Source organism: Dreissena polymorpha, chromosome 8 (genome assembly GCF_020536995.1).
Source record: "Dreissena polymorpha isolate Duluth1 chromosome 8, UMN_Dpol_1.0, whole genome shotgun sequence".
NCBI classification, from domain to species: domain Eukaryota; kingdom Metazoa; phylum Mollusca; class Bivalvia; order Myida; family Dreissenidae; genus Dreissena; species Dreissena polymorpha.
The window spans coordinates 95294182-95438360 of NC_068362.1; the positions used below are offsets into that span (position 1 = coordinate 95294182).

General features: G+C 35.6%; 4 protein-coding genes and 3 long non-coding RNA genes across 16 annotated transcripts in view; 2 read left to right on the forward strand and 5 right to left on the reverse strand.

The window, feature by feature from the left end:
- Positions 1-9095: 9095 nt before the first annotated feature.
- On the reverse strand, positions 9096-14014 carry LOC127841922 (uncharacterized). The gene is made up of 3 exons (XM_052371063.1): positions 13875-14014; positions 10088-10214; positions 9096-9334 (listed from the first exon to the last, which is right to left on the reverse strand). The coding sequence occupies exons 1-3, from the start codon at positions 13920-13922 to the stop codon at positions 9144-9146; spliced, it is 366 nt and encodes a 121-aa protein (XP_052227023.1). The 5' UTR covers positions 13923-14014; the 3' UTR covers positions 9096-9143.
- Positions 14015-19745: 5731 nt separating this feature from the next.
- On the forward strand, positions 19746-21003 carry LOC127841925 (uncharacterized). Its single transcript, XR_008031433.1, has 3 exons — positions 19746-19822; positions 20042-20157; positions 20417-21003. It is a non-coding gene; the product is annotated as an uncharacterized LOC127841925 (long non-coding RNA).
- Positions 21004-21286: 283 nt separating this feature from the next.
- Positions 21287-23998, reverse strand: LOC127841924 (uncharacterized). Of its 2 annotated transcripts, none has more exons than XR_008031431.1 (3): positions 23670-23998; positions 22444-23206; positions 21287-21906 (listed from the first exon to the last, which is right to left on the reverse strand). It is a non-coding gene; the product is annotated as an uncharacterized LOC127841924 (long non-coding RNA). The 2 variants fall into 2 exon arrangements; XR_008031432.1 differs by having other exon boundaries at positions 22608-23206; positions 23670-23997.
- A 10664-nt stretch (positions 23999-34662) lies between these two features.
- Positions 34663-71102, reverse strand: LOC127841916 (uncharacterized). Of its 6 annotated transcripts, none has more exons than XM_052371052.1 (15): positions 69944-70436; positions 68471-68714; positions 65881-66012; positions 65650-65727; positions 64821-65016; positions 49292-49368; positions 47816-47975; positions 47438-47502; positions 45943-46071; positions 43353-43424; positions 42564-42593; positions 40658-40860; positions 36663-36932; positions 36087-36150; positions 34663-35724 (listed from the first exon to the last, which is right to left on the reverse strand). In XM_052371052.1, the coding sequence occupies exons 3-15, from the start codon at positions 65968-65970 to the stop codon at positions 35140-35142; spliced, it is 2019 nt and encodes a 672-aa protein (XP_052227012.1). In that variant the 5' UTR covers positions 65971-66012; positions 68471-68714; positions 69944-70436; the 3' UTR covers positions 34663-35139. The 6 variants fall into 6 exon arrangements, with proteins under 6 accessions (XP_052227012.1, XP_052227010.1, XP_052227008.1 ...); XM_052371050.1 differs by having other exon boundaries at positions 68460-68714; XM_052371048.1 differs by lacking the exons at positions 68471-68714; positions 69944-70436 and adding an exon at positions 71046-71102.
- A 3817-nt stretch (positions 71103-74919) lies between these two features.
- LOC127841918 (beta-1,4-galactosyltransferase 7-like) lies at positions 74920-94199 on the reverse strand. 3 transcript variants are annotated; one of them, XM_052371054.1, is made up of 8 exons: positions 92308-92373; positions 90822-91008; positions 87881-88353; positions 85661-85886; positions 79660-79743; positions 79185-79232; positions 78313-78417; positions 74920-77296 (listed from the first exon to the last, which is right to left on the reverse strand). In XM_052371054.1, exons 3-8 carry the CDS (start codon positions 88303-88305, stop codon positions 77087-77089), a joined length of 1098 nt encoding a protein of 365 aa, XP_052227014.1. In that variant the 5' UTR covers positions 88306-88353; positions 90822-91008; positions 92308-92373; the 3' UTR covers positions 74920-77086. The 3 variants fall into 3 exon arrangements, with proteins under 3 accessions (XP_052227014.1, XP_052227017.1, XP_052227016.1); XM_052371057.1 differs by having other exon boundaries at positions 85661-85929; positions 92308-92370; XM_052371056.1 differs by lacking the exons at positions 90822-91008; positions 92308-92373 and adding an exon at positions 94130-94199.
- A 13998-nt stretch (positions 94200-108197) lies between these two features.
- LOC127841923 (uncharacterized) lies at positions 108198-126293 on the forward strand. Of its 2 annotated transcripts, XR_008031430.1 has the most exons (6): positions 108198-108745; positions 109936-110028; positions 110861-111007; positions 120621-125328; positions 125474-125624; positions 125770-126293. It is a non-coding gene; the product is annotated as an uncharacterized LOC127841923 (long non-coding RNA). The 2 variants fall into 2 exon arrangements; XR_008031429.1 differs by lacking the exon at positions 125770-126293 and having other exon boundaries at positions 108200-108745; positions 125474-125754.
- A 16830-nt stretch (positions 126294-143123) lies between these two features.
- Positions 143124-144179, reverse strand: part of LOC127843092 (uncharacterized) — a 17676-nt gene continuing 16620 nt past the window's right edge. The window contains exon 11 of the mRNA XM_052372910.1: positions 143124-144179. This exon is cut by the window's right edge and continues 645 nt beyond it. Coding sequence (XP_052228870.1) covers positions 143869-144179 — 311 coding nt within the window. The 3' untranslated portion in view covers positions 143124-143868.

Here is a 144179-nt window from a genome sequence, read left to right on the forward strand (position 1 = left end):
TAATTTTCAAATAAAAATAGAAAATGTGATGTTTTTCAAAACGTTGACAACTGATCATTTATCTTGAAAATTAGACAGTTAATAAATGGAGAAATACTTAATGTACCAGTATGAATGTGTCTGTTTGAATGTTTTGATTGTGAATGTGGCCTCATTATCATTTTCACTGTTAAAAATCTGGCGCTCGTAACATTATTGCTAAACAGAGTTGTTTTTATGTCCAAAAATGTTTAGAAGGATTTAAAATTAAATTAAGAATGGGAATAGTACAATAGCAAGTATAAATATTTCAACAAAATATTCTAAAATACCAATAGCTTAGTTTTAGGTTTATTTAACTAAAATGCAATATTTCCCTGTCTTGGGGCTTGTTGTTTCCCTCTTTGTCAGCTGTTGTCTGGTGGTTTTGTTTTGAGCGCAGTGGGGACCATGGTCTCTTCCATGATTGTGTTCAACAATTTAATTCCATCCAATCTTTAAAAGCTTGAGTCTGGTAAAAAAGTGATTTTTTATTATAGTGTATTATATAAACTTTTACTTTTTATGCATTATTTATATACTTGTACACATACATTTGTAATACATGTATTTGTAGATTAGTGAAGCTTTTTTTGTAAACAGATCTTGTACGTTTGCTGTGATTTTTACAATAATTATCCATTTGTAACCATGTATTTGGTATTTAATATGTAAAGCATGTGATGTATTGGTTGTTTTGCATATGGGGGAATAATTTATTTTTATTTGAAGGATAGATGATTTTGGATTTAGGATTCATATGGTTTTAAAAATGCATATGGTTTCATCTGAAGAGGGGAATAATTCATTAAAGTTGTAATGGTTTCTGGTTAGTCGTTGAATACGTCTGGTTGTTTTATTTACCATATTTATTTAGTAAAATTGATGCGTTGAACATATTTTGGTATCAGAGGATCAAAACATAATTATTGAATAGTTCAAGATGATTGTTTTTATAATAAATTGGTTTATGCATAAACAAAGGTTTATATCAATTAATTACTCTTGATGTGGATAAACAAAATAAGTGATTAAATGTTATTAAGAGCAAGAAGATCCCTACTTTGTGTGTTGGTTTTTTAAAAGCAGTGATTATTTACGATAAAGATCAGATGTTCTGAGAAGGGATCTTTTTCATTGAAAGGGTTCATTGTGAAACTTTTGCTCAATATTTCCCTTTTAGATACAGTAGTTTCACATGCGGGTGTAAATTGTTGTTTAAATTCAGCCCAAAATTAGTAAATATTTCCAAAAGTGTATGGTATACAATTGTTGCACATTCAACCCTTGAATTGAGGTTTAGGACTAACTTGTTGTGAGTATTCCAAGAGTACATTCCTGGTTATTTTCTGATATATTTGTTAACATAACACTAATTTTTAATAAATAGGAAACACCAGAATCATTGTTCATACATGTTGTATACACTTTTTATCATTTTGACTGATGATAAAATCATATGATAATTGTTATGGATTCCACTTGTCATCACAACAGCATGCTATTTAGATTGTTGAAAGATTGAAGTTATGGGAAATCGGTTGGTGTTTGTGAAATTGTAATATTTCTATGAACTAGTACTTGTTTAGATAAATTATTAGACCCTGCATCATTCTTTTAAAATGTAAATTGTTAGTTGTACTTCTGATGTATGAAAATATGCACAAATGCATATGTTTTCATGTCATTTTACACTCTGAATTAACTATTACATTAAGAGTACAACTTTTAAGATAGAAACAACTGCAGTGACTAAAAAAAGAAATCTCAATACTATGTATCCTTCTTAATTTCTCAGTTAATTTTAAGTATATGTACTGGTATTGCAGCCTTACACAAGTTCTAATTTTGGTGTCAACTCTTTTTTTTCTGTGTTCCATGCTTAGTTTCTTTTTTTAGTTGCCAAATACCACGGAGCGTATATTTATGTCATCTAGAGTCCGTGCAAATACATATTGAAATTTGACGCACAATTCATTAAGTCAATAGTTTAGTTGTTTTGTTTTGTGTGTGTAGATTTATTTGTGCTCTCATCTGGTTCTTTCTACTAACAATTTTGGTGTGTGTTTAGGTTAATCTTTGAACACTTGTACATACATAAGGAATTACCAAAGCATCAAAGCAAACCTGTGATTATTGTGTCTCTACAGATCTTTTGTGTGTAACCTTACTAAGTTAGGATGTATTTATATAAGTTTTTTACATAGCGTTTTTGGTTTGGTGTTAGGTGCAGTTTATGAAATCCACAATATTGTTAAAATAAACAAAAATCTTTTTCAGAACAAAATTTTTATTTTTTAACTTAAGAATTGTAGAAGAAATCCTCCAACAATACAAGACTTTAAAATCAACTTTGTAAGTGAACGAGCATATTGTCAAATGACTGTTTTAATGTGTGAAATAAAAAATAAGTTTTTTGTTAGCTTTCAGTCCGAAATAAAAATTAACTTCTGAGTGTAATCATGTTTTGCTCAACTTGACTTACTTGCTCTACTTTGTTGTTACTATCAGATGATAGATGACAACACAGGAAACGTATTATTCAGATACAAAATCTAAAGAAAAACTTTCCCTGTATGACACTATTGTCTGATAGTAAATAACAAATCCACCAGGCCTGAGGCTTAATACAGTTTGTGATCGAGCTTGATATCAACATGAATTGTACGTTTTGTTATCCTCCGCTGTAGACAGAGGGTTCGATATTGTTTTGGAGTTCTCCATTTTTCCGGAATACTTTTGTATATGGAGCCACTGGGGGCTGACGAGGTATAAGCGTAGTCCGTTTCGCTACGAAGTCGGGTATATGTTTTACTACGAAAACATTGTGTACATACACTACTTAATCAGGTGAGTTTCATCTTTTCTGGTGTTTATGGATTAGAGAACGGAACATCCAGTAATGGTAGGTACTTATTTTCAATAACAAACTAATAACAAATGTGCGTAGTTTCAGCCTGTACATTTATTTTGAGGTAAAATCGAAATATTTTGATTTGAAGCAATGCATAAGGTGGTTATTATGTTAAAATAGCCAATTACGGTAACTTAAATCGAATAAAACTACATGTTACTTTGATTCATTGTACATTACACATTTTAAAGTACAAACACGGTTACGAACATGTATTTTAATTATTCAAATGCTTTGTTTTGAAGGAAATTACATGTCGCTTTATGTATAGGTTTCGCACAGAGTATGTATTGGTTGTGCTACGAAGTACAAATATAATGTATAGGTTACTCAACGAAGTCTCTGTATCCTTTTCAGGACATATCACATGCAGTTTGCAGTTACTGCAGACTACCATTTTCCAGTGCAAAAGATGCTGTGCTTAATTGTGCGCATGAGCATCCAAACGAAAAGGTTCCCTTTATGTGGGAGATGCCTTGTGACACTGCACCAGGTGTACAATACAGAAATAGCACGTTCAATATTATGGGTGGCGACATTAAAAAGTATGCTGAAATATTACATCCAATCCGGTTTCTGGCAAATTGATAATTCCGACAAAATCTACAGTGACAGAAAGTCCTGTGCGAAAGATATCACGAATTAACACGCCCATTGTCAGATATTTCCCGAGCCAGTGGTACCTTCGGACAATGTAGACACAACCGGGATGGAACCGTCAGAGCGCCGGTTTAATTATGTACCGTAGCTAAACCGGGACTCTGTCGGCATTCACCAGGCTCCCCGTAGCTCTGCCGGGGTCTGTTTGGGTCCCGGTGGAGCTATGGTGCCGTACAGGTGCAGTCCCGGTTGTTCACAGTGCCACGCCGGTCGTTGTCGGTCCTTACCGGTGACTCGCGGTTCATCTCGGAGGTATTAAACATTGTAATATTTTACCGGTGGAGCCCCGGTTGTCCCCGGTCGTCTACTGTTCATCCCGGTGGAGCACCGGTTCATCCCGGTATGGCCCCGGTTCATCCCGGTAGATGCCTGATCACGCACCGGGGCTCCGCCGGCATCATAGTGAGACCGGACCTTTACCGCATTGTAACACGAGGTAAATTTACCGGCCGTCATGTACACAGTAAACAATAACCTGTGACAGAAACCCACTGTCAAGCCTTAACAACAATACATTGATTAGGAAATTGCGGATTTGTGCCATTGGGGTCCTACTTTCCACTCCTTACGGCTGTTACAGGTGTTGATTTTACAAGTAAAATCATGTATACGAACACGAAATTCAGCTCAAAATTAGTAGTCGACCCGATTTTCAAGAAAATCGCTTTGACAGATAAAATGTAAAAATCAAAATCCGTATGAGATAAAGAAGGATCGAAGTTGGGACATGGGATTTACTTTGACATAAGCAGAGTTTCGAGATAACATAACCATAACGAGCATCGAATGTTATTTAATAAAGAATACCGTATGCTAAAAACCTATCGTCGGTCTCTATCCAAAAGAACGTATAAGGGATTGTCACAAGGTGAAGATGCGTAATTTTTATTGAGACCGACGACAATAGGTTCTCGACTCTCAACTGTCGTCTTATATATGGATTTTCGATTTTGATCGTTTCCGTTGGCCTAGTCGTGAATTTAATTATATCATAATAATGTGCATTACCATGTCGACTGTGCGCGTCGGATCATGTTGTGCCGTTGTTACTATCCCTTCCTCAAAGGAAACATCCAGCCACTCCATGACTCTGTATTAAAAAAAAACAACATGATCTTTATTTCGCCTTTGAGAGATAACCAACACGTCCTCTGTGAGAAACGCATACACGCTAAAGCGTTGTCGTAGCGAGGCATATACGTATACTGTCAGAGACATGATCATACGTAATAATACTATTTAGCCTTTATTTCTGACAACTGGGTCACCCTATACATTTCTGAACACACCAGTGGCTTAACGATACACACATCAATATGGAAATTGTAAAATTGTGTCAATTAAACATAGTTGTAAACCTTAATTGCATTTTTGTAAAATAAAACTTGACTTCGGTTTGATAAATAAGCGGTAAATATAATGTTTAACGCATAAACCAGACACATGTTGAATCATAATTTGATGTAACAGACCTATGAAATGTCATTGTGCTTAAATTCAGAGTTTTGTTATTACAAAAGCATAATCTTACCTGTTTTAAACACAAATTTCCACTAATCCGTTCTTCGATGTCATGTGTAAGTACACATGTTTTCGTAGTAAAACATATACCCGACTTCGTAGCGAAACGGACTACGCTTATACCTCGTCAGCCCCCAGTGGGAGCTATTTTTTGGAAATGCTTGGGCAGAATTAATTGAAACTTGGATAAGTGGTAGTGTAAATATGGATAAGAGGATGATACACGTCAAATTGCAATGCAAACCATTTGTCAATAATGGAGTTATTTTCTTTCTTTAAATGCTCTTTTTAAATAGGATTTTTCGGTCTGTAAGACACAGCCATGAAACTTACCACAGTTGTTCTCAATCACCTGAGGCTTAGTCATATGCAAGACTTATAAAACTTACAGGTTACGGTAAGTTCAATGCCATACATTAATGTCAAAGTTCTCAAATTTGATGAATTATTCATAATTAAGGAATTGTGTATCGAGGGATTCTGTAAGAACTTTCTACAATTGTTCTTTATCTGGCTGTATGTCTCATGACTCGTGTCTCATCAGTCAAGATCACACACTGAGGTCAAATGTTACAAATTGTGTTTTTTGACTTTTGTTTGGGTTTTTCTATACATGAAGGCTTTTTAAAATGCTTTAATACAATTGTTCATCATTATCAGTCAGTGAGGCACAGGCAAGACCATATCCCTATTGCTAATTTCACACAACCTTTCAGAAGCAGAGTTATCTCCATTTCTCCCAAAAATATCTTTTTGTAAGCATTTTTATAGATTTAATTAAAACAATGGAGGATATATACACTGAATGAGGCGCAAGAATTTTCGTTACACATCTGTTCATAACTCCACCTTTAAAAAAAATGCTTCTTCATTTCGAATTTTTAATGCAGAGTTTTATTTTAGAACTGCTTTTATATGTATCATTAAAATGTAATACTATTGTCTGCTGCTTCCCCATCACAGGGAAATGAGTTAAAAACAATTAAGAAAAACCGCAACCCTTCACTTATCTTTCTATTTAGCTCACTTGAGCATAACGTGCTCAATGGTGAGCTTTGATGACCACCTTTTGTCCATCGTATGTTGTGCGTCGTCAACATTTGCCTTGTTAACACTGTAGAGGACACATTTATTGTCGGATCTTCATGAAACTTTGTCAGAAGCTTTGTCCCAATGATATATGGGAAGAGTTCGAAAATGGTTTTGGTTAAATAAAAATCATGACGCCAGGGGGTGGGGCATTTTTCCTTACATGGCTTTTGTAAAACCCAGTCAATATTCTAGAGGCCACATTTATTGTCTGATAATCATGAAACTTGGTCCGAAGAGTTGTCCCTATGATATCTTGGAGAAGTTTGAAAATGGTTCGGGTTGGTTGAAAAAACATAGCCGCCAGGGGACGAGGCAGTTTTCCTTATATGGCTTTGGTAAAACATTGTTAACAATCTAGAAGACATATTTATTGTCGGATCTTCATGAAACTTGGTCAGAACACTTGTTTAAATGGTATCTTGAATGAATAAATTTGAAAATGGTTTCCGTCTGCAGGTATTTCCCCAGGTGGTTTTAGCACAGCAGCCCCACGGTGCCTGGACTTTAAAATTACTTATGCCGCGGCGCATGTTTTTTTGCGATCATGTGGCGTATATTGAAAATTTCTTAAGCCCTTCTTAAGCAAGCTGTGCGAATGGTGTCTGCATTCGACACATGACCGATCCAATCCCAGAACCTACGGCAGATACATCTCTCGTTCATGTGTCAACTTAGTTAGGGCTGTGTTTAGCGTCGCTTTTTGTCGTTTTGGAATGTTGGCGGCTTTGAAACGGTCAAAACGACAGCAAGCCAGAACGACTAATATACGCGCCAATACGATACACATCAAAACGACTCATATACGCGCCGATATGATAATTATGGTCATAATTTTGTGTTGGCGTTTAACGGGTTTGAAGCGCAACATCACTACACACCGAAGAACGATAAAAGTAGTTAGTGTCCGATCGTCGCGAATATTTGTTTTTCAATTGTTTGTCGCTTTTTTGTCCTTTCAAACAATTCCACAATCCAGAACCAGAACGATATAGAACAAGAGATGTGTTCATCAGAAACACAATGCCCCCTATTGCGCCGCTTTGAAATTGTTTTATTTTGTTTGACCTTGAAGGATGACCTTGACCTTGAACTTCCACCACTCAAAATGTGCAGCTTCATGAGAACGACGCTTTGAATTTTTTTTTATCTTTTTTACCTTTGACCTTGAAGGATGACCTTGACCTTGAACTTCCACCACTCAAAATGTGCAGCTTCATGAGAACGCCGCTTTGAAAGAAAATATTTATTTTTTTTACCTTTGACCTTGAAGGATGACCTTGACCTTGAACTTCCACCACTCAAAATGTGCAGCTTCATGAGAACGCCGCTTTGAAAAAAAAAAATGACCTTTGACCTTGAAGGATGACCTTGACCTTGAACTTCCACCACTCAAAACGTGCAGCTTCATGAGATACCCATGCATGCCAAATATCAAGTTGCTATCTTCAATATTGAAAAAGTTATGACCAATGTTGAAGTTTTCGGACGGACAGACGCCATATATTTGACATTTGACCTTGAAGGATGACCTTGACCTTCACCTTTCACCACTCAAAATGTTCAGCTCCATGAGATACACATGCATGCCAAATATCAAGTTGCTATCTTCAATATTGAAAAAGTTATGGCCAATGTTAAAGTTTTCGGACGGACAGACGCCATATATTTGACATTTGAACTTGAAGGATCACCTTCACCTTTCACCACTCAAAATGTTCAGCTCCATGAGATACACATGCATGCCAAATATCAAGTTGCTATATTCATTAGTGAAAAAGTTATGGCCAATGTTAAAGTTTTTGGACGGACGGACAGACGCCATATCTTAGACATTTGACCTTGAAGGATGACCTTGACCTTCATCTTTCACCACTCAAAATGTGCAGCTCCGTGAGATGCACATGCATGCCAAATATCAAGTTGCTATCTTCAATATTGAAAAAGTTATGGCCATTAAAGTTTTCGGACGGACTGACTGACATACACACATACTGACACACTGACGGACAGTTCAACTGCTATATGCCACCCTACCTGGGAATAAAAAATAAGCATATCTGCCCTTTGATGGCAAATCGAATTTGTAGCACTTGTCATAAGTAGATTTTCGACTAGATATATTCCATTTAGCAATACTTGCACTTTGAGTCTTTACCTGTACATGTATGACTTTGTACGTGTTGAAAGTTAATACCCTTCTACCTAAAAAACAATTTTACAAGTTACCCGGTACTCAAGCGCACATGTAATAACTTTAAAAAATAATGTGAGAGTTTGGATTCTCCTTGTTGTCCATGATTTGTTGTGTCGTTACCATCTACATAAACACTCCATAGACTAAATATGTCCAATATTCGCGGAACGTGTATGTCTATGTCAACCAACTACCTTTGAGGAGAAAATGAGGTTACTGTTTACGTATGCGTTAATGTAGCGCGGCTAAGAAAAACCACATACACTTGGATTGCCAGTCTTTCGGGTTTAAACGCTGAGCAATTAAGCTTATATTATTTTACATGTACATCTTATTCCATGTATCCAGTCATATTCGAACTGTTTCCGTATTTTAAAACAATAAACAAAAGACAAAGGATTCGCAACACGATGCACGCCGGAAAATTACGTTAGTACTAATAACCTTTTAGTGAGTATTGTTGCCAGCCTGCTAGAGATACAATAGTTTAATAACAGACTTGACAATCTGTTTGCTTATTCTAGGCAAGTCGTGGTCTTAGCAGAACGTGCACGATGTTAAATCAGGCCTTTATCTGGCTTGAATATCAAGAAACAAAAGTGTTGATTGAACATTCTAGGCCCAATGTGTTGAAAGTGTATTACAATTCATATAAATATACTCGCGCATGCTCAATTTTCGCAAGAACAAAGTCGATTCATGGAAGGCGTTTATTTCTTTATGAGTATGGATGCCCCGGCGCGTTCAAGGATGGGCGGCACATTGGTAAGAGCCGGGTCCGGGGTGGTAGATCATGGAGCGCCGGCCAACTGGCGCTGCCGTGCTGGGCGCGGGCACCCACTGACACGAGTAACCGGAGGCGCAGCCGCAGTGGCCGTTCATGGTCTCCAGAGGATCGCAAGGATCACCGGGGTTCTTGTAACTCTCGCAAACGCCTGTAAATTGTATGGATAATAATATGAGCCCGACACGTTTAAAGATCGGCGGGACGAAAACAACAATGAGTGAGAACAATCAATGTGGGCTTGTGTTTAATACTCTAATTCGTGGTTATATTAAATCTAGATTCTTGTGGAGGTGGAGTTTTCCTTTAAAAACCTACAGTTTTCAATGCTTTACGAAACTTTGTTATTGCACGTGCTTGATCTATTGTCTTAATATAATCACTTGAATTAATTATCCATTAAATACATTATCTATTTAAGTGAATCAGTAATGTATGCGTTGTTTTCGACGTATTGAATTATAACACGTTTTAAAATATTTTTATTTCATGTCATATACGATATTAAGGTTATATGTGTCAAGTTCATAATATAAGATCATGAATACAAACACTTTGTCACTCATAAGATCCGGTTTATGGGACAAATTGTGGTATCAAATGAGACTAGACGCTATAATAGCCGCGTTGGGCGAAAACAGGTTCTATTTCATGTACTGCAGAGCTTTGCTCAAGACAAGCCTGCCCAGTCTGGTCAGACCCTTCCCTGTCCGCTTAAGGTCAAACAATTGTTCGTGGTCTTATTATCGGACGGATCAGCACCTGACAAGATTGCGCGATGGCGCAGACTGCTCTAGAGATACAATGGTCGCATACGGAAGACCCGTTCTCGCATGACGCGGTCCATTACTCCTTTAGAAAATTGTACTCGCGACGCAAAAAGTAGCCCCAAAATACAACCCACCGGTGTCGTGCGTCTGCAGTGGCATTAGCGGAAGTCCCAACTGTCTCTTGCTGGCCACGAGGAACTGCGGCCGGATGTAGCAGCACTCAGTGACCGCGCAATCACTTTTCACTTTACATACGGTGGCCTGAAAACAGACGCAGTTCGTTCTTTTTAATGCATAGAAGGAATCTAGTTTACACATATAAGCATACATTACAGTTTAGTTCATTTTTAAATTATAATACATTTACTTGCTTTATGTTTTCGAGTTTTCAAGATATACGCATCTCTGAAGGCTAAAAATTAACGGATAACGTTGAAAGCATTGCTCTTTTGATGTTTGACAAAAGAAAAATGTAAAATTCAGTGGATCTTCTTCCGATACAGCACTCCTTCAAAATAGAAGATTGTAAGCAGGCGCATATTGGTTGAGCGGTGAAAACTGAATAAAGGTGGGCAGTTGCGCGTTAATTTATTGGCGTCGCTCTGGAGAGCGGCGACTAGTATGTAATGCATTTTTTTTTCGCTTATGGGAGGAAGAGTTATTTTACGGATCAATGTATATATTTTTGTTTTAAGAATATCTTGCATAGTGGTGATTTTTTGTGTAAATTAGTGTAAATAAGTACTGCATTTGTGCCTATTACATTTATTACAACATTTATTGCCAATAATGCAAAGCTAATTGTTTTAATTAATAACTGATCCACAACTGATCACAGGGGAAAGATCACAGTGACTGGGCAAATACGCGAAACTTTCTGGTCTTGTATAAAAACAAAACACAATCAAAATATATTTATTTTGTGGTTTTTCTAATTTGCTTATTAAGTGGATAATCAATGTAGTACGATATTTGACGACCTATCGCGCAAGCAAGTTTATTGGAAGGCGTAGTGGTACGAAAACGTACAATGTATTAGTTTATTAATAGACATATAATAACGATCGCTTTACACAACTATACCAATTAGCAGTACATAAATGATGTCAGCCGGAATAGCTCAGTTGGGAGAGCGTTAGACTGAAGTTGTTTACGCATCAATCATCTAAAGGCACCCGGTTCAATCCCGGGTTCCGGCACGAACGGAACAGTTCGGCGGCTGACAAATTTTTTCAGTCAGGTTAATAAATATAATAAAACTTTATTTTATGTAGACATTTTAAAATCCATTTTACTACAATTGGACATTTTTATTAAAATTAATGGATGCCGTGTGGTGACAATGTTAATTAAAATTTCTTACATCACTTAAATATCTTATAAAAAAAAATACACGTGTTTTATATTAACAAAAAAATGCAAACAACACATCTATTATCCATGTATTTTTATGGTTGCCTATCATAGGCCCTAAGTACTATCCCTACCACATATAGAGCGCGAAGCGCGACACGTATTATTGATTGTAACAATGAGTTGCGATAAAGGAAGCAGCCGCTTATCAAGGAGGAGCTGTGTCCCAGCAACCCGTTTCCCTAGAGTCAAGCACTCCTCGGAGTTTTTTTTTAAGAACCACATAAAGAGCGCGACACGTTTTACTATCAAGGTGGTATGGGCCCTTTAGCATTATCCGACCATTACGTCCATAGTTATCTTCCTTAGAATTTGAGAAATTTTGAAATCGTTGTTCGAAGTCCAAATTTTTCATCCGATTGTTCCCAAACTTGCACAGGGTTTTTTATCAATGAGGACCCAACCCAAACTCTCTATATGAGCAATATCGGACCATAAGTCCAGAATTATGTCACTTTGAATTTAAAAATAAAAGTGAAAAACTGCTTGGTTAGGTGATTATGTCAACATTTTTCATCAGATTCTTTCCAAACTTACAGTGTCTTCATATCAATGAGCATTTTACCTCATTAAAAAATGAGAAACATCGGGACAAGTCCAGAATTTTTTTCTATTAAATTTGACAAAATAAACAATTTCCACTTGTTTAAAAGATTTCACAACTTTCGTCTGAATCTTTCCAAACTTGTAAAGTGTTTTTATATCAGTATTACTCGAACCCTATTGAAAATGATGAATATCGGAGCAATAAATCTCTTATGATCTTTTACTGAATTTCAAAGTATTGTGAAATGCAGCTTTTTTACAGTTTTCATTCAATTTTTTTTTCAAACTTGTACAGTGTTTTCATATCAATGAGTACTCAACCCCTATCGTAAATGAGCAACGTAAGAATAAGTTCAGAATCATCTCCCCTTGAAGTTGAGTAAAATATGAAATTACGCTTACAAGATGAAGCAGATTTTGTAAAACCTACACAGTTCTGTTCCATTAATGAAAACTGCACACGGATGCCAGTAAAAAAAGGTAACCAATGTAAATAAAATGAACAGAGCTCCAGATAAGGGTCGCATTTTCGTAATTACGAATTATTTTCAAGTCCGTTACGTATTTATTTTAAAATCTTGTCGTACCATTGAGAATTACAAAATCAAGTTACGAATATTATTTTAACATCGGTTCGTATCGATTTTTATTGAGTTCTTTTCGCGCATTAAAGATCTTTGCGGTGCTTATATAGGATGGTTATCGGGTTTTTTTTTCCAATAAATGCGGCGTATACAGTCTATCTGTCAAAAAACAATTGCGGCGCCCAGAGAACGACCTAAAAAAAACTGCGAAGCGTCCAAAAACACGCTTTTAACATATTGTACGCAAAGTGAGCCGAAGTTGAATGTTTAGAAAGACATTATAGAAAAGATCTAATACGATGTTGTATGTTCAGTTGCCGACACAGTCGGAAAAGCTAAACAAAAACGCGACACGACGGGTCCAAACTTAAACACACAAAAACAAACATTGAACGAGTGGAAGTCCCGTGGCCAATCGTTGAAAAGATTGAAAGGGAGACCCGTTTAAATTGTGAAATATGTAAAAATTCATCTAAGGCATGCAATCTAAGCACAGTTTGGACACATGAAGGTATTTCAAAAATAAAATTGTATAATACTGAAAAGACACTGTTGAACTCGTATAAATAAAGTTGCTAGTATGTTTATTTTGATTTTTTTTGCATGAAAATAGCCATTATTACTTATTTTTAGGTCATTTAGAAAAAATAAGAATTATTTTCCAAAACTTAGTAGTAACGTTAAGAATAAAATTTCAGAGTTAAGAATTCTTTTTGAAAATCTGGTAGTAATTTAAGAATTTCACAAAACCTTATCTGGAGCTCTGATGAACTATGAAATATTTGGGGGTTACAACACAAAATCATAGATAATGGTTATTTGGGGTTTATAACACAACATCATAATTAATGGTTATTTGGGGGTTATAACACAAAATTATAAATAATGGTTATACCAGTATCTTTTTCTATTTTGTTTAAAATAATCGGCCAATATATTAATATTTACAGTAGAAAAAAATCGTTCCATGTAACTTCATTGAGTGCCTTTTACACTGAAATTCCCGACGCCCTTTGATGCTTTGCATCAATACTTCTCTTGTAATTATTTACATATGAGTAGTATTTAAACGTTTGTTGTACCACAAAAAATGCTGGCAATCGAGCACCATTTTTTACTGGCATTTAAATGCAACATTAATTATAAGGGAGCATCAATTATAGTATAAAATGACATACGGTATATAGTAACATATTCTATCTGAAACCACAAGTGTTGTTTTTTTTTCAACAAATTGGGTTTCGGTAGGTCAAATGTATTATTAGTCATAGTTTCGTTGCAGAAAAAGTATATACTGTGTTAAAATAACAAAAGCATATTTGCGGTGGTCAATGTAATCGAATACAGAAAAGGTATTAAATAAAGTCGACCAACATACCTCTGTCAGACCCAAAAGTATGGTTAACAACGTGACATATAACAGCATGGCGTGGCTTGTAGATCCTTAACTGGGTTTATGTGTGACCCTACGTGAGGGCTGATGTCCCTATACAGCACATTATTTGAGCCTTATCTTCATGGCCAATGATGTAGTGTTTATTCGGTTTTCTCATATGGTAAAGGTGCCAAAATGATGAAGGACTTGCGATTAATGTGCACCACTGTGCATGATCTTCTTAAACCCGTGTAAATATGGTATTCTAATATACTGCACAATTACCCATTGTGTTTGTGACGAAATTCGACTATCAAATGCTGGAATAGAAAGCGACAGAATTTGTAATGGCTACTACACTAGAACTTCTACCCCATACGTATAAATATTCATATTACTTATCATCGTTTGTGTTTTTGTCCAGCGTGCGTCACAACCATATCAATTCCCAATTATACAGGCGTTCTTGAGCTGTCTCAGTTCCAAATCAATTCTGCAGACTAACGGGGCACTTTTCCCAGGTATTGAGTTCAGGGTCAAATACTTGATCTTGTGTTATCGTTATAATTGTAAAGTGCGTTTTACCGTGTGTATATCAAGTTAATTAATTATTGTGGGAATCAAGTAAATCACGACGACTATTATACAATGTGACGAGACATGAATCGAACCTCACACAATATATAATTTCTTTTGCGCAGTGTAAACTCAATTTATCAGTTTCAACGTGAACTCTATTCCCCTGAGCAACCAATCCAATACATCACGATAATGTTAACCAGTTCATGTGCAACATACAATCAACATTGAATATGTCAACTAAGCCCATATAATTAAACAAGAGCTGTCGTTGTAAGTTACCCCTATACCAAAGAATTGTTTAGACTCAAACACTTTGATTTTCAAAATGAAAGAAAACAGACAAATCTATTTGTTAATTGAAAGAAATAAACATCTTAATGCCATCTGTTAACACGTAAATTGTCACAGCATTGTATTCAAAATTATACATTAATACAGGTATGCTTTATAATTAAGTAAAGGACAAAATCTCTAAAAAAATATATCAAAGCAATAGATGTTGTTCTTCTACTCCACACTTCCTCTCAACGTTTTATAAAATTAAGTTCCAATTGAATCCCTTAAATATTTTTTTATTACAATATGCACACTGCATTACACAACACAATGTAATTTTCTCCCAAGAAAAATATCAAGGGCAATTAGTCCATAAACACTGACGAAAGTTATAGTTCACGCACTCTGCATTTATAGGCGTCCTCACATGGCGGCAAATGGGATCAGCTTACCCCCCCCCCCTCCCCCTGGAAAATCGGTGAGCGGAATCATTGGATGCGGTTATTGCTAAATTTATTTACTCTTAAAACATTGTTTGCGATCCCTGTGAACAATAATCATGCATGATCCTGAAGCATGTCGTCGGACATGGCGGATGTAGGCCATGTCTTGACTCTTCTAAGCGTGTCAGATGATCGTTCCACCGTACAGGTGATGGTGGGCAGGATATGATCATCACCTCACGAACGGCTGGAAACAAATCCGTAGTTTTTTAACCAAATCAACAAAATCTTACTCGAAATCTGTTCAATGGATTCCTTCTTGCTCATGTCGTACAAATGGCGTCCTGTTCAACATTATTTATTCCATGAAATTGTTTGATGGTTCGTATCTTTTGCAGCGTACCTTATTCAAATTTAGATCGTACTTCTTGTACTGTGTTACAATTGCCCTTGCAATAGTTAATGCGTCCATGTTATCAAGTGCTGTAAATTCAAAGAACTCTTCTCCTATGACGATATTCATTCATAATATTCTCTTCATCGAAAATTCTCATTCCGATGGACAGTTGCTCCGTTCCCGAGATATCAGCAGTATCGTCCGCTAAGATTTAGAATACAGTTAAATTGTTTGCTTCAGTAACAAAATCATCCCTCACAGTGTCTTCACATAGACTTGCTAGTTCATTTTTTATTCAGACAGAGGTATATTTGGCATTGTCACTTTGATGAACCATATGTATCTTCAATACATCATCACCAGATCGATTCGATTCGGAATATGTACCCTTAGTGAAATGCCGACATTCTGGATTGTTCGTGTTGGCAATAAATTGTGAAGCATCCTTTTGAGATTGATTATGCCAGGCACTACTCGTGTGGCAGCGTTATTGAAGTCGTCATACATTCGACAAGGGGTACTGACTCGTTACCTTCCAGATAAACTTCATGATGCCCAATTATGCTTAATATGTTCTATCCCTCATCCCTCCCGACCCTTTAGGATTATTCCCGGAGACGCCCATGTCTGCACTCCATAAACAACCATCACTGTAGACAGATCGTACACAAAAAACTGGTGTGGCGTAAGTGATAAAAATAGTAAAAATATTTACTGGTGTTCAAAATGGCGACCAACGGCTGTTTTTCTTCGATGTTTTCTTCCGACCGTTTGTACATTTACCATACTTAATCGACATTATCCTTACGCATAGGATGATCTACTGATATCAATTTAACCTCGGTATAAATACTGTAGACGCATTATGATTAGAAAAAAGTTTTGAAGACTTTATACGCTAGTGCCTGACTACGATTGACACTGTCAATTGTATGTGCATTTTTAGGTCATATTTAAGATTTTTCAGCATTTTTAGGTCATATTTAAGATTTTTCAGCATTTTTCATGTAAAGATGGACTCAATAACCATCATCGTTTACCTTGCATATACACCAGCCTGCGGATGCTTCCAATGGGCAATCGCTATTTATGCATCAACATTATAAATTTAACCCCCATTTTCGTGTTTGAAGATCATACTTTATATCATACTTTAATTTACAGGTCGTCTCTTAGTAAGTACGGACCTGTCCCTGTGAACTTTCAGGGAAAAACATTTATAATTTTGAGCCAAAGTAGGTCCGTTAATTTTACCCCCGGAAACCAGAGCACGGTGGCCAATGAGACCTTAATGTGCCCAGGCAGTCATGTGTATCTGTGTCTCGTCAGATGAGTAATTTTGATGCCGAAAGAAAAAGGAGCCATGAGGTAATATTTAAATCATATAAGCCTTGAATTATGTTTGTGTAGTAATTTAGAGGCCAAAAAGTGTGATTGCTATGTTGGTGAGCTGTAATGGATTATGTGGAGTTTAAGTCAGTACGTCAGTCGTGAAAGGTATTTGCATCTTGTCTCAGTCGCCAGTGCGCAGAACCCGCCGCCTCCAATTTTCATATGTCGTGAGCACAGTAACCCATTTCCGTAGCTGGTCTTTATGCAAAAAGCACATTGGACACTGTCATGAAATAAATGTAATTGGTCTTTAAATTTCAGGACAACAATTAATGCATACATGTTTTGTTTCATATTCCATTTTGGTATCCGTCAAATATTCCTTATTGTCATGGCATGTCAATTAGTATGATGATGATGAACAGGACGTTCACCAAGACGTTGTGTGTGCATGAAAGCGAAGAAAAATGTCCAAGGCAAGTGTGTACTAAAATAACATCCAGCAATTAATATGAACATGTTATTATAAGATTCTATGACATATGCTTCAGTCTGTACTGATAATATAGCACTTTTACCAAATATTACATTATGGAATACATAATTAAAGGTCAATTTTAAATCACCAGGTAAAGCTCCCAATAACGCACCGTTTTCCAAAAGTTTACCTCCCTTGCTGTGACGTCAGAGCTGTACATCCGCAATATTAACAGCGTTATTTATCCCATTTTCAGCGCGACATTGACGGTATAACACGTTGTGGAATATACTTGCTTGTATTCAACACTGTGGAATATACCTGTCGCGTGCACGGACTACTTTTTAAATGACGTCATGCGATATGCGCTAAAATTAGGTCGATATTGTTTGGTTCATTTATCGAATTTTAAGGTCACCCATTAGAAGAAAATGTGCATATGTTGCAAAAAATATATATATGTCATATTCAACAAAAGAACTGTTGAAATAAAATATAAAATTACACGATTTTTGTTTTGTTATTTTTTTATTTATATTTACTTTACCACTAAATGATTTTTCATAAGAAACAAAGTCGACAAAACTTAAGGCTTACTAGTAAGCTTCAAAAGTATACGACCTTCAACCTTTAAATCTAGTCATATGACATCATTTTTCGCCATCCGTATAATGAATCAGCTGATTGATGGCGTCATAAAATGACATACTTATTGCGTCATTTTCCCCATTTTTTTGACGATTTATTATAAACGCGACTTATTTCACATGTTTTCTACATGTACTGTATGTCGACATATCTGAATTGTCAATTGATCACATTTTCCTTATTTCGTGTAATGTGCATTGTTTATAACCAAAGCATATACTTTTGACATTTATCTTAAATATTAAGAATGTACAACAAGCCATACACATATCGCACAGTTCATGAATAATCTGCTATGTTTGCTTTCCTATTTAATTCACGTTAGGCATAGAGCTGTGTAAAGTATAAGATGGTAAAAATAGCACCACACTGGAATTGGGAACGTCCCATTTTGTACACGGGTATTTTCTACTCATTTATCTGTTGTGTACTGGAATGTTTTCCATTCTTTGTGTATTTATATATTAAATTATTTTCTCGTACAATAAGCGCATTTACCATAGATAAATAAAACATTGTGCAAGTTTAAACATAATTATGTTTGTATGCAGAAATCTGCAAATGCAACCGAGTTTACCAACGGCTATTATTAGATAAACTGCTCCGGTTCATTTGCATAACAGTAATGTAGAGTACATGACGTAGCGTGTGACGAAGAAGAAAGTTAATCGCGTTCATAAACCCATTTGAATAAAGTTTTAGAATGGCATAAGGGTCTTTATTTAACTATGCTAAAATAATTATTAAAGACCCTAGATGCAAAATCGTCAATTATTGAGTTAATGGATTATTAGATGGATTTTAAAGGATAATTAAAGGTAAGATACTAGTTCTTACGTGTTTTGATTTTTGAAATTGTACTTTTGTCGTTCCCTGTTCTCGGGGAAATGATTTTAACATGGGCGCCATTGATGCATCGGATCACACACGGCATACCCATAACATTATATAAAAACACGAACTGGGCGTCGTTAAATTCGTCGTCCGAAGTCGGAAAACGTATTGCCCTGTATATTTTGTCAAATAAAGTGTCAGTCGCTGCAATTGTCTGTTTACTCGTCAAAATTGTCAAGGTCTTCGATAGCTAAAGAAACTTCAGCGTACAGTTTATTTAGTATTGACAGACCTGTACAAAGTCGCGCCAGTCAAAAATCATTAAAAGCGACATTTAAAGTTATGGTAGCCAGAAATAGGTCGTCGATGGTGTACATGTATGTTGACATCGACAGCATTTTGTCAGGAGCATTCGCCGCCATATTGGATTTTGATCATTTTCTTTCGAAAATAAAATGAGTTATAGTAAAGTAAAATCTTCTTTTTGCGGTCGTAAAGTGTTAAAATTCGCATACTGCGTAAAATTGAATGTAGGCATATGGTGTTATTTTTACTTGTTTCACAGTTTGTTTGTGAATTTTTAAAGACTATTTTGCGTACCAGAACAAATACATGTATATCACTACGCATGGTTACATTTGTTAGATTTTAAGCGCTTTTATGACTGAATTTAAATTATTGTTAAGGTTATTAGATCGATTTATGTTAAATGTCACGTTGAAAAAATCAAATGGGATAAATAGAATACTAGGATTAGCGTTGAATACAGAGAAGCTTATGTTGCTCGGCTCGAACACCGAAAGCGCTCGCCAAGGCTCGCGCTTCCGGCGTTCTAAGCCTCGCAACATAAACTTCTCTGTATTCAACGCTAACCTAGTATTCTCTATTTCCACGGTGCCTATACCACATGACTTTTTAAGATCTGTGTGGGGAGTAAAATATCAACAAAAGCGCGACGAAGGTAAGATTTTTAAGGATAACTTTTTTAATATGTCACCATTTTTAATGGGATAAAGTGGAGAGCCCGCTAATTTATGAGAGTTTTCTATAGGTATCATGATTTTATAAAACAAATAAGTATTTTTTCAGTAAAGTGCAACCGCGCGTTTGAACTGTTAGAAAAAGGTAGGATCAGTGTGGTATTATTTTTTTCAATTTTTGATATTATATTTGCTTTAAGGTATGGCTCAATGCTCCGAATGCAGAAAAATGTCGAAGACCAGAGCTAGATTATTGCGCCACATTAGGGGACACGCTAACTCTGGAAACTATAACTGCTGTGGGAAAGCATTTTAGGTAAGATTAAACACCTTAAAAATAGTTACATTTTTATACAGTTATGCTTACAAACAGATGGACGGATTTTCTTGAAACAACACAAATATACAATATATCTCATCTCTCAGGTTATCATATATTTTTAAATAACTCAATAATCGTCAAATCGTTTGTTATTTAAAACTAACGAACGCGTGTCCTCAGATACTAACATTTTTGAAATAGCGTGTTTACGCATTGAAATGTCACGTGAAAAAAATATGTTGTTTTTTCTCAGGATGCCTACAATCTTAGAAGGCTTCAACGAACAAAGGACCCCAATGTCACGTGTGTGTACAGTGCGACAGGAGCTTTGCGGACAAGTACCTACTCGTGGCTAGAGAGAAAAGTGCAAAAAGAGGGTTTGGTGAAATGTTACCAGTGTGGGTTGGCAGTTAGGAGTGAGAATGACCTCAGAGAGCACGTCAATACCCACATGCATGACAAGTGTTACAGTAGTGAGGAGTGTTTCAAAACGTACAAACGCAAAACAAACCTTTCTCGATACGTGAGGACTTCACATAAATCCGTGAATAATGATTAAAAATCATAATAGTTTACAGTTTGTCTGTGTAACTTCATTATCGTTTTACGTTATTTTATTCGTTGTTTTACTTTTACTTTACTTTTCAAAATGATTCTAAAGTTATCCGAATTTGATTAATTTTTAGGTTTCGTTTAGTTCGTTTGTGTGCTTGAAATCATCTCAAATAATTGTGCAATATTTTGGATTCACGTTATTCATTAATATATCGCATCTGTGATTTGTATTATCGAATCTGTGATTCTTTTTTAATTATAACTTGATTAAAGTTTTGCGATGTTTTTTCGTTGGTTTCAATTTTAAAAACCGCTGTCACGAGCTAGTTCGATAATCATAAGCAGCCAGGGTTTCTAATACTAGGGATTTTCACGATTGCTTTACATAATTAACTGCCTGCTTATACTCTAGGCCGTGGTAATTGACAGTAAACAATGTATGCAATGTGGTTGTGTATACAATACAATACTCCTTAATTCGAAATACGTCTTGACATTCTTCAGAGCTGCATCCATCCACAACAAAAGAGGAGAATCGTACATATATAATAATATAATATTTATTCATTTACTTTTTATATTCTCTTCAAAATAATTAACGCTAAAGATAAGCATACATTTGTTACACTGAATACAACGACATAATTTATAACATGACATTATCACCAACACATGGCGAATGATTGTCAATATCTATGCTATGTAATAAACTAATGCTGCAATATAAATTCTATATATGAAATAAAACACACAAACACACACATATATATATGTTTCTACTATGACCAGTATTTTGTTTTTAATAAACATACCGTTTACCTTAAACTTTAAATAACAACAAAATGACAAGCCAATACGTCTGGTGTATTCTATTTTATCAGCTTGTATTCCAAATTTGATTTTAAAACATACGTATTACTCCGGAAAGAACATGCCTTTGCTTTTTGTCAACCTGTGTAATATTTGACATAATTTTTATTGCAGAATTTGTGTCAGAATAAAAATGTCCATTGTGTTCGTCTATCCGCATTCTTATTGTTGGCAACAGTTTGCTATCGTTTCGTCTCGCCCGCGCCCACCTTACTCCTCGTGTCTCCTTCTGTATAGCATTCCTGCCTCGTGAAACTGTTTCCTTTGTTTTTTCTTCCCTTAACCCTTGTCCGCTCACTAGTGCCAAATAGGTGATTACTGAAATGAATGAATTTTTAAATAATAATAATAGATCTACTACTACTACTATTACTACTACTACTAGTAGTAGTAATAGTTGTTGTTGTAGTAGTAGTAGTAGTAGTAGTAGTAGTAGTAGTAGTAGTAGTAGTAGTAGTAGTAGTAGTAGCAGTAGTATTAGTAGTAGTAGCAGAAGTAGTAGTAATAGTAGTAGTAGTAGTAGTAGTAGCAGTAGTAGTAGTAGTAGTAGTAATTGTTGTATTGAAATAATTGAAATTAATCAAAATATATATATATTGTCGTTATTATCTCAATTTATCCATAAATTGTAGAAACACGGATACCACACAGATCCTTCTAAACACGTATACCACACATATCATAATACTGTTAGAATATTTTTCTTGATTTTGTTTTCATAAATATATGAAAGAAACCTGAAAAAAGAATGCAAAATGATATAGTGTAAGCTCCGCCCATAAAGTTTATTGCTTTATTTCACGAGAGGTGATGTTTCTGTGTCATAATAAAATAATGTCCCCACACTGATCCTACCTTTTTCTAACCGTTCAAACGCGCGGTTGCACTTTACTGAAACAATATTCATTTGTTTTACAAAATCATGATACCTATAGAAAACTCTCATGAATGAGCGGGCTCTCCACTTTATCCCATTGAAAATGATGACATATTAAAAAAGTTATCCTTAAAAATCTTACCTTTGTCGTGCTTTTGTTGACATTTAACTCCCCACACAGATCTTAAAAAGGCACGTGGTATAGGCACCGTGATTTCTGCCGAGACGATAAACTGCATTGCTATTATATCAATACTTTTATGTTAAATTATGGGCTTTTCTGACGAATATGATCATTATGAAGATGAAGATGAACTGCATGACATTAGACCGTATATGTACAGTGCACGCCATTTAATCGATTTAAAAATCCCAATTAGACCAGACTCCTTTTCCAAAAATGGCTGGAAAAAGCCCCAAAATGTTCGTTATTAGATTTTTCATCATCTATTTAAATAATTGTATTCTTTCTTTGTTAATAAATGCAAGTGACAGAAATCGTATTATTGTAACACATAATTTAACTTATAACAATAATTCTGATCAGTTGCACCCATCGATGTAATTACATCGATGCTCTAACTGTTCATGGTGATTAATGGCATAAGGCGTAACGCTAAATTATTGCAAATATGTTGATTCCGCATTTAAAACATCTCTGATATTATTGGTAGGGGGCTGGAAGCTTTGACCACACTTGAGTAGGTAGGTGCACTCATATAGTCATCTTCATGATGAGTTCTGAAAATAGAAAAGAGAGAGTATTAAGAAATGTAAAATTCAGTTGAATTAACTACGCAAACATTTTATTTCAAAATATACATTTATACTGTTGGTCTCATCAATATTTCAATAACCATATTTTATCAGAGCTTATATAATGCGTGATAAATGTTTATGTTAATAGTTTAAAATGCAAAAGCTGAAAAAAGTGCACAAAATGTTTGATAAAGTTCGATAATTTTAATAAAATGTATATCTACAAGGTGTATATAGAGGAAATCAGGCATATATCATTGTATGGGCTTTATTTTTTTTATATATTTATATTACTAGCAGTATAAAGAAAAATTTTAATAAATTCAAACTCATTTTTTTGTTGTTCTTTCATTTCAAAATTTAAGAGTTAAACATATAACATACTGACTAAACTTAGCGCAACAAACGGGTTATAATCAAAATTATTTTTTATATAAATTCTTACCTTAGACTCAACAACTTTGGCTCCGAGTCTGACTCTGTGTTTGTTTTTTTGTTTTTTTGATGGACCAAAAAGTTCATCCATCGGGCATCATTGTTAGGAAGACAATGCCGTGAAACGCTGTATTATATACCGCAAGTGACGTCTCCTTGTTTAACGTTCCCATCTGACAATGCATTGTTAATTGGTATACTTTCCATCAAAACCATGTTCGAGATCATCCAGACGATTATTAAGTGTAAATGACCGACGCTCACTGTTATCCAGACGCTTAAGATCTACTGCCAAAAAGAGCGCATATCGCACTCAAGAGATTGTTGCTATGGTGATAATGGAGTGTTAACGTACAACAGATGCTCCCCCCCCCCTGTTGATAGTTAAAACTATGGTTGATAGGGGCACTCCCTCTGTCGGACACCGTGGAAATCGGAACATCTGGCTAAGTTGGTTTCACAAAAATACGTCCACGAAAACAGAAGGCTTAAGCGGCTGGGGGGGGGGGGCACGTGCCCCTCGTGCCCCCTCCCCACCAGGGTAAAACCGTGCCTGCCGGGTATCATGGACTAAAAACAGAAGGACGGACAACGTAAATAAGACATCCTTCCATTTGGAGGCATACACATCCATCTTTATTGTACATGAAATGTTGAGGACTAATTTCCTAAAATTTGCAATATTGCCTAAAATTGTTACCTTGATTTAAGATAAATTTCTGACTTATCATTCCAATTATATTTGCCAAGTAATTAAAAAACCCATAACTGCTGGACAAATACTTTGCTCTACACCAGAGACACAGATAACTGTTATCTACGTCTCTGTCTACACACATAAGAACAGAACAGGTATTTTATTTGCGACTTAAGTATATACAGCTCATCGTAAAAAAATCACAATAAATCTATCATAAATAATCATGCGTCTAAATAACAACAAATAACTTTGTGCATTCTTTGTAATATATTATTTGAATGAGAATGTAATTTTGTAAGAGAAGGCTCTATTATATATTATTTTTAAGCATAGGTAAGTGAATATTCAAAAACCGTTATTGATTGAAAAAAAAACACTGTCAGATATTCTTTACAAAAGTTCAATTAAAAAAGATAATCTCTCATAAAACTATATATTTTCGGCTCTAAGTTTAAATGCTTTCATGCGCAAATTAGCTAGACGTATCATTATAGATTATCTGGTTTCATTCAACAATTGCAAATAATAACACATACTTGGTCTACTTCTGTAAACATCAGCTATATGTGTGTTACTTATACTGGGGTCTGTATGCGCAAAATGTTGACTTATTTATCATTATTATTATTATAGGATACTTGACTAATATTTCCTCAAGTCAAGAGATTGTCTTTTTTCTTCAAAAAAATAATTTATATTTGTCGCACTTTCTTCAGGCTAATCTGGGAGGTTGGGCTGAGACGGGTTTGTGGTGGTACCGAAGGCTATAGACGCGCCTCATCTCTATCTCCCGGTGCAGCTGTAGACTTGCATTTATTTTTTAAAGTTTGTTGTGAGCTCCCGCGGTGAATGCCCGTGTATGAACTAAGGGAGCACACAGGAAGCGATTTTTTGTATATTTTCCTAGTAATAACAGTATTTACTATTTTTTTATATACATTTTCACGTAGGTGTGTGACATATTTTATTTCTTATTAATTATAAACTAGACTTGAATTGCTTTATTAATCTTCTAAATGTTACTTAAATATTTAATAGCAAATATGCGTGCAGACGCAGTGAAAGACTGTTTTTAAAATATTACTTCATTTTAAGCGTGCAGACGCTATGTGAAAGACTGTTAATAATAAATTATTATTTGGTGTATTCAATACATCTTAAATAAGATTCTCTTCATTAAATAGTCATCTAGTTTTGTATATTTGCATTTAAATGCTTTTAGCGGGTACCTGGGGCACTCTACACCCCAGGGTTTTATTTAATAAAATTGTATGAAAAAGAAAAATCTTACCTCTGTCCGTTGGACGGAGTTACTCGGGCTCTATGAGCCCACCATCATCGGGTACTGGTCGTGGTACCCCGATGTCTTTCGTGTATTCTTCTCACACCACTTTCTTTTCTACGTACATTCTCACTTTCTATGCGCCCTTCTTCCTACTAGCTCACGTGTTTGTTACGTTTTCTGTCTCTCTTTTCCTTTCTCTGTCTCACATTTTTCCTTTCTACTGTAACTCTTCTGGCTTCTCACTTTATTCCAGCTCCCTTCTTGAAATCCTTTGTTGCTCTATTCTCACTCCACCAGCTGAGCCTCACGTCTTTCCGTCACTCATTCAATAGTCCCGTTCTCTACCCTATTTAAACATTCTACTCTCTCTCCTCAAGACTTCTCGCCTCATAAAAACCCATATCTTCATCAATCAAAACACAGCAATTGTGTGTGCTTAATAATATATTTTTTTACTGCACGCTACATTTTACATTTCCAATTTGGTAAATAATAACAAACATCACAATTTGTTTGTGCATTATTCATATTACACACAGTATACACGTGCTATATGGTATGTAAGGCTTTGATTTACCATTACGATACATCACCAGACGGATACAGGGACTTTTAATGCAGATTAATACATTTCTTGAAGTGTAAAAGCATATTCCAAGCAAACTATTAAAGATAGAATCATTTTAACGGATACTGAACATTGGCAAAATTGTAACATAAGATACATACCACTATTATTAACGGGACTTGTTCACAGAGGTTGTTTATGTTGGAAGTATTCGTGATCACAATACATGTTGTACTTTCATGGAAATGGTTCACTAATGAACGTATGGCACTTCACAAATTACTTCGCGTGGATTCAAAAAGTGAAAGTATACATTACATGTATATATAAACCGGTGAACGAAGAAATCGTATGACAATAAAATAACCAGCGTTTGTTCCGTACAAATAGGTACATTAACAGAATACGTTTACAAATCACATTGAACTTGGTGTACGTAAAATAATATACATGTATGTTATAACGCCGAGTGGTTGCGCGTTTTAAAATACGCAAATAAGATTTATTTATTAGTGCAAAACTAGTGAGTGAGGCAGGCAAGTTGTATAAAACTTGTTAACTTCAAAAGAAGGTATTTACACACCTGTATAATGAATGGTAAAGGACAAACTGACGATTGTTAACATGTACTTATGGTAAGCCTATTACAAAAGAATACACATTATGCTGTGGATGGTTCATTACAAGGCATGTTTACTCTTTAAAAGTCATTTCTGTCAAAGACCTATAGAATACATGTTATCTATAGGTCTTTGTTTCTGTTTACTTTTTTGAAGACATGTTTTTAGTTAATGAAACACGTTTTTAGTTTTTTCTCGACCTTTTTACTCAAGGAAAGAATTGCTGTTCACCAAGAAATCACTCTTTTGTTTAAAATTGGAGATTACAGCGGGGAACTTGCACGAGTGCGGGTTACAATCAATTAACAAGTAGACAGAAAAAGAACGTTAAAAAACAATGAACTTTGATTCGTGTCAAATTTGTCTCATACATCTCGTGACACTTTTTCATTTCTCAAATGCATTCAAATAAGAGTGCTATTTAAGAAAATGTATGGTTACTGGGGTCTGTATGCGCAAAATGTTGACTTATTTATAAACTTACGTTTAAGGTTTTACATTAAATTACATTATAATTTGTATAAGTATATTTTGACTTAGCTTTGTGGTCAGCCTTAGGGGAGGGGGGGGGGGGTAGGCACGTGCTTTTAGTGCGTGCTCCCGCGGTAAAACCTGTCCTATAGCATGAGCGTACAAATCGGCACATGACTCATTAAGGATAGAAAATAAAATTTAAATAGCACAATAACTAGAATAATGATGATAAGCATATGTACACCACACCAAGTACGATAAACACATAAAACGACCGGCATGACAGTACGGTCATTTTGAGACCTTGGCCAGCATTTTATACCCTGGCGTTGTCGTTCTATGGCGTCGTCACTATAAAGCCCCATCTCGGCCTATATTTTATATATGCATTATGCATAAATGTCCGATTGAGTCATTCGAAATGTCGTCACGGTTTCGTCAAATACGCACATACAATTGACCGGTATGCACATACGGACCCGTGTAGGTGTGCCACTCTCGAACCTGTGAAAACAGTTCGAATCTCAGTTTTTATGCCATTCATATATGCCGGCTCCCATGTAAACAAGCACGCACTTTCGCATACTGCACGAAAAAGCGTTCAATATTGACGGAAGGTCAGGGTGGAGCCACGACCGGCATGACATTACGGTCATTTTGAGACCTTGGCCAGCATACCCTGGCGTTGTTGTTCTATTGCGTCAGCTCGATAAAGCCCCATCTCGGCCTATATGTGATATATGCATTATGCATGAATGGCCGATTGAGTCATTCGAAATGGGTTCACGGATTCGTCAAATGCGCACCTACAATTGACCGGTATGCACACGGACCCGTGTAAGTATGCCACTCGCGAATCTGTGACGACATTTCGAATCTCAATGTTTATGCCATTCATATAATGAACTTGATGTACGTAAAATAATAGATGTTATAACGCCGAGTGGTTTCGCGTTTTCAAATACGCAAATAAGATGTATTTATTAGTGCAAAACTAGTGAGTGAGGCAGGCAATTTGTATAAAACTTGTTAACTTCAAAAGAAGGTATTTATACATCTGTATAATGGTAAAGGACAAACTGACGATTGTTAAAATGTACTTATGATAGCATATTACAAAAGAATACGCATTATGCTGTGGATGGTTCATTACATTGCATGTATACTCTTTTAAAGTCATCCCGATTCACTTTTTTGAAAACATGTTTTAGTTAATGATACTCGTTTTAGTCTTTTCTCGACCTTTTTTCTCGGGGAAAGAATTGCTGGTCACCAAGTACTCCTATAAATATGAGGTCGATTTACGATAAGCGGGGTAGAGAATACCCTTCCGTCCACACAACACAAATGGAAAATACACAAAGCCACACCTGAACAATGGAACAACTTTAAAACTCAGTGTAATAATGAGTTCCTTCCTAATGTAGATAATACTGACACCAACTCTTACTTTAAATCCTATATAACAAAACTTAAAACTGCGCTTGATAACTCAATCCCTGTAAGCAAAACACCTAAAAAACTCAAACGGTCTGTACCATGGTGGAATCAAGAATGCACAGACGCCATTAAATATCGTGAAAAATGTAGGAGAAAATGTATCCGAATCAGAACCGGACCTAAGTATGACAAATATAGGGAAGCCCGCAAAAGTGCTAAACAAGTATTAAAAAAGGCAAAATTAGAAAGCTGGAACGAATTCTGTAATAATCTCTCACATAAAACAACTAGCAAAGATCTATGGGATCAAGTTAAGCGCATGCAAGGCAGACCCCCTACTAATACACCTATCTTTCGGGTTAACAACGAAGTTCTTGTATCTAACGCTGATAAAGCTTCTGCCCTGGTACAACATTATCAAAAAGTAAGCAGTGACGAAGGATACTCTGAAACGTTTATTGCAAAGAAAATTAAAACAAAAAATGAATTTCCTGTCTGGTTACAATCTCTTACCGAGGAAAAAACTCACAAGTACAATGCTCCTTTTAGCCTGTTCGAGCTCGAATCAGCTCTCCTTACATGCAAAAACGGCGCGCCGGGCGACGATTACATCCATTATAAGATACTTAAACAACTTCCACTCTCGGGGAAACAAGAATTACTTGCCCTTTATAATAAATCATGGTCTGAAGGTACTCTTCCTGATGAATGGCACGAGGCCACAATAATTCCGATCCTTAAAATCAATAAGCCTAAAGACTCTCCAGCCTCATATCGGCCGATCTCTTTAACCTCTACGTTCACCAAACTAATGCAGAAAATGATAAAACCGAGACTCTGCGCGTATCTAGAAAAACATAACAAAATCTCAGAAGTCCAATCGGGCTGTAGATCTAACCACTCTTGCGAAGATCATTTAGTACGCCTTGAAGCTGATATTAAAAGAGCCCAAAATCTCGGTCAAACCGTAGCAGCCGTATTTTTAGACCTCACAGCCGCATTCGATAAACTATGGAACGAAAACGCCATTAAAACACTTAATACGTTAGGAATAGAGGGTAATATGCTCAACTGGCTTGCAGCTTTTCTTACAACGCGTAAAATAAAAGTGAGACTGCATGACGCGACATCAGAATCAGTTGAGACTATAAACGGCTGTCCCCAAGGTAGTGTCCTATCTCCAATATTATTTTCCGTGACTATGAACACCCTAGACAGAGAAATTAAGGCACATAATTCACAAAATAACACTGATCTAATCAATTTATCACTTTTTGTAGACGATAGTGCAATATGGACCACATCTAAATCACCGAATCTAGCAATTACTAAAATCCAAAAAGCCCTAACTGCAATAGAAAACTGGAGCGCATCGTATGGCTTCCAAATAAATCCCACAAAAACCCAAGCAATCTTATTCCCTGCCAGTGCACAAAAAGTAGCGGCAAATGCACGTAAAGCAACTCGATCTAAGAAAACCCCTAACCCCCCACAACTTACTCTATGTGGTGCTCCTCTTCCGCTTCTTGACAACATTACTTTTTTGGGTATGACATTTGACAAATATTTAACATGGAAAGACCACATCCTTAAACTAGTTGTACGCTGCCAAAAGGACCTCAACTTTCTAAAATGCATCCAAAGAAACAACTGGGGTACGGATAAAAAAGCCCTTATGCGTATTTATAAAGCCACTATCTGGGCAAAAATAAACTACGGAAGCATTGCGTACAATTCAGCCAGTGAAACATTACTCAATAAATTACAAGTAATCCAAAATACGGCACTTAAAATTATAACTGGTACACGTAAATCTACAAGCACCGTTCTGCTGCACGCCGAATGTGGAATGATAGAACTGGGTCAACAAAGGCAAATTAACCAACTAAAATACCGCGCGCGCACGCTATCTATGGGACCACACCTCCCAATTAACCTTAGTGTTACTGAAGACCCGGCCTACCAAAAAAAGAAAAAGAAGAGTGGTCTCCCGTACGCGCAGAACGTGCTCGAGCTAGGCAAATATTATGAGACTATTGACATTAAAACTCAGGAACCTACATACTTTAGCTTAAGAAATCTATCAAAACCAAATATTGACTTACATCTAACAACATTAATTAAAAAATCCGACCACGACCCAAACAGTGGCTCTATAGCTCAAAACTATGTAACAGATAAATATGGGGATTACACCCAGATTTTCACTGACGGTAGCAAAAATGAGGAACTTGAAATAGCAGGCGCGGCTTTTGTAGTGTATCAACCCAAAAATGTCATTATACATCAGTGCAAGGTAAAATACAATAAAGAACTGTCTATATTTGCTTGCGAACTAGCTATAATAAACAGCGCCATAAAGTGGCTTAATAAACTTGAAACCCACGAACGCTCAAACTACGCGATATTAACCGATTCTCTCAGCGCCTTACAAGCACTTAATGCAGGATCATCGAAAACGCGTCCCGACCTTATATGTGCAACATTAAAGGGAATCACAAAACTAGCAAACAACAATATCACTCTCCAATTCGTATGGATCCCGAGTCACGTAGGCATTCCGGGTAACGAACACGCTGACCAACTTGCCAGAATAGGTTCCCATGAAGGTCTACCCTCTGATTTAAAGCCTAGCGCGCGCGAACTAATTGCAATCATAAACCAAAAAGGGTATAATGAACAGGATCACAAATGGTCAATTTACTGCGCCGATCATAATTTACCGATATTAACCAACCCTAGCCATAAGATTAACATCTATAGTCCCATTAAAAGGGAGGACAGGGCTTACTCGCGCATGCGCCTAAGGGTGACTAGATTGCACGGCGACTATTACAAAACTGTCCTCTGCCCCCAGTGCAACATTCATAACACGTTTGAACATCTTTTCTTTATATGCCCTAAACACGCTGAACAGAGACTAGAACTAAGTGCAGGGGTAATAGCGGCCTACAAAAACCCACTTATCATTAATCGCGACTCACTGTTGATGCCTCCAAGCGGAATCGCTCCTGTTGTGCGACTGCACGTGTTAAAATTTTTGCGCGACACGGGCTACTTAGATAAAATATAATATTCCGTTTGACTATTAGCGGTAGATAGAAATAACAACACATACCGTCAGTTATATACTGCTTTATTTATTCAAATTAATAATAGCAATCTTATGTACTAATGACGGGCGGGACTCGGACGATGGTCACTTCGGTGTGCACCATATGGCCACTCGTCTGGGCCCGAACTGAACCTAACCCTATTATCCCGGCCCTATAGGAAAATTAAAATAAATAAATAAATAAAAACTCAGATCAATAATGGCAACTTTATGTACTAATGACGGGTGGGTCTCGGACGATGGTCACTCCGGTGTTGTCCATATGGCCACTCGTCTGCGCCCGGCTCGAACTTATATACTATTATTAATTAATTTGGTTCTAAAACTGTACCGTAAAACAATCCATGATATATGTAATTTTAAAGATTCCAATTAATAATGACTTATGACAAGAGGTAAATTGCATCAACAAATAAATAGATATAGAAACACTGCATGTAATGTGCACGCCGAGAACCTGTAATTGTATTTGGGGTCCAATTGTACTTTGGATTGGTAGTACATTACAATGCAGTGTCCAATAACACCTTGTTGACGTCAATACATAAATAAACAATACTATAAACAAGGCAAAGATGAGGGAGCTGTCTATAACGAACGTTCGCGGTTTCCTCGTCTGCGCTTTATGATATATAGGAAAATTACACCAATAAATAAATAGATAAAGACTAATAATACTAAAACGACGGAAGGGTACGTCCCCCCCCCCCCCCAATACATATGTCACTTGGCCCCTTTCGACCACTATGGATAAGCTCTAAGCCTTCTTTTACAACCAAATAGCGCTCTAGGTAACAAAACCCAGGGTTCCGCGAGACCCTCGCTTTCCTTCTCTTAAGCTGTAATCAGCAACAACGACGAAGGTAGGGGACACAGACAACATACTTCCACGCAGGATCGGAAGACGCAGTAAGTGCGTACGTGGGCAAATTTACCCACAGTGCAACCCCTATAGGTGTAAATATTGTTGTAATTAAATGTGATTAGTTAACATTTTCCCCATATGTACAAGACTTAAACATGTTGAGTAGAGCGTGTCGGCTGGGCCAGAGGGCGCGCCTGAAGAGATATCTCTCGCCCGTGCACTCTGGCTCCGTTGACATGACATCCGTGCACTCTGGCCCCGTTGACATGACATACCGAACATGACAAAAATAAAAATAAAAAGAGAATGGTGACGGCATTTGTTGTTGTTGTTTCCCCTACTGTAGCGTAGGTGATGTTTTCTTGTAGAGTAGTGTAAGTTTTTTCCTTGCATGCCTGTGCCTTGTTACGTTTGACGTTGAATTGTAAACCATGTATTGCTAACCTGCACGTATTACCCTTGTCACTATGAGGATCAGATCGAATTAGAGGGATGGTCAGCATTAACATCCCAGATCTATTCCCTCCTGAACAAAATGCACTAATACATATAATAACCATCTGTGTAACCACTAGCAATGTAAACAGGAAGAAGAACGTGCGCGCTCTCTCTCTCTCTCTCAAAAACAAAAAAGGCGCGTGAAAATTGTCTCCCAAAGAAAGAAAGTGTAGAACCAGATATTGTCCTCCCTGCACCACCAACAACCAATCAGTCATCTCGGTCCAACCACACAAACGCAGCCCCTTTTCTACTATACTAAACTTCAAAACTATTCTGACCCTTGCAACACCATTAAACACCTGACAATAACCAACAGCACAACAGAGAGAGCCCATGTGAATTTACACCAAGACACAGGGCAATAGAGTAATATCTGTACTAATCTATGTTTATGTACTAACAAGTCCTCCGCGAGGGACGTTAAACGGGGGTGCAGTGTATCGGTGCTGTACACCGGGCACTTAAAAGAACCAGGGGCGCCTCTGGAATCGGGGCGCCCTCTGTATCCCGCTCGAACCCCCACTAACACCTCTTGGGGCGGAGAGCACAAAAATCACACACAAACTTTAAGGAATTAACATTAATGCCAATAAGGATAATGATAATCTAGAGATAATAGGAATACTGCAAAAACCATTTTGATAAAAGGCCACTACATAATCCATTAAAAAAAAAAAAAAAAAAAAAAAAAAAAAAAAAAAAAAAGCATCTAGTCACATTAAGGTCTCATTGGCCATCGTGCTATGATGTATAATATGACCTTATTTTCTCCCCTGAAGGGTCACAGGGGCAGGTCGATACATCTGTAGTCGAGAAGACGCTGGACGACCTGTAAATAAATCTCAAATACACACACACGATAAGCGGGGTAGCTTACGTCTAATTATTTGGACTAGTCACCAAGAAATCACTGTTACGTTTAATGATTGGACATTACAGCGGGGAACTTGCACAAGTGCAAGATAGATTCATTTAACAAGTAGACAGAAAAAAGAACGTTAAAAAACAATGAACTTTGATTCGTGTCAAATGTTTTCTCATACATCCCGTGACACTTTTTTCATTTCTCAAATGCATTCAGATAAAATAAAATGCTTCCATAATTTATAATCGATGCGACATAGGCATCAAACAGATTAAACATAATTTTAACAAGAACTTAAGGACTTCTACCCTAAACTTGACCTTTGTGATGAATTTTCTTATTGATCTTAGACCTAGTTCTTGTGCGCTTTATCATGTGTGTGACTTGTGCTAAGTTGAATATTAATCCATTCTGAGGAAAGTAATGATCCCGACAAAGTGTTAAGTATAACTTTCATAAATTTGACAATGGACATTGAATTGCGACTTTTAGCTTAGAAGATGATTCTGCTAATATATTCTGTCTCATTCTAGTGATCACTTTTGAAATACACTTGTTTTCAAAACAAAATAATACAAATTTTTATTTCAGAAATCACAAAAATATTTCATCAAGATATGACAGGTCCACATTCTTTCTGTGTTTCGGTGTAAAGTCCCCTTCAGCGGGGATGTCATGCATGCTTTCTTTTAGGTTCCTTTGCAAATGACCTGACTTAGTTTCCACGCCTGGTCGCATGAATGATTTTTAATATTTTTCAGCACAGACACATTAGACTGCACATTTAGTAAATAATGACAACTGGGAAGGTTATGTATCCCCATCAGTATATCCGGTTAATTCTTTAGAAGCAAAACATTGATGTTTTCATGTGTAAATAGAACGGAGATTACAGTACACCTCCATTCAGCCAAATATGTGAAATATAGGAACCATGATGATGATGAGGAGGAGGAGGAGATAACGACGAAGATCACGAGGATGATGACGATGATCAGTCCTATAATAGTTATAAACTGCACATATACTGCGTCAGCAAAATGCTTTTCAAAAAGTACACCTTGACCGTTTCCTAGGGGATGGCTTCTGTATTGAAGAGGGCATGGTGAAATCCTCCAGAATATCTGTCACTATCTCCTTAGCATCAAACCATTTATCTCTCGCAGCACTGGTCACACTTAAAGACAAACCAGCTCTTTTATCAATGTGTTGTTTATAAACGTCCGCTCTCCGACCTTTATGAGCCACTCCAGTATTGTCAACCATTTCTTCACATCCAGAAAATGTATGGTCAACCGAACCTTTATGATGAGTTGTTTCTCTTGTTTCAGAATCACTATCATCTGATCCCTCAGAGACACCATTATCCTTCTCATCTTCTTTTGAGTACTGGACATTCACCATATCATCATGACTGTCTTCAGGATCCATTTTAGGGCACAAGCTCCCAAGTTCATCTCCTATATTGTCATGTTCTTGTAGCATACTCTTTTTGTCAGTGGAAACAGTTTTAGAGTGCCCATGCTTTGAACGTTTGTGACTTTTGTTTGCTGTAGACATGTTACTTGCAAATGCATCTCGTTCTTCCTCCACAGCTCTGGACAGCTGCAGTGCTATGTCGTCTTTTCCAGCCTGAAATTAAAAGAATACTAAAGCAAATTTGAAAACGACACACAATTAGTAACTTATAATAATAAATATTTTCTAAATCAAACATGGCTTCTGCTTTTGATCATCACTGTTGGAAAATGCAACAAATAAAGGCATATACTGAAAAAGTCTTTACAGCAGAACGTTCCATATTTTTATACAGGCTCCATGCAAAGACATTCATTAAAATGAGAAATAATCTGAGAAATTGTGAAAGAAACAACATTTTCGCTGAAATCATAATTCAGTTCTTAAACAGGCATTCACTTGCAAGAAAAAAAACTGTTTCGGCCAATCATTAAGAATAAACATAATATATTTCAATAAATATTATTATTTTTGACCTGTTTCAGTATGTCAAAGGCCACCTCTGTCAACTCCTTCTCTGTCATAACATACCAGGTCTTACTGAAATACAAAGCATGCATTTCATGCAGTCCTTGTTTATTTAGTATAGTATTGAAGTACTTGTTTTAGTGTACGTGTTTCTTTGTGTGATTATTTTCCTTATTAGGAATATTTGACGTTATAAAAAGTATTTCACTATATTTACCTACTTGCACTTTTCCTAGTTGAGCTGGTTTACCAGTATTAAGTGCACAAACCAGTAAAGGAACGAGCCCATATTGGAATCAGATGTAAGGGCAGAATGGTCATACAAATGATATCATGACTTATTCCCAAACCAACTGGACACTTTTTTAATAACAAAAGCTATTGCATCAATATACAGATACTTAAAAAAGAAATAAACAAATGCATGTAAGTGATGCTGAATGGGTTGAGGTCCCCCCGGGTACCACTTCCCCGTACCCCGGATACTTTGAAGTATACTTAATTCAGCCCTGATTAGTTAACAAAATGTATTCGTATTGTTTGTGTGAGTGATCAAAAAGATAGGAGGAGATCTTATGACATACCTATGTTTCTTTGCCTTCAAGGAATCTGTGGAGTCTTGCATGTGTGTGACACTCCCATGAATGCTTGTCTTCTTCATCATCCAGTTGGGCAGGTCCCTTGAACTGATACTGCTTTTAGATTTGTCACCAGCAAGATCATGTGATTTCAATGCACTACTCTGACTGGTTTTCATGTCATCTGTTTCCAGCTTAGAATGGTTCTTTTTTGGTGACATTCGACTCCCTTGATCACTGATTTTTGTTGCGTGCTCCTCATAGAGCTTTTGGTAGCTGAAATAATGAATATGTTGAAAATGATCACTTCATATAGATTACTGAAAATATCATGTTTCAAGTGGACAACATATAATAATACCCAAAAATTAATATGCAGTTGAACATTGCTATTTCAGGTCGTTTGGATGATCCAAAATAGTTTGAACAAGATATGTTCTATTTAGTAATATGTATAAGATGATCTTACATTATAAGTTGATTATTATGAGTACATTGATATTAAGATTCATAAATACTATTATAGGTATTAAACAAATATCAATAAACACTGCAGATATTTGATTTTGTACATACATTTTAAACCAATCAAAAAATAAACAACCACATCCGAAATGTGTTATATCTATTAAGGCAGATTATTTATCCATGCGATATTCAGCAGTGATTTGGTACGCAAGAAAAAAATAGGTGTGTAAACTGTTTCTTTCAAAGTCCATATTGGCATTCCAAGCCAGATGGTGTTTACTAATACAGACTTTGGACTTTGAAAGAATTACTGATGATAAAGTGTGAAGAGCATTATTGGGACCAAAATTTTATTTGGCAATAAAGATGAATTTAAAAAAAAGTTTATTATTTTAAATTAAATTCAATAAAGGACAAAATTTAGACAGGCAAAAAATGTCCAATAAGAGCTGCCTTTGTGAAAGACAATGCCCCAACGGCAGCTATTTTAGAGAAATCAAGACCCACAACATTTATTATAGTGAAAATTTTAAGTCCAAGGCCCATAACTTCGCCAAAAATCAATGGACCAGAACAAATTTCACACTTGTTCTGAAGGTCATGTAGGTAGACTCACATACCAAATATAAGCTCAATATCTAAAAGTGTTGCATACAAAACATTCAGAAAACGGTAATTGTAGAGAAAATTTATATATCCACTTTTGTCTCAAGTCTCTATGCCTTTTACTTTCTATTAATAGAAGCTGATTTTATCTCTTTAAAAAATATTACTACCCTTGTAAAAATGACCTGTACCTGACAAATGATTAATAAAAAGTATCGTCCTTTAAAGCTTGTTACTTCCCTGGGAAAAAATTAAGATAAGTCAAAGGCCCTATCTTCATGAAAAATCAATGGACTGAATCGAATTTTACTCTTAAGCAGTAGGTCATGTAGGTGGACTCACATACCAAAAATAAGCTCAATATCTGAAAGCAATGCGTAAACAAGAGGGCCAAGATGGCCCTAGTTCGCTCACCTGAGAGGAGTCGGTTCATTCAATCTTTACCAAATGTCAAACTTGACCTAGATATTGTCCAGACAAACATCCTGGTCAAGTTTCATCATTATTGAACCAAAACTCTGGCATATGGAGTGATTTTGTTTTTGTAAGATTTGCCCTGGTGACCTATATTTTGAGTAGACCCCCCTTACCAAACATCAAATTTTGCTTACAAAAATAAATATTATGAACAAGATTCATAGAATCTGAAACAAAATTGTGACCGCTAGAGTGTTTACAAGGATTTTGTATAATATTATAAACATTTGGACAATCTAAGGGCAATAATTATGGCATTAATTATGTAATATATATAAAACCAATCTTTTCAACAAGTTTCATGATGATTGGTAAAAAAATGTGATTTCTAGAGTGTTCACAAGCTTTTTTTACTTTATAAATATAAGAAAACTGCCCCCCCCCCCCCTCGCAGCCATGTTATTCAACTGACCGGAACCATTTTCAAACTCAACTCTCATATCAAGGACACAAATGTTCTGACCAAATTTCATGAAAATTGGGCCAAAAATGTGACTTCTTGAGTGTTCACATGTTTTCACTATATACATATAGAGAAAAATGCCCCGCCCACTGGCGGCCATGTTTTTTCACCGATCTGGACTATTTTCGAACTCGTCCGAGATATCAATAAAACCAATGTTTTGACCAACTTTCATGATTGCGCAAAAATTGTGACTTCTAGAATGTTTACAAGGTTTCTCTATAGCCAAATAAGGAAAACTGCCCCCCCCCCCCCCAGCAGCCATGTTATTCAACTGACCGAAACCATTTTCAAACTCAACTCTTATATCAAGGAAACAAATGTTCTGACCAAATTTCATGAAAATTGGGCCAAAAATGTGACTACTAGAGTGTTCACATGTTTTCACTATATACATATAGAGAAAAATGCCCTGCCCACTGGCGACCATGTTTTTACACCAATCTGGACCATTTTCGAACTTGTCCAAGATATCAATAAAACCAATGTTTTGACCAACTTTCATGACGATTGGGAAAAAATTGTGACTTCTAGAGTGTTTACAAGGTTTCTCTATAGCCAAATAAGGAAAACTGCCCCCCCCCCTGGCAGCCATGTTATTCAACTGACCGAAACCATTTTCAAACTTAACTCTCATATCAAGGAAACAAATGTTCTGACCAAATTTCATGAAAATTGGGCAAAAAATGTGACTTCTAGAGTGTTCACATGTTTTCACAATATACATATAGAGAAAAATGCCCCGCCCACTGGCGGCCATGTTTTTTCACCGATCTGGATCATTTTAGAACTCGTCCCAGATATCAATAAAACCAATGTTTTGACCAACTTTCATGATGATTGGGCAAAAATTGTGACTTACAAGAGTGTTTACAAGGTTTCTCTATGGCCAAATAAGGAAAACTGCCCCGCCCACTGGCGGCCATGTTTTTCAACGGACCAGAACCACTTTTGAACTCAACCAACATATCATTAAGACAAACATTTTGACAAAGTTACATGAAGATTGGGCATGAAATGTGACTTCTACAGTGTTTACAAGTTTTTTCTTTTTTTTGACCTAGTGACCTAGTTTTTGACCCTGCACGACCCAGTTTCGAAATCGACCGAGTTTTCATTGTGACAAACTTCTGACTAAGTTTCATGAAGATCGGACAATAAATGTGGCCTCTAGAAAGTTTTCAAACAAATGTGGACGGACCGACGGACAGACGACGGACACAGACCGGTAACAAAAGCTCACCTGAGCAATCAGGTGAGCTAAAAACCTACGGAAAACATTTATTTTATTGAATATTTCCAAGTCCGAGCCCATAACTTCGCCAAAAACAATGAACCAGAACAAATTTCACACTTCATCTGTAGGTCATGTAGGTACTCATATACGGTACCAAAACTCAGCTCAATATCTGAAAGCATTTGGTAAAAATTCCTCGGGAAAACAGTTATAATAGTGAAAATGTCTAAGTTCAAGGCTCATAACTACAACCAAAAATGTTCAGATCAACACGAATTTCACTCTTTTAAGCTTATTACTTCCCTTAAATCAGTAAAAGACATGTATCTTCATCAAAAAATCAACGGACCGTAACGAATTTTACACTTCATCTGAAGGTCATGTAGGTTGACACACGAAACAAAAATCAGCTCAATATCTTAAAGCCTTGCGTAAAAACCTCCGGAAAACAGAATGCTGAATGGACAGTGCAACTTCTATATGCCACCCTACCAGGGGCATAAAAAGTGGCTAATTCAAGTGATTGAAATAGCAGTGTTCAACTCTAAATGCACCGTTAAATATACCATGAGTTCATAAAACTCCAGGGTAAAAGTCCCGAGCAGAAATTTAGTATTGTTTTAAATTAAACAAGTATTTTAAAATCTTAAAAAAAGTGTCTCTTAGTTGTTTCGGTTTTATTAGCGCTCTACTGAAAATGATCAGTTGCAATTAAATTACAAAATAGGAATGTGTACAAAATCAACTAACCTTAAGACACAGTCCTTGGTGACAGCATACATACACTCCAGTTTCCCGCATGGCAGGTTTCTTACTATTCTCCCATTGGTGAATGCTTCCAGCTCATCAACAAATGGAATTCGAGACTCTGTACCATGCTGGCTGGGCACAATTTTCATGTCAGTCAGTGGGGCAGGAATGGCTGGAGTATTGACAGAGAGGCTGGATGTTACCTGGACAACAAGATGATGAATAGCTCACAAACAGTGACCCAACACTTACCTTTATGCATGCTACAGTACAAGTGCAAGTACAGTATTCAACATCGTTATGATGCACACATCACTTTGCATACATGATCAGATTTGGATTGATGAAAGGGTGTGGAAGTTGGTATAGAGTAATTTAACTTGGGAAACATGTGAATGGACTATACAAAGTCCAAAAACGGGAAACTTTTCAAGCAAATAAGTCATGATTAAAGAGGCTAAAAATATTTGGTTTATGTTGGCAAGTTATTGCAACATAGAAACGGATAGAAATTTTACAAAAATAAACAGATGTCATTGATAATTATTTTTTTCCACAAATTATTGATACACTTTAAACTATGTTCTACTCCATATGTATTTTATTTATAACAGTGTTTGGTAATGATATATTTTGCCTACCTTCCAGAAAAAAGTCATATAAATCTATCCTATTGTTTTAGATGTTTGATGTTGATTTAATGGAATTTCACTTTGAATTGTGATCTGTAGCTTGGATATGGAGTCTAGTTCTTGAATGCAACATTGCATCTCATCATCATGCTCCTCACTTCTTACATATTCATTAAAAAACAAACCAAGCTTGATACATTCATTCTAAGGATTAATATGGAATGTGACCTTAATATTGGATAAAGAGTCTGAGTATACATTCTATTTTTGTTTTACTTTTCCTGCAATCATTTCAATTATTGTTGCGTAGGAATTTAAAATCCATCAAAGCTGGAAAAAAATGCCCTTGACATGTTAAGGGCTGCTTCCCTTAACTTCACCTCTGGCCTTGCATTGTGACCTTGACTTTAGACAGGGTGACCTGATTCTGTGTGCCACATCTCATTTGTCACTTTTACTAGTTATAAGAAAATAAATCCATGCTGAATAAATTAATGATCCCAACAGCCTGTATATTATTAAATTTCTATTTGACCTTTAACCTTTAATAAAAACATTGACCTTTGAACTTGATTTTCCTGATATTGTGTCTCATCAAATAATTCTTTTTTGGCAAGTTATTTCAAAATCAATCCATGGTAGAATAACCCTAATTGTATTCATTATTTTTTTTACACATTTGTCATGTGAACGATTTTAAATAAATTAACGAGTCACTTTTGTTTGAATTACACAATTGTCAGTGAAAGCTTGTATTCTATTCTTTATGTACTATAAAAAAGTTTACAAACACATAAATGTTAATTGGTTTGTCAGTGTCAAAACATAAGAAAGAGTTAAGTGAACACATATTTATTAAACATTGATTACATGAGTACATAATAATCCTAGGATAAAAGGGCTTCTAAAGCGAATCTAAAGTATGATATTTCCTGGGTAGAACCAGTACTAGTGTTTTTGCAAAGATCCAGAAAAAACTCCCTGAGTGGTGATCACACCGGCGACCTCCAGATTGCAGGGCAGACACCATATCCATCACACCAATCTGACCTCTTGACTCAGACTGTGGACAAAAAGAATGAAGAACATGTGAGCCACATTGGACGAAAAACGGATTTCATGCCAAATGCAGCCAGCACAGCTCCCTACCAGCCTGGCCAGCACAGCTCCAGACCAACCTGTCAGGAGTTTTCATGTCTGCTATTAAGTCAATCAAGGTTTTGTGGTTTCACTTTGCAGTCGCACTTACTATAACATATTTAAATTTTACATACCATCGCTGGATGTTCCATGACCTTTGAAACCTAAAATGTGTTTAAACATATATATTGTTAGGCCTCATAACATCACATTATAGACATAACTACCAGCAAGTCAGCAGTCAAAAATGAAAACTCTATATAAGAATAAGACATTTTTTGTTGACTTAAGTATTTATGCCAAAACATAAGCAAACAGAAAAATTGCTTTAATTTGAATATAATCACAACCATTTTATTTTCACTTCAGCACTGCATTCTGACTGGATAATCAACCCACCTGACCTATTTTTAATTGCCAAATAAACCAACTCTGTATGAAATCAAAATGTTTATATTCATTAGCATCTAACTTTTTCTTTTACAAAATGTGAAATCACATCAGTGGCAGTTAAATGACATCAAATTTTGTACTTACATCAAGGTTATGGCATTTGACCACAATGAAAAAATACTGAACAAGATTCAGATGCCAGCATACAGATTTCTGATGTGGAATTTAGATTGTTAGCACAACAGCTAATATTGTCTTTGTGTTGTAACTATAAGAATTGAATAGCAATTGCCTGCATTTCATCAGTGTCTCGGCAAAAATAGGCATTATTAATTATAAAATGTGGTAAGCCTTAATGCAAAAAGGCTTTATTTTCCCCAAATGAAATCCAGAAAGTTGTAATTCAATGCCGTAAATTTACAGAATGGTAGCTGAAAAGTGTCACTGTTTTTAAATTCTACAGAAAAAGAATATTTGAAAACATTGTTTAAATGTAATAATTTAAAATAAAATATATCAAAATAACCAACCTTTAAATGCCTCACACCTGCATGTTCAGCCATGTTTGCATGATCTGCTGTTTGGAAAAGGTAGAGAGTCCTCTGTGAAAGAGAACAATGTCAGTTTAAAAACAAGAGCACCGCCTTGCGGGTGCAGACCGCTCATCTATTTTCTTTTTAAAGGTGAAGGGACTCTCATTTTCAATCACAAAGGAGGGAGGGGTGGAGTGAAGAGGGGTGTATAGTGTGGGGTTGTGGACATTTATTACATTATCTTCCAAAAAAGCGAAGACAAAAAAAAATCAGGGCGGGGGGTGGGGGTGGGGGGGATGGGATTTTTTGGGTGCGATGGTTGGACGGTATTTCAAACATAACCGTTAAAAAGAAAAAATAAAAAAAAAATAATAAATAAAAAATTTGGGGGGGGGGGGGTATAGTGTGAGGGTGTGGTGGTCATTTGTGAGATGATCTTAAAAAAAAAAAAAAAATTAGGGGGGGGGGGGAGGGCACGGGGGATGGTTTGGGTGGAGTCTATTGTGGTATGTCAGGTAACAGTAGTTTTGTCAAAGTATCAATCAAATCTAATCATAAATAAAGAAGTTATGGCAATTTTAGCAAAATTTAATAATTTGACCTTGAGAGTCAAGGTCATTCAAAGGTCAAGGTAAAATTTAACTTGCCAGGTACAGTAACCTCATGATAGCATGAAAGTATTTGAAGTTTGAAAGCAATAGCCTTGACACTTAAGAAGTATAGTGGATCGAAACACAAAATTTAACCATATATTCAGAGTTACTAAGTCAAAAAAGGGCCATAATTCCGTAACAATGACAACCAGAGTTATGCAACTTGTCCTTTTACTGTACCCTTATGATAGTTTGTGAGTGTTCCAAGTATGAAGGCAATATCTATGATACTTTAGGGGTAAAGTGGACCAAAACACAAATCTTAACCAAATTTTCAATTTTCTAAGTATAAAGGGCCCATAATTCCGTCCAAATGCCAGTCAGAGTTACATAACTTTTCCTGCACGGTCCCCTTATGATAGTTAATAAGTGTTGCAAGTATGAAAGCAATAGCTTTGATACTGTAGGAATAAAGTTGACCTAAACACAAAACTTAACCAAATTTTCAATTTTCTAAGTATAAAAAGGGCACATAATTCTGTCAAAATGCCAGTCAGAGTTACATTACTTTGCCTGCACAGTCCCCTTATGATAGTTAGTAAGTGTTGCAAGTATGAAAGCAATAGCTTTGATACTTAAGGAATAAAATGGACCTAAACACAAAACTTAACCAAAATTTTCAATTTTCTAAAAGTAAAAAGGGCACATAATTCTGTCAAAATGCACGCCAGAGTTATCTAACTTTGCCTGCCCAGTCCCCTCATGATAGTTAGTAAGTGTACCAAGTTTGAATGCAATAGCATTGATACTTTCTGAGAAAAGTGGACCTAAACGCAAAACTTAACTAAAATTTACAATTTTCTAAGTATAAAAAGGGCACATAATTCTGTCAAAATGCACGCCAGAATTATCTAACTTTGCTTGCCCAGTCCCCTTATGATAGTTAGTAAGTGTACCAAGTTTGAATGCAATAGCATTGATACTTTCTGAGAAAAGTGGACCTAAACGCAAAACTTAACCGGACGCCGACGCCAACGCCGACGCCGACGCCAAGGTGATGACAATAGCTCATAATTTTTTTTCAAAAAATAGATGAGCTAAAAAGTATAATTTTATGGTCGACAAAGTAATTTAAGTGAAAAGATATTTTAAAATCTGTAGTTTGCTTTTAGCATATTTGTAATCAATTAAAATGAGCATTGCTATAAACTTTCAGGAACCTTTTGATTAAACTTAACATCAAGAAGGTTATACTGCAACATAAATGCTGCAAAATACAAATCTTAAGAAACAAGTGCAGTACTAATCAGATAAGACTTCTTAACATCATGAAAACCAGCTTAGCAGAAAAATATATATTATAGAACACAAAAGTCATCATTTATTAACTCCCTTATTTAAAGGTGATTTTTGTCACATGTATATTAGTGAAGACTTTTCCTTCCACTATAACTATTTACATTCACATTACTTTTGCTGTATTACATATGACTAACAATGATAGACGATTTTCAAATCCAATATTAAAATCATAGCTTTGCATAATATTTGATTTATAACAACATTACAGTTGAAATCAAATGAGCAGAACTTCTCTAGTATGCAACTAGTGCTGCATCAATATGACCAAAAGGCTTGCACAATAATCCTACATTAAAGATAAAATAGGAAAATCTTATCTTGACAGTGAACATATATATTCTCATTACAAAATCAGATAAGTAAATAAGATATCTATTTGTTACCAGTCAACAACCAAAAATGAAGTTCTAATCCAGAGTGCCCCTCATTAAAGTATAGTTTTCATTTTATTTAAAAATATACAAGTAAGATCTAGTTTCACAAAATTATTTTACTATGACTTATCGTTACTCTTCTTTTCCAATGCATCATAACTCCAAAGCATTGTTTGTGGATAGGAAATACATAAAAACTATCAAACTATTTGTTCAATCCACCCAACACATGATGTTTCCCCAGTGAGCTTTTGGTACCCTGGAGTGCAGGTTGAGGCCATGTCTGCCCTGCAGGAAGGCCAGTACACCGGGCCTCGGTGGCAGCACAAACTCTCCCCCCACGATGTCCTCCCCCACTGTGATCACATACACCGGGCAGCTCTGGAACTGAGACCAATACATTACAGAGTAGCATTTTGGTGACTAATGAAGTCTATGGGTTGTAATTGTAGTATAGTATAAAAGGTCATGAAGCCATTTATCTATGGTTGCAGCACAGTTCCAAGTGCAAGATTCATATTTCTTATTGATTTTCAAATAACAATGGGCAGTTGCAAAGTTTCAACACACAATTGTGCAACCAACAGATGCATATATTGCAGTTGCATATATTTTTGTAAACGGTATACAGTTAGCATGTAGAAACAGCTTGCTGATTTCTATATTACTAGTTTGGTAATTGTATACATATAAATATACATTTACTTGTATAAACCTTGTTGTCTAGAGTTCAAATCATGTTCATATACTGGTATAATTGGCATTTCATTTTTAAATTGATGTTTCGTTTTTCTAGCATTCATGTTTACCTAATGTTTATTTTAGAATGGATAAAGAAAGTGCAAAAAACTGTCTGTGAACAAATTCTAAGCATTTAAATAGTTGAAACATTTATTGTTAATTATATCGTAACAATTTTTTATAAAACAGGTTTGTAATTCTTGATTAATTAGACTGAATTATATGATACATTGCACCAGTTAAAAGTAGTATTTTAGAGACTTGTCAATAATAATCATTCATGGGACAGTAATTTTCTTTGCTGACCCATCCACAAATTAAAGACCCAACAAATAATATTTCCAAATTATTACATTTTAAAGACTAAATTACCATAGAAAATAAAGATATTAATATCCAACATAATCCACACACAAAGCCTGAGTGTGTTTCGCAATCCAGATAAATCAAGACAACATTACGGGGAGTATGCTACACAGTGTACTTAGCTGTCACTTGACATTTCCTGTAACATGCTAATTCAGTAAAGCTGATTCAAACAATTAACTTCGTTTATGTACAAGGATTAGTGCTAACTGTTCACAACCTTCATACCCAGAGTGTGTATTATGCTTATAAGGGATATTGTATTGTAAACAGGAACGTGGCAGATCAAAGACAATAAATGTGATTAAAAGACACACAATTTTGTTAATTTGCATGAAATAAACAGGGCCAATCTCCCCACCTTAAATTAATGCGGACACATACAAATGTATTACTCTTAAGATTGTTTTCTTTCCGAAATAGCAGTCCATGAATTTGTCCACAAAAGTGTCATTTTTTTCAAAAACACAAAACTTACTAAAGACAAATTAATAATTAAAAAAAAATAACTGAACGAATTTTGAATACCACAACAGCTATCAACTTTATTAGATTTATAAAGCAATAACTGTTCTATGCACTGAATAATTTATCTTGAGCAATATCAACCAGAGATGGTTATGTATCCATATCAGAAGCCACTCACCTTTCTACAAATGGCTGACCCCACTCTATCTAGGTGTGTCTGCATCTGCACTTTGGTTATCTCACCTAGATGGAGACAGGGAAACACATCAAACTAATATAAGATGATAAGCAATACAGTATTTCAGAAACTGTTAAATATATAATGATAGTTAAGTAATTCAATCCAGATATGTAGAAGTTGAATCTGGAAAAACATATCAAGAGCATTATAATAAAATATTGGGAATGTTTATGCATGAGATATGGTAATTTGATGATGGCGATTGTGAGTGTTAACGTACCTCTAAATAAAGGATCAACCTGACTTGTATACAAGAAATGTAAGAGAGGATGATTGACATTCAAATGAAAACTATTGTTCAATGCCCACACTGACCTGTCCTCAGTTGTCGGCCATCACACACTAGAATTATCCTGCCACACGTATATGCCCGGTACCAGATCTCCATCACCATGGCAACAGTAGAACATAGCTTGTCATCGGCGTAGCAACCAGACACACACTCCCACTGGAGGAAAAGGGCGGGCACTTCAAACTGCAAGAATTCAAGGACAGTTCAGCCTCTCAAAAAAGTCAGTCAGCCCTCAGTTAAAGCCTGTTAATCTTTGAATGGTCCAGAAGTAATGTCTCAAGTGCTGCATGGTAAAATATGCTGGTCCAGTGATTATTTGTAGTTGACAAGCGGGTAAATTGGATCAGTAATACAAGTTTTAGGACTCACAAAGTGTTACTGCTTTATGATTTCTAACTGACTGAGCTGTAGATAAAGTTTTACACGAAAGAAACTTAAATAAAAGTGTACCACATTATCTATTTGTGAACAGGTATTATACCCCTTCATCATCAGCTTTAAGGGAATTAGATTTTTATATAGGGTAGGTTACTTCAGAGCTACAGATAGAAGTGGGCTTACAAATGTATTTGAATAACAAGATAATCCGTTTGATACATATAAATGTGCAGGGCTTTGTAGTCAATCAGTAGAAGTGTTCAAACTACAAGCACTACCTAAAGATGTATGTTTTTAATCAAAATAACTTCACAAGATTTAAGAACTGTTGAACAGTAAACTGTATTTGCAATATTTGAAAGGGTATTAACACATAAAATATCTGTATGTTTGATACATATTTGAGTCCATCTTGAACTTGTTAAGTTAATAAAAAACAAGAGGTGCATGATGCTCACCTGATTTCACTGACACCAATCTTTGAAGACACAACCTGGTGATCTGTTTTTTTACCCTATATTTTGACCAAGATTAAAGCATGGCATTCATATTGCCAGATACATATTGTGGCCATGTTTCATCAAGAATGAGTCAGAAATGTAATGTTATTTTAGGTTTTTAAAGATTTGAACCAGTGAACTTTTTTTTTGTATGCATGTGAACCTGATATAAATTCAACCTAGATATTTTCAATATAAGTTTTCTCGCCAATTTTCAGCAAGATTGAGTCGTTAATCTGGCTTTTGGAGAGGTAACAGGGTTTTTCAAGGATTTGATTTTGAGACCTATTTTTAAAACGCACGTGTTCAAAACGCATTGAATATCTTGATTAAAAATTAATGAATTTGTTATTTTTTTGCCTGGTGTTAAGCAAAATTATTTAAGAAAGTTTATGGTTTACAATGTAAACTCACATTTCCTATGTTAAAATGATTTTGTGACTTTTTATTTGAACTTCGAAAAATTTACCAAATTTGACATCAGGAAAGATGAATTATAACAAACCTTGTCATTTGGGTAGAAATATAACTGGCATACGTCAGATGAAAGTATATGTTTATCTCACCTGTGCACAAAATGCTCACTCTGTTGTCACATTGTTAAATCTCATATATGATTACCTTATAATTGGACAGTGCATATAAACAAATGCATCGCTCAAACAGTTGACAGCCTTCTGTGGAATCTGGTTTCTGAACTGAAATACAAACAAGAGGGCCATGATGGCCCTAAATCGCTCACCTGACAAACCAAATACAATGCCAACCCAGATTGAATCAAGATAAACATTCTGACCAAATTTCAAAAAGATTGGATGAAAACTGTGACCTCTATTGTCTACACAAGGTTTTTCTAATATTTTACCTATTGACCTAGTTTTTGACCCTAGGTGACCCAAATACAATTCCAACCCAGATTTCACCAAGATAAACATTCTGATCAATTTTTATAAAGATTGGATGAAAACTGTGACCTCTATTGCCTACACAAGGTTTTCTATTATTTGACCTAGTGACCTAGTTTTTGACCCCAGATGATCCAAATACAATCCCAACCCAGATTTCTTCATGACAAACATTCTGACCAAATTTCATGTAGATTGGATGAAAACTGTGACCTCTATTGTCTACACAAGGTTTTTCTATTATTTGACCTAGTTTTGACCCAAGATAACCCAAATACAATCCCAACCCAGATTTCATCAAGATAAACATTCTGACCAAATTTTATAAAGATTGGATGAAAACTGTGACCTCTACTGTCTACACAAATTGTTGACGGTTTTTCTATTATTTGACCTAGTGACCTAGTTGTTGACCCCAGATGACCCAAATACAATGCCAACCCAGATTGCATCAAGATAAACATTCTGACCAAATTTTATAAAGATTGGATGAAAACTGCGACCTCTATTGTCTACACAAAGTTTTTCTATTATCTGACCTAGTTTTTGACCTAGTGACCTAGTTTTTGACCTCAGATGACCCATATACAATCTCAACCCAGATTTTATCAAGATAAACATTCTGACCAAATTTGATAAAGATTGGATGAAAACTGCGACCTCTATAGTCTACGCAATGTTTTTCAATTATTTGACCTAGTTTTTGACCTAGTTTTTGACCCCAGATGACCCAAATACAATCCCAACCCAGATTTCACCAAGATAAACATTCTGACCAAATTTCATAAAGATTGGATGAAAACTGCGGCCTCTATTGTCTATACAAGATTTTTCAATTATTTGACCTAGTTTTTGACCTAGTGACCTAGTTTTTGACCCCAGATGACCCAAATACAATGCCAACCCAGATTGAATCAAGATAAACATTCTGACCAAATTTTAAAAAGATTGGATGAAAACTGTGACCTCTATTGTCTACACAAGGTTTTTCTAATATTTTACCTATTGACCTAGTTTTTGACCCTAGGTGACCCAAATACAATCCCAACCCAGATTTCACCAAGATAAACATTCTGATCAAATTTTATAAAGATTGGATGAAAACTGTGACCTCTATTGCCTACACAAGGTTTTCTATTATTTGACCTAGTGACCTAGTTTTTGACCCCAGATGATCCAAATACAATCCCAACCCAGATTTCTTCAAGACAAACATTCTGACCAAATTTCATGAAGATTGGATGAAAACTGTGACCTCTATCGTCTACACAAGGTTTTTCTATTATTTGACCTAGTGACCTAGTTTTGACCCAAGATAACCCAAATACAATCCCAACCCAGATTTCATCAAGATAAACATTCTGACCAAATTTCATAAAGATTGGATGAAAACTGCGACCTCTATTGTCTATACAAGGTTTTCCTATTATCTGACCTAGTAACCTAGTTTTTGACCTAGTGACCTAGTTTTGACCCCAGATGACCCAAACTACAATCCCAACCCAGTTTTTATCAAGATAAACATTCTGACCAAATTTTATAAAGATTGGATGAAAACTGTGACCTCTACTGTCTACACAAATTGTTGACGGTTTTTCTATTATTTGACCTAGTGACCTAGTTGTTGACCCAAGATAAACCAAATACAATCCCAACCCAGATGGCATCAAGATAAACATTCTGACCAAATTTTATAAAGATTGGATGAAAACTGCGACCTATATTGTCTACACAAAGTTTTTCTATTATCTGACCTAGTTTTTGACCTAGTGACCTAGTTTTTGACCTCAGATGACCCATATACAATCTCAACCCAGATTTCATCAAGATAAACATTCTGACCAAATTTGATAAAGATTGGATGAAAACTGCGACCTCTATAGTCTACGCGATGTTTTTCAATTATTTGACCTAGTTTTTGACCTAGTGACCTAGTTTTTGACCCCAGATTACCCAAATACAATCCCAACCCAGATTTCACCAAGATAAACATTCTGACCAAATTTCGTAAAGATTGGATGAAAACTGCGACCTCTATTGTCTATACAAGGTTTTTCAATTATTTGACCTAGTTTTTGACCTAGTGACCTAGTTTTTGACCCCAGATCACCCAAATACAATGCCAACCCAGATTGCATCAAGATAAACATTCTGACCAAATTTTATAAAGATTGGATGAAAACTGCGACCTCTATTGTCTACACAAAGTTTTTCTATTATCTGACCTAGTTTTTGACCTAGTGACCTAGTTTTTGACCTCAGATGACCCAAATACAATCTCAACCCAGATTTCATCAAGATAAACATTCTGACCAAATTTGATAAAGAATGGATGAAAACTGCGACCTCTATAGTCTACACAATGTTTTTCAATTATTTGACCTAGTTTTTGACCTAGTGACCTAGTTTTTGACCCCAGATGACCCAAATACAATCCCAACCCAGATTTCATCAAGATAAATATTCTGACCAAATTTCATAAAGATTGGATGAAAACTGTGACTACTACTGCATCATCGTGTTTCCGGCCGCCATGTTGGCTGTTTGTCAATAAAGTTATATTTTGAAGCTTCTGACATTAACCGCAAAAGTTAAAGAAAAACATAGAGGTCCTTATGGCAAGCGGTTCGACGCATAATCCCAAGAAACTAGGTTTCTCATGAGAACCTAGGTTCTCAGAATGAGAACCTAGGTTCTCGGTTGAAGATTGCACATGGCGTCAAGAACCCAAGTTTTCAAATGAGAACCTAGGTTTTCATGAGAACCTAGGTTCTCATTTGAAAACCTAGGTTTTCATGAGAACCTAGGTTCTCATTTGAAAACCTAGGTTTTCATGAGAACCTAGGTTCTCAGAATGAGAACCTAGGTTCTTATGAAAAACCTAGTTTCTTGGGATTATGCGTCGAACTGCTTGCCATATCCGTGGTTTTCATTTGGGAACCATAGGTTCTCTGAGAACCTAGGTTCTCTGAGAACCTAGGTTCTCTGAAAACCTAGGTTCTCTGAAAACCTAGGTTCTCTGAGAACCTAGGTTTTCAGAATTACGCGTCGGACGGCATAAACTTGCTCGTTTGGAATACGGGACACATATTATTCAGGGCGCAGGATTAATGGGGTTCACATATGATTACACACGGGCTGGACAGAATGAAAACACGCCGTTAAGAACTTTATTTTTGCAGATATCTCAAGTTATTGAAATATGTTTGCAAAGTCTTTAGCGCATAAGTTTTTCTTGCAGTGTTGCCGATATCTTACGATTGAATAATACATTATTACACATAAGCAATAGAGATAAAACTTGTATTTTATACCATAATGATTGCTTCCTACATGTAGGTCACAGACATACTTAAAATAGAAAACTGTACCGTACAGTCGTTTGAGGCCCGAACAAGGGAACTGAATATTTGAAACTCATTTAATGCTGTAACAATGTATTATGTAACGATTGATCTGAATTTTTAGTCTCAAAATAATATTTACAATTAAAGATGTATTTCATAAACAGTTCAATTTTTTATTAACGTCTTCAGACCAATGTCGACCGATTACTTTACTAATTTCATTCCTCAAGAACACCCATGCACGGAAACATGAACAAGAGGCGGTCACCGACGGCTAATGCCTGTTGTCACAAATATTCAACAGATAAGTTTCGTAGAATATTACTGAGCATTGTCTGAACATTGTTCAGAAAATGCTCTTGGGGAGAAACATTCACGGTTTCACGCCTATTTCTATTCATTTTACACATATGCCGCCAGCGTGTACCAAGCAATGGGAGACAACTGAAGGTTAATAATGACAAGCGGTTCGTCGATATTCCCAAGAAACTAGGTTTCTCATGAGAACCTAGGTTCTCATGAGAACCTAGGTTTATAAAATCCCAAGAAACCAGGTTTCTCGCGAGAACCTAGGTTCTCATGAGAACCTAGGTTTTCATGAGAACCAAGGTTTATGAAATCCCAAGAAACCAGGTTTCTCATGAGAACCTAGGTTCTCATTTGAAAACCTTGGTTTACGCTTGAGAACCTAGGTTCTCATGAGAAACTAGGCTTTTCATGAGAACCTAGGTTCTCATAGACACATAGAACTTAGGTTCTCATGAGAACCTAGGTTCTCATGAGAACCTAGGTTCTCATTCTGAGAACTTAAGTTCTTGTTTGGTATCCTAGGTTTTAACAAGAACCTAGGTTCTCATTTGAAAACCTAGGTTCTCATGAGAACCTTGGTTTTCATTTGAAAACCTAGTTTCTCATGAGAACCTAGGTTCTCATTCTGAGAACCTAGGTTCTCATTCTGAAAACCTAGGTTCTCATGAGAAACCTAGTTTCTTGGGATTATGCGTCGAACCGCTTGCCAAAGTCCTGCAAGAACAGAGATAACACAAACCACTACACTACCGCTATTGATACCTTGCCCGTCCATGACTATTTTTTTTTCTTTTTCGTAAACTCTTTAATAGCACTATTTCGGACGTCATTTGGTTTTCGGAAACTTTTTTCTTGGTTTTTATATTACAGCATATAGCAACTACCAAATGACTTAATAATATACCATTATTATTTCTTTATATAAACTTATTGGGTTGTTTACCGGTGCGGTGCTTGTTATTTATGTTTTACTGTCAGGCTATTAACGGCGACTAGAATAAATTTATACATATTGGTTGATTGTTTCAGGATTGCGTTTGCAATAATTATTATTTCTTTATCCCCTGTCGATTTCCTTCTTTCATTCAATATTTACAATGTCCTTACACAACAAAACATCCAAGGGGCAGTGTCAAAACCTGACCCCTTTACTAGGGGAGGCACGTTCAGGGTCGGATAGGCATCACCTATCTCACAACACCATGCCCTTTAAGTGCCTCCTCCAGTCAGCTGGAAGTGTAGCCCCCATCATGTCCCTTCTCACCATTTTTCAATTGGCCTCATGTTTGGCGAGGGTACTCCCCGGACTAGTTGAGCGGGCGGTGCCCCTGGCATCTGGCTGCGTGCTATTGCAGCTCAAGTCCGCTCAAGCGCTTGCCACCCTTCTTTCTAGGGGTACTTTTTATCTTGGCAAAGTCGCGGTCCGGGCCTTATCCCCGTCGAACATGAGGACGGTTCATGGTCATATAGCAGGGATCCCGGAAAGCCAGGACTTGATGGAACTTCAGACATCTCTTTCTTTCAAACCTGCGATCCATAATTCTGATATTCTCATCACTAATCTGGAAAGGGTTGAGCCTTATCGCCCTGCCCCACCTGGCTTTCCGAGACTGGTCAAAATCTCTCTCTTAGCGTCCATACCAGTCCCAAATAAAATCTTAGTCAAGGACACCAGTATAACCCTTGACATTCGTCCCTGCCCTGTCACACCTGCCCGTTGCTTCAATTGCCAGGGCTTTGGACATATAGCCAGCATGGGTAAATGCTCTAATATCACCTCTTGCTGCCGCTGCGCCGGCGCTACTTGCCAAAGAAGGTGCACAAACAAATTTCGTTTGTGCGCCAACTGTGGCGGCCAGCACTCCGCATCCTACCAGGGGTGCCCCTCCTATAAGAAGGCTATCCATATAGCCACCTATGCCAATTTTTATGTGGTCACCTGGTCCGAGGCGGAGAGCAGGCTACTTGCACCTGACACTGTGAGCCACAGCGTGGGCGCCCTAAACACCATCATCACAACCGGTTCCGCTTCTTCACCTAAACATGCCTCTCCCGGTTCTATCTCGCCCCAAGCCGGGAGGACATGCACCATAGTTGAGGGGCTAGTGGGTAAGAGTACCCCCCCTCGGCCTATTAATAGGGAATCTTCCCCAAAGGTTACTTCTGTGGAACCGGTACCCAATCTTACACCTGACTTACACACCACCCCCCCTGTATCGCCTATCCAGGGGGATTCACCCACACAGAGACGCCCTCCTGTGGCTACCAGGGGGTCCTCCCCGTCCGACACGTTGACCGACGGTGCTAGCGACACCACCTGTAGTGGTCCTACACTGTTGGACGACTCTATGTTTGATGTGACGGGGAGAGACTCTCTGGTGTCAGTGCACTCCAGTATATTGGAGAACCTTTCTATCTCTGGTGTCTGTGAAATAGAGGAGGAACCCCAAGTTAGTGTCCCCCCTAACCGTCCCAGAATGGTCAACTCCCAGACATCCCCAATGAGCTCCACTACCGACAACACCAGCAGACGTAACTCGTTTGCTGGGGACTCATTTATTAAAATCAAGGATCCGCCAGCAACAGGTCCCACATATAGGAAAATATATCTCAGCGAGCTGGCGGATCTGGTTGCTGAGATACTTAAGGACCAGAAAAGGCCTACTGGGAGTCGTGTTATATCCTACATATATAACAAAATTGACTCTCGATTCAAAATTGCAGAGAATCAATAACAAAGGTCATCCCCTCTGATAAAACCTTAACTAATAAAATCCATTCTGGAACTGGGGATCCTCCAATAGTAGAAGCAGATCCAGGATCCTCCCCCCCCCCCCCCCCCCAGCGGTACCCTCCCCGCTAAAAAGAAACATGTTCGGCTTGCCAGGACCCCCGCGAAACTCAAAGGGGCCTGTGCAGGCCACAAACTAGGAGTTAAATCTCCCCACCATTCATTAAATCAGATTAAACGCAAGTTAATTTCACACCACTATGGACAGTAGCCTGCACATCATTTCATTCAATGTTGGTGGTCTTTCAGCCAACAAATTTACAGAATTATAATATTTTATTGACTGCAATCCTAATACCCATATCTTATGTTTACAGGAAACCAAATTTTCAAATAGTTCTGTAAAACATATACCAGGGTATAACTGCGAATTTAAGAATTATGTTACTTTAAACCAAAATATTGCCGGTGGCCTTGCCATATATATTAAAAATACAATTAATTATGAACACCTGGGAGTGAACAACCAATTTAAATCTGATGGTAGCACTGCTATTGAGGCATTAGCAATTAAATTGGTTATTGACAAGAACCGGCCTCTTATCCTGGTCAATTTATATTCAAGAGGATGTGATCTTGAAACTCTGAACGGCCTCTTTAAGGAATTAAGGACCATTAAAGGACCCTTTGATGTAATATTCACAGGCGACTTTAATGCACATCACCCTGCTTGGGGTTCCATCAATTCAGATGCAGAAGGTCGGGCGGTAATAGAATGGTTGGACGAGCAAGATCTTATACTGCTCAATGACGGTTCTCCAACCAGACTTAACCCCACTGGTTTAAACTCCCACATTGACCTTACTGCTGTTAATGCCAGGATAGCAAGTGCGTCTGCATGGGCAACTGTTAAAGATACCATGGGATCTGATCACCTCCCACAACAGGTTACCCTGCTCAACTATATTACACAGGGAACTGAGGCCCAATGCTCAGGAGAGCAAAAGTTTTTATTGAAAAAAGCTAATTGGGCTCAGTTTAGGGACCTCTGCTCAGATCTCTCCCTTGCAGATGTTCACTCCCATGATCCAAATCTGTTTTGTATTAACTTAACCAGCAAGATACTGTCCATAGCGGAATGTAGCATACCGGTCTCCTCCGGCAAGGTTAAAGCCAGAAATAGGGTCCCGTGGTGGAATGAGGCATGCTCCAATGCGGTACAGGACCGTAAAAATGCTTAAAAAATTCTTTAAAAGAACCCCGCTGAGCATAATCTTCTTAATTATAGGTCCCTCAAAAATCAGGCAAAGCGGGTTATTTTGGATGCAAAAATTCAAAATTGGAAAGAATTCTGTGATTCAGCTATCATTAATAATAGGGATGGCAAAATTATTCGAATAATCGAATATTCGATTGAATGGTCAGCATTCTAATAATAAAAATGATATTCGCATATTCGCATTTTTTTCCAAACGTAATTTCACCAATATTTAATGACCTGCGAACCGCTTATTAAAAAGCAACCGAAATCACTTGGGAGTAACATGTTTGACGTGACGTTCTTCGTGTCAAACTGATAACGCGGCCCATATCAGTGTTGATTGCGCAATGCAATATACACGCTCTAAGAAAGGCCCCGACTGTTGTTTGCCAATGGGGTGTTAATTAACGGTTTCAATTGACTGGCGAATAATAGTTAAGTTTTGTGATCACAGTATGTACAGCCATTAAAATGTGTGAATTACTCAAATCGCGCAATGCAATAAACTTACTATAAGAAAGGGCCCGAACTGTTGTTTGACAATTAGGTACCAAATAAGGGCTTCAATTTACTTGCGAATAATAATTTAGTTTTTGTGATCACAGTTTGAACAGACATTTAAATATGTGTATTACTCAAAAGTAACAGATGATATAAATTAAACAAACATCAAGGAATCATAATTCAAATCTGAAAATGCCACCAGCTCCTTCTGCAGTATGGAATACTTTACACGGTCTGTGGATAAAAAGACCGCAACATGTTATGTGTGTAAACTTAGTTTTACATATGCGCGGTCTGCTACAAATCTGTGGAATCATTAAAAAATAAAATTCTATGACACGATGTTTTTCATTCTATTTGTGCTCGATCACAGTATCGGTCATAGTATTAGTCGACAGCGATACAATTATTCGATAGCAACGTTAATAAACAGCCTCGTATTTAGCAAACGGATATACATGTAACTTACAACCAATGGAAATTAACACATAACAAGGTAAAATCAATTCAGCCATTTTATGCGAATATTTGAATATTCGATTGAATGAATTTGCGAACATTCGAATACCGGTATTGGTATTCGATGCCATCCCTAATTAATAAGAAAAATACTAGGGTTTTTTGGCAAAAAATTCACAGAATTAAAGGAAATTCATTCACCCCTGTACCGCTACTTAAATACAAAGGCGAAATTGCCACTACCCCAAGAGAAAAGGCTCAATTTTTGGTACGACATTTCCAATCTGTCTCCAGTGACTCAAACCTTCCCGTTGAAACTCTGAATTATCAAAAGCGGTTTGAGCCTGAGCACCGAAATATTTTAAATGAGCCTGGGGATAACAGCACGCCTCTCAATTTACCATTCACTATTACAGAATTATTAAGTGCCATTAACAGCTTTAGCAACACCGCCACGGGGCCTGACAAAATAGCATATTTAATGTTTAAAAATATGCCAGCCATAACTCTGAAAATCTGGCTTAACCTATTCAATCAGGTGTATAGGACAGGCAGGATACCACCCGAGTGGAAGCAGGCCACAGTGATTCCATTTCCTAAACCCGGTAAAGACAAAAATGATCCAAACTCATATCGTCCAATAAGTCTAACATCACATGCAGGTAAATTATTAGAAATAATGGTCAAAAATAGATTAGAACACTTATTGGAATCAAATAATATACTAAACCCCTTCCAGTCTGGCTTTAGGAAGGGGCGATCTACTCTTGATCAGCTAGCTAGATTACAACATGATATTCTTTCTGCAAAAAATCAAGGGCAATCAGTATTAGCAATTTTTTTGGACCTTCAGGCCGCCTTTGATTTAACATGGACCTTTGGCATATTAAAAAAGCTAGCTGACTATGGAATCACTGGATACTGTTTCCACTACCTCAGAGCTTTCCTAGAGGGCCGTAAAATCCAGGTCAGGGTCGATGGGGAGATATCAGAGGTAGCCATAACTGACCGCGGAACCCCTCAGGGGTCCGTAATATCCCCAACTCTGTTCTCCCTCATCGTAAACGGTCTACCTGATGCCGTAAAAGACTCAGGAATGGTTATCTCCCAGTTTGCCGATGACTCAGGCACTTGGTTAAAGGGGTCTAACATGTTACGCCTGCAAAAGCGGGCTCAAGCAGGCTTAGACTCCATATGGAAATGGGCAATTGAATGGGGATTCAAAATTTCTCCAACAAAAACAGTAGGAGTACTATTTGGCGAACAAATTCAGCACTCTTTGGACTTAAATTTAGGCGGCACCAAAATTATCTTTGAAAAAGTGGTGAAATTTCTAGGTATGTACCTAGATAAACAGTTAACTTTTACTCACCACTTCAAATATTTGGCAGAAAGGTGCGAAAGGGACCTAAATTTAATGAGAATGTTAAGAGGCACAGGTTTCGGATCAGATAAAAATAGCCTCTTAACACTCTACAAGTCCCTTATACGTCCAAAGCTAGATTATGGAGCCCAAATCTATGCATGTGCAAAGCCAAACGCCCTAAAAATGGTTGATGCCATTCAACACAAGGCCCTAAGGATAGCTCTGAGAGCCCTAAACTGTACACCGGGTGCACTGCTAGAGGAGGAGGCCGGTGTGTTGCCTCTTGACTTGCGTAGAAAACAACAGTCCCTCAATTTCTGGGCCAGGGCTAAGTCTCGGCATGGTTCAAACCCTGTTAACAAACTTGTCGGGACTGGCACCTTCATCAAGGGGAAAATACTTAAGCGTAAGCATGTCGCCCTACCTTTTGGTGCGAGTATTAGGACCCTGGTTGAGGATGCCAGTCTGGACAAGGTACATGTAGCAGACCTGAGGCCCTCCAAGGCCCCCCCCTAGACGCTTGGACCCATTGATGTTGACCTATCACTCTCTAATAAAATAACGAAAACTGACTTGCCACAACTCATCAAGTCAGAAGCTCTCTCTCTTATAGATAATATGTATGCTGAGCATCTAAAAATCTACACTGACAGCTCCAAATGCCCTAACTCTGGTTTGGTAGCCAACTCTTTTGTAATTCCTTCAAAAAACATTAGTAAAACGCACAGGCTCAGCAACAATCTCTCTATTTTCACAGCAGAACTTTTGGCAATAAAATTCTCTCTGTGCTGGATATTGGTCAATAAACCTACTAAAACTGCTATTTTATCAGACTCAATGTCATCTCTTGAGTCCATAAAAAACAGAAATAGCAGATCTAGGCCTGATATTTTAGCTAGCATTTTGGAACTTCATCAACAGTGCCTAGATAAATCTTTAAAGGTCACATTAGTATGGTGTCCAGCACATGTCAACATCAGTGGGAATGAGCAGGCCGACAGTGGGGCCAAAGAGGGCCTCTTGAGGGGGGCCGTAGATGTTGGGGAACCCCTGGCACCTTCTGAGATCTACTCCCTGACAAAGAAATTTGTTTTGGGCGAGTGGAATCTCCGAACCGACAATTTGTCTTCCCGTCGACATACTTTTACCAGACCTGCGAAAACCCTCAGGCCGCCTGACAGATACTCAGCAAGCATTGTGCTTTACAGAGCCATCACGCGCCTGAGGATGGGAACCACCCTATTACCCAGTGGCGCAGGAAAGTATGTCCTCAGTATAGACCCTGCATGTCCTAGGTGCCAGGAACCTCTCACTGCGCCCCACATGCTGCTGCACTGTCCTAACCATAAGGCGCAGAGGGACCACCTCGAAGCTGCATTGCACTCCCATGGACTAGTTTTTAACCTTTCCAACGTGCTAGACCCCAAGGGAGCAGCTAGGGGCCCGGTCTTCTCTGCCCTCGCCAAATACTTACTAGATTGTCAAATTACTGACAAAATCTAGGTCATTGGGGGAGGGAGAGCAGCCAACACCCACCTAATTATTCAGTCTTGTGACTGTTTTCTTTTAAAATGTGTAATCTTTGCACACACCTGATGTAATCTAATAATTGTGTTGGATTTGTGTCGCTTTTACACAACCTTTATTTTAGCTTTTAATGGGTTTCTTGTTCTACCCCGCCCTTTCTAAATCAGGCCAATGGCATTGACCTGGTCTTCTTTATTTTAATACATTTTTTATGAGAGTATGACGTTAGTCCACCATTTACATTTTTCAGTTTTTTAATATAATCATATTTTATGGCATTTCTTACTACAAGAAAGGACGAGGCTGTCCAGTAACCTGGGATTGTTGGCTGCATTGCACCCCCTCTCTTCCTCTTTGACACCCCACCCTTTCCCCTTCAAACTCGAAGAACCATGTCGGACTGGAGTGCACGGTACAGGGCCTTATACCATGATAAACACCTATTTAGCCCAATCCAGGACAAAGTATTATCGACTTTGTTGAAACTGCTAATTTTGTACCTTGGAGTACATTAAATATTGTTATAAATGCTATTTTGTGTAGCAATTGCCTTATTTTTGTGAAAAACTGCTATTTTATATAGCAAATTGCCTTAATTTTTATCTCAATATTGCTATTCCTACACCATAGCAACCATTTTACTCTGTATTGCATTAATTCATGGTAAAATTGCTACTTTTATAGCAAATATCCTTATTTTTATATTAAATTGCTATTTTATATAGCAAATTGCCTCGGTTTTTTCTGTTTAATTGTCATTTTGCATACAATACAAGGTACTTTAGTATTATTTCCTCCATTGTTATCACCAATATATAAATAATATTGGTTGGATTAGAGCTTTTTGGGTTTATCTTAATGCATCTAGGTCATATTTGGTCTTTTTACCATTTTACATCTTACCATTATCAATTTTCCTTCAATAGTATACAAACTATTTTTTATTTACCGTGCACTCCCTCTGGTCCAGGGGAAACAACCATTGTAGACTCCATCACCACAATTACCTCCCTTAGTACAACTGAGTGACACCACCTCTGCTGGCTCTTCTTTTCCCCCACTCACATGGGCCTACACTTCCAAAAATCTCTCCTTCTTTCAACCCTCCAGGGTGGCAACATGTATTTTAAATATATAAATGCATATAGTTCTGTACATATTGTAAATAATGTACCTTTTGTACAAATTTAACTGTTTTTGTCTCATTTTTAACTGTAAAGCACATTGTCTTACCTTTAATTTTTATGTGGCCCTATGAAGGTGACCGTTTGGAGACACGTAAGTTATTGCCCTTAACATATAAGGGTTTTTTACTAAACCCACTTTTAAATATTGTTTTAATGCCACTCTGGGGGGACCTCTCTTCTCCATAGCCCAATCCTCCTTAAGTTCCATACAGACAGGGTCTTATGTTGGAGCATTACGGCTATATTCCCTGTCTACAAGTGTTTAACATTGAGCCACATACATAAACTTGTACTCATGACTTTTTGAACAACTCAATACTCAATTGCAACATTAATATATAATTGAGAGTTATACTCCCTATGTGTTATCATATATTGTCTTTTTTCCTTTCCTTTTCATATAATTGCATGTACACATGCAACTTCACTTTACATTTGAGAGCTGTTAAATCAGGCTCTGGCATCCCTATTAATTAATGTTAATAGATATAAACATATCTCTCCAACAATTAGATCTTGTTGTGTGGCATTTAGTTTAAACTTTAAATATACACATAAAAATGGTACTTGACTTTGTATGTAAATATATTGTGGCAATGTTCAACAACTTTGTGATCTGGAAAACCCTCAAGTATTATTATTTTGTTACTCAAACATATTACACATCTGTGTATCCCTTTTTCTATAAGAGTTATATTAAAATAATCCTATTTGGATTCTAACATTTAAAACACAGATCACAAAGTCTAAAGACTCCAACAAACCCATTGCAGTATATACTGAACAGTGGGTCTGGTAATGATGATGCCACATACAACAGTATGTGTGTTTTCACCATCTTTACTTATAAAAATTGGGCTATTCTTTCTCTCTCTCCTCCTTAAAAAAAAAACAAAAACAAAACAAACAATAACATACAATAACAACATCATATTGATGATAATAATTAATAATAAGTACAGTAACATAACATAGACATAGTAATCTATAACTATAAAACAGTTCTTTTGGATTAATTCATCCTTTTCTTTTATTTATATTTTTTGCATATAAACTATTATTGTTTACTTTTTGTTAAAGTACAATGTCAGCCGTGGGAAAAATCTATTTATAAACGGATTGACCTACTTGCAATCCTTAATAAGAAATTTCGGCCAATCAGCGCCATCGTTTTAAAAGTGCATCAACCAATAAAAACGCCGCTTTTTAACAGCGTTAGGCCCATCCATTGTACAGTACTGCGTCTTTTTAACGCTTCTTATAGAGGTTAGATATTTTTAATTCAAAAGATTTTTATTAAGGCACCGCACCAACACTGCAAAGTTTTCTATTTATATCAATGGTACAGCCCAGTAAAATCGGGCTGTCCATTTTATGGCCGTTTTCGACCGTTTTATGCAGAGTTTTATGTTAAGCAGTGTGCTCGGGCAATGGTTTATAACCAAAGTCCCGAGGGTAAACATTCCCATTAGTCAGTGACCTCTACTGTCTACACAAGCAAATTGTTGACGGACGCACACACGCACGCACGCACATACGGACGCCGGACAGCACACGATCACATAAGCTCACCATGTCACTTCGTGAGCGTGAGCTAAAAACATTGAGCAAAATACTATATATTTGCACTGTGTCAATGTTCTGTTATGGAATAAATTCTTTGAAGGCTGAGAATGATACCAAGTTTCATGAAGATCGGACAATAAATGTGGCCTCATGAGTGTTAACAAGGTTTTACAATAGCCATATATGTATAGCCATTTCCAGAAAAATGCTCTGCCCCCTGGCTGCAATGTTATTCAAGCAACAGGCACCATTTTCAAACTCATCTAAGATATCATTGGGACAAATCTTCTGACCAAGTTTCATGATGAATGGACAATAAACGTGGCCTCTAGTGTTAACAAGGTTTTACTATAGCCATATAAGGAAAAATGCCCGGCCCCCCCTGGCAGCCATGTTTTTCAAGAAACTGAAACAGTTTTCAAACTCGTCCAAGATATAATTGAGAAAAATCTTCTGACTAAGTTTCATGATGATCAGACAATATATGAGGCCTTTAGAGTGTAAACAAGACAAATATTGACGCCACATCACTGACAAAAGGCAATCACCAAAGCTCACCATGAGAACATTGTGCTCAGGTGAGCTAAAATGTTAAACATTTTTGCTTTGGTGTTTGAATACTGCTGTGATTTCAGTACTCTATCAGTATATCGGTATGTAATAATTATAATAAACAATGTGCAACCATAGCTTACTGACATATAACCTAAATTTCTTCTTACAGGTGCAATTGTATATCACTGTTTACATTGTATACTGTTTTTTCATATGTAACAAAACCTTCTATAATGGTTATCTCTTAACAGTTACTTAGAAAATGTCATCATATAATTTTATGTTATAACCTTATGTCTTTGGAAATAAAGACTACATATTTTAAGTAGGGGATCATTCTTCTGTATCTTTTCTCTTAAGTACAGCCAATAACAATGCTTCCTAATCAACAACAAAAAACAGATTATGTTTTGATACAGCTTTAATTGGCTACCTTTTGCATTCTTGTAGTTTACTTCAGCATCTGTTTCATCACTAAACCAGTCCGCCAATGTTCCAGTACTACTCTCTGCACCTTCAAGGCCACCTATTGCTCCAGAAGCTGCATGCTGTAGCTCCCTGCTCCAGGACACCTGCCACAAGCCATGACGGGGAAGAACACTCAGCTGGGCTATGGTTACATCAGCAATCTCAAAAACATACAAGGAAAGTTTAACACCCTAAATCATACTATTCATCAGCAGGTTTTTGCTACAGGCGACTAATTATCTGTCAAATATGAAAATGAGGTCGCCGTGGTGTAATGGATATGGTGTCTGCCTAGCGACCGGGAGGTCATGGGTTCAATCCCCACTATGGGAGGGTTTTTAAGATCTCCCCCATAGACACAAAGTACTGGTTCTAGGCCCAGGAAACAGACTCGATAGCGTTTCAATAAGCCTGAAGCTTTCGATGCAATCGAGCTAAAATAAATAGGTTAAATTTACCCTTAATATGAAAAAAGTCTTAAAATTCAGACAGCCAATGTTCTATATTCAATTGTTCACCACTGTTGCTAAACTAAATGGTATATTATCACCTTATCAAAATCAACTGACCCTTATCAAAGCTCAAATTTAACATAAATTTCTTGTAAGAAATGCTCTGCCTACAAAACATTTAACCTAAATGTTATCACTGGGTATTTCTAATTAAGCCTCACTTTGAATAAATGGGGAATTAATGCATGTGTAAAGTGTCGACCCAGATTAGCCTATGCACTCTCTAAAGGCTTATCAGGGAAGACACTTTCTAAGTAGACTTAAGGTAATACAGCACAGTACCTTCTTTTTAAAAATCCTGATATACGACACTCTGGTCTTCCTGCTGCCATGTCCATCTAAAATCGCTACCTTGTGACCCTTTCCAATACAGAAAGAAACAAATATGTTAACAAAATTGCAAGACTTAATTCAACATAGTATTGTCATTTTTCACATCTTTGAATTAACACTATAGTTCATGGATGGATTAATTAGCTTTTACAACGGGTATAAGTAAATCTGCAAATTCACCTTTTTCAACAAGGCAATCACATGCCAGACAATGTCTCTGAGTCCATACGCAGGATTGGTTGCATACAGCTTTGCTGGATAAACAGCCATATGGGTATTTATGAGCTCTTTTGTGTAGATTATAGTCTGGCCCTGTAATTATGAGACATTGTTCAATGGTGACAGAACTGCCCAGTTACTTATACACACTAGTTTAAGTAACATTAATACTTAAAATCTACGAATGTTTCGCAAAATATTTTGTAAAATAAAATTAACCCATGAAAAATCAGTGTTCCTTAATGCAATAGCCAAAATTTCAAGGCTAGATGTGATATGGTAAAATAAATTTAAACAGATACAAAAAGCTCGCTTTTATTTGTTGTGCGACAATAATATTCCATGTAAATATCTCCCCATTATATCCAAACATTTTCAAGCAAAAGCGAGACTGACTTCGGGCAGCATCGGAAGAATGATGTATTCATGAGAACAACGTTGTGCTTCCAAAGCCTATCTCACGTTTGCTCGTAAATGTTGGGATATTGTTGTCAGAAATTCACATGGAATATATTGTGACAATAAAATAAAAACCAGCGTTTTTTACCGCTTTAAATATATATTTCCAGATTAATCTAGCATTGAAATTTTGGATAAGTAACATTGATTTTTTATGTGAACTTTATTTTTGAAATATACTAAATATATGTTGATTTTGAGTGCTTATGGGCTTTTAATTGTTTACACTAACCCCACCTACACAAATAGTCTGTTCCGACCATTAACATTTATTTCTAGTATTCAAAGTTGAGTTTTCAGTAATTTTTTTAAATTGATCATTTTAAGTAAGTTAACTATAGAGTATTCAAATACTTTTGATACATTTGATAACATTTGCTTGGGTATCTTTATAGGGACTTGTTCACAGACTTTCAAATTGTATTATTATACTTAAATTTCCTAGATTGTAACATTGGATTTATTAAGCTGCGGTATGATGACAAAAACATTTAAACAAGAGGGCCTTGTTGTCCAAAGTGCTCACCTTAGTTCAAGGTACACCAACTATAAACATAGACAGGATGACCTACTTTTTTACTAGTATGACTACACTTAACTCATATAACAAGGGACAAAATTGTCACAAAACCAGGTTTTCATTGTGAAAAAAAATCTGATAAAGGGAGACAACTCAAACTGAACTTTTGAAATGAACAAACAAAATTAACCCCCTTTGTAAGTTTGTTTTAAAATAAATCTATTTTTAGTCGTGGCGACCTTGACATTGGAGATATTGACGTGATTCTTTCATGCGACACACCGTCCCATGATGGTGAACAAATGTGCCAAATGATTTTAAAATCTCATAATGAATGACATAGTTATAGCCCAGACAAGCTCATTTATGGCTATTTTTTACCTTTGAACTCAAAGTGTGACCTTGACCTTGGAGATATTGACGTAATTTTTTCGCGCGACACACCGTCTAATGATGGTTAACAAATGTGCCAAATGATTTTAAAATCTCACAATGAACGACAAAGTTATGGCCCGGACAAGCTTGTTCCGCCCGCCCGCCAGCCAGCCCGCCAGCCCGCCAGCCAGCCAGCCAGCCCGCCAGCCTGCCCGCATTCGCCAATCTAATAACAAGTTTTTTCCTTCGGAAAACCTGGTTAAAAACATGGTCTTGATATTGTCAAGAAAAACATTCTGACCACTTTTTTCCATCAAGATTCAGTTATAAATGTGGCTTTATAAGTTGAAATAAAGATTTTCTAAGATTTGACCTGTTGATATATTACCCAACTTTCAACTAAGCCTTGATATTGTCCAGAAAAACATTCTGACCAAGTTCAAAGATTGATTAAAAAATGTGGCCTCTTTAGAAGAACCAAAGATTTTCTAAGATTTGACCTGGTGACCTAGTTTTTAGATGCATGTGACCCAGATTGGAACTCACTAAAGTATGTTTAGATAATCATTCAAGTTTCATCTAGATTGAGTCATAAATATGGCCTCTAGAGTTGTAACAAGGTGACCTGGAGACCAAGTTTGAGAGGCATGTGACCCAGATTCGAACTTGGTCTAAATATTGTCAAGATAAATATGCTTACCAAGTTTAATTAAGATTAATGAACAATTGTGCAACAACATAGAGCGGTTTCTAAGATTTGACCTGATGATCTAGTTTTTAAACCCATGTGACACATATTTAACTTCAGCCTATTTATTGTCAAGATTAATATTCTGACCAAGATTAAGTCATAAAAAAGGTCTCAAGAGTGTTGACAATATTTTTACTAAGATTTAGCCTGATTACCTTGTATTTGGAAAAACATGATTCAGACTCGATCTTGAAATCGTCAAATGACATTTAACAGAGGGAAATCATTAATTTCTGCATTCGATTGGTAAGTTATATATTATGTTCTTGAAAACCAAAACTGGATTGAAACTGATTTAAGGTTACAGTATACTAAATACTTTTGGTGTTCAATGCTATACCCTCTAAAAATGAAATGTCATTTATTTGAATACACAAATCTCTGTATGGGCACTTGCACTAACTTAATTTTTGGATACAGTCAAGTTACCATTACCGGATCATTACCCATAGCGGATCACTTTGATGTTCAAGACTGCATATCACGATAAAGAGTTGACATTTTTAGATGATATTTTACACACAGCATCTTCAAGGCCTGTTCTTTAAAACGCATTGATTGAGTCGTAACTGGAGCTATTATTTGTCAAACATTTCAGTATGTTTTGCTGATATGTATATACAACTTTGTTGACTTCTGTCTCGTTTCCAAATCCAGGTTGAACATTTTTCGCGGCCACATGCTATAACTCTGTTGGAAAGTAAGAAGTTTACACATTAATTTAAAGGCCATTTAGTAGTGTTTCTGCCTGCAAAAGTCCATTTCAGTTTTGATTCGTGTTTAAGATTTTGCAACACCTTAAATGAAATGAAGAATTAAGGAAATAACGGATCAAGCGTGATAATATACGTATTGATAATATATTATATTAAAATATATGCAAATCTTGTTGATTCTTACAATAAATTATCTAAATCTAAATGTTTTATTTATGTTCCATGTTCAATATCGGTGATTAGATATGATTCAAGCAATTTACATGGTTTATAAAATGCCCATATCTTTTCGATCTTTAAGGATTTTCAAAAGATAATTCACACAAGAACACCATGCGTAAAGTGTGGATACAAGATCAAATATAGGAAACAATTAATTACAAAAAAATTAATATAATTTATAACTGGTTATGTAACTTGGTCATTGTAAACAACACATTTCATGTTTCGACAGTTCAAATAGCGTGTTAGATGCCACCTGAGTGGTTTAAGTTACATGATTCATTATTGCTAGAACTGATTCGTTAATGCATGAATTCTGCGACGAAAAAAAGGTATCAAAATTCATTTTGCCTGCGTTTAAAAATAAGTCTATGTGCTGAATCAGTAAGCAAAGGTAATATTTAATCAAACTGGTGTAAAAGAAGTCTCAAAACATTTACTGCTTTTCACCAGAACAACTTTAAATTATAATTACCCTACTGATCTGGTAACTTGACTGCATTTCTGTGTGCATGTGGTAGGGAAAAAAATTGTTGTATACTACAAATTCATTATTTTGCTTTTAGGTTGGATACTGCATGAGACTTTGACAGATGGCAGGAAACCCTCATCAACTGGAGATAACCCAGTGAAAAGATGTCTTTAAAACAGTGACTGTTGATGTGCATCGAGTTCTTTCTTACATACTTCATGACCTATCTTTGAATTGTTTAAATAAATTCGACTAAGAAAAGGTATAGTTATGAGGGTGTCTACGCGCAAAAGTTTGACTTTATTTTTAAGTTGAAGTTGTTGCTTTTACATTGAATTTGTTAAGGAAATATTTTAGTCTATTGTGACCTTAATCTGAAGCATCGTCGCGAAAACTAGTGACAAACTTGTTGAACAGTTAATTTGTTGCTTACATGAACATACATTACCAAATTTGAAAAGAAATTATGCGTAAAACTAAAATAAATAATGAGTATCAATAATTCAAACCCAAATATCCGGCCCGTGGAACAAAATGATGTCAAAAATGTCTCCCTGTACTTTCATTTTGAAGGGCGCTCTTCTTTTTTTCTTCTTCTTTAATAATAATGGCTATGTTCATTACTGATACATTATGGCCATGCGTGGGGGGTTAAAAAGAAATAGATTGATAGGTTTCCCGAGCTACTCAATCCACTCAGGAAAATCCTATCAACAGTGATAAAAAGGAAGGAACACTGATGTAGACAGCACTGATTTAAATCCAGGGATCGTGTCAGCGCTGACTACATAAGATGGAAGTGTGTTCCATTGTACAACTGTTCTTGGAAAGAAAGAAAATTTGTGGTAATCAGATGTACTGCATGATATGACATTTTTCTATGTTAAAAGACATCTTCCATTTCAGCTCCCACAATGACAATGATAGACTATCTAGATCTCTCTGAAACTGAATAGTGTCAGCCAAAGTTTTTATGGATCTGCACATGACACAGTCATCCGCAAATAGACGGACGTTTGACTTCACAGACGAAGGTAGATCATTAATGTAGAGCAGAAACAGAAGAGGCCCAAGAACTGATCCCTGGGGTATGCCAGAAATTACAGGGGCCATGGTGGAAGTTGCCCCATCTACAACAACCTGTTGACTACGGTTACCAAGAAAAGCTTTAATCCAAGAGTGTGTAGTGCCCGTGATGCCATAATGGGCTAGTGTCAGCAACAATCTACCGTGATGTACAACATCGAAGGCTTTGCTAAAATCCATGATGGCAACATCCATCTGGTCTCTCTGCATGGTAGAAGCTAAGTCATGGATAAAACCCACAAGTTGGGTTTCGCAAGACCGCCGGGCTCGAAAGCCATGTTGGTTGTCCACCAGGATATTAAAGTTGTCAAGATGGTCTAAGATGTTACTTACAACGATATGCTCAAGCAATTTACAAGCAATACATGTTAATGAGACTGGTCTATTATTACTAGCTTGGTACTTTTCACCTTTTTTAAAAATAGGAGCTACAAAAGCCATGGACCAGTCAGAAGGGACTGAAACAAACATCTGTGTGTGTTTTTGGGTGTTTTTGTTCGTATTCATTTTTTGTTTATTTAGTACCTTTTTGCTGTGCAATATTGATTGATGTTTTTTCTTGAGCATCCTGATCATTGGTGTTGAACCAATAACAAGAGGGCCTGCAAGGCTGGAAGTCGTACACCTGGGATACAAAGTAACTGACCTGTTTTGTGCAGCCCAATATATCATAAGAACAAATATTCTGACCAAGTTTCATGAACAAGTTAAACAAGTTTATTAAACAATACATCCAGAAGGCCAAAAGCCCAAGTAGACATAGTAAGCATTCAGTGTTTACAAAGTAAATACCGGTAGTTTATGATTAAATTAAGTTATAATACATTTAATTGCAACTATACATAAATGTATAAATACTAGGTTCTTACATTAAAAAATACCCGGTACGTCATTATATTATAGGTAATAACTTCAAATTCTAATTGAGCTTATTAATTGCAACCATATATGAAATATATTATGATGTTCATATGTTAGGTATACTTGTGAAATATTACAGTAATACTTTGTACTAAACTCAAGTAACAACTTCCGGGGGCTACCGAAATTCATCGGGCTACTGAAATTTTCCAGCTGACGCCCGCCGGCCTACTATAAATCTATAAGAGCCCGGTTTATTGACAGACATACGTAGAATAAACACGCTGACCTTGTGTTTGTACACTGTATTGCTTATAATCCGATAACAAAGTGCAATCAATTGACATGACGCCTTATCTTTGATCGCTCCGCCCACTAGATTTGATCCACCAATCAGCGATCGATAAATCGGGCGCACTCGTTAGCAACGACCTGTCCGCCATTTTCTAGACAAGCTACATGTTTAGGTTCACTTTTATTCTAACGAGTTTCTTTTGTTTTCCTCTTTAAAAAAACGATTAAAAATGGTTAAAAGGTGTCAATGGGGATTATGTAACTCGGACAATCGATATCCTGACAGATTAGTTGGTGACATTGAATTTATTTCGTTTCCAAAGCCGAAAAAAGATCTTGAGAAGTGTAAGAGATGGATGATTTACGTGATAGTAATGCACTTAATTGACATCATAGATGTTATTTGAAGGTGACATGTGATATATTATCTTATTAACGGTATCTACACATTTGCAGTCATGTGGTATCACCAATAAACGCTTTTAATCCACACTAGGAGCTCGAATGCCTAGATCTTATTTTTAAACGAGTTTCGTTTATTTTGTTCGGATTAAAAAAACGGAAATAAAATATGGCAAAAACGGTGTAAAAAGGGTTTATGCAATATCTACATGTAGTATATGATTTTCTTTTGTACATTTACATTTAAGTACACGGTGCCTGTAATGTAACATTAATTTATGATATTGACTGTGTACATCAGACTACTTGCTGTATTATGTATATGTATGTATACATATATTATGTATATGTAAATGAAGAAATAAAATGAAGATGAAAACTTGCCTCTTATCATTTTGTAGGTAAATTTTATGGGCTACCAAATATTTTTATTGGTAGCCCAGTGGGCTACCTGACAGTGGGCTACCTGAAAAATAAGAAATTTTTCGGACACCGATAGAACAAATGTTCTGATCATGTTTCATGAAGATAAGACCATAAATGTGGCCTCTAGTGTTGACAATATTAAAAAAGTGCAACTACAGCTGCTGCAGCAATATTGCATTCTTAATAAGATACACACTTTCGTGGTCTATATTCAAGTAAAGTGACCAATAGACTCCTTCAGTTATTCGCATTTACAAGTGTAAGAGTTGTGTCCCTTAGCCGGATGTGACGTAATGAGATTAAACATTCCGTTCAATAACCCTGTGATTCGCAAGACAAATCTCGCATTGTTACCACTAAACTTTAAACGAAAATATTTTTTTTTTAATGCCAAATATTGAAAAAAAAGCGCTGAACGTTTATATTTTTATGGTATTGATCATTCGCATATGATTTGAGCGCTTTTTTACCACTTTGGAACATGACCTTTACCATTGAAAATGGTAATTGAAGTGTCAATTCACCCCACCTGCAAACTTCGCCCACTGGTTGGCAAAAAGATGTGGAATTCATATAAGCGCATAAAGGGAAGGATGACAAAATCATCGTTTGTAATAATAATCATGCAACATATCAAATACAATTTTACTAGCTATGTCTGAATAAAACTCGGGAGTAGAACACAATGTACGAGCTCGGTATGTGGTTATGACAAAAATCTCCATACTTGGCACTTCTTCGCGACCTTTTTTTTGTTTACAAATTCTCTCATTAATTGAACTTATTTCAGAATAAATAAAATTTAACGAACGAAAACAAGTAATGATGAAAACAAACAACATTAAACAAATCGATTTTATGTACGCAACATATTGTACCAGATTTGAAACTTTATGTGTCTGAAAAAAAACGTACCTTGTTACGCATAAAATAAATTCTCTTGAATAATGTAATTGTTTGATCTAATTGTTCACACCAATGTTGACACTCTTTGTTGTAGCATTTTTATCCCGGTGTTTTATTGTACCTTTGTTCATCACAACCCGATTGTCTCGTTATGATCGGATACTGCCCAGACAATTACAAAGAAAACAAGGTGTCATAAACCCAGGGACCTATACTTGCGTCCCTGCATAAACCACATGTTGCAGCCTAGTGTCTGGTAATTAAACACAATTTATGATACCCCCATGTCATCCCCCATTGGCATTATAAGCAGTCATTTTAGCCAAATTTTGAAGCCAAAATACTGAACATTTGCTTCAATAAAATATTTTAACATTAAAAAGAATGAAGACATTATCGGAAATGGATTTACATAAACAAGTGTTTATATATTAGCCAGTTTAACCATAATAATAATAACTATAAATACATTTAAAATATTGTGCAATTTAACTGCTACGCAATTGAGGTATTTAACGGGTACCGGCAAATGTAAACTCCGCTATTATTTTAGTGTACGAAACACCATCATGAAAACAAGCAATCACAATAGGGTAAACAATACTTGCGTTAAATAAATTAAATATATAGATATATTGATCATAAAATGCTATATTTGTATCACTTTTAATCATTAGTAAAGAGATTTCAATATACATGCAAAACCAGTTCAATTTGCATAATATGCAGAGTTCTTTTCCGTATGTATGTAAACATTGGGGTACGGACATAAGCCCTCTCGGACATTAGCCCCTAGGACATAAGCCCCTAGGACATATACCCTTTCAAAAAAAGTGCACGCTCGTACATTAGCCCAATTTGTTTTAAAGCATTCTTTACTTTTTTAAAGTAAGTATTTTATTCCATTTTTGTTATTTCATATGTAAATACATACAATTATTAATATGTTGAAGTCTAATACATATATATATATTAAAATTTATAGCTTGAACCACACACGTACATTTTAGTGTTTTTCACAATGTCTTTACTATTTTACTATTACTATTGGTGGTTAATCAATAAACTATGAAGTATTTTATAATTTGAAAGATTTTCATATTTTTGTTTCCCTTTTAACTACAAGATACAATCAAAATTGCATATTTATTATTTCATAATAACAAGGTAACAAGATTACATAATGATGTTAAATTGCATAATCCTTTTTCAACGACGTTCTAAGGGGCCTTTGTCTTAAGGGGCAAATGTCCTAGGGGGCTAATGTCCTATGGGACTTTTGTCATAGGGGCTTTTGTCCTAGGGGCTAATGTCCGAGAGGGCTAATGTCCTACACTCGTTAACATTTATTAATATTATCATTTAATGTAAATGAAACGAAAATCCATTCAATGGAAAAGTAAATGATAAAATTTAACAATTGGTATGTATTCCGCTTTTTTATGGCTATGTTTTACAATTGATTAAATGCATCTCTTACACGTTCGATCGCTGATGAACAACAACAATATTCACACCACTTAAAACTGTGATCAAATAAATATATGTTTTATTATTTTTTAAACATCATTTATAAAAGTCTTACTATAAGAAAGAATACGGCTTATTTAGTAGTTTTGTTTTGTGGGATTTTCAGTATTTAGTCTTCCGATCACGTTCCCTGATGAACAATACCGCTGCTGTATCAGCAGTATAAACCGAATATCAAAATTTCATTAAAAAATAATACATTATTAACAATTAGGTAAGTACAAATCTTTTCGTGCATATGTTCAGTCCATTTACATCGCTGAAAAAAAAACATTTTATAACAAGATTTCTGTTCTCGTTTACAATCGATACACTCGATTATCATCGCATGACGTCACACAAGGGAGATAATTAAAAACCGGTAATAACTGAAAGGGTCTATTGCCAAATCAGTACTGCACAATATGAAACAAAATACACACATACATGTAGTAGAATAAAGCTGGGGTCACCACCTTGGAATGGTCCATGCAAAGCACTGGGGGTTTAAACTTGTTTTAGAGCGCTCAACCTCACACTTGGCCCAGTAATATTCATGATACATATAAGTGTAAATAAAATTTCACCTCATTGCATGGCTATTCAAATTAAACAATAATAAAAGGGAATTAAAACACATTTAATTTAATTACCATTTAATTACTCAATGGTAGGAAGAAGACCAGAGCAACAGAGTTACAACTTTTTTGATCAACAATGAAAAGAAATTACGAACAAGTGTCAACTACATCCCTTCTGTTTACAAAAAGATTTAAGAATATAATTAATATTTCAGATCATCATCGTGCAAATACAGGAAGAAGCAGCAATATTGGGTGTAAACAATCCATATTTCATAGCTTGGTTGTTTATGTGACCCTAATATTCTTTGAAAATAAATATAAAGGAAAATGTAATACATGTACCTAAAAAGAATAACCATATAGAATGAGGCAATAATTTATCAAAACGAAAAATTATACTAGTTATAATAAAAAGCTGAGTGATCTATACATGCTTATATTATTCAAAATAAATAAAACGAAGCTTAAAAATAAATCAATAGAGAAATGCACATTAGAGAGAAAATATTTATTAAGTTGAACGATAAAAACCCGATGACCTATGCAGTTAGCTGATGTTGACACTGCACAATGCACGACGTGCAACGCATAACGGGAAAAAGGCAGAAAAAAGCCTACCATCAGCACACTGTGCTCAGTTGAGCTAAAAAGTCCATATATATATATATATATATATATATATATATATATATATATATATATATATATATATATATATATATATATATATATATATAATTATAAGCAAATTTATTGATATATTTTATTTAATGTTCTTTAAAAATTACTGAATACAGTAAAACACAATAAAAAATGAATAATATTTTAATCATAAAAAAATATTTTGAACAAACACATTGTTTCTTTGACAGAGAAAAAATCTGAACAACCAGTATTCTATTGCAAGCATACACATCAAATGTATAACAAAAGTATTTTTAAAAAATTATAAATTATTTCAATAACATAGTCTTAAATATAATTTTGCCTAAAAGATTAAAAGTTGGACAATCAAATAAGAAAAGAATCTTATTCATAAGAGGCACAAAAGTATTGTTCACCTCCTGCCAGCCTTCTGGTCTATAGCTACCCTTACGACCTTTAAGTCACAGAAGTTTTCATGGTTTCAGAAGTGGAAAAGGTTGCTCCTTATCAGACTTCCTGAATGAGCAGACTAGTCTTAAGTTACTCTAGCAACATTTGGCAGAAGATCCGTTTATGCACGACATGACATGATTCAAATCAATCCTTTTCAGATTTCAGTCCTGATAGTGTCTCATGTTTTCTTTACTATAGAGAAAAGAATAAAGCTTGTTTGATATCCTCTTCCTTTATTAACCGCAAACTGCACAGTCATGGTCCTAATAACTTTGTTTGAAGCAATGTTTCTGAAAAATAATCTTGACAATATGAAGTCCCAATCTATGACTGTTGCATGAACTCCACGTCTATTTATGCTTTGAGTTCATAATTCATAGTGCTCACTCCTGTCTATCAGTCCAGTTCGTTTGTTTTCTGTAATTCTAATCAATACAGAAATAGTTTGCAGAAAGATGTCAAAATGATAATCTTCACAGAAAGCAGTCATCTGTGTCCAGGAGGATGTTGTGTGATAACGCTGTCCAGCAGGTAGTGGTCTTCCTTCTTCAAGCACCATGGAGTCTTCATGTAGTCACAGGAGAGTTTCACGTCCAGCACAGTCACAGGGGCACCATCTAGCATCACATGATGGGTTGCCTTGACATCATACTTCACAGTGCTCACTCCTGTCTCTCGGTCCAGTTTGTTTGTTTTCTGAAAGTGCAATCAATACAGAAATAGTTTGCAGAAAGGTGCATACTTACAAAACTATTTCACGTGGAACATTTTCATAGAAGTACGCAATGATTTCATCTCCAGTGAATATCTAAACGCTGTACTTTTATGGTGGAATTATTACCACTGGTGATTAAATTATCAAGATAAACCTTTTAATTTGTACCTATATAATTAAACATATGAAAAAACATATCATTTTAGGTAAACCTCGTCAGCTGATTGAAGAACAAACGAATGAATGAAAGAAAAAACAGACCAATTACTATATGCCTCCTGTTGAGAAAGTGTTCATATGCAAAATTAATACAACTTTTTATATTACTACATAAATGCTGATCTTTCATTGGATAATATGCAATTGGATAATCTGCCCTCGTGACTTCTTTCTCATTTCTTGATAAGCACACTTTTAATACTCTCATAAATATTTTGACTGTACTAAGCTTTCATAAACAGAAGGAAAATGACACAATTGTTTGCATTAAATCTTTCCAACAATTCCTTTCCTTTGTCAATATCTAAATGACATCATTGTTTTGCATGAACATCAACGCTATGGTGTTAAATAACATTGAAATTGAAACCAAATAAAAATTGTAACCCTGCAGTAGAAGTCCTTTGTGGCACTAACAGCATCTGTCAATTGCAAGTTTTTATGGTAAGAAATTAAACATGTTTTTTTGCATTTCATCTGCCTATGAACTGCCGCAAACATAAATGTAACTTATTTATAAAATAAGTTCACTCACTGATAAAATGAAGAAAATAATATTCAAGTTTGACCTAGTTATCTAGTGTTTAATCCCACTACACACAGATCAAATTAAGCCTAGATCTTGTCAAATAAATATTCATTTTTTACATGATAAGTTAAGGAAACTGCTTTGTTAGTAAACTGTAAAAGCATAAAAATGATTACAAGCTTTTTCTGTCACAGATTAGATCATACTACGGTGTGATACATGTTATTTTTGTTCTACAACACTACTTACAGCCTTTTGATCAAAGAAGTTGGAGCTGTCACGAGGTCTTCTCTGTTTTTCGTGGATGTGTTTGAAGGTATTCAGGCCTGTGGACACATTTTGGGGACGTCGTATCTGAAATGTGCCAGGACTTGTATGAACATTTCTAGATGACTGGAACATTAGTTATACTGGTGGATGCCATCCCACACACACCCACCCCATCCCAAACAATGCATGCTTCTACATCAAAAGTCGAAATCAGACAAACAGACAAAAGGGCAACTTAATTAACTCCCCTTTTGGGACAGCTGAAAAAAGTACTTGAATATAGTTGCTCAAACATGTTTTTATCAAAAAATGGTTACAGTATTTACTTAGTTTTACATTTTTATCGCTTAATTAAGTACAATTAAGTGTAAAGAAACAAATTAAGATTCATTACTTTTCAATTTCATATCACTATATCATTACAATTAAGCAGGAACATTTTTATATACTTTGTGTAATATCTATGAAAATTATTGATGAAAGTTGTAGAACACACATTAAAAATGTCCTATTAACTCTTTACCACTTAGATAAATATTTTCACCCCTTTGTAGTCCCTCTGGAAATTAAATTTTATTACCGATAAAGACCTTTCTTACTAGATTAAAATTGTAAAGGCTTCATTTCAAACCCTAGATACTGATGAGCAGCACACAGCGTAAAACCTGAACAGACTGCTAGTTATTCGCAGGCTGTTCTGGTTTTATGCTTCTTGCACATAGCCATTTTCACTTTGCTTTTAAGTGGGAAAGGGTTAATCTTCAAATGCAGCTAAGCATTTTCCAAAAACAATACTTCATTAACAAAATGCTGTTATATACATTCCTTTATTAATAGAATACTCCACATACTTCATATGCAACAGTTTGTGACTCATTCATTGTGATGTAGCCAGTTTTCTAAAATGAAAAAAAAACAATTATTTTAAAATAAACAAATGTAATTTTAAAAAAATCATACTTTTATAATTGTTGTATGCTTTCACTAGATATTAATACAATGTACAAATAATATGATTTTAAGATGCACACGGTTTTTGATCATATGACTGATAAACATTCAACACAAATTCATTTATGTATGTATCCTTGAAGTGATGTATTCCTGTATTTGGTCCTTCTTTCACAGGGTATGTTATGTTCTTAAAAGACAATACAAACCATAATACGCAATCATGAGCTTATATTGCAGTAAAAAAAAAATAAGTTTAAAAATGTTTGTCAAATATTTCACAAAACAAGACTAATTCTCTTAGTAGCAAAAGTTTAAATCGCAATATTAGATTTCTAAGGTGCATATATTTGTGTTTGCATGTTTTGTACATACCAGTAGTCCAGCTTTTTTCAGTCTGACATAGAATTCATCGTCTTCTCTACCCCAGCCATAGTATCTGTTAGACAGGCCATTGACCTGTGAATGCCAAAAGTTAAAGTTTCTTACTTTCTTTTATATTTAAAGCAATAAATTTTTATTTACCAATCTTTGTTATGTATACTTTTTTAATGTAATTGCTGATTTATGCCCTTATAAAACATAATGATGCAATTATTTGTTAACTCTATTCAAGAAGACGCATTACAGTCCTGCAATAAAGCAAAAACAAAAGTTATTCCATTTACAGTGGAATATAATCCGTCATTCCCAAACATAGGAGCCGCAATAAACAAGTATTGGGACATACTTAACCTGTCACAGAAAGAAGAAGTGAGAAGTGTGTATGAAACCTATAAGCCCTTACTGGCTTTTAAAAGACCGAATAATATAGGGAACTACATTACACGTGCTCAATTTACGAACAGTTTCAACAGTTCACGTGCATCCAGTGCCTGCGGAAGAACACGTTGCTCCCATGGTAAATTCATACAAATTGGAGAAAAATTTAAAAGTACAGTAACAGGCGAGCAATTTAATTTACAGAAGAATATGAACTGTGCATCTAAAGATGTAATATACCTCATTACATGTAAACAGTGTAAAAAGCAGTACGTTGGACAAACCATGCAACCGGTGTCAAAAAGAATGAACAGTCATCTATTTGACAAAAGAAACTTTTCTGACCCTGAATTTTCTACATTGGTCGCATCACATTTTAATGAAGATCACCACAGCGCAAATGACTTTTCCTTTATGCCAATTAATGTTGTTAGTAACAGCATAAATCGTCTGTGTACAGAAACTTACTGGATCCAAAACATTACACCCTAATGGAATGAATAACAAAGTTCTTTTTAACATAAAAGACTAGCTCTGCAAATTAATTAAGCTTACTTTTGTTTTTTCCTATTAGTATTTTTATATATAATTTATAGGAAATTGTGTATTCTTGAATCCGAAAGTTAAGCTTAATTTAATTAACGTTCATTTTATTGATGTACATTTTCCTGCAATTTAATGTACGTTAAGTCAATGACGTAACATCCGCTTTCTGTTATTATTTGTATTATCCTGATGAAGGCGTAAGCCGAAACGTTGATAAAAAAGGAAAGAAAAATATGTGTTTTTGTTGGATTTATCATACTATATTAACTCTATTCAATGAAATACGTGACGGTGTACACACAAAAAAATACCCATAAAATATTGTAGTTTGTTTTATCTATTAAAAAGCAATAAATACTTGGAAAGCACTATTTAAACCATAACATCAGTGCATGATTCAGAATTCCCTGAATGCACATATAACATAGGTTGACAAAGACTCATCTGGTTAATTAACTTATGCAACTTCATCAATATATATTAATTATGATACTACAATATACAATGCAACAAGAGTGCACATGAATAGCGTTTATCATAAAATCAGTAAACCATCATTGCTTTAATCCAGTAGCCTAAAACATTATATTATTACAGAAACAGGTGAACTTTTTACTTTTCACAAAATGGAATTTCTACTTACCCAAAATAATTTTCACTTGCCCTAGTCTTTCAGGCTAGTGGTTAGTGTGAGTGTAAAATATTTGTAATAAATAGAGAATACTAGGTTAGCGTTGAATACAGAGAAGTTTATGTTGCGAGGCTTAGAACGCCGGAAGCGCGAGCCTTGGCGAGCGCTTTCGGTGTTCGAGCCGAGCAACATAATCTTCTCTGTATTCAACGCTAATCCTAGTATTCTATTTATCCCATTTGATTTTTTCAACGTGACATTTAACATAAATAGATCTAATAACCTTAACAATAATTTTAATTCAGTCATAAAAGCGCTTAAAATCTAACAAATGTAACCATGCGTAGTGATATACATGTATTTGTTCTGGTACGCAAAATAGTCTTTAAAAAATTCACACACAAACTGTAAAACAAGTAAAAATATCACCATATGCCTACATTCAATTTTACGCAGTATGCGAATTTTAACACATTACGACCGCGAAAAGAAGATTTTACTTTACCATAATTTATTTTATTTTCGAAAGAAAATGATCAAAATCCAATATGGCGGCGATTGTTCCTGACAAAATGCTGTCGATGTCAACATACATGTACACCATCGACGACCTAGTTCTGGCTACCATAACTTTAAATGTCGCTTTTTATGATTTTTGACTGGCGCGACTTTGTACAGGTCTGTCAATACTAAATAAACTGTACGCTGAAATTTCTTTAGCTATCGAAGACCTTGACAATTTTGACGAGTAAACAGACAATTGCAGCGACTGACACTTTATTTGACAAAATATACAGGGCAATACGTTTTCCGACTTCGGCCGACGAATTTAAGGACGCGCATAACGTGTTTTTTATATAATGTTATGGGTATGCCGTGTGTGATCCGATGCATCAATGGCGCCCATGTTAAAATCATTTCCCCGAGAACAGGGAACGACAAAAGTACAAACAAAAATCAAAACACGTAGGAACTAGTATCTTACCTTTAATTATCCTTTAAAATCCATCTAATAATCCATTTAACTCAATAATTGACGATTTTGCATCTAGGGTCTTTAATAATTATTTTAGCATAGTTAAATAAAGACCCTTATGCCATTCTATCACTTTATTCAAATGAGTTTATGAACGCGATAAACTTTCTTCTTCGTCACACGCTACAGTCGGTCGGGTAGTTCCGGATCACTAGCGTAAATAATGGTGTTAATATTTTTAAAAGACAGCAATTGCTTTCAAAATACTTGGATTGTTGAGGCAAAATAGTTCATCTTTCATGCCATATTAATTTATTAATACTTTCCAAAACATTTCTGATGCCAATTTGAACTTATTCACTTGCATAAAGTCGGCTAGTTCTGAATCGAGTGCGGTAATTTCGGATCACTCGGACTATTTGGAAGATGTAGGTCAGGGAGAATCTCAAAACTTATTTTGACTGTCAAAACAAATGATGCATGTATTAAATAAACATCCGATATGTTCGTTTGTTTCAGTTTAATGACTGTCTGACAATTTAAAAACATTATAGGGTGTGTGTCTGTACACAAGACGAATAAAGCTGTTGGAAAGTATTTATGTTTTGATTTGAAATGGTTTCCTATATATTATGGGTTATATAAAACAAACGCAAATACTCAATACAAGCAATTTATTGATAAACTCAAGAAACCTTCTTAGGAAATAACATAGTATGATAACATTTAACCTTGTGACTTAAACCTAATGCCTCATAACTGGTTTGCATAATAGATCTCAATCAGATGCATGAACATGTAAAGTTTGGAGAACCAGGTCCATAAAGTTTCATTTTACGAGCAAGGTTAAAGTTTCGGGGCAGACAGACAGACAGACAGACAGAGAGACAGAGAGACAGACAGACAGACAGACAGACAGACAGACAGACAGACAGACAGAATAAACAAAATTCAATCTTATTATCTGTTTTTCTCGACATTGAAGTCACAAAATAGTATTATAATTAAATAATTCCAATTAAACAATATATCAAATTTATGAGAAACTAAGCACTTTTCATTTCATATATATACACAAACGTTTGTGGTAGCTAGAGCTTTAAATATTACAAACACAGTATTTAAACAATAAACAACTGTTTTGAGATTTTCCCCACTGACATTTACACGAGGTGCAATTTCCATGCTTTTATTTCCATAAATCATTAACATATACTAAAATAACTCACAGGAATTTAAAAATAATAATAAATAAACAAATTCATACCAAATGTACAAGCATTTACCAATGAAATGTGCTTCTCAATCGTCTTTTAATTGTTGACGCATGTTATAGATAGACGGTGCGACGGTAAAATGACACGTATGTGATAGTTACCAAAGAGTTATTTTCAATGAAAACACCGTTGAAATAAGAAGCAAAACTTTGATATTGCTTAAAATTGATCACATTTTCCAAAAATCACAGTCATATTGATATGTTAATATCTTTAAGACTAATATTTTTATTTAATCATAGAGTTGATTCGGAATTACCCGAGATCCGGAACTACCCGATCGACTGTACGTCTAGTCTCATTTATAAGACGCGCAAAGAATTTAGAGATACTTTTTATATGGGCTAAATTCTTTGGAAAATATTACCCATATAAAAAGTAGCTTAATATTTAAGAGCGTCAAAAATTTGGACTAACGCTACGTCATGTACTCTACATTACTGCTGTTCAAATGAACCGGAGCAGTTTATCTAATAATAGCCGTTGGTAAACTCGGTTGCATTTGCAGATTTCTGCATACAAACATAATTATGTTTGAACTTGCACAATGTTTTATTTATCTATGGCAAATGCGCTTATTGTACGAGAAAATAATTTCATATATAAATACACAAAGAATGGAAAATATTCCAGTACACAACAGATAAATGAGTAGAAAATACCCGTGTACAAAATGGGACGTTCCCAATTCCAGTGTGGTGCTATTTTTACCATCTTATACTTTACACAGCTCTATGCCTAACGTGAATTAAATAGGAAAGCAAACATAGCAGATTATTCGTGAACTGTGCGATATGTGTATGGCTTGTTGTACATTCTTAATATTTAAGTTAAATGTCAAAAGTATATGCTTTGGTTATAAACAATGCACATTACACGAAATAAGGAAAATGTGATCAATTGACAATTCAGATATGTAGACATACAGTACATGTAGAAAACATGTGAAATAAGTCGCGTTTATAATAAATCGTCAAAAAAATTGGGAGAAGACGCAATAAGTATGTCATTTCATGACGCCATCAATCAGCTGATTCATTATACGGATGGCGAAAAATTATGTCATATGACTAGATTTAAAGGTTGGAGGTCGTATAACTTTGAAGCTTAAGTTTTGTCGACTTTGTTTCTTATAAAAAATCATTCAGTGGTAAAGTAAATATAAATAAAAAAATAAAACAAAAATCGTGTAATTTTATATTTTATTTTATGCTTTCCGGTGGTTTATAGAGTAATATCAGTGAAATAAAATTGGTATTCCACTGTTTTGAACAGTGAAAAATAACTGAAAAATATGGATATTTTTCACTTTTTTACTGTGAAATGACGTCATTTTTTTTGACGAAATGACGTCATAATTCCAGCGAAATTATCAAGTTAAACTCATTTACAATGTAAATAAACGGTGAAAAAAGCGTAAAATAAAAAGAAAATTTGTTGGATTCGATGGAATATCGATTTTATTTCACTCGTGATCATAGAAATTATATATTTTCACTCGTGGCTTCGCCACTCGTGAAAATATTGTTTTCTATGATCACTCGTGAAATAAAATCGATATTCCACCGAATCCAACAAATATCCTCTATTTATTTCAACATTTCTTTGGTGAATATGTCATATATATATTTTTCTGCAAAATATGCACATTTTCTTCTAATGGGTGACCTTAAAATTCGATCAATGAACCAAACAATATCGACCTAATTTTAGCGCATATCGCATGACGTCATTTAAAAAGTAGTCCGTGCACGCGACAGGTATATTCCACAGTGTTGAATAGAAGCAAGTATATTCTACAAAGTGTTATACCGTCAATGTTGCGGTGAAAATGGGATAAAAGAATCTTCATGATGCTCATCAAATATGGAAATCAATTTTTGAGATTTACCCAAATAACCTAAGTATGTAACATTGGCGTAGTGGATATGGTGTCTTTCTAAGGACCTGGAGGTCATGGGTTTGATCCCCACAATAGGAGCTTTTTAAGATCGCCCCCATAGACACCATGTACTGGTTCTTGTCCCAGGAAACAGACTCGAGAACATTTCAAATAAAACTTGGGCTTTCGAAACAATTGAGCTAAAATAAATAGGTTTAAATTTAACTGGTTAAAAGGATACAGAAAATATTGTCACATTTATTTTATATTTCACAAAAACAAACACCAGTAGTGATAATTACCAATGAGAAATGTTCCTTGGTTATCAGCAGGATACCACCAATGAAGGTTGGATAATGGTAGAGGGGATGCAGGCTTGGAGCTGCTATGTGGAAGGGCCCGCTCTGCGGGTATGAGTAGTCCAACTGGTCACTAAGTGGCAGAAGGTCCACGTCATGCATGGCGATGTAATCACAGTCTGGATCACTTTCCAGGGCTCCGATATTGATCAAAGATCCACGGTTGAATCTGTCACATGGAAAGTCATATGTGCTCTCAGAGTAATTATTAGCTGTAAATAAAGACTAGTATTACTGCAAACAAAGTATTCTTCAAGCTGTTTTTTACAGAAAAGTATGCACACTCAATGATAAAATGGTATACACGTACTAAGGCTGTTTCAGAAATTCACAGGACTGTCTTGTCAAAACTTAGTCTTTCCTTCAATTTGCACTATAGAGGCACAGTTTAATGAATTTCTGAGGAGACAGTATTGAGATACAAGGAATCCGGGTGTGATACCCTAGCTCTTTGCGAATAGATCCCTTGGTTCTTTTATGTGCTGAGTGCATAGCACCGATACACGCGAGAATTACTTGGGTTTCATACCATTACATCTCTAGTTGGGTGGGAAACACTTAAGCATTTCTGAAATTTCCAGTGCCCCGGCCAGGAATTGAACCGGGGGACCTCTGGTATGGTAGACAGAGTGTTACCACTCGACTACCGCACCACCCGTAATTTTAAATTTAATTCCACTTTCCTAAGCCGCTTTTTGATTTGATTATATTTACAGCCACCACTATATAGCAACTTAAAGTGCGCCATTATGTCATACATTTTTAGCACCCTAAAAATGCTGCTTAATTTACAAGGTTACAAAAATCTAGCGAAACTTCCTGCCTTCATGTTATGGCGACTTGAGTGATTGAGGTTATGTTCAGTCATAAATTATAACTGTTGGATTCTAGCATCTCCTGAAAACCATTTACAGAAATCAAAACCTTGAATTACAAATTAACAAAGTGTCAAATGTGTGTGTACAAACAACACAAGCATGATTTACAGGCTAGAAACTCTGTGTTTAATGACAAATCATGTGGTATTATTTCTACAGCAGCTTTGGTTAATTATGATTGTATTGCATTAATACATGTACATTGTGATATTGCTACAATTACACAACAGATCAAGAAAAATCATTTCATTACTTACTAAAATTTGGGTCATAAGTATGCAGGCCTGTAAAACATGTATAGAACATATCTGACCATATGTGGTAATTATGACATACATTGCCGTTATGATACTTTGATGTTGGTTTTCAGCTGCTTCAGGCATGACACATAAGTCCTGTTCAACATTGTGAAAACAATTAACTTATCAAAATATCACTCGGATTAATGTCTTTTATAAGTAAGACAAACATAATTATAGATCTGAAGAATTTCTTTTCAGTTTTGATTAAACTGTATAGCTTAACTTAAAGAAATAAATTCCAGACATTTATGAAACAGCCCTAGTATAAATGTGAGATTGACTCTTGGAAAGTCTTCACTTCACAGTAAAATGAAATAATAAACAAAAGGCATTTAATGTTGAGAGGTTATATTAATGCTTTAAGCTTATACAGTTATGAAATAACACATCATTATCAATGTTTTAAAGTAACATAAATACTCAAAATCAATGAATATGAATTAGTAAAATGAAGTTAACTCATAAAAATCAGTCTTCCTTATAACAAAATTTTAACGATTGATGTGGTATTGTAACAAAGATTTCATGAGAAACAAAATGCTCCTTTTTATTTTTTGTGCGACAATATATTCTATGTTAATTTCCCACCATGATATCCAAACATTTACGAGCGAACGCGAGACTGGCTTTGGAATAACCACATATTCATGGGAACAGTCTAAACTTTGTTGTTCTTCCGAAGCTGTGCAAAGCCAATCGCGAGTTCGCTTGAATATTTGGATATTATAGCCGGAAATTCACATGGAGTATATTGTGACAAAAACATAAATACAAGCACTTTGAATTGCCTTAAATCTATGTTACCAGACCACATGTATCTAGCATTAAAATTTTGGCATATGCTATTAGGAACATTGATTTTTAATGTTTTAACTTTATTTTTCAAAATATTGTACACAAAATTCATTGATTATGAGTGTTTATGTGCTTTTAATGATAAAGAAATTCCAAATACAGCTGGCATCTTTGGCAAAAGTACAAACCTTAGAGAATCAATCTGGTTGATCACATATATTTTATGTCTTATTTTCTTTTTTAGTAGGTACAAATATAAATGTGGTGCGAATTCCATTAGCTCTTCAAATCTGTCTCTAAATGGCACTACAACAGCCAACATGTGCTTTCCCCATTCTTGATGATCATCTTGTAAAGTAACATTATGTCCTTTAAAATGAGACAAATGCTGAAGTAAAAAACTAGAAAAATTGTTTGAGATTATTTGATCCATTAATTCCACCACCCTTGGCAAATCATGAATTTTTGTTCTTGAGTGTGTGCCATATTTATCATCCGCGTTGAAGTTGATTGATGTTGCAGGGTTCCACCACATGAAGAGCAAGGTGAGAGTGAGAGAGTATACAACAGCTGCACATATGAAGCATTTTAACACTGGGATTCGCCTGGCCATTCAACACGGAGAACGATTCTTCCTTCATTTACTTAACAGTTGTTTGCTCTGAAAATATGAGATAGACAAAACTAATTGAAACTTGTCCAATCATTTCTATAATAAAATTTTCCTCATATTGTTGAAATAATATTTAACAAGTAATCTGGTATGGTAATTTAAATTGAAGCCATACAGTGTGTTTCCTTCTAAGCGACTAACAAATCATTAAAATGTAAAAAATTGTTTTATTATGTTTGATATATAATGAAATCACATGGTGGAGATTCTTAGTTCTTTTGTGTACAGCTGGGGTTAACTGACTCAAACAAAAATAAGGTCACTAAATTTCGTCACGTCAAGTAAGTTCTAGTCAATTTATTTGTATAATACTTATAGTAGTACAGTCTTCGAAATTAGCTTTGAAAAGTTACATGCCAGTCGGACCAGTTACTTAAGAATTTTTACATGCCCAACATATTTTTTACATGCCCAAACTTTTTTAACCAAAAATGTAACAAACCACAACATGTTTGCACTAAAATGCTACACATAGTAAAGCAGAACATTTGTTTCAACAGTAGTGAATACAATGACATCTAATCAGTCACTAGAATAAAGACGGTCGATCGTTACACCAGAGCTCTTGGAAAGAGCGTTCTCTGGTGTCCTCGTACGGTTTCTTGGCTTCCTTTTTCTATTAATCATTGTCAATTTTCTATTTTGGAAGTGCTTTACCGGGCTTAGCCCCATCAACATACAATAGATACTACATAGCCTCTATGTCGACAATGACATTTGTTGACATTGACGAAAACAGAAGCGTATTACTTGATTGAAATAATCGATTCAAAAAGCATCTACTCTATTACTTTCTAAAGAAACCGTCGATAAGAACTGAATGTGACCGAAATGCATCGGTCAAAAACAATAACGATGACGTGAGCAAGCAGGTGCGTGTTGTTATACCAATCGAATTTCATTGTTTTACATCTTCCAAAATTGAAAAATAGATTTGCAAATATCAAGAACTTACGATTTTTTTAATAAACTGTCAATTGGCTTCAATAATTAACATGCCTGGCGGGCCACAAACGTGAATTTTTGTATGCGCCCGGCATAAATTTTACTCGCCACGGGCGATCGGGCATGTGCTTATTTCGAAGACTGGTAGTAATAATAATCATTCTAACAATATTAATTAATAATAACAGTGCTCCAGCTAGGCCTAAATGGAAGGGGGCCTTTTTTTAGACATATTATAATTCATTAATCTTGTATGGATATTTATTTATTCATCATTGTAGACATGGTTTTATAATAATGGAAATATTATATTCTAACAGTTTTTTATAATATAAAAACAAATATCCAACAGGGAGCATTCTGGACATGACTGTGTGATCGAAAGTGCCCTTTTGACAAAATACTGCGCACTTAAAAATGCCCTTTTGACAAAATAGCCCCCCTCCCCTTTTCAAATCCTAGCTGGAGCACTGAAAAAATTAATAATAAATTATATTGAGAGATTTACACAACGTAAATAAACATTATTGTCACCACAAAGTAGCATAAACTGCATTCTTGCAATTGAAATTTAACTTTAAACCATTAAAATTGTTAGCAATTGGAGATATTTATTTTAAGATACTTTATTTTAACATATTCACAAATTATTATTCACATAACATTCGGGACAGATTGATTGAGCCATGAAAATATATGAAAATAAATTTGTACTTGCAGATTGTTTAATTGTTCTTTCAAAAAAGATATGTTTATGTTGAAAAACAATGACTTTTGACTAATGTCTCTTTTTCATGTTAAAATGTATCACGATTGACGGCAGACACAAATTTAAAACAGACACATATATGTTTTTTAATACTCAAGCTCAGCCTCATTTTGTTATCAGGGTAAACCCCATTTATGAATGTAACAGGCAAATTTGTTGAATTGATATCCCCGCCAAAAAAAGTTTGTTTATGGATGAGTGCAAATCACTTGATACATTTATATGGTATAATCATAAAAAATATTTAAGTGTTGGGTAATTGTTTTTATGCATTGCAATTCTCCTCATTGATATCTATACACTCAATCAGTTTGAAATCTTGTACAGTCGATTGGTGTATAATGGATAGCTAAGGACTTCGAGTCTCATTTCAACGTAAACACCATGCATTCAGTAATTAAACCATTAAACATAGATAGACACATGTCTTTGCTATTGAAACACGCCAGCGGTTTTAAATTTCCGAAAAAATATTATTTGTTTACAGCGCGAATTTCATGGTACACTGATTCAGCCATTACCGGATTGCTTAGGTCTTTATCAGATTACATGTGTATCGTGTAATTTCTTGAAAGTTGACACGCCATTTGTAAAAAATAATTGCAATATATGTACATTTCCAGAAAGGAAATTCATTTCTGCGTTTAATAGGACCAAGTTCATGGAAATCCATGCAAAATTGATGAAGTAATGGCTGTTCAAAGCGATGCACCCTATATTCAGATCATTTTGAGTTGAATACCTTGTTATACACTGTAACTCCAATATAACGCGCTCGGTTATAACGCTGAATCCAATATAACGCGGAGGGTGCTTGGATCCCATTTTTTCTCCAACCTTCCATTTGATTTCTGATTCAAATCCGTAATATGCAACTTCACGTACAGTCGATCGGGTAGTTCCGGATCTCGGGTAATTCCGAATCAACTCTATGATTAAATAAAAATATTAGTCTTAAAGATATTAACATATCAATATAACTGTGATTTTTGGAAAATGTGATCAATTTTAAGCAATATCAAAGTTTTGCTTCTTATTTCAACGGTGTTTTCATTGAAAATAACTCTTTGGTAACTATCACATACGTGTCATTTTACCGTCGCACCGTCTATCTATAACATGCGTCAACAATTAAAAGACGATTGAGAAGCACATTTCCTTGGTAAATGCTTGTACATTTGGTATGAATTTGTTTATTTATTATTATTTTTAAATTCCTGTGAGTTATTTTAGTATATGTTAATGATTTATGGAAATAAAAGCATGGAAATTGCACCTCGTGTAAATGTCAGTTGCGGATCAGCTGAATGGGGAAAATCTCAAAACAGTTGTTTATTGTTTAAATACTGTGTTTGTAATATTTAAAGCTCTAGCTACCACAAAAGTTTGTGTATATATATGAAATGAAAAGTGCTTAGTTTCTCATAAATTTGATATATTGTTTAATTGGAATTATTTAATTATAATACTATTTTGTGACTTCAATGTCCAGAAAAACAGATAATAAGATTGAATTTTGTTTATTCTGTCTGTCTGTCTGTCTGTCTGTCTGTCTCTCTGTCTGTCTGTCTGTCTGTCTGTCTGCCCCGAAACTTTAACCTTGCTCGTAAAATGAAACTTTATGGACCTGGTTCTCCAAACTTTACATGTTCATGCATCTGATTGAGATCTATTATGCAAACCAGTTATGAGGCATTAGGTTTAAGTCACAAGGTTAAATGTTATCATACTATGTTATTTCCTAAGAAGGTGTCTTGAGTTTATCAATAAATTGCTTGTATTGAGTATTTGCGTTTGTTTTATATAACCAATAATATATAGGAAACCATTTCAAATCAAAACATAAATACTTTCCAACAGCTTTATTCGTCTTGTGTACAGACACACACCCTATAATGTTTTTAAATTGTCAGACAGTCATTAAACTGAAACAAACGAACCTATCGGATGTTTATTTAATACATGCATCATTTGTTTTGACAGTCAAAATAAGTTTTGAGATGCTCCCTGACCTACATCTTCCAAATAGTCCGAGTGATCCGAAATTACCGCACTCGATTCAGAACTAGCCGACTTTATGCAAGTGAATAAGTTCAAATTGGCATCAGAAATGTTTTGGAAAGTATTTATAAATTAATATGGCATGAAAGATGAACTATTTTGCCTCAACAATCCAAGTATTTTGAAAGCAATTGCTGTCTTTTAAAAATATTAACACCATTATTTACGCTAGTGATCCGGAACTACCCGACCGACTGTATTTTCAGACAATTCAAAGATGGTGGCAATCACATGTTGATTGCTTTATTCAACCGTCCGTTGAACCGATTATAATCGCCTCGAGGTTAAACAACACCGACAGCTAATTGGTGTTAATCTGTTGTGTAATGTCAATAAAGGTGTGAAAAACTCGCGTGTCAGTGTTTATCACATGTATTCCTCATCAGAGCGGTTCAGTGCGATAATTTCCATAAGTTAAGTGCAAGCGGGATAGTTATACAATTAAAGAAATTCAAAACGATTGAAACATTCTTACTTTGATATGGTTGCAGTTTGACTATATTAAATGAGCGGCTGTGAAATATACTGCCTACTGTATAAAACGACTTTTTCTGTCATTTTATTATCATTCTAATCATTTGTCAGGATTAGCCTTCATACAATTAAATTGAAACCAATTGATTAAAATTTTACTTTCATCTTGTAGTACTTGTTTCAGTTCATCAAAATCAGGAGAGTGGAAAGAGAGTGTATTGTCATCAGCTTAGTTGTATAGAGTACCTCTTTTTATAAAGTAGAAAATGTCATTTATAAAAATATTAAATAAGAGGGGGTCTAGTATAGAACCCTGAGGCACATCCTTGTGAATGTCTTCCCAAGAGCTAACAATATTTCCTATTTTAATCTGCTGCTTTCTGTTTGACAGGTATGATTTTAAAAGTTTGACCGAGTTTTCTGATACACCATAACCCTGCAGTTTATGAAGTAAGATAACATGTGGGAGACAATCGAACGCTTTCGATAGGTCCATAAGAATGGCAGCAACATATTCATTGTGATCTAAAGCAACTTTCCAGTCTTCTAGTTATCTTATTAAAGTAGTCTGACATCCATGATTTTTTCTAAAAGCGCAAAGCCAATTATCAAAGATATTTTCAAAGTAAGAGAACAATTGTTCACTAAGGACCTTTTCAAAGATTTTTGATGGGATGGGAAGAATACTGACTGGTCTGTAGTTTGACTTATCTAACGGGTCTTGCTTTTTGAAGATAGGTGTAACCTGGGCTTTTTTCTATTGGTCTGGAAAAACGCATGAGTCAATGGATATATTTACAAGCTTAGTAATAGGTGTAACTAAAGCCTCTTTGCCTGCTTTCAATTAATTTCACAGATATCTTATCTACTCCAGTGGCCTTTTTTGAGTAAAATTTGTTTGTGATTTTCATAACCTTGCTTTCATCAGTATGTTCAAAATTAAACTGTGATTCCGAAATTGTATTCATTTTTTCTTTAATTTTACATAAGCTTGGGTGGCTTTCACAATCAAAAATATAATCTTTGTCTATATCCTTAGCTACTTTTGTAAAAAAATCATAAAAAATTTCAGAAACTTCAACATTTTCAGTTACAATAGTATCCTTTTCACTTAAAATAATTTTAGTTTGATTGTTTTTTGAATTTTTGGAAAGGTAAGGTTTAATAGTACCCCAGAAATCAGATGATATATGTATATAGATATTGATTATTAGATATTGATTAGATCATCTCAACAACACATAGAAATCACCATCTCTTTTAAGTGAAAGATGACATGGTTATACACAGGTGCAGTAAGATATTTGCATTCAGTTAATTAACATTTAATATATATTTAATCTGTATCCGAAACCAACATCCGAATATCTGTACAAATTATATAAACAATATATTTAAGCATTCTTATGTACCAAACGTTCATATGATTTGCGTTTTTAAAAAGTAAACTTAGTATTACGATATTCATGTATATATATTCCGTGCGGTTAATTTATGATTTTCGATAAATGTTACCTATAAATATAATTAGTATCCTATATGTCTTTGTTATTGATGGCATGTATATTTTTCCGAATGGTAATGTGGGTATGACTAAAATACGTATATGACTCATATCCGCGGATATGAATGGAAAGTACGGATATGAACAAATAACGGCTTATTAGATGGATTTTCCCAAAAAAAATTGTATGAAAATCATTCTGCGACAAAAATACACGTCGCTTATGTGTTATGTTACGATCGAAATAATTTAAAAGCGTTTTTATTGGCATTTTTAATTTCAGTAACTCTCAATTCATATTCGCGGATATGAACGCCAAGTCAGAGCACCGCTGTTAGGCTACACAACACCAATACCAAAATTGCACCAGTAAAGCCGGTATTTGTATGATTAATATATAAATTCTATATATTTTATGGTATTTATCTTCCGATAAGCACATACTTTATTTCGCATAATATGTCTATTGAATGTACTTTGTTTTAAATAAAGTCTTGTTAAATTGATGTATAAGCGTAAATCTATGCATATATCTTTATTGTTTATAAATTATTAATTTCCCAAAAAGAATGTTTATCTTATATATAAACTGTATAAAGCTATAGATTTTTTTTTATTTTACAAATAGCCCTGAAAAAAACTATCATATATTGACACATAAAATTATCTAAAGCGTTTGAAAAATAAGAGTTGTTTAATGAACGTAGGCCTGTGTTATATTTTGGACTATTTGCTCCAAAATGAATACATATATTAATCCTATCGCCCTGCTTCTTGTTTGGATAATGCCTCGAACAGTATTGAATGGAATTTAATGACGTTAAGATAACGATAATATAACAACCGTTATAAAAGCTCATTTGTAACAAATTAATGTTCACGTCGCATGACTATAAACGTGGATTTTTGTTATATATTAGATGGATATGTCGTATGGTGCATTTGTATATAATTATTATCGCTCATGAATTATAATCGGGTTGTTGTTTTTCATTTATGTTACATCTTGATGTATACAGACATGATTTGATATGTAATAAATTATCTATGATATTTATCTACATTGTTTCATGTTAGTGCTTTTCATTATGTTTTGTCTTTGATTGTATCATGTGATTGTTCAAATCTTGTCTGATAAGTTTATTCTATAAGCTATTATTCGTTAATTATGCTTTTGTATCTATCCTGAAACATCAATGCACCTGTATTATATGTACTTGTTGACCCGTATAATGTGTAATGTATGTGTGTATATGTTTATATGTTTTAATCATTGCACTCAGTATTTATGCATCGATGTTTAAAAGCATGATTTGATGTGTAATAAAGTATCTATGATATTTATCTACATTGTTTGGAGATGTGATTAGAGAGCTGGTACCCAAATAGAAGAACCCATTACCACCTGTCAATAATACTTTACCGTCAAGGCACGAGCTGGTCGGCAGCCACACACCCAAAAGCATATATATATCAGATAAAAACAGCTTTTTTGGTTTATACATCAATTGGGAATTATAAATACATGATTGTTTAGAGTTATTTATCGGCTAAGTACGTGGTGCAGGTTACGAAACTTTTTAATGAATCGAAAATACCAACTTTATAATTGTTATGTTTTTATGGTACAAACAAAATGAATTGGACAATCAAATATATACCAGTATCTAGACGTGACAATGTATACTTGCTCATTGCTTTTATGTTTGGCCCATTTACTTACACGTGGCGTTACAATAATTTGCCATGGAATTAAAACCACATAATTTGCTATTGTATAATGTCAAAGTAATAAAGCGTGGTCACAGAAAACCTCAAATTATTATCTTTATTTTATATTTACAGACCGATGCTAAAATATACATTCATTGCGATTAAAATAATCTATTACTTTTGTGAAACAGACATTGCCAGCCCTTATGCAATATAAATAAACCTGTTCAGGCTACCCTGGTAATGTTCGCTGCGAACCTGCCAATTATTGATATATGGGCATTAAGAGCCGCAAGACGGTCATAAAATGCGGGAGAAATCTCGGGTTAACTCACATAAATCTGTATGAAATTTCAATTTCCGTGATTGTTGAATGAATGTTTAAATGTTATTTTAAACAATGCATTGGTAATTAACGAAAATTCCATGAAAATGCCGATTCAGTACGGAGAAGTAGTTTTCAATGTTCGTAGACATACGCACTCACATATTTCTCTATGTTAAAAAATATAAATATACAAACACACGGGTATTATAGAATAAAAAAACACAATTTTATTGTCCATTTAACAGTACATGCTTATCGTGATATATAAATTGAAGAACAAAATAAGTGTGAAAGAAAAGCATGCACTATGTTGTGAAGGAATATGTGTGAAATAAATTTACAAACATATAGGCAATAATTCTTTTTATTTTCATTTGAATGCGTGAAAAGGAAACACTTTTAAACTGTCGTCATAGCAAACAGGGATATCTTTGTTTAGAAAATATAGTGTTTTCTTTTTAATTATTAATGAATACTTTTTTTGTTTTTTTTAGACATAGCATATCGATGCTTTAACTTTAATAAAACTAAAAGCATGATTATTCCTTAACGTATGCAACTTTGAACTTGCTGACTACCGCAGATTACAATTCTTATAAGGAATATGGCTTAAATATCTCCATATCAAAGCATCTAAACGGGGAATAGAATTGATCATACGAAAATTACTAAACAGTTTTGATTAAACATTTTTTTAATTGTGTTGAATGTACATTCTCAAACAATGACTACACATGTTTGTTTCACGTGTAATTATTCATAAATTAAGATTTAGGTAAAATATGTAAATTAAAAACATCTATATTATTTTTCTCATAACAAATTCAAAATACATCATACAACGCAGGTAGTTATTTTGTTAAAGGGGCCTTTTCACAGATTTTGGCATTTTTTTAACTTATTCATTAAATGCTTTATATTGATAAATGTAAACATTGGATCATAAAAGCTCCAGTAAAAAATCAAGAAAAAAATTAAAAAAAGGAAAAGAACATTGCCCGGAGCAGGTTTCGAACCAGTGACCCCTGGAGTCCTGCCAGAGTCCTGAAGTAAAAACGCTTTAGCCTACTGAGCTATTCCGCCGAGTATACATGCATGACGTATTTTATACCTTATATAAGCAATCTTCGTAGTTTCACAAAATTTAACGACAAAAACAGAACTCTCCAAATTATTCAATCGTTTCGCGTTGCAACGCTTTATATTTTTTAGGTTTTAAAATCGTCAAAAGATGCATATAATGGCTATATTAGAGCATGGTTAATGTTCAGTATTACTGTTTCCTCACAAATATCATAACTAAAACGAAAACTTACGAATCTGAAACAACTTTTTTCAATTTTGTCAATTTACCAAAGCGTGAAAAGATCCCTTTAATACACTTATTCGAGTTATTAATAAAATTGTGTTTTTGTATCATGAAACATAAACACAAGAGTGTTTTCGTCCAAGGACTTTGAGACAAAATGAAAATTGGCGATACATTCATATTGAGATATTGTCATAAAATGTTAATAATTCATGTAAGAGTTATAAATCAATATGAATTCCAAAAGCAAGGAATTGTTCAAACCAGAACTTTAAATAAGATAAAAAACTAATTATTTTGATAAGAAAAACTTGTAAAATATGAAGCATACAAATTATTAATATTAAATTGTAAGAAATTAACAGATGTAGGTTTGCTGTAGAGGGTAACTTAAGGTGAAGAATATCCTTGAATGATATGTGAATATTACATGTTTTACGATTTTAGTTTGAATGAATTCCGTTAACGGAATAAAACATTATATAACAATAGCTTAATATTTCGTTATTTAGCTTTACCATTTCACTGAAATACATTTACGCAAATAATGACGCAGAACAAAGAAGCGAAATTGAACGACATTAGGCAAAACAATATTTGAAGAGGTAGGCATATATGCATATCTTCGAACGTCTTATCGAAAAAAAATTAATAAACTTCACAAAACTAACAAGAAAACAACGATTATTTGATCAATATAAACAACACTTTTTAATTTAGATAAACGAGTCGCTAATTTTCATCACACATTTTAACTGCAATTCCTTATTGTCGCATAGGCAAGACATAAACAGAATAGTATCCCTTTAGAAAATAGATGTGCATGCAGTATTAAGTCACAGTGCTGTACAACGTGAGTGCCTTTTAAAAAAAAATTGTTAACTATCTGGAGTAATTGAAACAAGAGCGCTTGTATAAACGGTATATGCCGTGTATTCGATATAAATTTGACAGGTAAATGTAACTTAAAACTGAAAACAATAATCATAATTGTTCATAATTGTTCTATTACTGCTGCTGCTGCTGTAACTGCAACTGCTGCTGCTACTGCTGCTGCTGTTGCTACTGCTACTGCTTCTGCTACTGCTACTACTACTACTACTACTAATACTACTACTACTACTACTACTACTACTACTACTACTACTACTACTACTACTACTTCTACTACTACTACTATTACTACTACTACTACTACTACTACTACTACTACTACTACTACTACTACTACTACTACTACTGCTGCTACTACTACTACTACTTCTACTACTACTATTAATACAACTACTATTACTACTACTACTACTACTACTATTACTACTACTACTACTACTACTACTACTACTACTACTACTACCATCGCCATCACTGCTACCACTAGCTCTACTACTACTACTACTTCTTGGACCGTATGCTGTTAACACACGTGAACAAGCTATGGTCTGAACGTACATAAGCGTAAGAATGTTGTCCGTTTTTCTAAAAATTACACATTTTGCAGAAGGTGAGTGAGAAAAAACGCGTTATTTTAACTGTAATGCCCTAACGAGTATGTTTAAAACAGCACATATCATACAACACTCACTGAAGATAAAAGTACTTCCAGCCATTAAATGCAAGACTATTTTACTAAGTAGATATTAAAACAACATCAATATTACACGACTATCAGCAGTAATATTATTTATGCAAATGCTAAAATAAAACACCGTGGATTTTAACGGTACACGAGTGCATGTTTTTATTGAAAAACAACGTCGGTGCAATATATAGTATGTTTTGTTGAGTCTGATTTTACTGACAGGACGTTCATTGTAACTGATTTGTTCCAAGCACTAATCGTTTCACAGGTGTGTGCGACTTTTCTGCCCTTTTTCTTTTAACTTGGTTTGGTTTTTTGCCTGATGAGGGTGCTCTGTAGAATATGCGCAGACCATTAGTGGATTGAACCACACCCCTATCACGCCCCTTATCAGACAAGAATTTCTGCCATAGTCACTCCCAAAGGACCATAAGTCCGGTTCTTACGGATTGTGTGATATTCGGAAGACGCCCATTTTTAGGCGAAACGTGGTTTTTAGTGCCCCTAGTAGTGTTGACACATCTATGATCTTGGCTTGGTTTAATACCTCAATCAGAAATATCTTTTTCACTTAATCACATTTGTAGCTTTGCAATTTGTTCCTCAACAAATTGTGCTTTGATTATGTCGCTGGTGACAAACATCCGTAGTCAGATCAAATGTTAAATATAAAAATTATAAACGTTATTAGCACAATAACTTTCAAAAGTAAATGTTGTCTCTCAATCCACAGTAATCCACAGTTAAAGTATGAAGCAAATGAGAAATTTCGTCGACTTGTTCTTTCTTGTTTCGGCGAAGTTCATGTACAAAATGCTATCTATATTATCATTTATTTCTGGAGGTTTTTAATATATCAATAATGTCATTTTCTCGATAATAAAAAATACACACACAATATATTGGAATATAATAAATTTGCATTATTTTATTGAATAGGAATTTAATAAAATTTGATTAAATTATTGATAATTTGCTCAAATAGATATTTGACGCAGCTGCTGAATACGGTATGCGTTATTATATGGTGACTTTGATATGTTTACGATAAACTACAATATACCGGTAGGTGCAAATACATATTTATTTAATTTTTCTTATGTGTTGTCAACTGTAATAACTTTATTGTAAAAGTATAATTATGTTTGTAAATGCCGCTACATGCGTTTAATCCATCTGAAAAAAGAGTAAAATTATCCTTTGTAAATTTACTTTGGCAAAACGGGAACTTATCGTAGTAAAATAGATGCACTAAAACAGAATGTGAACAATATGCGCATCATCGTTATTCATCGGCAAAGCGACAGATCTCTCTTGTTCTGATCCGATTTGTAGCTATCATACAATCGAAATTATTTACTCGTGTTTAGGTTTCTACGTTTCATGACTCCAAATCAAAATTAATGCCTGATACGCACGCTTAGTAGAACAGTATTTCGTAGGTGTGAACATGTTACGTTATTAACAGTTCAAGCATTATCAATAATGATATTTTCAGAAGACGCGAATCTTCAGAAACGCGAAAAACAAGTACTACGTAAAATGGGTGTCTTCTGCGACATTGAGGAGATGGTATACTTATTAAACATTAATGTGTTAACGGAAATGGAAATTTTATATGTCTTACCTCGATACTACCATTTTTTTTAAGGTAAATACGGCAGAACGTATTTCGGAAAAAAATGTGGTATTCGAAAATCACGCTTTAAAGAGGCGAATAACTCAAAAGAGTGGTGAAACGGCTCAGCTCATTATCTGAAAGTGTTGCGTCAATATCCTCCGGGAAACTGAATGCCGAACTGACGAACGGACAGCGCGACTGCTATATGCCACGCTACCGGGGGCATAAACACTAAAGTAACGATGGTTCGTAAGGTAGGAGGGTAGGTGTAAACGACAAATGGTTTTATAATTACCAAGAAGTAAAAGTCTTTACATTTTTCAACGACTTAGGGGTTGTGCTTACCAGCGGTGGATCATTCGCTCTAGCTACGAACACGTGCGAAAAAAAGGATAACGATCCTGATATGCACTATTATTTTATTAAGAATAACAAAATACAAAAAAATATAATGTTCAATCTGTTTGAATTTTATGTACTATCAGTCATAAATTACTGTTCGGAAGTTTTGGGTTATGATCAATGTGATACTATAGAAAGGGCACACTGTTTTGTAAATGGGTTTTTAATGATAAATCCTCTACAAATACGTTTGCATTGTATAGCGAATTGGAAAGATTTTTATTGTATATTGAAAGATACTTCAGAAAGATTAAAGGGGCCTTTTCACAGATTTTGGCATATTTTGAAGTTTTTCATTAAATGATTTATATTGATAAATGTAAACATTGGATCTTAAAAGCTCCAGTAAAAAATCAAGAATAACATTTAAAAAAGGAAAAAAAAGTAGCCGGTACCAGGGCTCGAACCAGTGACCGCCGGAGTCCTGGAATTAGTCTGAAGTAAAAACGCACAAGCCCTCTCGGCTATTCCGCCGAATATACACAGTTAGAGTATTTTATACCTTATATAAGCAATCTTCGTAGTTTAGTAAATTTAAACGACAACAACAGAACTCTCCAAATTATTCAATCGTTTCGCGTTGCAACGCTTTATAATTTTTAGGTTTTCAAATCGTCAAAAGATACTTATAATGGCTATATTGGACTATGGTAAATGTTCAGTAATAGTGTTTCCTCACAAATATCATAACTAAAACGAAAATTTGCGAATCTGAAACAACTTTTTTCAATTTTGTCAATTTACCAAACCGCGAAAAGATCCCTTTAAAGGGGACTTTTCACAGATTTTGACACGTATTAAAGTTTGTCAATAAATGCTTTATATTGATAAATTTAAACATTGGACCTAAAATCTCAAGTAAAAAATACAATTTAAAAAATGTAACCCTCAACTGGATTCGAACCACTGACCTCTGGCGTCCTGAAGTAAAAGTTCTCCGATTCGACCACACGGACATCCATGCTGATGTTATCGGGAGGTGTATTTTTTACTTTATATATGCAATCCTCGTAGTTTCACAAAATATAACGAAAACAACAGAACTTTCTACATAACTTTATTTCCAGGATTTCAAATCGTCAATAGATGCATATCATGGATATTTTGGAGCATGGTAAATGTTCAGTATTACTGTGTCCTCACAAATATCATACCTGAAACAAAAATTTGCGACTCTGAAACAATAGTTTTTAAGTTGTCAATTTACCAAAACGTGAGAATGCCCCTTTAAATACTTTTTAAAGATTCACTCGGTTAAACGAGAAAATGTTTATTAAATACCATTTTAAATGAACAGTTAAGTAACATAAATGTTAACAATTCTCGTACAAACTGGGCCTCACAGGTGCGCTTTATACTTCAATCCTCTGGTTTACACAAAATATGGTAATATCCGAACGCAGTTAAAATAGAATCATTCATCCTAAAGCTAAGAACCCGCCTCCGCGATTTCTATATTAGTACTTAGCGGAAAAGACTAGAATATTGAATATCTCTTTATGTATAAAGATTTTTTTTAAACAGCATATATAAGCAAGTTGGATAATCAGAAATGCTGAAAATATTGGCCAATTAACGTTTTCCCACGGCACATATTAAATATTGAAATTATATATATATATATATATATATATATATCCATATTCGTAAAGATTATTATAACATATTTCTATACCCAATCGAGTATGTTAAAATATGTACGTTTAATGCAAAGCGAAAATAAAACAAAAAAGAATTGGCAATATTAAGCCTGCCAACACAGAGACGCGCTAATGTATTCAGTTTAAAGTTATCAATTCGGCCACTTTTATAGTACCCAAATTGTTCACATACCTAATTGTTATTTAATTTGTATAGTATACCTCACTTTAATTCGCAATGTTGATTCCCATAGGCCATCGTTACATAGAAATACTGTCAGACCCAGCGGGAAAAAAATCGGGAAAATCCCCAAGTTGACAAATTTACTTTCACCGTATCACACATGTAATATTTGTATAATGTATGTGCTTTTGGTTGTTATTGTTGTTGTTTTATTTTTCAAACGATGAAGGTATTGTATACTTGTAGATTAAGTAATTTTGTCGCATTTGTTTTGTTGTCTTAATCGTACGATATTACTAATTTCCTACGAGTATATACATTCAGATATCAAACATATTTATATATTCAGTATATTATATAAACATTTGTATGTATACAAAACATTGTGTAAACTAACACACAAAAAAATCAATCGTAACACTTCGTCCATCTTTGGATTCTCCGTAAAGAGTAGGCCGGTTGGGTCCAGAGTGCAAACAATTGTGGAGTAATATTGTTGGTGGTGTGTAGCCTTCGTCATGGTCTCGGATATGAATTTAGTGTTGGAAACATGATAATGTCTATTACATTGCTCTATTTTGAGGCAATGTTAACAGATTTATCACAAATTGTGAATGTTTTATTCAACAGTGATTTTTTCATAAAAAAACTGCAAAAAACGCATACATATTGCCTATATTCGTTCATATCCGCACTTTTCGTTCATATCCGCGGATATGAGTCATATACGTATTTTAGACGGACCGTGGTAATGTAACGACTCGCCCCCTTAACGACTCGCCCCATAACGACTCGCCCCATCTTTTATAACAATTCTCCCCACCTATATAACGACTCGCCCCACATATATCACGACTCGCCCTATCAAAATAAAATGTTATATTATATATGGTAACATAAATGAAATCACTTCAGAATATGAATTTAAGGTTCGGCAAAGTTTGATAGCCATCGTGATTCGTTTGAACACCATTATCAGCCCTATACTTAACTAAAATATATATTCATTATTGAAATTCTAGATACACTGTTAAGATCGTTGTATTCATCATTAAGATAAAACGTATGTGGCTAAGGCATAAAAAGATGGAATTGTCCATAACCTACGAAAACTGAATATGAACTTCTGTACACGACATGTCTATGGAGAGTAAATATCTACAATTAACGTATTATTGAAGCGGTGCTTCTATGAACAATCTTATTTGGAATTTGCATATTATAAATATGCGAATCAAAATATTCTTAATTTTCAATTTGTAGCAGGCGACACAACAATTGGGATCATGAAACGTCAATACTAAGCTTTATTTGATGTATTTTTATACATGTATGTACAGTAACAATATTACCATATAGCATGCACTTTGTGATACTTAAGGACTATTTGATATCGGCACATTTGTTTCATGTCATACTTTCCTTTATATTAATAAAAAGAAGCAAAGGCTTAGTGCACACCGACAAATAAAGATTCCCAGGTTTAATTACTTAATAATAAAGGGATTATCGTTATAAAAGAGACCGATCAATTAACAACATAATTGACACGTACATTACCGCGGGTGGGTGATGGCAATCAACAATACACGTATCATAGACATAACAGAGACAGCGTGATAACCTTGCTTCGTGGTAAAGATATTTTCAAATATACGGGTATTGAAATGAAAAAAAATGAAAAAAAGGTTTGCCGAAATTTCTTTTTTTACCGAACTAATTGGGCGGCGGCCGCCGCCCAGGCTCCGGCGTCACTGAATGTTCACGCTTTTTTGGTTTTTTGGCGGTTGTTTCGCAGTTTTTAACGCATTTATTTCACACACGTATAAAAGTGTAAAGATTGTGTTCATTAGTATTATAAATCATTTTGCTATCTCTGTTATACTAAGGCTACTAGTTGTATATCGTGCTGTGATATTGGATGTGAAATTTGATTTTACTTTGTGTTCATCGTAAATAAATTAATAAAAAACAGTATCATTTGTCGGAAGGCCGTACGTTCCTTGCAGCATGGCATCACGTGTGAGGTCTGTCATAGATGGCAACATCGCACATGCAATACAGGTGTCAATGCAAACTGACTAGCTAAGATTTTCGACATATAAATTATTTTCCTATGTAAGCTTGAACATATATTAACGTAGTAAAATCGTTGACATGGCTATAATTTGCCAATTTTTTATTTTTTTTTATTGTCAGTTCAAATTTTACGGACACAATTCTCCTGTAAGGTTATTTTTTCGGCGTAAGCTGTATTAAGCCAGCTTTTCACCTTACCTGACCTTTGTAAGTGTCCAATAAAATTCAAATAAAATTTCCCGCGGCTAGGTACGAATGAATACACTTCATTTATTCCATTGGCTGATTTGAGTATACCACCAGAACATTGGAAACATATACGCGTCTTTGTAACACTGTTTTACTGCATGAAACAATTTTATCTCTAATGAAAAGGCTTAATAGATAGAACAGTTTTACACTCAATTCTCGACATCAATACAGTTTGTGCGTGCACCTTTTATTTTCAGAGGATTGCCATGGCAAAAGCTTTTATACTTAAAGGCTGTGTTCTCATATTTAGTACTTACTTCCATATTCCTGTCAACATGTTAACATGTAAAAGTATAAAGAGCAGTGGAAGCGAGGCCTCACTTTAATGCATTGCATTTCAACCCGTGAGATATCGGGTCAATTCGCGGTTAGTGTGTGTGGATGAGTTTATATACAGGTCATCACCGGAGTTCGCGGCCAGTAAAATAATCGTTATATAAAAAGACGCTATCCGTGAACTAGGTGACCAGGAAGTTTCTTTAGACAAGAAATATGTTAAATGAAGATATTCAGCAATATAATTATGGTATGTCAATAATAGATTCTTAATGTGTTTTCAACAATACAATGATAAATATTATGTTTGATTAATTTAACAATAATTATTCCACCATATTCTAATGTATTAAGCATGAGCGCGATGATTCTCGATACTGTTAATAATCGAATCAAATAGCAACGCCGGACAAACCACTAAAACAGGTTTGTTCGAAGAACGCGCCTATAAATACGAATACTTCTCGTGTGGTCGGTTGACTCATATGTTTTAATTACACTTCCATTCTTCTTTTGGTTTTCTGTTTTGTATCTATAGATTTATGACCAGCAATATGTAATAATGTAAAATAAGCCGCGAAAACCCCGCGTAACATCCCGTACTGCGTGTAATGCAGCTAAGAACTGCACAGAAAAAAGACATTCGCTATCATTGATCTCATTCATTGAGCTATCAACGCCGTATATCTTTTTTAAAGATATTTCTTGTTATTTATAATCTTAAATCTACCATTTATAAGCTTAAATCTACCTATTTGTTACCTGTTAATCCGAATACACATCACACGTGTATTTAACAACCTGATAAAAACCTGGCATAGTTGCGGGTGTGCTAGACAATAGCTTCATTCGATAATGAATGAAGGGGTCGGAGTAATTAAAGAAAACAACATCTGTTTTATGCATTAACGATGTGTATCACAACAGGAACAAGTGTATGCTGTCAATTAGAATAAAATGTTACTTTGATTGCCTACGAAAATTAATCGATAATTGTCTATGAAACAATAACAGTTTCGTTCATTAGTTTCAATCCATAAATCAATTATGTTATGTACAGCTTCCCTTATTTTGTAACGTAATTTATGACGAAATTTGCAAACTCGTTGTAGGCATTTTCGCGACAGAAAAATTGTTACTTTGATTGCTTATGAAAATTAATTGATAATTGTCTATGAAACAATAACAGTTCCGTTCATAAGTGTCAATTATGATTATTATGTTATGATAATGATAATTATGATGAGTTATTATTATGATGATGCATGATGTTATTGAACTTATTAATAAAATGAACAATTGCAGTAATACGATAATGCATTGTATTGTTAAGACGTGTGTATTCCTTTTTATTATCACTTTAAAGTTATCCAAAGATATGTAATAGAAATAAATTTTTAGTTTGTTTTGTTTTCAAAGCCGCCTCAGACTCTTGTATAATAACGCCTCATTTCGACGACGACATACCTGAAGCAAAAGACAATAGATTCTTTTTTCAAAAGAAATAATCTTCAATAAAGATAATATTATACTGCAATTAACAATATTCCATAGTTTTGAAGAGTATCGACACACATATTTTCAACTATTTATTCAAATTAGAAATGGGGCCGAAAAAGCCTGATACTTGGAGATATTTTGCCGTACCCACCCAGTTTTGAATTTTTCGTTTTTGTTTTAACACAATTAAATTGAAATAAAGCATAAACATGACCAAAGTTGAATCAAAGATACTAGGCTATTAACAAATTTAAAAAATCCTACCATTTAAGCTATGATGGGGCGAGTCGTGATATAAGCGGGCCGAGTCGTTATATAGGTGGGGCGAATCGTTATAAAACATGGGGCGAGTCGTTATGGGGCGAATCGTTAAGGGGGCGAGTCGTTACCAATTTGTTCCGAATTGTTCAGACGCTTGTTATTTATGGATGGTCACAACATACTAAAATATTTCCTTAACAAATTCAATTTAAAAGCAAAAGCGGAGAAGGCATTCAGAGGTGGGCGGAGTACAGTGGAACAGATCTTCAACTGCAGAATCCTCATTGAAAAACACATTCAACATCAACCTAACCTCTTCCATAACTTTATTGACTTTAAGAAAGCTTCCGACCGCGAGTGGCATGATGACATATGGCATGTTATGAGAGGATTTTACATGGACAAAGGGCAGGTGCAAGTCATTCAAGAACTCAACGGAAACGCCAACAGTTTAGTACTTCTGAACGGACATCAGGGGGCTTCTTTAGGACATCAGTGGGCGTCCGTCCGGGATGTCTGCTCTCTCCCGACCCGTTCAACCTTTTCCTTGCGAAGATAATGCTGATGACTCTCCATGACCGCCACAACTATATCTCCATCGGTGGTAGACCCATCTCCTATTTGAGATTCGCTGATGATATTAATTGACCTCATGTGTGGCACCAGCAGTGAACTTCAAGATCTTACCAACAGACTCTATGAGAGCATGTATGATTTGGAGGTCAGCACAGAAAAATCGAAGATCATGGTGAACAACACGACCAACACCGGCACAGACATCACAATGAACGGCGAGAAGCTAGAAGAAGTGACCAGCTTCAAGTATACTTAGGCGCAACCCTTTCCAAGGATGGTACCAGTACAGCTGAGGTCCGAATAAAAAGCTATGGCGACGGCAGCGATGGCCAGACTGTGTAGGTTTTGGAAAAGCAGTTCTACCAGCTTCCCAACCAAGTACAGGCTCTACAAGTCTCTCGTAGTCTTCATCCTACTCACCGGCTGCGGGACATGGACGCTTCACGCGGACACAGAACGCAGAATACAGGCATTTAAACATAAATGTCTCCGAAGACTGTTCTCCTATACAGAGCACAAGACCAACGAGTACGTCCGGAACATGACTGCAACATTGGTTGGTCCACAAGATCTCGAGCCCCTACTGGCGACCGTCAAACGACGATAGTTTGCTTGGTTTTGACACGTCGCCATGCACAAATCTCTGTGCAAAAGTGTTTTTCCATGATGATGATGATTTGCATGTCCAAAGTATTTAGTATACTGTAACCTTATTTTTAATTGAAAGCGTCCACATTTTGCAGATCACATGTTTTGTTTGGAAAGAAACAATAGAAGTTTTCCATTTTTAATCAAGGGGCGTGCACCTTTGTTTCGCATTATAATGGCAAAACATATATTGTGTGAAAGGTTTGCAGAATACAATATTTCCAACGAAATCAAAGACACATGTTCACCAAAAGTAGTAAGTATAATTAAGATGTAATATATTTTCGCGTAAAAATAAAATCATTTAATTCAGTTTAAAATGTGACTGATTAACTGAATATACCTTAAACATTGAATTGTTACATATGTGAAAATTTATAATCAACATATATACATAAATATAAATTAACTTCATGCTTTCGGATTTTAATAAACATATTGCAATGAGCAGTACTGTATTGTTGTGTGTATTGAGCAATTATTCAGTGTTTTTGATGTTCAGGATGATTTCATACAGTAATAAGTGTTCAGACAATGAGATAAGGCCCTGCATCAACACAAACATTACGCAAAAAGGATCTCCAATAATTGACTGCAATCTGGGTTTCCTCCATTTATGATTAAGTGTGACATTTTTAATAGGGCACAATAGCATTTTAGTTTATTTAAAGTAGTTGAAATAATGACTTCTATCAGTTTAATATAAAGAATAAATCCTAATAAATTACTGTACTTATACCGTAATTACTCTATGTTTTCGGACACTTAAAAATAATTAAAAAAATTCGTGTCCGAAAACTTAGATACAAAAACTATTCACAAAATACAGGTGTCCGATGAACCTGTAATTAACGCAATAAAAAAACTATGAATTCTTTGTTTGTTTATTTCCGATAGTTGTTGTCTAACACCTTCCATTGTTCGTAAAACTTGCAATAGGGTGCATCACACTTTGAAGCGTTTAGTATTTGTCACAGTTATTTTACTGAGAAGGGGTAGTACCATTGCGGTAGATTATTGAACTGTTAATTGGCACTACCCCTGGTAATAGTCATAACGCTTATGCTATCGGGCGAAACCATTGTTTAATACCGGTTTACAAGGTTATTTACCCAATAACGCAAATGTAATGGTCCGTTGCCCTCAGGCATGCACCTACCATGTTTTATGATGTTAATCTGGTTGTAAAACCCCATGATCGAAGTGTCATTAGATATCGAAAACAGGACCGAAATTTGGTAAAATAGTGCTGTAAAATATACTGTCCGAAAACTTAGAGACATTAATTATGGACGAAAACTCGTGTGTCAGAAAATTAAGAGTCTCGAAAAATAATTATTTTTGCTAAAAAAAGGGGTGTCCGAAAACTTAGAGTGTCCGAAAACATAGAGTCAGTAATTATGGTAGTTGCATTTTGTCCTTAAAAATAGTATAATTTATTTCTAGAAAAGATTATGTCTTAGAGTGGACAATACCGCCATGTACGTTTCCGAAGCAGACCCTGTAAAACCTGGGGATCAGATGGAATGGCAATGTGAGGTATCAAAATGCTTACTGTACCCTGTGAAACATATTGTGGATTATATCCATTATGCTTTTCTTAACAATAAAAGTTTATTGTATATAATCATCAGCGTTCAGTGTTCAGATATTTTTTTAAATTATTTAAATAGTGTCTTTTTGCAACACTTCTCAACTTTATTTTATGCCCCCAGTAGGGTGGCATATAGCAGTTGAACTGTCCGTCAGTATGTCAGTTTGTCCGTCCGTCCGGAAAAACTTAAACGTTGGCCATAACTTTTGCAATATTGAAGATAGCAACTTAATATTTGGCATGCATGTGTATCTCATGAAGCTGCACATTTTGAGGGGTGGAAGTTCGAGGTCAAGGTCATCCTGCAAGGTCAAAGGTCATCAAAAAAATATTTCAAAGCTGCGTTCTCATGAAGCTGCACATTTTGAGTGGTGGAAGTTCAAGGTCATCCTTCAAGGTCAAAGGTCAAAAAAAATTATTATTTCAAAGTGGCGTTCTCATGAAGCTGCACATTTTGAGTGGTGGAAGTTCAAGGTCAAGGTCATCCTTCAAGGTCAAAGGTCAAAAAAAAAAAATTATTTCAAAGCGGCGCAATAGTGGGCATTGTGTTTCTGACGAACACATCTCTTGTTCTATATAAAATTGCATATATTGAACTAATAGATTGTTAAAGAGGAGTTATCAGTGTTTAAAATGTTACTTGTTAATATAATGTACATGTATCCTTCCATTACAAAATAAAAGATTCACAAATTAAAATGATTGTATTTATAGTTTATAAGAGAAAAACTTTTTCTTCAGGTTCATAATTTAGTTTGAAATTTTGTTTCTTGTCAGATGACAACAGATGCCACGAGGGATGAATGCCTGTCAAAAGTGAACAGTCAAGATAACAACAATGCCATGGCTATGGATTACGTAGCAGCTGGCAATAGAAGCAATAGCAGCCAAACGCCCTGCCCTCGCTGTCAGGCTGGGGAACCAGTACGTATCCTCTTACATTTCATCAGTTGATCTGTTTAAAAAACAAAGCACTTTTTGCAGATTTATTGATAGTTGGGCTTCAAGAAAGTTGGCAAAAGGGAGTTCAGTACAGAAATACAGGGCTTGCACTGGCATACACAATTTGGCTCAAGAAAAAGCTGATTTGCAAAAATGCTTAAAACTCGTACAATTTCATTGAAAACATCCGCCATTATAACTTGAACTGGTTTTCATTTTTTATGCCCCCGGATGGAAAGATTGCGGGCATATTGTTTTTGGCCTGTCTGTCTGTCTGTTGTTTGTGTCCCAAAACTTTAAGCTTGGTTAAAGTTAGGTCATAACTTTTTGAATATTGAAGATAGCAACTAAGCAACTTGATATTTGGCATGCATGTGTATCAAATGAAGCTGCAAATTTTGAGTGGTGAAAGATTAAGGTCAAGGTCATCCTTCAAGGTCAAAAGTCAAAAAATACAATCCAAGAGAAGTAAGAAGCTTTAAAAGGGAGATAATTTCTAAACCTGCCAAATGATATATTGAAATTTTATTTAAAAGCGGCGCAATCGGGGGCATTGTGTTTTTGACAAACACATCTCTTGTTTCGCTTTGTTTCAATTATGGTTTTAGCAATTTTATAATAAACTAAAACCAATCTGCACCAGAATATGATACACCTTATTGTTATTGAAGAATTTGAAGCGCACTTGGTAGCTGGCCAATCAACATTTAGTTCGCTTACACGTGAACTTACCTTGAATAAAATGTAAAAATGGGTGGAGCTGTCAGGTAATATTGGTTCACTTGTGCACAGACACTGTATACTTTTAATGCATAGTTAATATTGTCCTCTGTCTACAACACAGTGTCCGATCACAAAAGTCTATTAAAAGATAAACAAATGAAAATTAGCGTGGCAGCAAATACATTATCTACCGATTATCAAGCTGAATTTAAGAGTGATAATTAAATAATTTAATTAGTTCCATGTCGATAATGTTACACCTTTTTGCAGATTATCAATTTTAACGACAGCCAGGGTTGGCATATTGACCGGTCAATTGAGTATTGATTGGCCGGCGGTCAATACCCGGTTAAAACCGGTCAATACTGGTCATTATTGGTCAATACTGGTCGATTGAAAATTGTAGCATTTAAACATGACAAAGGAAGAATTTAAGCTATTCTATATTAAATCAAGCATTATTTTGTAATTGATAAACTTTTTTTGAGTTATCTATTGTAAAAAAAATCTTTAAAGCTGTAAAAAATACTTCTTTATTATTTATGGAAACGGTCTCAAATACAAAAGAACTAAGGCAATATCTTTATCTCAGTGTATCACATCTGTTACTGAAGTATTATTACTATTGTAGTTACCATAGTATTTCACTGATCTATTGATATATCTATTTGATAAGCTGATGGACAAACAGAACTCTTGTGGTTTCTAGGGTCATAAATGATCTGGCCCCTAAGCCTTAATTGGTTATAAAATGCATGCACTGGTATGTCTCTGACAGTGACAATGAAGCAAATCTGCCCTTAGGCTATTTCATTTCACTCAAACAAAATGAGATAACTTGCTATTAATGTTATTAATTTAATAGTTACTTTTAACTTGTCTCCTTTCTATATTAAGAGGGTTTTCATATTTTAAAGTTGAATTGGTCTTCAAATGAATAAGCAATCAAAGTTCTTGATTTTGGCAACAAATAATGTTTACCAATTGTGGGTCTTCTCTAGACTCTTCTTTTCAATTATTTCTTTCTTTTAATAATTATTTCTTATTAAGTTTTTAGCTCATCTATTTTTTGAAAAAAAAAAATGAGCTGTTGTCATCACCTTGGCGTCGGCGTCCGGTTAAGTTTTGCGTTTAGGTCCACTTTTCTCAGAAAGTAGCAATGCTATTGCATTCAAACTTGGTACACTTACTTACTATCATGAGGGGACTGGGCAGGCAAAGTAAGATAATGCTGGCGTGCATTTTGACAGAATTATGTGCCCTTTTTATACTTAGAAAATTGAAAATTTTGGTTAAGTTTTGTGTTTTGGTCCATTTTATTCCTTAAGTATCAAAGCTATTGCTTTCATACTTGCAACACTAAATAACTATCATAAGGGGACTGTGCAGGCAAAGTAATGTAACTCTGACTGGCATTTTGACAGAATTATGTGCCCTTTTTATACTTAGAAAATTGAAAATTTGGTTAAGTTTTGTGTTTAGGTCCACTTTATTCCTACAGTATCAAAGCTATTGCTTTCATACTTGCAACACTTATTAACTATCATAAGGGGACTGTGCAGGCAAAGTTATGTAACTCTGACTGGCATTTGGACGGAATTATGGGCCCTTTATACTTAGAAAATTGAAATTTTTTGTTAAGTTTTGTGCATTGGTCCACTTTACCCCTAAAGTATCATAGATATTGCTTTCATACTTGGAACACTCGCAAACTATCATAAGGGTACAGTAAAAGGACAAGTTGAATAACTCTGGTTGTCATTTTTACGGAATTATGGCCCTTTTTTGACTTAGTAACTGTGAAGATATGGTTAAATTTTGTGTTTCGATCCACTTTACTTCTAAAGTATCAAGGCTATTGCTTTCAAACTTCAAATACTTTCATGCTATCATGAGGTTACTGTACCTGGCAAGTTGATTAATTAAATTTTACCTTGACCTTTGAATGACCTTGACTGTCAAGGTCAAATTATTAAATTTTGCTAAAAATGCCATAACTTCTTTATTTATGATTAGATTTGATTGATACTTTGACAAAACTACTCTTACCTGACATACCACAATAGACTCCACCCAAACCATCCCCCGTGCACTCCCCCCCCCCCCCCCCCCCCCCCGAATCCCCCCTATTTTTTTTATTTTTTTTTAAAGATCATCTCACAAATGACCACCACACCCTCACACTATACTATACCCCCCCCCCCCCCCCAATTGTTATGCCCACCTTCGAAGAAGAGGGGGTATATTGCTTTGCTCATGTCGGTCGGTCGGTCGGTCTGTCGGTCCGTCCACCAGGTGGTTGTCAGACGATAACTCAAGAACGCTTGGGCCTAGGATCATGAAACTTCATAGGTACATTGATCATGACTCGCAGATGACCCCTATTGATTTTGAGGTCACTAGGTCAAAGGTCAAGGTCACGGTGACCAGAAATAGTAAAATGGTTTTTGAACGATAACTCAAGAACGCATACGCCTAGGATTATGAAACTTCATGGGTAGATTGATCATGACTTGCAGATGACCCCTATTGATTTTGAGGTCACTAGGTCAAAGGTCAAGGTCACGGTGACCCGAAATAGTACAATGGTTTCCGGATGATAACTCAAGAACGCATATGCCTAGGATCATAAAACTTCATGGGTAGATTGATCATGACTTACAGATGACCCCTATTGATTTTGAGGTCACTAGGTCAAAGGTCAATGTCACGGTGACCCGAAATAGTAAAATGATTTTCGGATGATAACTCAAGAACGTTTTTGCCTAGGATCATGACACTTCATAGGTACATTGATCGTGACCCGCAGATAACCCCTATTGATTTTCAGGTCACTAGGTCAAAGGTCAAGGTCACAGTGACAAAAATCGTATTCACACAATGGCTGCCACTACAACGGACAGCCCATATGGGGGGGCATGCATGTTTTACAAACAGCCCTTGTTTTTTTTTGAAACGGTTGAAAAACACAAATATTTATTTTGATTATTTTATGTTTGAAATACCGTCCAACCATTGCACCCAAGAATACCCCCCCCTCCCCCCCCCCCCCCGAATTCCCACCCCCCCCCCCCTATTTTTTTTATTTTTTTTTAAGATCATCTCACAAATGACCACCACACCATCACACTATACTATACCCCCCCCCCCCCCCCCGAATCCCCTCCCTAAAAAAATACAATTAGTAAGGGCTCTGGGTGGGGGAGGGGGGCTCTGACCTTTATCCCCGTTATGTTTCTGCGACCGGTCTAATTTTTCCTGATTTCAAATTTGTGACAAAACCCCTGTTAAATGCTCATGTATAAAATAAAGGATGTTTGTACTTTGGCAAGTACCATATTCATAATTTACTATATTAAAAACTGTATGCTTTATTATAATATGTGATATGTGCTTGTTGTATTTAAAAGAAATATAAAACGGTCCTTAGTATATATTATTATTATTTGATAACCAGTTTTTGCGCGCCAACAAATAAATTTATGGCCAGCGCTAGCCCTGAAATTAAGACTTAAAGGTGTGATAACCATACGACTTCTCGGATTTTTGCACCGAAATGTTAATAAATCAAAAGGGTTATATAGATAATTCTTCAAATAGCTTTTCCCAGTTGAGACTACATTAATTTTATATGAAATTTCCCAGTATTATAGGTACAGGTAATTTTCCCCAACTAGTGAAAAACTAGAGATATATCCAAGTTTTTCTGAGTTTATTAACCAGGTTTTGAACACATTTGAAAATCCTGTTTATTAAATTGGGGAATGGCTGGCGTTCAGGAGGATAGAAATCAGGTTTCTTTAGGTTGGACAGTTTTTAGCTAGACTATTATATATAAAATATATACATGTATAGTGGAGCTATCCTACTCACCCCGGCGTTAGCGTCTGCGTTAGCGTTAGAGTGCAAATGTTTAAGTTTTCGTACTACCCTAAATATTTTCTTTGTCCCTTGACATATTGCTTTCATATTTTGCATACTTGTTTACCAACATGACCCCAACCTATAAATAAGAGCAGACAACTTTATCAAGCATTTTGTCATAATTATGGCCCCTTTTCCACTTAGAATATGCAGCAAATGTTAAAGTTTGCGTACTACCCCAACTATTTTCAATGTCCCTTGACATATTGCTTTCATATTTTGCATACTTGTTAACCATCATGACCCCAACCTATAAACAAGAGCAGACAACTATATCAAGCATTTTGTCATAACTATGGCCCCTTTTCCACTTAGAATATGCAGCAAATGTTAAAGTTTGCGTACTACCCCAACTATTTTCAATGTCCCTTGACATATTGCTTTCATATTTTGCATACTTGTTTTCCATCATGACCCCAACCTATAAACAAGAGCAGACAACTCTATCAAGCATTTTGACAGAATTATTGCCCCTTTTATACTTAGAATATGCATATTATTTATAAATCTATGTTAAAGTTTGTGTACTACCCCAAATTATATTTCCCATATCCCTTGACATATTGCTTTCATATTGTGCATACTTGTTTACCAACATGACCCCAACCTATAAACAAGAGCAGACAACTCTATCAAGCATTTTGTCATAATTATGGCCCCTTTTCCACTCAGAATATGCAGCAAATGTTAAAGTTTGCGTACTACCCCAACTGTTTTCAATGTCCCTTGACATATTGCTTTCATATTTTGCATACTTGTTAACCATCATGACCCCAACCTATAAACAAGAGCAGACAACTCTATCAAGCATTTTGTCATAACTATGGCCCCTTTTCCACTTAGAATATGCAGCAAATGTTAAAGTTTGCGTACTACCCCAACTATTTTCAATGTCCCTTGACATATTGCTTTCATATTTTGCATACTTGTTAACCATCATGATATCCAACCTATAAACAAGAGCAGACAACTCTATCAAGCATTTTGACAGAATTATTGCCCCTTTTATACTTAGAATATGCATATTATTTATAAATCTATGTTAAAGTTTGCGTACTACCCAAAATTATATTTCCTATATCCCTTGACATATTGCTTTCATATTTTGCATACTTGTTAACCATCATGACCCCCAACCTATAAACAAGAGCAGACAACTCTATCAAGCATTTTGACAGAATAATTGCCCCTTTTATACTTAGAATATGCATATTATTTATAAATCTATGTTCAAGTTTGCGTACTACCCCAATTATATTTCCTATATCCTTTGACATATTTCTTTTATATTTTGCATACTTGTTTACCAACATGACCCCAACTTATAAACATGAGCATACCACTGTATCAAGCATTTTGACACACTTATGGCCCCTTTTACACTCATATAATTGAACATTTTGCTTAAATTGCCATAACTTTTTATTTGTGATCACATTTTATTATTACTTTCACAAAACAACACTTACCTGAATACCACAATGGATTCCAACCAAACAATACCCCACGCCCCTACCCAGAATCCCTTCCCCCCCCCAACCTCCCCCCCCCCAAATTTTTTTTTTATACATCATCTAATAAATTACCACACCCCACATTATACCCCCCTCTCCCTCATGTAATAAATTAGCACACCCCACATTATACCCCCCTCTCAACCCCCCCCCCCCCCCCTCAAACCCCCCCCCCCCCCCAACACATTTTTTTTTTCCTTTTCTGACTTTTAGTTCGACCATTATATATAAAATATATATAGTGGAGCTATCATACTCACTCTCGGTGTCGGCGTTAGCGTCTGCATTAGCGTTAGCGTGCAAATGTTAAAGTTTTCGTACTACCCCAGATATTTTCTTTGTCCCTTCACATATTGCTTTCATATTTTGCATACTTGCTTACCAACATGACCCCAACCTATAAACAAGAGCAGACAACTCTATCAAGCATTTTGTCATAATTATGGCCCCTTTTCCACTTAGAATATGCAGCAAATGTTAAAGTTTGCGTACTACCCCAACTATTTTCAATGTCCCTTGACATATTGCTTTCATATTTTGCATACTTGTTTTCCATCATGACCCCAACCTATAAACAAGAGCAGACAACTGTATCAAGCAATTTGACATAATTGTGGCCCTTTTTATACTTAGATAATTGAACATTTTTCTTAAATTGTCATAACTTCTTTATTTATGATCAGATTTTATTAATACTTTGACAAAACAACACTTACCTGAATACCACAATGGATTCCACCCAAACAATACACCACGCCCCAACCCAGAATCCCTGCACCAGCCCCCCCCCCCCAATTTTTTTTTTCCTTTTTTTATTTTTGAAAGATCATCTAATAAATGACCACACCCCACATTATACCCCCCTCTCAACCCCACTACCCCCCCCCCCCCCCCAAAAAATAAATAAAAATTTTTTTTTTCCTTTTTTTATTTTTGAAAGATCGTCTAATAAATTATTGAATATGAACAATTTCCCCATCATGGCTTATGTTATACTGTCAAGCACTCGAATAGTCGAGCGCGCTGTCCTCTGACAGCTCTTGTTGAGGTTATAGTTCAAGGAACCTTAAAGGTGAGTTGCAATACCTTTCAAATCCTTTATTTATTGAATTTAGTGGATATAAACATGTTTCCTCACCTCGCTTTGATTCAATGACAGTGTTATAAACGAGAACGAATGTGACGTCACGAATTTTCTCACATTCCGATTTATTCCCCATTTTCATTCAAACTGGTAGTGACATAGGCTTGACCCTAGTTCATTCCCCCACAATAACGAACCAGCATAACAGGGCTTTGGATGTGATATTTCTTGTAATTTTTGAAAGAAAAATGGATTAAAGAGGAATATGATAGTGATTGTGAAAAAATTTCTGTCGAACCGTACATGTATGAGACAGAATTGAATGAGTGTCAGTCAGATTTGTCTGAATCTCACTCAGAAAGCAAGAATTATTTTGCTGGTGCTCAAGCTGACCATCGATAAGGGAATATGGATTGGTTAAATTATAATTAATTTTGTTTGATACATCTGGGAAGAAAAAACACAATTTTTTTTGTATTCTATGATTGAAATTCTACTGTATGATTGGGTTGAATATGACTAGGTTGTATGGTTCATAATTATCGACACTGAACGAATACTTGCAAGAATTCTGAATGGATTTATTAAAACTTCAAATACAACTTCCGTTATAATAATGTGATGAAATCAAAACAAGAACATGTGTAGATAAAAGGGGGCAGGGTGGGACCTTGATGCGACAGGGTACTGCATCCCTGTGAGATTCCCTAGTCTGATAGGGATTAATGTTTATAATACAAAGTTTATTTTATTGGAGGGAGGTCAAATATTGTGTCTGCCATAATCAATTTGAGATGTATCCGTTGATAAGACACTTGAGATATTTTTGGTGACCCAGACCATAGCTTGGGTTATTTATGAGTTGAAATGTATTTGTCCTTTTCATAGCTATTCTGCTGATTCACTGATTAGTTCTTAATGATAAGCGAAGGATTTAAATAACGTGTTTTGAGTAACCAAACCATTGATGCGTACATGCTTTTAAAAATAGTGGCTTTTTGAATGAGCTGATTTGTAATCTACATAAATACATAACAATAATAATGACGTTAAGGCAAAGCACGAAGTATTCAAGCTTCAATGCATGATAACATTGAATGAGTTTCCGTGTCATACGCGTTGTGTCAAGTTGACATCACAACCAAAATAGATGGGGGAAAAACCCGAGCGGTTTACGTAAAACAAAATCACCATATTTTAGTATCAAAATGTTTTTGCCATTTTTCTTGATGATTTCAATCGTTATAGTTATAGAATATATTATAAAATAGCAGTTTTCGTTTTAAAATCAGAATTTCTCCTTTAAGGTCCTTGTTATGTTGATATGGTTATGAAATTTTGTATGTTGGTGGCTAAGATGAATACCTACCTTGCCTACCTTCGGATTGCATTTATGTCAAGGTCAATTTTTTAAAATAGTAGAACTATTCTCTGCTAATTGACTTGTTTGAATGGTGAGATATTGTAGACAGTCTGCTTGCTGGTAACAGTTCAGAAATACACTCTCCCATGTAATTATTTTACATTGTATACATCTTAATAGGGTGCTCCCAAAAATATGAAAGTATCAGGAATTTGTTCTCCAGCACTCCATTACATGATGCTAGATAGAGAAAAGCTGTTTTAAAAAAAACATTTGGCTCTAAAATAGCAACATTTAGGACTTGCTCAAAGCTTTTTAAGTTTTTAAAACAAGCTGCATCGAATTAATAGGCATATGCTGATAGTAGCCATCACCCGATATTGCATATAGTAATGTTGTGAAAATGCTTATACTTTATAAGTCATTGTTTTGTGAATCTTGACATTAAATTGGTAATAATTCGTTTAAAGCGATATTGTTGCATTTACGGTTATTATGAGCATTTGCTGATATATTCAATGCAGCTTCTATAAAAAAAAAACTGTAATTGGCTGAGCAAGTTCTAAATGTTGTTATTTTCAGCCAAATATGTTCACAGCTTTTCTCTTACTAGCATCATGTAATGGAGGGTTGGATAACAATATCCTGATACTTTCATCTATTTGGGAGCACCCTAATACAGGTGTTATACCTTTAATTTTTTGGTGTGCAAGTGTTCTCTGCTTGACAACTCCCTACATAATTCCAATCAATTTTATTTATAAAGGCATCATTATTCTGTTGCAAAAATGTTCATATATTAAAACATCATTTTAATTTTTTGTAATAAACTTAACATACAAAGATGAAGACGAAGAGCTGGTGCCACAGGACAACGTCGTCCTACCAGAATCAACTATGTAACTATGTATAAACAAGTGCTTAAAAGGAAGAACTTCAACAAATTTGTGTTTCAGAACATGTTAAAATAGAAATGTTCTGTTTCAGGGTCACATACAACACATCACCAGCTGATGGCAACAGACTGGCAACCATCACCAGCTGATGGCAACAGACTGGCAACCATCACAAGCTGATGGCAACAGACTGTCAACCATCACCAGCTGATGGCAACAGACTGGCAACTATCACCAGCTGATGGCAACATACTGGAAACCATCACCAGCTGATGGCAACAGACTGGCATCCGTCACCAGTTGATGGCAACAGACTGGCAACTATCACCAGCTGATGGCAACAGACTGGCATCCGTCACCAGCTGATGGCAACAGACAGGCAACCATCACCAGATGATGGCAACAGACTGGCAACCATCACCAGCTGATGGCAACAGACTTACAACTATCACCTGCTGATGGCAACAGACTGGCAACCATCACCAGCTGATGGCAACAGACTGGCAACTATCACCAGCTGATGGCAACAGACTGGCAACCATCACCAGCTGATGGCAACAGACTGGCAACCATCACCAGCTGATGGCAACAGACTGGCAACCATCACCAGCTGATGGCAACAGACTGGCATCCATCACCAGCTGATGGCAACAGACTGGCATCCATCACCAGCTGATGGCAACAGACTGGCAACCATCACCAGCTGATGGCAACAGACTGGCAACCATCACCAGCTGATGGCAACAGACTGGCAACCATCACCAGCTGATGGCAACAGACTGGCATCCATCACCAGCTTATGGCAACAGACTGACAACCATCACCAGCTGATGGCAACAGACTGGCAACCATCACCAGCTGATGGCAACAGACTGGCATTTGTATTCTTTAAAGATCTCATTTGTGTTCACCTGAATGTTGTGCTTTTAGTCAGGCTGATTTGGCTGTGAATGTGTTGTTAAAATTGTTTTGTGCCAATATCAGGTTAGGTATCAGTTTACTTGTACAGTCTTGTTGTAAAGTATATGGACCATGACATCTCTTACATAAAAAATACCAATATACTTTCATTTTGGTGTAATTTTTAAGAACATGCATTTGAATTATGTGCTACAGCAATCAGGATATTGCTCATCTCATCACATGTCCTGGTTTTTCATAGCATTTTTTTTAGGAAAAGTTGTGTTTGTATTGTTATCTGTCGAAAAATTAAAAAATTTTCAGTAGAGAAGGTTTTTAGCCAATTTGCAGTTTTTCCTATTCTAATGTCTGGTTTTATTATAACAAAGTTTTGGAGCATTTATCTACATTTCTGTACTAATTAAATTTAAAGTTCTTATATGTTCTCGCCTTGGACTGTAAATGAGCAATTTTTCATTCCCTGTGATCTACACATTCCTGAGTTATTTACCGTTGAAGATACAGCCTACAAAGGGGTAGGGGGTATAAGTAATGTTTTTCTTTTCAAAGCTTCCTTTAACATATTTAATTTAATTTATTTTAGGTCATTGCGTTATCTTAATGTATATTTTGATAAAATCACTGACATTATACATGGGCATTGTACATCCTTACCAATATGATCTCCTTGTTTTGGATTGTTTTACTCTTTATCCACTTTGTCTTATTTTTGCATTATTGATCTCACGTCATATTTCTAAAGCTTGCCACCAATGCAGTGCATTTCACTTGATTTGTTTGGTCTTGAGTGCACAACATGCTAATGGTTTACTGTTGGGGTTCCGTGATATGCGCCGCCCAACAGTCTCTACGTCAGTCTGTCTGTCCTAAACTTTTTCTTCAAACAACATCCCCTGAAAATCTGGGCAAACTTTTCCGAAACTTAAAAGGAAAGGAATGTTCCTGTGGTGGTCTTCTATGAAAATTGTTTAAATGGTTCCAGTTAATGATATATAATTTCACGGAACTCAATAATGGATTTAAGTATTAGGTTTCTAATATCATGTTGCTGTCCTTTACAAAATCTGTTCAAATTTTCCCCTGTGGTAAATATTGGCTTTGCCCCTGGGGTCACAAGATTATCATAGAATTGCAAAGGGATAATTTAAAAAAATACTTGCATGAAACAGCTAAGCCCATTGCTTGTATGTGTGTGATGTAGTTGTGCTGTCTAGAGGTCCTCTTAAAAGTTTGTTCAAAATATCCTATGGGGTCAAAAGAGGCCTTACCTTGGGGAACAGAAGTTTTACATTGACACATAAACAAGTGAAACCCGTTAAAATCCTCTTCTGTTAACAGCAGAGACCATGGCTTTGATACTTAGTACGTTGCATCATTTGGAGGACCTCCAAAAGTTTGATCAAATAATGACACTAGGGTTAAAGCTGACTGTGCCCAAGGGGCACATCACAAAATAACTTATAACTCTTATCTGCAACAACAAAGCCAAGAGCTTTAACATTTTAGTATGTAAAATCAAATACTAGTCCTATATATAGTTTGTTAATATTATGTAATTGGCTTAAAAATGGCCACAACCTGGTGTCACATTTTTATGCCCCTAAGAAGAGGGGGTATATTAGGTCAAAGGTCACTGTCACAATAAGTGTGAAATTCATTTCTTATCAATAACTTGTAAACAAATTGATGGATTGTCTTGATACTTCACATGTTCATTGGCCTTGGACAGTAGATAACCCCTTTTGAAATTGGGGTCACTAGGTTAAAAGTCCAGGTAACTGTCAAAATAAGTGTGAAAATCGTATCCAATAAATAAATTGTAAACACAGTGACCGATTGGCTTGATACTTCCATGTGCATTGGCCTTCAACAGTAGATTACCCCTATTGAAATTGGGGTCAAAGGTCACTGTCACAATAAGTGTGATAATCGTTTCCGATTAATAACTCGTCAGTGAATTGACCGATTGTTTGATACTTCCCATGTTCATTGGCCTTGGACAGTAGATGACTCCTATTGAAATTGGGGTCAAAGGTCATGGACACTGTCACAATAAGTGTGAAAATTGTTTCCGATCAATAACTCATCAACAAATTGACCGATTGGCTTGATACTTCATATGTGCATTGGCCTTGGCCAGTAGATTGCCCCAATTGAAATTCGGGTCACTAGTTCAAATGTCAAGGTCACTGTGACATTAAGTGTTTAATTGGTTTCCTTTCGATATGTCATCAAAGGATTGAGTGATGGGTGTCAAGGCCCTGTTTAAAGAGGAATCTGTCTGCGTCTGCGGAGTTCTTGTTTATATAGCCTTTATTAGCAAAATAACCCAATGCTTCAATATTTGGTATGTAGCATTAGATAGTGGTCCTAAATTGTTTTATTTATTCCGTTTTGGTAAACATTGGCCACCTCCTCTGTAAATTTGGGCGAGATCTTTCTCATAGTTACACTGTTGAAAGACATAAATTTTGAGATGATCATAAAGTAAGAAATCAGGGCTGAAACAAGTTTTTGCAGAATTATGGCTTTGTGTCTGTTGGTCCACTCCTCTTTAACTTCTGGTTGAAATATTATACAAATTTCACACTTGAATAACCTTAATGTGTTGATGTTTGTGAAGAAAGAATTTGCTTGCACCAGTTTTTGCAGAAATATGGCCCTTTTAGTCCTGTACTTGGTATGTGGACCCGTTTGCAAAATGTAGTTGAGGGCGTTTCTCAGTGTAATTAAGTTTATGGGTTTGTAGACATGCACAAAAACCGAGGTGCTTGTCTGGCATCATGCCACGTTTTTGCTATTATCGATTCAAAGATGGCCGCCATTGACATAATACAATTTTTACTTTTATTTACTGTAACAACAATATACATTTATAATAAATATATATACTGACGAAATATAGTGTGTAGGATAAATTTAAGTTATCAATGTACCTTTTCAAAGTCAGAATGACCTTGAAACGGCATGTACAAGGTCATTTTGTCATTAATACCGCTGAGTCCTTTGATTCGTTGATTTTCTGAATTGACAGCTTCAATTTTACTTAAATGTAACGCTTATTTTTGCAGTTTTAAATTGTCAAATGTTTATTTGCTTATGGTATTTGTATTAAAATCTATAAAAATATGCAATAGAACCATTCCTCTTTATTGAGGGCTGAACGGAAAACTGTTGTAACTCACTTTTTTTTCAAAAATCACTTTTTTGCTTTTTTCACTATATCTTCTACTAATACATATGAACTAAACTTATTATTACCAAATTCTTTGAATAAATGCCTAAAGCATGGTTTTTGCAAAAGTGTTGTAACTTAAATGGCCCATTTCAGAAAGTGGAAAACTGTTGTAACATGAGTTACATACAGTTATCCATTATCTTTTTTCCTACAAGGTAGATTATTCTTAACGGAAAACTGTACTTACTTAGCACTATAGTTATTACATGCACTTTGTTTATGAATTTAATGATGTCATAGCATGATGATGATGTCATTAAACTTAATATTGCTTAACCTTGAAAGGCAGTAAAGAATTTTCTCCTTAAAATATCCAAACAGCTAAGATGCAAGTGAGTAATATATTTATTTATTTATTTAATGTAACAAAAAAAATAAAGAAATAAAAATTGTTTATGCATTTATCTTTTAGCTTCTAAAAATTATATCAGTGCATACAAATAATAATATTTCTATGCCCCCCTTTGAAGAAGAGGGGGTATATTGCTTTGCACATGTCGGTCGGTCTGTCGGTCCGTCCACCAGGTGGTTTCCGGATGATAACTCAAGAACGCTTGGGGCTAGGATCATGAAACTTCATAGGTACATTGATTATGACTTGCAGATGACCCCTATTGATTTTGAGGTCACTAGGTCAAAGGTCAAGGTCACAGTGACCCGAAATAGTAAAATGGTTTTCGGATGATAACTCAAGAACGCATACGCCTAGGATCATGAAACTTCTGGGGTAGATTGATCATGACTTGCAGATGATCCCTATTGATTTTGAGGTCACTAGGTAAAAGGTCAAGGTCACGGTGACCCGAAATAGTAAAATGGTTTCCGGATGATAACTCAAGAACGCATACGCCTAGGATCATGAAACTTCATGGGTAGATTGATCATGACTCGCAGATGACCCCTATCGATTTTGAGGTCACTAGGTCAAAGGTCAAGGTCACGGTGACCCGAAATAGTAAAATGGTTTCCAGATGATAACTCAAGAACGCATACGCCTAGGATCATGAAACTTCATGGGTAGATTGATCATGACTCGCAGATGACCCCTATCGATTTTGAGGTCACTAATTCAAAGGTTAAGGTCACGGTGACCCGAAATAGTAAAATGGTTTTCGGATGATAACTCAAGAATGCATATGCCTAGGATCATGAAACTTCATAGGTAGATTGATCATGACTCGCAGATGACCCCTATTGATTTTGAGGTCACAAGGTCAAAGGTCACGGTGACCCGAAATAGTAAAATGATTTTCGGATGATAACTCAAGAACGCTTTTGCCTAGGATCTTGACACTTCATAGGTAGATTGATCGTGACTCGCAGATGACCCCTATTGATTTTCAGGTCACTAGGTCAAAGGTCAAGGTCACAGTGACAAAAATCGTATTCACACAATGGCTGCCACTACAACGGACAGCCCATATGGGGGGCATGCATGTTTTACAAACAGCCCTTGTTTTATTTGTTAAAAATAATCAAACCACTGAAACCAGAAGCTGTTTGAGTTTATAGAGGTCTCACTGAAATTTTTAACAATAATTACATTAAATGATACTAACATTTTAAGTTTTGATGCAAAACACTGATTGCAAACGACATTATTCTCAAAGGTATAATACAGTAATAAAGCTGAAGTTTTACATTAAAAATGAATTTACTGTATTATATTTTAGGATATTTAGCAATGCATGTTGTAAGAGGGACAATTCATCAAGGCCACAGTAGTCTTATTGGGAATGGAAGACAATGCTTAGCCATTGCCACCACTGCAATTTTTGAGAGTTTTAAGTGTCCACCAAGGTTTTGGACTTCTGTGGACATAAATGATATTTTACATTTATAAAGGTGATGCTCTTTATACATCTTTGACCAACAACTTATCATTGACATATCTCAATCTGGATGACCTACCAACAACAACTGCAAATGTAGCAGACTGTCTGCATGGTAATTTACAAAGTTCCACTAGACTTAGTGAGCCATTTTATTCACTGAATGATGCAGTTGAAAAATTGATGAATGAACATCTCATGGCTGGGTGCATTTTAACGATTGGAAACAGTGAACAATTCTATTCCACATGTATCTTGAAAAATGAGGACAGTTATTATTTGTTTGACTCGCATAGCAGGAATGAAGTTGGCATGCTTGAAGCCGACGGTGGCACAGCATGTCTTACAGAGCACAGGACCATCTTTGCCTTGTGTAACTTTGTTAGACATTTAGCAGCATCTCTTCATTTGAAGCAACCTGTCCCTTTTGAAATGGCAGCCATCACTCTTCCTGTTACACCTCTTCAGATTGGCATTTCTGATCATTCAACTGATATGGACAGCAGCTTTAGTTTTTTTGACCCATGCTCTGATGGGGAGTACTGTTGTAGGTTATTAATCGCAAACGAAGCCATTGAGCGGGCCCAAAATTCAAATGAAGACAGTAGCACTGAACTTTCAAGCCTCTACAGTGAAGATCAAGATGGTTTTAAAAGCCAAGTTGATGCTGTACTATGTGACTTTAATAACAGTGATCTTTTGCTAAGTTGTATTGATAACAATTTGTTGGATGATAGTATGTGTGAGAGAGCCATGAAACAATCTGATGATGTATTGGCTGATAGTATGTGTGAGAGAGCCCTGAAACAATCTGATGGAGGAAGTATTGATGCAGATGTTTTCTCTTTAACAGAATATAAAACTGCTGTTGGTACAGATGAATTTTCTAAAGCTAATTGTTCTGACAAGTTTTGTAAAAATGTTCAAAACACTGGGGATTTAAATTTAGATCCTGGTCTTGATTTAGATGTAGGTGAGGGTAATGATGTAGATGTTTGTGCTGGCAAAGATGACTGTATTGAACATGATGAGGATGATGCTGATGATGAAAGAGATGATGATGAAAATAATGATGATAGTGATAGCACACTGAGTTGTACCAGTGATGATATACCATTAGCAATACTATGCCAAACGAAAACAAAGGGCGCTAGTAATTCAAATGTTAGTAGTTCCTGTAAGATTCCTGAGGACAGTCCAATCATTTCCACATTTGCTGGTAAAGATGGCGAAAAAGATGTTCACTATTTGGAAAACAATTCTATTGTGGGTGATGGTAGAAAAAGAAAAAGGGATGAAAATAAATGGAAACGAAATATTGCAAAACATATTGATGATGGTGATGCTGCTGATCTTGACCTACATGACTGTGAACAGGGTTCCCATGACAATAATGGCATTGCCCCTACTGCTAGTGACACAGATGATCATGACCTGACATGTTTCAAAAAATATAAATGATAGTGGAGAGTTATTAGAATTAATTGATGAAAATGCATTCAATGAATTTACTGATACAGAATCTGATGATGAGCAAAGTAGTAATAGTACCATTATTGACACTAATGTGAATGGAATCAATAGTGCAAACACTAATGTTGATAATAGTCTCTTGAAGGATGTTGGTGAGGATAATCTTCCTTTAAGTCATTTAATTAATAAACATAACAAGGAAGTGTCTTACAATGAAGCACTTAATATTAGTACACCTGTACTATTGGCCACGCGTATAACAGATAATTCAATTGGGGGTAAAAGAAATGCTCGTAAAAGAACAAAAGATACTAACAATTGGAAGAGAAATGTTCTGAAAAGGAGACGAAATCAGGGGCTTGAATACACTACTGAGAAGGGTAAACACATAAAGGCTAGGGAAATGAAACCAGGCTGTGGTTCTAGATGCCGGTATAAATGTCATCAAAACTTTTCAGAGGCAGATAGATATAAAATATTTCACGGATTCTGGCAACTTTCAGATATCAATAAGCAGATAAATTTTATTTCAAATTTGCAACCCCAAAGTTAAACAATAAAAGTGCTTCAAAACCCAAAAAGACATCTATTTCATACACTTTTCCACACAAAAATGATGAAAATGATTTGTCTGTGGAAAAGAAAGTGTGCAAAACATTTTTTCTTGCCACCCTTTCAATTTCAGACCGGTACATATTAACAACTTACAAGAAAATGAACATGGGTATTGTTGCTGAAGACAGCAGGGGAAAACATCACAACAGACCACACAAAACAAGTCAATCACAACTTGTATTACTAAGAAAACATATTGAATCTTTCCCCAAAGTAGAAAATCATTATTGTCGTAAAGACTCTAAAAAAGAATATATCAGCCCTGAACTTAATGTTAAAAAAATGTATTCCTTGTACAAAGAATTTTGCATTGAAAACAATGTGACTTTTGTAACTTTATCAGTTTATAGGAAAGTTTTTAACACCGAATATAATATTGCGTTCCATAGCCCAATTAAAGACCAATGCGACATTTGCGTGGCATACAAAAGTTGTCCTCTAGAACAAAGGGAAAGCATGGAGTTAAATTACAAAAATCATTTAGAAAACAAAAATCTATCACGTGATAATAAGCAGAAAGATAAAAATGACGCAAAATCAAACCAATCACTTGCTTGTGCATGTTTTGACCTACAGCAAATACTTTTAACCCCCAAAATTGTTGAAAGTTGCGTATACTACAAGCGCAGACTATATACATTTAACTTTTCAATGTATGATTTGGGCACCAGAGATGGTTTTTGTTATGTCTGGAATGAGACTATTTCAAAAAGGGGGCATGTGAGGTAAGCTCGTGTGTGTATAATTTTATTAAAAGCAAAGTGGCTGAAGGGAAAAAGGATTTCATATTTTACAGTGATAATTGCTGTGGCCAAAATAAAAATAAGTTTTATGCCTCAATGCTTTGGTTTTGCCTTCAAAGGTTTCAAATAAATTCCATTACTCACAAATACTTAGAAAAGGGACACACTCAGAATGAGAACGATGCTATCCATGCCACTATAGAATCAGTATCCAAAAAGGTTCCCATATTTTCAACCTCTCAATGGGCAGCAATTATAAGATCGGCAAGGCGTGACCAGCCCTTCAAGGTTAAGGAAATGTGTTTAAAAGATTTTTATGATTTAAGTTGGTTTCGAAAAATCTTAAAAATTTTGAGCAAAACACAGAAGGTGAAAAAGTGTTCTGGAACAAAATTAAGATACTTAAATTGTATTTGGTCCAACCGAACTCTCTCACATATGCCACCCATTATGAGGGTCAAATGTTTGAGATTGACTTACTTAAAAAACTAAGGACAAGCAGTCCTGATCCCTCATCAATTATACTTCAACAACTCCAGGAGGATGAAAATCCTATTTCTAAAGAAAAATATATGGACTTAATAAGTTTGTGCAGAAAAAAATTATTCCATCCATTCACCACCCGTTTTACATTTTGTTACCACATGAAATTGAATGAATTTTTATGCAAATGATTGTAGAATTGTAATGGATTATAATTTTTAAAAATTATGTTTATTATGTTTTATTTTAATTCAAGATGTTCAGAATTGGTATTTGCTTGATGTAAGGTGCATTAAGATAAATACTAATACTGGTATTTACATCAAACAACATTTTGTACAAAATAGTTGCATTTCAATGGTGTACAATGCACCATACAAGTTGTACAATGTACCATGTATATTCTCATATTTTGTTAAAAATGTAAATAACAATAGCTCTAATAGCACTTATACCATGTTTAATTACATTTTGTTGCTGAGTGTGACTGTCGTGTCTAAAAAAATTAAAACTGATATAGTGTTGTAAACATTTGACAAGATACCTTGAAGTATAGACACAATAAAACAAATTGGCTTTACAATACCATTATTTTAATTTGTATAATTATCATAAATTATGTAATAATTTGAAGAAATACTGCCTTGTTAAAATAAGGTATGTATTGTGTTTAAAGACATGAAATCAGTTAACTATAATAACAGGAGTTTTCTGCAGTTTTTTTTTGTTTTCTGTATTTTGCATGTTGTATTGTTGAAGTTAATAAACATAAAACATGTTTTCTATAAAGTGTTGATAACTTTTCTATAAACAAAGTCCTATTGTTTAGTTTTAGGTAAACAAATTTAATTGTAAAGCTGCAAGCCTTTCACCTACAACAGTTTTCCATTAATATTCTTACTGTAGTTTGAACATATTACAGCGGAAAAGTGTTGTAAGTTGACTTACAACAGTTTTCCATTAATTTTTATACTGAAGTTTTCACAGATTTCAGTGGAAAACTGTTGCAAGTTAAAATCCATCAAATATAATATCTAATTTTATATTGTAATCATTTGAAATATATTTTATAGTAAAACAATACAAAGTTACCACTTACTGGGTAAACACTTTATTAAAAAAAGAATTAATAATGTTATAAAACAGTTTTTACTCTCTACTGTAAAATTTCAAAAAAGTGAGTTACAACAGTTTTCCGTTCAGCCCTCGTTATATATAATCATTTAATTTTATGCTTATTGGTGCATTTTGATTGCAAACATTGATCCGATCATTTTATTTACAAAAGCGGGAAAGTCACGGTATAGTATTGCGAAATGTGAGTCTGTTTATCACAGCTTGCTGGCTGTTATTTTGATAAACTTTGGTTTATTTAGTATGTTCCCATGTTTGATTAATTTGCCTTGTTTTTGTCAGCACTAAGGTCCCGAAGTACAAGCTTTTTCAAAGCAGTGTGCATGACATTTAGGAGATTCTACAGCCTCTTGAAGATGAGGTACATGAGGAGGAAAAGGAACAGTTATTGCACGGTCCTTTACAAACACAGGCAGATCATCCTCCACAAGAACAAACAGAAACCTGGTTGAGAGACCATAAGAGTACACAGCTACACTGCCTATTCCAGATGCTTGTGTACATCAGTCATAGTGGATTGACGCCATTGCATATGATGCTTGGCCACGCAATTTATGAAAGAGATCGCAGCAGGAGCCTTCTTACTGCTTTCAACAGAATTGGTGCATGTTCAAGATATCAAACCATCAGATCTTCCCGCAGTCTTCTTGCTAGCTATGCCGTGAAATGCTCAGAAGATGGAGAAACCCCAATACCAAGTACTTTCACCAAAGAGGACTACATTATGGCTGGAATGGACAACTCGGACTATGCTGACAAATCATCAATATCTGGTACCGAAGGTTCAAATTATGCTGCCCTAGTGGTATTTCAAGATGCCACAGTGAATAGGCCTAATTCCAAACCCACAGTGTTCATAACAGTAATAAGCCGTGCACATCCAATTCTGAAGACAAAGCTACCATGTCCAGAGGTACCTCCCCATATCAAGCCAATAGTTAGACCAGCCTTATCACAAGATATGTTGCTGCATCCTGAAAGTAAGCAGGATACGTTGCTCGATACACAATCTGCCCGGAATGTAGCCACAAATCGTGATTTATTCTATAAGTGTTCAGGGCAATGGTTCAGAAATAGAAAATCATCATAGCTGTGCCGCCGTTCATATGCTTGTTTCTTCTGCTGTGGTGCCGATGATGCGTGTTGGCTTCCTACCTGTTATACCAAAACCCATCACTGAGCGTGCTACAGTCATACATTGTGTCACTAATTTTCAGAGTGTGCGAAGACAGTTAAATCAGGAATCGCTGGCAATATGGTGTGATAAGGGTGTTTTTGCTCTTGCATCAGACATTTACCTACACGAGACGAACAAGTTCAGCGACCTCTTTCTTTGTATGGGCCCTTTCCATTAGACCCGTGTTCTGCTTAGATGTCAGGGCAAACTTCCTGGCCTAGATGACGCATTGCTCGAATGCGGGGTGTTTGGACCAGGTGTGATAGAGACAGTGTTGAACGGCAGCCATTATGTACGGGCTCTCACTGGTATGCTGATGGTGGAGGACTTTATTCATAAACTTGAGTGGAAAGCTTTTTGGACACATAAGGACGAGGCTACATACACAGTCCTTGAGCAGATGAAGGAACTGCAAAACATGCTTGTTGCCAATGAACGCTGTCCAGAGCAGTTTGAGGTTATTAACGGGCAGATGAAACAATTGCATCAAGACTTTCTTGAGTTTCAGAAAGAATGTGAGGCTAAGTTTGAGCTTTGCCAATTCTTTGGTGTTTGGTTGCAGTTAGCGTCCATCGTCGAAAATGCGGTAGTCTCTGACAGAGAAGGAAACTGGAATCTGCATGTAGCTACCATTGAAGAATCCATGCAAATATTTGCTGAATATGACTGCATTAACTACTTGCGTTACGGTTCACGGTACCTTGAACAAATAAAGGTAATGGAGTTCACACATCCTGAGCTTTATCGGCGCTTTTCCAATTGGTCATTGGGTTGTTCGGGACCGCCCAGGCTGGTTTTGCAGTGTTGCAGGTGATGTGAAGGTTGAGCAGACTATTCAGAGAGTATCAAAGGGTCCAGGAGGTCACTATGTTGTAGGAGAGACACACAATGCTGGTGCAGTAGCAGAATTACGCTGAGCGCCACTCGTCGTCACTCGTTCAACCACAATGTAGAAATGTTGTTGGACTATGCTCGAACGTCAGAACACATACACAGTGACGGTCAATGTAACACTACACAATTTACTGACAAAACTGGCTGTTGACAAAGAGGTTGCTGTACGGCTTCTAAAATGTATTGACAATGGTGAACGTGTTTACCGCGCATACAGGCAGGAGAGAATAGTTTAGAAAGCCAAAAAAATCAGTTCCACCATTTCAAAGAGAAAGCTTCCCAAGTTCACTGACCATCTTAAACAGTCATTATTGACATCAAAAGCTATTCTTAAAGAATGGAAAGCCCTGTCATCCAACGATATAGCAGATGCACAGATGAGCATGGGCATTGCAAAGGAACGAGGCATGTCCCTAAAGCAGATATTATCCCATGATTTGATTTCTTCATCTCAATTATTTGATGTTGACCTCCCAGCCCATGTTTAGAAGTCAAAACTTATTGGGGAGATTGAATCTAGACTTGACATCAGTAAATTGAGTCGGGATCTCTTCTTCCCACTCATGTCATCGTGGACTTCATGTCTAAGATGCGACAGATGCCACTTGCACAATTTTCCACTCTCGGTGGTGCAATCAATGCTGTCATCAACTCAGTGTCAAGCATATGTGAGGGTCCAGAGTACATTCATCTTGTACTAGACTCATACGTTGAAGTGTCTTTAAAGGAAGGTGAACTGTTGCGGCGCGGAGACGAAGCAACAGGTATTGCAATTATTGACATGAGCAGAGACACACCAATCCCACAACAACTTAATAAATTCTGGGCATCCGAAGAAAATAAGCGTAATCTTCAACTATTGGTAAGGGATATAGTGTGCGATGACGTCTGTGCCAACCCTATCATTGCAAGTTCAGTTGTCTCTGACAATGAAGCTCTTCCAGCAATTAAGTTTGGTAATGAAGTCATTATTTTAACTGTCAAACTGGATTGAGGAGGCCGATGCCAGGGTAGTTGCTCATGTTGAGTGGGCTGCTTGTATCAAACAGTGTCAAAGAGTTGTTGTGATGTCCAACGACACCGACAGCTTTGTATTATTGTTTCACTTCACTCCATATTTTCAGACACTCGGTATGAAAGAAATATGGCAGCAGTATGGTTCTGGTGAGAAGCGTCGAATGCTTCCGTTGTATCGGGCGATTTCTCGGCTTGGGACACCGCTGGCAAATACAATGGTAAAGGCTCACATATTGACAGGCGACGAATGCATGAGTAAAGTGAGAACCAAGCATGCAGCTGTGACCTCTGACCCGGTACAGCTTTTAATGAATTTTGGAGAGACATATACCTTGTCAAAGCAGGATGAAGCATTAGCAGAAAAGTATCTGGTACGCGTCTGGGCAGGGGCCAGATCGACGACAACTGCGGAAACATTTGAAACATCTCCGACTAGACTGGAGAACTATACCAGTGCTAGTCCTGGACTTGATTGCCTACCTCCTACGAGCAGTGTAATCAAAGGACATATTCGTAGAGGAGCCTTTCTAATACATAGGGCATGTACACTGCTTATAAATATTGATGGTCCCGAGACACGGCTGGCACCAGTTATACATGGTGGGTGGGAGGAGCATCTTGGCATGCTGTTGTCCACAAAGTGCCTGAATCCTTTACCATGGAGCTTGCTGATATTGTGCAAGTGCACAGGAAAGTGCGATACTCGACGTTGTCCGTGCCATGCTGCTGGGGTGCTTTGCATCACATTTTGTCATAGTAAAGTGGACAATTCACCCTGTGGAAACCTGACTTGAAATGACTAACTTTGGAACTGTATGTTATCTATGTAAAACAAAGTATTTTTAAACCTATTAAAATGAGAATGATTACATGTTGATGAGTTGTGTGCGTTTTTGCTATAATGCCATATGGAATAAGGTGTAAGCCCGTTATCCTGTCCCTAGGACTGGGGATGACTCAGTGATTACCCAACCAACATATGACATTGGCTCAAAGTCTTCCCGACATCAAATAGATGTTACGTCGGTTTGACTGAGCCAACGTTGAACGAATATCATGGGTTTGCTTGGTAAGGTGTTTGGTCGATGATCACATTTTCATACCATCTGCATTTGGGTTTGCGTCCCGCTCACTGTAGTATTTTTCCACCTAATGTGAAAATTTTCAAATTACTAGTCACTTGTCTGTGAGTACAACATGCGTAAATTATCTAATTATGCCAATATTACGTAAAATGTGCACAACAATATTTTAGTTAGATTAATTACGTCAAGATTTGTCACATTAAAGTTTATACACTGCATGGCTATAAGTGTTCCGGTTTTTTCCGGGGGGGGGGGGGGGGTTGGTGGTCCGCTGGTCCGAGAATATTTCCAATCGAAACCGAGATCTAAAGAATCTTTAAAAAGATGCGTATCTGCATGTATAACACGTGTGCAGACTGGAATCGATAGCAATGGCCACTAAAGGGGCCAGTTTAACAGATAAGTGATAATACACTCCTTCACTTGCACCCGTACGTCCATTATGCAAATGGTGGAAGTCCCTTGGGCGTCCGATAATCCGCATGTACTCTATTTACTAATACACAGCACGTACAAATGTCAACAGTAAATCGGGTTATTCAGACCGTTAACTCCGACTAAGAGGTACTGTTTTCAATGAAATTCTCAGCGAGGGGCCAATATTGACTTTTCCAGCTGTCAATCAAATTCTTCTTGGTAAGCGCATCAGCCAATCAGGGCTCAGGCAGCCGAATACACGCCGACCCCACGTGAAGCTGTATACAATAATATTACGAAGTTTTTATTCAGCAATTAAATATTTAAGTCCACGCTTTTCCCGAGGAATAATGACGTGATGTTGTACATGAAGTCTAATTTTCGCATGATTTCCATTTGTACACGAAATACACGAGAAATGTTTATTTGTTGCTAGAATTTTCTTAACTTTCCGTGAATTATAAAATCTGGAAATGATTTCGGATAACACGCTTAATTTTACGCATTTGAAAATACTAAAATGGAATAATGTATTTTGGTATACCAATGGCCGTAACACATAATGCAATAAATAGTTAAATAACGTGTTTTGAGATTGCCTAATTATGCATATATATTGGTCTACGTGCATGAATGACCTGACAAGTTATATCGCGATTCGTTCGGAATGGAGTGTACTCCGTAAAATTTAAAGAAATACACGTTTTTATTCTCCGAAATTCGCTTTCACTTAGGCAAACTTTTCTGAAAGGGGGTACATGTAACATTTTAAATTCAGTCGTTGATTTGTCGTCATTACTAAATATGAACAGTGCTCTATGCGTCACGTAATTTATGCATGTTCAATGGGAATTCCCCCATCCCACAATTCAATTTTTATATTCACTTGCGTAAAATGACGGACGTCAATATTGGCCGTATTTTGGTTTTGAAAATATAAATCGTAATAATACTGGATTATCGGGTAATGGATAGAGTTGGAACATGTACCTATATTAAACTTCTGAAATAAAAGTAGGACTTCAAAATTTATGTCTGGGACGTCCAAAATTTTAGGCTTGGAAGTCAGGACTTCCAACTTATAAAAGCTAACGGAAGAGATATTTGTTTTCCATAATTAATTATCAATCAAGTTTCTATCATCAGGGTGTGTTTATAGTGTATAGTGAAATGTGTTCCAACAATCCATAAAGTGATGTGTGTCTGCACCAAACAATATCGTTGTGTTTTTATAAATAGATATGGTGATATGTGTAAAGTTTCCATCAATTGGTTCTGACTTGAATTCTTTGAATTTTTACCTTTAAATATTAGTTTTTGGTAAAAGGTAAGCTTTTAAGCTTATGAAGACAAGAAACAAGAAATGGTCTGCAGCTGTATAAAAAAATGCAATATGGTGTATAAGATATGATTTTTTCTCACTCATTCTAAATTCTAATATTAATTTCTGGACTTAATTTTTGTTCCAAATTTAAAGCCAGGATAGTGCATTCCTTGGCCATCTAAAATGCTATTTTCCAGGAGCTTCCGGGGGCCTTCGGCACCCTGGGCCCCCGACCAGGGTGTCGCCCTGGAGCTGACCGGGGGCCTTCCAGCCCCCTGGCCCCCAGGTTTTTGTTTCAGGCTTTTTCAACCTTCCTCACTTTTAGCCATGTGTAACACTGGCTTTTACTGTCCAAGGTCAACTCACGGTCGTTGATGTATCATATGACCTTGTACTTGACCTTTCCGGATAAATTACCCTCCATATTTAACAAGACCTATCATAACTGAGTTCTTACCAAAAAATACATAATTAAGAGGTAAAACATTTGATTTTACTCCAAAAAGCAATATTTGTTTCTTTTTCAACATGGCCGTCGGCTGCCATATTGGATTATTTTGGTATTTTGAGGCTCCTTACAGTGTGACGGACAAGCACCTCGGTGATTTATCATGTATAAGGACTTACATCAAGTGAGAAAATCTCTCAACCCAATTTTGCAAACGGGACTTCAGACATAGTCATGCACTATTTGTCTACTGTAGAATATATAGTAGATTTTGTTTGTGTCCACACATTATGCTTAATCTTTAATAATGTATCATCATTGAATCAGGGAACTATTAGTTGTGTATTTACTTACATTTATTTTCCAATGTTGTTTTATACATTGTGTCTGTATAAAGTAGGTTAAAGGGGCCTTTTCACAGATTTTGGCATTTTTTAACTTATTCATTAAATGCTTTATATCGATAAATGTAAACATTGGATCGTAACAGCTCCAGTAAAAAATCAAGAATAAAATTTAAAAAGGGAAAAGAACATTGCCCGGTCCAAGTTTCGAACCAGTGACCCCTGGAGTCCTGCCAGAGTCCTGAAGTAAAAACGCCTTAGCCTACTGAGCTATTCCGCCGAGTACACATACTTAAAGTATTTTATACCTTATATAAGCAATCTTCGTAGTTTCACAAAATTTAACGACAAAAACAGAACTCTCCAAATTATTCAATCGTTTCGCGTTGCAACGCTTTATAATTTTTAGGTTTTAAAATCGTCAAAAGATGCATATAATGGCTATATTAGACCATGGTAAATGTTCAGTATTACTGTTTCCTCACAAATATCATAACTAAAACGAAAATTTGCGAATCTGAAACAACTTTTTTCAATTTTGTCAATTTACCAAAGCGTGAAAAGATCCCTTTAATCTATATCAGTACAGATTGTAATGTTGCCCCTGTGCTACAGTGAAAAATTATAGTAAACCTGTTCATATAATGGTAAGCATTGCACTGGTAGCTGAAAGTTCATCTGATCACAACATGAGCTATTGGGTTACTGTGATGTCTGTTGTTGGTTCAAGTGTTCAGTCCATGTTACAGTTAATGCAAGCATCCATTAACTTCTTCAATCCATATCTCCTCCTGAACTGCCCGGCAGATTTAACGAAACTTCACTTTATTGTTCCTTGAGTGGTCCTCTATCAATATGTTTTCAAAACCTTCTGGTTCAGGTCAGGGGACCCAGAAACGGGTGTCATCAATGCAAACATTGAAAATATTTTCGCTTGAAACTGCCTTTGCAAATCATCTCGCCTGAAACAGCAAAGCTGTGGCTTTCATATTGTGTTTGTAGCATCTTTGTCTATAAAGTTAATTAAAACTTTACCTGAGGTAAAAACTAGCCACACCCATTTAAATAAACATAGTAGACTTTATAAGCAAAATAACTTCAATATTTTTCTTCTCTTACTGGAAAAAGTAATATGTTATATGTACCATTAGAAAGTGGTCCTCTACTAAGTTTTTTCACATAATGCCTCTGGGGCTAAATGGTTCAATATAAGTGTGGTGAAGTGAACCATTTAATAGACTTACATAGCAAGATATTTTCAAATAATGTCCCCAGTCATCGTAAAAAGCCCCATATCAACGTCTCTTAATGTTATATTACTGAGCTACAGTTTCTCGGGTGGGCGTGTAAGGATCCCCAAGGTCCTTATGTTTGAATCTCAGTGTTATTGTGTTCAAACTTAATGTGATCTCTCTCACTATGTTTGTTGCCATATGAAATTATGTTATGAGTAATTGTTTTGCTGTACTTACAAGTACTAGTTTTGTATGTTGTAGTAATAAACTGATGTTTCTGATTGTGTGACTCGAGTAAACAATGTATGCATTTTACGCTATTCATCATTTCGCGAATACCGGTATGCTCATTGTAAACTGATGTGATAGTGGTGGGCATGAACATAAAAAACAAACGCATTCACATGTATATCTCAGTAAACGAAACTCGGGGGCACTGTTCTCTAACTCCAGGTCAACTAAAAAACTGTGTGAAGTCTATAGATATTACAATGGACTTTTTCCAAACTGCTTGAAAATTGCCAAGAAGAATCGTTCTTATAATATCTTCAACAATTATTTGTCTGCTTCTTCGTTTTACGAGGGTCCTTTTGGCTATAGAAAAAATCTTGCGAACACTATAGAAGTAAAAATTTTGCTCGATTGGTCATTGTCGGCTCAGTTACTACTTACATGTACACCGGGTTCGGAAAATATACGAAAACGTACCCGGGAATTTTAACACTTAATTTTAACCGGTCGTTGCCGGCTTTTTTAGCTCACCTGAGCACGTCGTCAACATTTGCATTGTTAACTCTGTAGAGACCACATTTATTGTCCAATCTTCATGAAATTTAATCAGAAGGTTGGTCTCAATAATATCTTGGATGAGTTCGAAAATGGGTACGTTTGCTTGAAAAACATGGCTGCCAAGGGGCGGGGCATTTTTCCTTATATTGCTTTCGTAAAATCTTGTTAACACTCTAGAGGCCAAATTTATTGTCTGATCTTCATGAAACTTTGTCAGAAGATTCATCCCAATAATATCTTGAACGAGTTCGAAAATGATGCCGGTTGGTTGAAAAACATGGCCGCAAGGGGGGCGGGGCATTTTTCCCTATATGGCTATTGTAAAACCTTGTTAACACTCTAGAGGTCTCATTTATTTTCCGATCTTTATGAAACTTGCTCAGAAGATTTGTCCCAATGATATCTTGGATAAGTTCAAAAAAAGTAACCTTTGCTTGAAAAACATGGCTGCCAAGGGGCGGGGCAATTTTCCTTATATGGCTATAGTAAAATCTTGTTAACACTCTAGAGGCCACATTTATTGTCCAATCTTCATGAAACTCGATCAGAAGATTCATCCCAATTATATTTTGGACGAGTTTGAAATGATGCCGATTGGTTGAAAAACATGGACGCCAGGGGGCGGGGCATTTTTCCTTATATGGCTATAGTAAAACCTTGTTAACACTCTAGAGGCCACTTTTATTTTCCGATCTTCATGAAACTTGCTCATAAGATTTGTCCCAATTATATCTTGGATGAGTTTGAAAATGGTAACCTTTGTTTGAAAAACATGGCTGCCAAGGGGCGGGGCATTTTTCCTTATATGGCTATAGTAAAATCTTGTTCACACTCTAGAGGCCACATTTACAGTCCGATCTTCATGAAACTTGGTCAAAAGATTTATCCCAATAATATCTTGGACGAGTTCAAAAATGATGCTTTTTGGTTAAAAAACATGGCCGCCAGGGGGAGGAGCATTTTTCCTTATATGGCTATTGTAAAACCTTGTTAACACTCTAGAGGCCACATTTATTGTCCAATCTTTAAGAAAAATAGTCAGAAGATTTGTCTTATTGATATCTCGGATGAGTTCGAAAATGGTTACGTTTGCTTGAAAAACATGGCTGCCAAGGGGCGGGGCATTTTTCCTTCTATGTCTATAGTAAAATATTGCTAACACTCTAGAGGCCACATTATAGTCCGGTCTTCATGAAACTCGGTCAGGAGATTCATCCCAATAATATCTTGGACGAGTTCAAAAATGATGCCGGTTGGTTGAAAAACATGGCCATCACGGGGCGGTGCATTTTTCCTTATATGGCTATAGTAAAACCCTGTTAACATTCTAAAGGTCACATTTATTTTCCGATCATCATAAAACTTGGTCAGAAGATTTTTCCCAATGATATCTTGGATGAGTTCGAAAATGGTTTTGGTTGCTTTAAAAACATGGCCACCAGGTGCGGGGCATTTTTCCTTATATGGCTTTAGTAAAACCTTGTTAACACTCTAGAGGCCATATTTATTGTCCATTCTTCATGAAATTTGGTCAGAAGATTGGTCTGAATGAAAGCTTGGATGATTTCGAAAATAATTATGTTTGCTTGAAAAACATTGCTTCCAAGGGGCGGGGCATTTTTCCTTATTTGGCTATAGTAAAATCTCGTTTACACTTTAGAGGCAACATTTACTGTCCGATCTTCATGAAACTTGGTCTGAAGAAACATCCCGATAATATATTGGAAGAGTTCAAAAATGATGCCGGTTGGTTGAAAAACATGGCTGCCAGGGGGCGGGGTATTTTTCCTTATATGGCTATAGTTAAACCTTGTTAACACTCTAGAGGTTACATTTATTTTCCGATCTTCATGAAACTTGGTCAGTAGATTTGTCCCAATAATATCTTGTGAGAGGTGAGCGACTTGGGGCCTTTCAGGCCCTCTTGTTTCTTCAAATTGATAATGTTCATATTTATGGCAATACTCTACATTATCGAAAATCTTAACTCAAAGGAATGTTTGGACAGGTTGTGTTCAAAGATAATTTTGTTTAGTATTCCGTAGCGCGTTTTACGACATAGGATTTTGGGTTGGAATAAAACTCGTGTACATTATACCTTTTCCGGGTACGTTTAATTTTATTTTCCGTACCCGGGAAACATTTAAGTGCACCTAAAAGTACCCGAGGTACATTTAGGTAGTACTCGTACCAAATTACAAATCAAGCCACATTTTTCCCCAATCATCATGTATATTGTCTAAGTAATTTTCTTGGTCACGTTCGAAAATGGTTTAACTCTTCAAAAACATGGTCAAATCAAATTGGTCAAAATATTTCTTCTCAACGCTAAAATAATATCTTTGTACAATTATCCTCAAACTTTGCAAGAACATCTAGGATAACACGGGGTCAAAAACGGAATCCCATTTGCTAATTTAAAATAAAGCTTTTAAACACTAGTGAAAATCCATCGATTTTTCAAGCTCGAATAAGCGACTTGTTTCCAGCATAATTATGCAAATTTCAAAATATCAAAATATTTATTTGATTTTATGTCAGACTATCCGCCGTTGTGTGCAAGTGCCTCAGAAGTTCGCTTGTGCGTTAACATCCGGTGATCATCTTTGCGCTCTTACATGTGGACAATGACTTCTTGTCCACAAATTCTTTTCAACCTGCTCGCTGAGTGGCAACCCATCCAACATTGTCGATGTTTTATGTGAACACTTACATTTTTTTGGGACACGACTAGCTCTATTAAGTATTATTTCTTCAGTATTCAAAGTTTAAAGTAGTGGTTTACGTTCAGTTAAAAGTCACAAGACATATCTTGAAAAATATAATCGGCATGTATACTGATTTTGAAAACAAATGGTCAATTTTTTGGTGTTGTTGTTTTTTTCAAAGTTTTTTTTTCACCGCATGCAATGTTTGTTGTGTAGTGTATTGTGTATTTATGCATAACATGTACCGGTATATACGGTTAATCAATAAATTCACATTTCCAATGCTCTTTTATGTTGCTGGGGTTTGCACAATAAAACGAAAAACGTGTATTCATAATTAAACGTACACGTATAGTCAAAGTGTACCATTATGTTTATCGATATGAAAGTTACTGCATCAGATCTACATTTCCTCACGTGACCGGGTATCTAACATCAATACCCCATTTAAAATATAATTTAGACAAATATTATTAGCATACGGGCAAATGCTGATAGTCTATTCTAGCTTTCAGGAAATGTTTGCTGAAATGGTTAAAGCTTGTAATTCTTATGAAATGTATTGGGTTAATTTTAGACGGTGAAAATATGTTATGCTTGATTGATGGTTATACAAACCCAATACATTTATATGTTAGTGTGTCAAAATAAAACTATATATAAAGATTTTTGTAACTATGTCACTGTAGGGTGGAAAAGAGAACATCAACTAGTACATGATTTAAATTGTGTCTATTTATATTAATAAATTTAATGCATAACTTCAACTTTTTCATTTGGATCTACTAGCGAGATATTTATTCAACATTGTATTCTTAGTTCAAACCGGCTTTGCAAGTCCTCTGCAATTCCTCCTCATTTCGAACCGGTACTGCATGTCAACAGGCGTTGTTGATTGGTGTAATTTTTCGTCTACATTGTCAATTGAAATGCTATACACGTGTTAAATACAAAATCCTATGAGCAACACATTAACTCCTTCAATATATGTTCAACTAGTCATTTAAAAAACTCAATACAAACACAAGTGTGAATTGCCCGCTTTTTCGTCAAAAATTTAATATTTGATTATGGCATACGTGTAGGAGAAAAAAAAAGTTTTATCTATTTTAAACTTTGACAAGAATAAATATTTTTTAAATAAGTGTGTGCACGAATGGAAATGTAATCTTACCAGATTTGCCCTTTGAAAGCCTTTTATCTAATTTAAGCACAACATTCAAACACACTGTCCACGTCCCTGGTAAGTATATTTACTTCAAGCATGACATTCAAACACACTGTCCACGTCCCTGGTAAGTATCTACTTCAAGCACGACATTCAAACACAATGTACACGTCCCCGGTAAGTATCTACTTCAAGCACGACATTTAAACACACTGTACACGTGCATGCCCGGTAAGTATTTACTTCAAGTACAACATTCAAACACACTGTACGCTTCCCCGGTAAGTATCTACTTCAAGCAAAACATTCAAACACACTGTACACGTCACCGGTAAGTAAGCTGAGGGTTTCTTCAGAATAACTCTCAAAACGACCATTCAGTGCCGCCATTTCGTCCATTATGGCTTCCAGAGAATCCGCACTACTGACCTTGTCTTTAAGCACTTCGTCTTCTAATTCAGGTGGAATGCACAGAAATTCGCGCCCGAAAGCATCATAACAGAGAAATTCATCTGTATATATGCAACGGCTTTCTTTGCCGCGCCTAAATACTGTTGTCGGTTCTAGCAAAGAGTCGTATTCAGTTGGGGTGTAGTCATATACTA

Excerpts from the sequence above, each read along its gene's own strand:
- LOC127841922 (XM_052371063.1), bottom strand. The coding sequence starts at position 13,922 with ATGCTGTTATATGTCACGTTGTTAACCATACTTTTGGGTCTGACAGAG. Across the intron at positions 10,215-13,874 it reads TACTTTTGGGTCTGACAGAG|GCCACCGTATGTAAAGTGAA; the intron begins GTATGTTGGTCG and ends GTCTGTTTTCAG. Across the intron at positions 9,335-10,087 it reads ACTGCAGACGCACGACACCG|GCGTTTGCGAGAGTTACAAG; the intron begins GTGGGTTGTATT and ends TACAATTTACAG.
- LOC127841916 (XM_052371047.1), bottom strand. The coding sequence starts at position 70,000 with ATGAAAGTACAGGGAGACATTTTTGACATCATTTTGTTCCACGGGCCG. Across the intron at positions 49,369-64,820 it reads AAACTACAAGAATGCAAAAG|TTCAGAAACCAGATTCCACA; the intron begins GTAGCCAATTAA and ends TTTGTATTTCAG. Across the intron at positions 40,861-42,563 it reads TCATGGAACATCCAGCGATG|GTAACATCCAGCCTCTCTGT; the intron begins GTATGTAAAATT and ends CTTGTTGTCCAG.
- LOC127841918 (XM_052371056.1), bottom strand. The coding sequence starts at position 88,305 with ATGGCCAGGCGAATCCCAGTGTTAAAATGCTTCATATGTGCAGCTGTT. Across the intron at positions 79,233-79,659 it reads TGAAAAAAGCTGGACTACTG|AAAACTGGCTACATCACAAT; the intron begins GTATGTACAAAA and ends TTTTCATTTTAG. Across the intron at positions 78,418-79,184 it reads CACAAACTGTTGCATATGAA|ATACGACGTCCCCAAAATGT; the intron begins GTATGTGGAGTA and ends GGCACATTTCAG.